This window comes from Impatiens glandulifera, chromosome 8 (assembly GCF_907164915.1).
Source record: "Impatiens glandulifera chromosome 8, dImpGla2.1, whole genome shotgun sequence".
Classification (NCBI taxonomy): Eukaryota; Viridiplantae; Streptophyta; class Magnoliopsida; order Ericales; family Balsaminaceae; genus Impatiens; species Impatiens glandulifera.
This window is the reverse complement of record NC_061869.1, coordinates 5,303,778-5,447,080: the sequence shown is the minus strand read 5'-3', so window position 1 is coordinate 5,447,080 and position 143,303 is coordinate 5,303,778. Positions and strand designations below refer to the sequence as shown.

Genomic DNA, 143,303 nt, shown 5'->3' with positions numbered 1-143,303 from the left:
ACTCTAAGTTAGGGACGACCAAAAGTTTAATTAATATATAAAAAAAATGAAGATTAAGATTTATGAGAAAAATAAATTAAAATTAGAGTGGAGTGTAGACATAGATAACATAAATAATATATTTAATCTAAATTTGTAATGATATAGAACTTGAAAAGTCATTTTAAACTTTAATAAATATATATTTTCATATTAATATTTTGAGTATCGGGTTTAAACTTTGCAAACTTTCCATCTCCGATCTCGAACCCAATCGGGTAATCATTTTCACTCCTTATTCTCAATCCCGCCCCCAAACCCGATACCAAAATATTAATATTAAAATATGGTTTGCAACCACATCATCTCCTTAACAACACAATTACCTGTAGTTTTGAACCAATTTTCGCAAAAAAATGTTACAACCACATAATCTCCTTAACCGTTTATGTCACAACAACATACCCTAGATCACAACTAGAAAAACAACATTTTTATACAAATTTGAAAACTCAACTGATTGAAGTACCCTAGAATATAAATGTATCAACGTCACCATCACCACCATGATCAGCATCAACATCTTTCCAAACAATATTAGATTTTCGAAAACACAAAGAGAGAAATCTGACGTGCTTGAAAACAATTCGCAAAAAAACAAGAAATAAGAACACACAAAATATACAGATTTATATAGTTAATTAATTTATATATTTATTTGAAATTAATGAGATTTAATACCAAACTTATTTATATATATATTTATTAATATTAATTATGATCATCATGAGATATTTTTATTTAGGGGCATACTACTAGTTGTCTTTGTGGTTTAAGTCTCTTAACTATTAATCTTAATTTATGGACATTAGGGACGACAACTGGGAACCATTTCCTGTCCTACCCACCTTTCAAACAATTTTTCCCAAACTACCCACCTTTCTCTCTCTAAATCATTAATAACTCATTAATTAACTTACTCTCTATCTTAACTCACTAATTAACTTCCCCTCTTTCTCTAAACTCATTAATTAACTCCTCTCTCTCTTTTTCAACTATTAATTAATATCCTCACTTTTAAACTATTAATTAATTCAATTGAAATATATTATATAAATATTAAAATAAAATAACACATATGTTTTATTTTTATTTAAATCTATAAATATAATATATATAGTTCAAATTAAATACACTAAATTAAATAATTTAAATAGCTATTATAAATTAAAATAAAATAGAATACATTACACGGAAATTTAAAATAAAATATATTACATAAACATTAAAATAAAATACATTACATCACAATAAAATAAAATACATAATAAATATTAATCAAATTCAATATACAATAAAATGCATATTTTATCTTTATAATTCAATTTTATGATATCTACTCTAGCAAAAACCTCTATATAAATCCACATTATGTTTGTTACCACCCTTCCAATATCCATTTATGGTTCTGTATTGTGCATTAACGATTTCGAAGACTCCTCTTTGTTCATTGTATGGAATAACCTTGTGTGATGATGTTTTTTTCTCAACAGTTTCAAATAATTCTCTTGACCTTTGACAATAAATTTGACCATTTTGAAGGTCATTAAACGTCGCAGTTTTAAATATATAAAAAAAATTGAATTATAAAGATAAAATATGCATTTTATTGTATATTGAACGTGATTAATATTTATTATGTATTTTATTTTATTGTAATGTTTATGTTATGTATTTTATTGTGATGTAATGTATTTTATTTTAATGTTTATGTAATATATTTTATTTCAAGTTCCGTTTATGTAATGTATTCTATTTTATTTTAATTTATAATAGCTATTTAAATTATTTAATTTAGTGTATTTAATTTGAACTATATATATTATATTTATAGATTTAAATAAAAATAAAACATATGTGTTATTTTATTTTAATATTTATATAATATATTTTAATTGAATTAATTAATAGTTTAAAAGTGAGGATATTAATTAATAGTTGAAAGAGAGAGTTAATTAGTGGGTTAAGATAGAGAGTGAGTTAATTAATAGGTTGATTAATGATTTAGAGAGAAAGGTGGGTAGTTTGGGAACGTGAATGAAAAGGTGGGTAGTGTGGGAAAAATTGTTTGAAAGGTGGGTAGGACAGGAAATGGTTCCGACAACTGGTACCTTACCAGTCGGGTACGTAGTGAAATACCCCTCCCTTAGAACCATTTCCTGTCCTACCCACCTTTCAAACAATTTTTCCCAAACTACCCACTTTTTCATTCACATTCCCAAACTACCCACCTTTCTCTCTCTAAATCATTAATCAACCCATTAATTAACTCACTCTCTATCTTAACCCACTAATTAACTCCCTCCCTCTCTCTAAACTCATTGATTAACTCCTCTATCTCTTTCAACTATTAATTAATATCCTCATTTTTAAACTATTAATTAATTCAATTAAAATATATTATATAAATATTAAAATAAAATAACACATATGTTTTATTTTTATTTAAATCTATAAATATAATATATATAGTTCAAATTAAATACACTAAATTAAATAATTTAAATAGCTATTATAAATTAAAATAAAATAGAATACATTACATAAACGAGAACTTGAAATAAAGTATATTACATAAACATTAAAATAAAATACATTACATCACAATAAAATATATAACATAAACATTACAATAAAATAAAATACATAATAAATATTAATCACGTTCAATATACAATAAAATGCATATTTTATCCTTATAATTCAATTTTATGATATCTACTACATTTTCCACAAGAGCAAAAACCTCTATAGTTTAAAAGTGAGGATATTAATTAATAGTTGAAAGAGAGAGGAATTAATTAATGGGTTTAGAGAGAGAGTGAGTTAATTAGTAGGTTAAGATAGAGAGTGAGTTAATTAATGGGTTGATTAATGATTTAGAGAGAGAAAGGTGGGTAGTTTGGGATGTGAATGAAAAGGTGGGTAGTTTGGGAAAAATTGTTTGAAAGGTGGGTAGGACAGGAAATGGTTCCCTCCCTTAACCCGATTTTTATTTTATTATTCGTCCTCGACCTCGAATCTGACGACATGAATACATGAGTGGGGTAGTATAATGTGTTAGTGTTTTGATCTAATACAAAGAATTTTATAACAGCCTTTATTGGCCAGCCAGGCTTGAAGGTATCAACCAATTCTAAATATAGGGAGATGTAACCCTCACCTCCCTTCTCCTTTTTCCCATTGGGATGTATGTGCAATTTCCATCAAATTAAAATGGTAAATAATTAAATAACCATATTTGTGGCATGATATAATTAATTAAGCTAATATTCATGTATCGAGGATTTAACCATGAGGGATCGAGACTCTATTATTAGATTGAAGTGCTCTGGTGGATAATCTCTTCCTGATAAAATGAAACATGTATATGATCAAAATTTATATATGATAAAAAAGTGTGAAAAATAAAGATGATCAAACCTTGTAACAGTTGACCCTGAACTTTGATCCCATATTTAGTACTCTAATTGTAGAAAAAATGGATAGGAGGAACAAGTAACTAAATGTATTTATATGCTGGTGGGGGTATGGGAAGAGTCTGAGAATTAAACTTAATTTATGTATTTATTTGAAATTAAAGGGATTTAATACCAAATTTATTTGCTTCATGTGGGAAGCTGAAGAGATCGGAGTCAATATATCATGCATGGAAAACAGACCGACAGCATTTGAGAAACAATTTATAATAATATTAAGATATTTTTATTTAGGGCTTAAAAAAATTTAGGGAGAATTTAAAAATTATGAATAAACAAAAGTAATTTTTTCTCAAATTTGTATAAAAGTTATATCATATTTTTACAATAAAAAAACAAAATTATTTTTTTCGAGGTAGGCAAAACATTGACAGGTTCCTCTTATTTCTAACCTCTAAAGCGAAAGTCAAACATATCTAACATATCCTTAATCATAATAACTCTTAAGAGAACCACACCATAAAAACTAGCTAATAAGGTGGGAAGTCCAAGAGCTATTAAACCACACATTGGAATCCCATAGTTCCAATGTGGGATTCAAGTCTCATTCATTAACATTTAGAATCGTTACAATTCTCCACGAGGGCAAAGTCCCGACAATCTCCTAGAGATCCCGCGCTTGCCGCCCGGTGTTCACAGGCTGAGTCCCTGACAACCCCAAGGTTCCAGGCAACTCCCCGACACAAACGGTTCAACGCACAGGCCCGCTCTGATATCAATGTAACAATTCCTAAGAGAACCACACCTTAAAAACTAACCAACTGATGCATTCATTAGTTTCGTTACCATTCATCCACAAAATGATTTATTTTACAAAAGAGTTATCCTAAAAAATATAAAATAGTGATGAAAAAATAATATAATTAAAAATAATTAGTTTTTATGTATTTGTAAATTTTAATAATTATAATACTATTTAAAAATTGAAATTTATAAAAATCAATTTTTGTCAATAATAATGATAAGGTAAGGTAATTCATTATGGCACAAAAAGTCCGCCCAACGTCGGCTTTACCGACGTTTCATTAAGCAACACTCATAATATTTGTCAAACGGTTCATTATATTGTGACGCTTGTTGAGTTATAAATCATACACTTATAATAAACTCTACATTGTTAATTAGAGTTTATTGAGTTTTCTTTTTGGTTTTGGACGTGGGTCTGACCAAAGTTATTTAGGTTTATTACCTGAATGTTCACCCTATAAATATGTAATTATTAGGGATTTACATGGTGAAGATAGAATTCTAGAGAGATAAAGTGTGAGACAAAAACTCTGTATTCCTTCTTCTTCTTCATAGTGAAATCTGGTGGTGGCTGAAGTGGATGTAGCTCAATTTTAGTGAACCACTATAAATCTGTGTGTTATTGTGTTCTTCTTTCTTGTGTTTTTTTACAGATTGTTTCAAGCTGGTTGGATTTGGGGATACAAATCTTAACAACTGGTATCAGAGCAGCCAGGCTAGATCTGAGCATTGGAAATGATGGCAAGTGAGAACAATATAGGACATTGAATTGGAAGATTTGATGAGACAGATTATGTCTTCTGGAGAATGCATATTGAAAATTATCTCTATGGAAAGAAGCTTCATGTTCTTTTGAGTGAGAAACCAGAGAAGATGGATGAAGCTGAATGAAACTCCTTGATAGGCAGGTTTTGGGAGTTGTCCGATTGACGCTAGCCAAGACGGTTGCTCACAATGTAGCAAAGGAGAAGACCACCATGAGTCTGATGAAAGCTCTTTCTGATATGTATGAGAAACCATCTGCTAACAACAATGTACACTTAATGAAAAGACTCCTTTACTTAAGAATGATTGATGGTACTTCTGTCACTACTCATTTGAATGAATTCAATACAATTGTGAATCAATTGCTATATATTGAGATTGATTTTGGGGATGAAGTTAGTGCCCTGATTTTGTTAGCATCTCTACCAAATAGTTGGGAACCTATGAAGGTAACAATTAGTAATTCAGTTGGAAATGCTAAACTGAAATTTGTTGAAGTTAGAGATCGTATTCTTGCTGAAGAGGTTCGTAAAATTGATTCTGGTGAAACATTCAAAGGTTCTGCTCTGAATGTGGAAAACAGGGGTAGAGATAATGATAGAAGTTTCAACCGAGGTAAGAGCAGATCTATGTCAAGGAGCAGGAGGAGTCAGTCCAAGTCTAGGCGGGCATTTGAGTGCTTGAATTGTGGTAAACAGGGTCATTTAAAGAGGAACTGCAAAGCACTAAAGAGAAACAGTGATGATAAAAATGATGCAGCCAACGTTGTTACAGAATCTGTCATAGATGCGTTACTTCTGTCTGTTGATAGCCCGATAGATTCATGAGTTTTAGACTCAGGAGCGTCTTTCCACACTACTGCCCATAAAGAATTAATGGATAATTATGTGACTGGAAACTGTAGGAAAGTTTATCTCGCAGATGGTGAGCCACTGAATATTGTTGGCATGGGGGACATCAAATTGAAGATGACAAATGGTTCTGTTTGGAAGATTAATAAGGTGAGACACATTCCAGGTTTAATGCGCAATCTGATCTCTGTTATACAACTTAATGAAGAAGGTCACAATTTCAGTTGTGGAAATGGTGCATGAAAGGTAACTAAAGGAGCAATTGTTGTTGCTCAAGGTCACAAAACTGGAACGTTATACACGACTTCAACTTGTAGAGAAACAGTTGCTGCTGTAGTTGATGACTCGAAGAACAGTGAGTTGTGGCATTATAGGTTGGGACATATGACAATAAAAGGGATGAAAATTATTTTGAAGAATGGACAGATTCCAGAACTGAAGTCTGTTGAACATCAGTTATGTGAAAACTACATTCTTGGAAAACAGAAACGGGTGAGTTTATTAAAGATTGGGAAGGAGCTCAAGAAAGAAAGGCTAAAGTTGGTACACACTGATGTGTGAGGACCTGCACATGTTTCTTCTATTGGCGGATCACAATACTATGTGACGTTTATAGATGATTCGACAAGAAAGGTATGGGTATATTTTATGAAGCACAAGTCTGAAGTATTTGCTATTTTCAAGAAATGGAAAGCTTTGGTTGAAAATGAAACAAATCAGAAAGTTAAGTGCTTGAGATCCGACAACGGAGGTGAATATATCAATTCAAATTTCAAAGAGTATTGTGTTGTGAATGAGATCAGTATGGTGAAGACTGTTCCCTGAACTCCTCAAGAGAATGGAGTAGCTGAACGAATAAATCGAACATTGAACGAGCGTGCTGAAAGCATGAGATTGAATGCAGGGCTGCCTAAAACCTTCTGGACAGAAGCTATAAATATTGCTGCCTACTTGATAAACAAGGGACCCTCTGTTCCTCTTGAATTCATAATTCCTGAAGAAGCCTGGAGCAATTAAAAGGTAAACCTTTCTCATTTGAAAGTGTTTGGTTGTTTATCATATGTTATACTAATGAATGTGATAGGAGCAAGCTTGATCCAAAGTCTAATAAATGTTTTTTCATTGGTTATGGTGATATCGAGTTTGGTTATCGTTTATGGGATAATCAAAATCGGAAGATCATTCGTAGAAGAAATGTTATCTTCAATGAACAGGTTCTCTACAAAGATTGTGTTGGGAATACATCAGATGGTGATTCCAAGTTAGAAGAGACTAGTACAATCGATTTGAGAGATTTTTCAGCTGAATATATACCGACTGTCGAAGAAGAACAATGTGTTGTTGGAGATGAAACTGTTGAGAACGTGGCCACAAAGGTAAATCAGCAAACACCGGTTATACAGTTGAGAAGATCATCAAGGAATTGAAAATCAGTTGAGAGGTGGTTTCCATCTCTGAACTATATCTTTTTTACAGATAGAGGTGAACCTGAATGTTATGAGGAAGCAATACAATCTGATGAATCGGTTAAGTGGGAGTCTGCTATGAAAGATGAGATGGACTCTTTGATGTTGAATCAGACTTGGGAGCTCACTAAACTACCAAAGGGAAAGAAAACACTTCACAACAAATTGATCTTTAGGATTAAAGAAGAACATGATTAAACCATGAGGTACAAGGCAATGTTGATTGTGAAAGGATTTCAACAGAAAGAAGGTATTGACTATAATGAGATCTTCTCTCTAGTAGTTAAATTGATGACAATCAGAACTGTTTTGAGTTTGGTTGTGAAAGAAGACTTTCATCTTCAACAAATGGATGTCAAAACTATTTTTCTTCATGGTGATTTAGATGAAAAGATTTATATGCGACAACCAAAAGGATTTGAAATCAAAGGAAAAGATGAGCTTGTGTGTAAACTTCAGAAGGGTCTGTATGGTTTGAAACAGGCTCCAAGGTAATAGTACAAGAAGTTCGATAACTTCTTGAAAAGTAACAATTTTTTAAGGTGTGAAGCTGATCATTGCTGCTATATCAAGAGGTTTGATAAATCGTACATTATTCTTCTTCTCTACGTTGATGACATGTTGATTGCTGGAGCAAGCTTGTATGAGATTAACAAGCTCAATAAAGAGTTGTCTGAAAAGTTTGTAATGAAGGATTTGGGTGTTACTAAACAAATCCTTGGGATGAGAATTTTCAGGGATGAAAAGTTCTCAAGCTTTCACAAGAAGAATATGTGAATAAAGTTCTTAGCATGTTCAACTTGTATGATGCAAAACCAGTTACTACCCACTTAGCTAGTCACTTCAGACTATCTAAAGATCAGTCGTTTTCAACAGAGGAGGAGAAAAATTGAATGGAAATTGTTCCGTATGCCTCTGCCATTGGTTGTATTATGTATGCGATGGTTTGCACAAGACCAAACATAGCACATACAGTAGGAGTTGTTAGCAGATTCATGAGCAATCCAGGTAGACAACATTGGGAAGCAGTAAAGTGGATACTACGATACTTAAGAGGAAGTGTGTGTTTTCGAAAGTCTAATATGGGTTTGGAAGGATATGTTGATGCTGACAATGGTGGTGTTGTTGATAGTAGGAAGAGCACAACATGGTATATTTATACTCTGTGAGGTACTGCAATCAGTTGGGTTTCAAAATTGCAGAAGATTGTTGCTCTTTCTAGTTGTGAGGTAGAGTATGTTACTGTGACAGAAACTGCTAAGGAAATGATGTGGTTACAACTCTTTTTGCGAGAATTTGGTCAAGACTATGAGGGAAGTGTGTTGCGATGCGACAGTCAGAGTGTCATTCATTTGACAAAGAATCTTGTTTATCATGACAGGACGAAACATATACAAGTTTTTTATCATTTCATCCGGTCAGCTTTAAAAGATGGAGTATTAGATTTTGAGAAGATTCCCGGGAGTGAGAATCCAGCTGATATGTTGACGAAAGCTGTGACAAATGAGAAACTAAAGTTGTGTGCAGCTTCAGTTGGTCTTATTCGTTAAGACACCGAATGAAAAAGCCACTACTGATCGAGAGATGATGAAGTTAGTCTCCAAGTGAGATATTATTGAGTTATGGAGCCTGTTGTTTTTGGCACAATTAGAATCCCACATCGGAAGATAATGGGAGTGAAAGAAGTTTCTTAGTATATAAAAGAAACTATATTCACAATTAGCATAAATCCCACATCGGAAGATGATGGGAGTTGGGGAAGTTTCTTAGTGTATAAAAGAAACTCTCCCCTCTTTGGTTTATTGCACCCAAATTTGTATCTCTTCTTCCTTATTAATTGATAGCCTTAGTGCTCGGAGACGTATGCAACATTTTGGACGAACTCCGTTATCAAATTCTGTTAGTGTTCTTTCAGTTTTTTTTTCTTCTTTTGTGGTTTCTGTCAGGGTTTTCCCCAACAAGTGGTATCAGAGCCGAAGGTTTGTCCTTGGCATGGTGGAGTCTTCAAAAGGGGCGTCAACTCCTTCGTCATCCTGGACGAGGACACCGATGTCGAATTTGAAGTTTGCGGTGGAGATCTTTGATAGAACTGGGCATTTCGGCATGTGGCAAGGTGAGGTTCTAGATTGTCTTTTTCAGCAGGGTCTAGATGTTGCTATTGAGGTCGGAAAGCCAGATGGTATAGAAGAAAAAAAGTGGAGTATCATGAATCGGTTGGCGTGCGGAACAATTCGGTCGTGCCTGTCCAGAGAGCAGAAGTATGCTGTGAAGAATGAAACTTCTGCACAGAAACTGTGGCAAGCATTGGAGGACAAGTTTCTGAAGAAAAGTGGTCAGAATAAGCTCCTTATGAAGAAGCGACTGTTCCGGTTTGAATACCAATCAGGTACTACTATGAATGAGCATATAACTAAGTTTAATGAATTGGTAGCAGATTTGTTAAACCTTGACGTTAGGTTTGAGGATGAAGATTTAGCTTTGATGTTGCTATCGTCCCTTCCTGATGAATTTGAACACTTAGAAACAACGTTACTTCATGGGAAGGGAAATGTTTCTCTTGATGCTGTAAGTTCTGCTTTATATAGTCATGAATTGAGAAAGCAGGATAAAAGGAAAAGCAAAGTAGATACAGCAGATGAAGCATTGATGGTCAGGGGCCGTCAGCAGAGCAAATCAAAAGGGAAAGGAAGAAGATCTGAAAGTAGAGTTACCAAAGATGAATGTGCTTTCTGTCGTGAGAAAGGACATTGGAAGATTAACTGCCCAAAGTTGAAGAAGAAAGAGAAAGATTCTGAAGATGCAAATGTTGCAGAAAACAAAGGTGATGCAGATTCAGAATACTCTTTATTGATGTCACACACAACATCACATCCTGACGCGTGGATATTGGACTCAGCCTACACTTATCATATGACACCAGTTCGAAAGTGGTTCTTTGACTTTAAGGAACTAGATGGTGGAGTTGTTTACATGGGAGATGCTAGTACATGTAAAATAAAAGGGATAGGTTCAATCAAGCTGAGAAATGATGACGGATCCACCAGAATTATCAGAGATGTTCAGTACATACCGAATATGAAAAAGAATCTCATTTCTTTAGGGGCCTTGGAGTCGAAAGGCCTACATGTAAAATTGGAAAATGGAGTTCTTAGGGTAATATCTGGAGCGCTAGTGATGTTGAAAGTTATCAGGAAAAGTAATAATTTATATTATTATCAAGGTAGTACAGTTAATGGGACAGCAGATGTATCAACTTCCGGGAGCAGTAAGGAGTTAGAGGCAACAAAGCTATGGCATATGCGATTGGGGCATGCTGGTGAGAAATCTATGCAAACTCTTGTCAAGCAAGGATTGTTGAAAGGTACAAAAGTTTGTAAGTTAGATTTTTGTGAACATTGTATTCTGGGAAAACAAAGACGAGTAAAATTTGGCACTGCTATACATAATACCAAGGGTATTTTGGACTATGTGCACTCAGATATCTGGGGACCTGCCAAGACTCCTTCTCTTGGAGGTAGACATTATTTTGTTACTTTTATTGATGATTTTTCCAGAAGAGTATGGGTGTTTACTATGAAGAATAAATGTGAAGTGTTTGAGATTTTTCTTAAATGGAAAACTCAAGTTGAAGACGAGACAGGAAGAAAGATCAAAATTCTTCGGACTGATAACGGTGGAGAATACAAGAATGATCCATTCCAGAAGTTATGCCAAGAGTGTGGCATAGTTCGACACTTCACAGTTAGAAAAAACACCACAACAGAATGGAGTATCGGAACGTATGAACAGGACATTGGTGGAGAAAGTTCGATGTATGTTGTCTAATGCTGGGTTAGACAGGAAATTTTGGGCAGAAGCTGTGTCATACGCTCAACATTTGGTAAATCGCCTACCATCATCTGCACTTGGTGGCAAGACTCCATTAGAGGTATGGTCTGGAAAACCTGCAACTGATTATGATTTTTTGCATATTTTTGGTTCTACTGTATATTATCATGGAGTTGAATCAAATTTGGATCCACGAGGAAAGAAGGCTCTTTTTATGGGATTTACTACGGGAGTTAAAGAGTATCGCCTCTGGTGTTTGGATGCAAAGAAAACCATTATCAGAAAAGATGTTACTTTTGATGATTATTCAATGTTGAATAAGGTAACACCAGACAAGATTGATTGTACTCCGCAACAGGTGGAGTTTGAGCAGATAAAGATAAGCCCAACTAGAAGTGACTCTCCGACGACAGACGAAGAGTTAAATGTGGAAGAGGTTCTGACCCAAGAACCTTCAGAACAACGTGAATCAATTGCTGCGAATAGGCCCAGACGAGTTACTCAAAAACCAGGTCGGTTTGTTGACATAGCGGTCTATGCACTTCTAGTCGTAGATGATGTTCCATCCACTTTTTCAGATGTCAGTCGAAGTACTGAAAATGGAAAAAGGAGAGGTGTTATGGAAGATGAAATGCAATCTATTCAGAAGAATAAGACATGCAAGTTGAAGCATCTACGAAAAGAGAAGAAGGCTATTGGTGGTAAATGGATCTTTGCTAAGAAAGAAGGATTTCCTGAAAAATTTGATGTTCGCTACAAGGAAAAATTGGTAGTTAAAGACTACGCTCAGAAGGAAGGAGGTGATTATAATGAGGTACTTTCTCCTGTTGTTAAACACTCTTACATTAGAATTTTGTTGGCCTTGGTAGCGCAGATGAATTTGGAGCTAGCTCAACCAGATGTGAAGACCATAGACATACACGGTCATTTGGACGAGGAAATCTACATTTATAAACCAGATGGATTCAATGTTGCTGATAAAGAAAATTGGGTTTGTAAGTTGAATAGATCATTGTACAGGTTGAAGCAATCGTCGAGACAATGGTACAAGCAACTTAACAAGTTTATGATGGAGCACAAGTACACAAGAAGCAGATTCAGTTCATGTGTGTATTTGCGCAAATTGCAAGATGAGTCTTACATCTATCTACTCTTGTACGTTGATGATATGTTGATAGCATCAAAGAGCCAATATGAAGTTGAAGGTTCAATTGGGTAAAGAGTTCGAGATGAAAGACATGGGGAAAACCAAATCTAATTGTTTAGATTTGGTAAACATCTTCCGCGTTTGAGTTGGCGCCGAAAAGCGCCAATTGGAAGCACTGAAGGACTATTTTTAATATTGAAAAATTAGTATTTGGATATTGTGCCAAGGTGGAGATTTGTTGTTTTTGGCACAATTAGAATCCCACATCGGAAGATAATGGGAGTGAAAGAAGTTTCTTAGTATATAAAAGAAACTATATTCACAATTAGCATAAATCCCACATCGGAAGATGATGGGAGTTGGGGAAGTTTCTTAGTGTATAAAAGAAACTCTCCCCTCTTTGGTTTATTGCACCCAAATTTGTATATTTTCTTCCTTATTAATTGATAGCCTTAGTGCTCGAAGACGTAGGCAACATTTTGGCCGAACTCCGTTATCAAATTCTGTTAGTGTTCTTTGGTTTCTGTCAGGGTTTTCCCCAACAGAGCCTACACTTATAATAAACTCTACATTGTTAATTAGAGTTTATTGGGTTATTTAAGTTTATTACCTGAATGTGTACCCTATAAATATGTAATTATTAGGGGTTTACAAGGGAGAGACATAATTTAGAGAGATAAAGTGTGAGGCAAAAACTCTGTATTCCTTCTTCTTCTTCATAGTGAAATCTGGTGGTGGTTGAGGTGGACGTAGCTCAATTTGAGTGAACCACTATAAATCTGTGTCTTCTTGTGTTCATTCTTTCTTGTATTTTTACAGATTATTTTAAGCTGGTCGGATTTGTATGAGATACAAATCCTAACAAATACCTTAGTGCATATTCATTCCCCGAACATATTCATTCCCCGAGGATATAAGCTATTGTTTCTTCATTGTTTGAACATAGTACACATCTTGCACATGGATTGGTCATAAAATTGCTAAGTTTATCCCTTGTCACGAGTCTTTGTCTAAACGCCAACCAAATGACAATCCGACGTCGGAGTATAATTTTAGGAGACCAAACACAATGAGCCCACTCCACCAATTGTCCTCTAATTCGTATAAGCTATATTGCTAGCACAATAATGAACCTTCTATTAATAACCACCTTCGTACATATGCAAATCAATCCGATCATTAAACGTGATTCAATTGATTTCATATTAAGTATCCTTCTGGAATAAGCCTCAAAAAGATCATAAAAACACGCTTTTAAAGTAATAATAATGAGATAATATCATTAACGTATATACTTATTTATAGATTATCAAATATATTGACTATCATTAGTAATTGACAAATTTAATTTCAAAATTGTTACTCATTTTTATTGTAATGTTTAGGGAAAAAAAACTTAAAATACAATTCTTAATATAAAACATTTTTATTTTGAAAATTATGCTATGTCGCAAAGGAATGCTTTTCATCAAATTAAATAACCAAACGTCATATAAAGCTGTCATACAATGAAATTATTATAATAGAAAAACATAAGGATATATAAAATAAGATCATGCTGTAGAGTTGACTACCCCAAGAACGGTTACATTTACTTCAACAGAGAGAGAATTATCCACCAAAAATCCATTTTGAAAGTCTAGAGATTCATAGGACTCATAGATGACACAACGACCTAGAGACGAAGCGTTAAAGAAATCATAACCTGCAAGTAAGATAAATAAAGACTAGTATAGAAGAGAATTAAAACTAAAATTAATAGTAATAATAGAAAAGAAAAAAAAAATCAAAACATACTTGTAACACAGAAGTTATCCAACTTGTCCTTGTTTAATAAGCAAATATTATACTTTGCATAAACTTTGGAATTTTTTGGAAGAGTAGACTTATCCAACCATAAAGCGAGAGAAATATGGTTCCTGTTGTCAAGTATCCATTTGGGACAAAGCCAGATGTACCTTAATAAATGAATGCTTTCAAAATAAAAATTTATACATTCAAATGAACTCATTAGAGAACTAAATTAACAAAAAAGAATAAGCAAACTAACCATTCAAAATCACCACAATTAAAATTTTCTGATTTATATGTACCATGAGAAGTAGAAAAAGATTTGATCTTCCAAATGTGGGAGCCAGTAAAAATAGAATCTCCATCCTTTAAAATCAACATTTCCACTTTGGGAGCTTGTTTGACAAGTAGAACCTCAGTACCAAACACACATTGGTCGTTAACAAGGTATCCGTTGGAAGAAAGTTCAAAAGTAGGAAGATCAATGAATCTATCGATGCCATATAGTTTGCTTAACGGATTAAATAGCATTACAGAATCTGGGCCTATATATATATGATCAAAACATTAACAAACATGAAAAGTTAATATAGAACGAAATCAATAAATAAAGCATGAATACATGATGAGTCCATATATATATACCTAGGGTAGTAGAATATTTGTTAGTGTTTTGATCCAATACAAAGAACTTGATAACAGCGTTTATTGGCCAGCCAAATTCGAAGGATGATGCATCAACCAACTCCAAATACAGGGAGATGTAACCCCTATTCACCTTTTTCCTTTTTCCATTGGGATGTATGTGCATCCTGGAAATTAAAATGGTAAATAAAAAAAAAAACATATTTATGGAATGATATTATTATGTAGCTAATTACCATTTGTAGTCCCCAACTTGAAATTGATCGGAAACGTATTCATGTAATGAGGATTTAACCATGAGTGAGAAAGACTCTATTCTTAGAATGAAGTGTTCCGGCGGATAATTTCTTCCTGTATATATAATCAAATTTATATATGCATGATAATAAGTGTGTGAAAAATAAAGATGAATCAAACCTTGTAACAGTTGACACTGGAAATTACTTGATCCCATATTTAGTACTGCAATTGGGCGATATCTATGAGGAACAAATGGCTAAATGCATGTATTTATATGATGTTGGGGGGTAGGGGAAGAGTTGGAGAAATTGTGATTAATTAGTTTATGTATTTATTTTAAAATAAAGGGATTTAATACCAAATTTATTTCCTTCAAGTGGGAAGCTGAAGAGATCGCCAATATTATATCTTGGAAAACAGCAGATGGACAGGCTTTGAGAGAAACAATATTAATGATCATCAGCCTTGAGATATTCATCTTTATGGTCACTTTAATTGGATTGAATTTCAGAAGAAATAATTAACATTTATTTTTCATTTACGGCGGGCTAATTAAATAAGGAATTTGTTGTTAAAGAAGGTTAATTAACTTGCTATCATATTAATAAACATTACCATAACATATAACCAATAAACTAGAATATTACTATTATTAATTGTAACATAAAATATAGCAAGTTCAATAAATAAAAATTAATCGCTTAGAAGCATGTTCAAGTCATAGAATTAATTTTGAAAAGTTAGCGGTATTTTTCTCTGAATTGGGCAACCATCGAACCGCCCTTGCAGAAATTAAGGTCAAGCTAGGCTCCTAATTCGCTTCAAACTATCAGAAGTAAACTACTTTGGAACCTCGTACTAGCCAACATTGCTAGTTATATGGGAATCTAAGATATTATCTCAAAATGATAGGGTACAGTACTGGCCCGAACTTTGGGCGCCCTAGTCCAAAACAATTTAGTAGAGACATACATCCCATAATACAAACATAACCCAGATGACCAAATAACCAAAAAAAACAAAGACAAAATTGACAAAAGACTTCCATCCGAGTCTTCTTTCCTAACAAAAGTAATACTCTAATATACTCGATTCCTTGGCAATGTGAAGCTTGAAGATTTGCAGGTAAGCTCTTGGCAATTTTTCATGAATAGATTCGGGTTAAGCAAATCGGTTTTGTTGATAATTGTTTATTTTTGAACAGGTGAGGTATCGTCCAAACACGCCTCTAGTTCTGAAAGGTATTTCGGTCGACATAAATGGAGGTGAAAAGATTGGTGTGGTTGGAAGGACAGGTAGTGGGAAATCGACCATGATTCAGGTGTTTTTTCGGCTAGTCGAGCCGTCTGGTGGGAAGATAATCGTGGATGGAATTGATATATCGGTTTTGGGACTCCATGATCTTAGGTCTAGATTTGGGATCATTCCTCAAGAGCCTGTACTTTTTGAAGGAACTGTTAGAAGTAACATTGATCCTGTTGGATTATACTCTGATGAAGATATATGGAAGGTAAAACCTTAACATTAACCTTAACTGAATTCAATATTTTTGTTGGTTCGATTTTTTAATCAACCTGGTTTTGTTTTGTTTTGTTTTTGTTAGAGTCTTGATAGGTGCCAGCTTAAGGATGTGGTGGCATCAAAACCGGGAAAACTCGATTCCTTGGGTAAATTTTTGTGTTATTTCTCCAAATTTTAACTTCTAACTCGATTCATTGGTTAACTCTATTCATTTCGCAGTTGTTGATAGTAGTGATAATTGGAGTGTGGGGCAGAGGCAACTGCTTTGTTTGGGTAGGGTTATGCTAAAGCGAAGCCGGTTACTTTTCATGGACGAAGCAACTGCATCAGTTGATTCCCAAACCGATGCTGTGATCCAAAGGATCATACGCGAAGACTTTGAGGCTTGCACGATCATCAGCATTGCTCACAGAATACCGACAGTTATGGACTGCGACAAAGTTCTCGTCATCGATGCAGGTAATTAACATATATGCCCATAAAGAAAGACTCACTCAAATAGTTCAAATGATTATAGTTTTAAACATTGGTTTTCAAATTTTTTTAATACTAATAATAATCTATGTTGTTATCCGACAGGGTTAGCAAAAGAATTCGACAAACCGTCGAGATTGTTGGAGAGGCGATCACTTTTCGGGGCATTGGTACAAGAGTACGCAAACCGATCAACCGGACTTTGAAATAGTTTTAACCTAAAGTATACAACCAAGAGAGTTGAGATATTGATCATGGAAGTTTCTTTGGCCACTGGTAAATGTTCTGGAATCTTCCTGGCCTAGTAGAACATTCTGGGGATCAAATTACATTTAGAATCAATTGTTGTTGTCTCATATCATATCCTCTTTGGTTACTCCTATTTCTCTATTTACCTAAGTATCAACTACTCTGATTATATTTAGTTATTAATTGTAGTTTATGAAACTTTAAATACAATTCTATTCTTATTATTATGTTTGGAAAATTTACATTGCAAAACTGACCTAACCGATTATAGGTTGGTTCTATATTTGCTAAAATCGAGTTCTCTATTCTTTTTTACGGTTTTATTGAATTTTGCTATGAATTTTCATAAAATAAATTTATCCTAAAAATATAAAATTTTAAATAATGATGATAAAATAATTTAGTTAAAAGTATTTATTTATATGTATTTATAACTTAATAATTATAATAATATTTAAAATTTAAAATTTATAATAATAATAAACGTTGTAGGGTGGTTGGGCAAAAACTCGAAAAATAAATGCATAGAACTTACCGGCGTTTAATTAGCGACGTTATTTTTTTATCGACGGTTACTTATATCTCGGCGCATAAAGTGCCGGTAAATGATTAAGCGACGCTGCAAGTGTACTTTTTTCATGTATTTTGAATTCCAAAGCCTCTTTGTCTATGTAATGACTAATTTGGTCAAATATAAATAACACAAAGCGTCAATTCATTGAAATACTTCCATGAGCAACCATAATTTCATAACACCATAAAACAATAATAATAACAAGTTCTTTATCAAAGCAAAAGACAATCAAAAGATTTAATTTTCCAAATATGGGAGCCAGTGAAATTAACATCTTCCCGCAGTAGATACAACAACTCCAATTTGGAAGCTTTTTCGATAATCATAACCTCTACCAAAAACACATTGATTTGTAAATAGGGTAACCATTGGAAGAATCATTAAAGGTAACAATACCAATGATAGTTAATTAATTAATTTGACAAGGGTTTTCATACCAAATTTTAATTTATCTGCTCCGAGTGGGAAGCTGAAGAAATCATCCTCATGATGGAAGACAGACAGACAGCTTTTGACAATAAATGGTTTTTGAGCTCATTCAATCTTTATGGTCACATTGGATCCTGTTGGGATACTAGGAGATGAGTATCCATCATCAATGCAAAACACTAAACAATTACGAAATTCGAAATAAAGAAAGAACGCCAACACATATTGAAATTTGTTTGCAATCACTTTTTCATTAATTTACAAAACAATGTCAATTTAAAATAGTTTTTTAGTTTTACCTTATTGGCATGCATGAAGCATTCTTGGGGGTCTTCATTTGAGTGAATGATTTTTTTTTTTTTTTTTACATTTTTATTTAGTTTAATAAACTAACCTCACTTCAATTTAAGGTTTTAAATGAGAATCTTGAACTCATTTTTTGTCTCTATTTAGGCACTATTTTTTGTGACTTCAATTTAGTGGGTAATTTGGGAAGAATTAATAAATTTCTAGTAATAAAAATATGATTAAAAATACTACTTCCCCTAAAGTTCGGCGATGAGAAAAGAGCAATAACAATGACATTCTAGGCCACTAACGGCATCTTAATTAATACTATGTTTTACTTAAAAGTGTATCTTGATTTAGTGTTAATTAGTAATTATTAACCCTAATTGAAATATATAAAACATTATAAAAGAAAGAAATACTAAAATCAGAAGCTACACATTGTTAAAAACAAAAACCTTAAGTCGTTTGATATGTTAACGTATAAACGATCGTAAACCTTCTCCATGCCAATAATAAAGATCTTAAATATATCAAAATTAGTAATATCACAAATCAAAAACCAAATTGAAATATACTTTCCTGTCAAAACAAGTCATAAAAACCAATAATAATAACTAATTAATACATTAAAAATGATCACGGTGTTTTGTCGAACAGTACCAACCCTAGAATATTGATAGCATAACCTTCAATAGAGCCACAATAATCAACCAATAATCCATTTGCTATGTCTTACTTTATCCAATGCCATGAATTAAAAAAATATAAAAAATCATGATGCAGTGTTGATCATTCCTAGAACGGTAACATGTGCTTCAACAGAGCAACAATCATCCACCAAGAACCCATTTTTAGGGTATTGTAGTTCATCGAATGCCATGAACTTCGGATAGCCCCAACTTAGAGACATAGCATTGAAGTAATGATAATCTGAGAGCATATATATAAGACATATTTAACTACAATTGTACTAAGCAGAAACCATAAATCAAGATTACAAGTCATACAAATAATAAAGGAAAACATACCTGTAAAACCAAACTTATTCAACTTGACATTGTTTAATAAGTGAATCCTATACTTGACGTAGATTTTGGTATTGTTGGGAAGAGTCGATTCATCCAAGCATAGATATACCGAAATACTATTATTTTTGCCAACACTATTTCCTCTAGGATAAAGACTGATATTCCTACATAAATATATGTGTTTTCAAAAAACAAAATTAACTCAATATTAGAGAACTAGATATAAAAAAAAGATGAAATACTAACCATTTAAAATCACCACAAGTAAATTTTTCAGAATCATAGCTATCAAGAGAAAGACTAGAAAAAGATTTGATCTTCCAAATGTAGGAGCCGGTAAGACAAGAGTCTTCATCCTGTAAAATCAACACCTCCAGTTTGGGATCTTGTTTGACAAGAAGAACCTCAGTACCAAACACACATTTGTTGTCAACAAGGTATCCGTTGGAAGAAAGTTCAAAAGTAGGAAGATCAATGAATTTATCAATGCCAGATAGTTTGCTCAACGGATGAAATGACACTACAGAATCTGGGCCTATGATCAAAACATTAAAATGAAAGGTTAATTATATGAAATGAAATCAATAAATAAAGCATGAAGAATACATGAGTCTATATATATATACCTGGGGTAGTATAATATTTGTTATTGATTTGATTCAATACAAAGAATTTGATAACAGCATTTATTGGCCAGCCAGACTTGAAGGTATCAACCAATTCTAAATATAGGGAGATGTAACCCTCACCTCCCTTCTCCTTTTTCCCATTGGGATGTATGTGCAATTTCCTTCAAATTAAAATGGTAAATAATCAAATAAAACATATTTATGGCATGATATTATTATGTACGTAGCTAATTACCATGTGTAGTCCCCAACTTGAAATTGATCGGAAACGTATTCATGTATCGAGGATTTAACCATTAGCGAGAAAGACTCAATTCTTAGAGTGAAGTGCTCTGGTGGATAATCTCTTCCTGATAGAATGAAACATGAATATGATGAAATATATATATGATAAAAAGTGTGAAAAATAAAGATGAATAAACCTTGTGAAAGTTGACCCTGGAAGTTTGATCCCATATTTCGTAATGTAATTGTAGAAAAAATGAATAGGAGGAACAAGTGACTAAATGTATTTATATATATATATATATATATATATATATATATATATATATATATGCTGTTTGGGGCATGGGAAGAGTCGGATAAACTTGTGATTAATTAATTTATGTATTTATTTGAAATTAAAGGGATTTAATACCAAAATAATTTGCTTCATATGGGAAACTGAAGAGACCTAATATATATATCATGGAAAACAGACAGACATATAGACAGCATTTGAGAGAAACAATTTAATATTATTATGAATTTATGATCATCAGACTTGAGATGTTTTTATTTAGGAGTATACTTGTCTTTGTGGTTTCAAGGCTCCTTAATTATTAATCTTTAAGGTCATTTTAATTGGATTGAATTTCAGTAAAAATAAGATTTATTTTCCATGGAGGGTTAATTAAAGATGATATTTTATGTATGATTGAAGTAACAAGATCAGGGTATAACGTTCTCATCACATTTGGAGCATGCATGTGATCAGGTCATAGAATTAATTTTCAAAGAATTTCCTCATCGTTTAGCCGAATTCAATATTTTGGGTTGGTTTGACTTTATAAACAAACCGGTTTTGTTTTGTTTTTGTTAGAGTCTTGATCATAGGTGCCTGCTTAAGGACATGGTGGTATCAAAACTGGGAAAACTCGATTCATTGGGTAATTTTGTATGTGTTTTTAGATTTTTAACGTTTAATTCCTATTTCTCTAACTACTCTGATTATATTTAATTAATTATTAATGGTAGTCTATGAAACTTGAAATGCAATTCTATTCTTATAATTATTATGTTTTTGTAAATATGGTGGCGGTGGTAGAGCCGGAGGCAATGGTGGTGGTGGCAGTAGAAGAAAAACACTTTGTAAGTGGAAGAGAGAAGATCAAAAACCAAAACTCTGAAGATTTACCAAAAGAGATTTGAGCATGTAACATTTACTTTACCTTCTAACATTATGTTTTGCTTACTTTTCATGAATTGTTTATTAAAGTTTTTAATTATATCACAAATCAAAAAAAATACTTTTTCAACAAACAAAACAAGTCATAAAATCAATAATAACTACGTACATAATAGATTAAAAATGATCATGGTGTTTTGTTTAACAGAACCAACCCTAGAATATTAGTAACATAACCTTGAATAGTGCAACAATGATCCACCAATAATCCATTTGCCATGTCTTTACTTTATCCAATGCCATTAATTAAAATAAATTAAGAAAATCATGTTGTAGTGTAGACCATCCCTAGAATGGTAACATGTGCTTCAATAGAGCAACAATCATCCACCAAGAACTCATTTCTAGGGTTTTGTAGTTTATCCAATGCGACGAACAGTACCCGACCAAGAGACGTAGCATCAAAGTAACTATAATCTGAGAGCATATATATATAAACAATTATTTAATGACTATACTTTGCAGAGAACATAAATAAAAATTAAAAGTCATACAAATAAACAAGGAAAACTTACCCGTATAATCAAACTTACTCAAATTTCCATTGTCTAATAACCGAATCCTATACTTGACATAGACTTTGATATTGTTTGGAAGAGACTCGATCAAGAAAAGATAGACCGATATACTATTACATTTGCCAACCTATTTCCATTGAGATAAAGATTGATCTTCCTACAAAATTGTATGCTTTCAAAATAAATTAACACATTCAGAATTAACTCATTATAGAATAAGACCAAAAAGGCATATATACCAACCATTTAAAATCACCACAATAAAATGTTTTGGAATAATAGCTATCAAGAGAAAGACTAGAAAAAGATTTAATCTTCAAAATGTGGGAGCCGGTAAGACTAGAGTCTTCATCCTGTAAAATCAACATCTCCACTTTGGGAGCTTGTTTGATAAAAACAACCTCAGTACCAAACACACATTTGTCGTTAACAAGGTATCCATTGGAAGAAAGTTCAAACGTAGGAAGATCAATGAATCTATCGATGCCAGATAGTTTGCTCAATGGATGAAATAGCACTACAGAATCTGGGCCTATGATCAAAACATTAACAAACATGAAAAGTTAATTATATGGAACGAAATCAATAAATAAAGCATGAATGAATACATGATCAGTCCATATATACCTGGGGTTGTATAAAATTTGTTATTGTTTTGATTCAATACAAAGAATTTGATAACAACATTTATTGACCAGTCAAGCTCGAAGGATATTGATGTATCAACCAACTCTAAATATAGGGAGATGTAACCCTTACTTCCCTTCTCCTTTTTTCCATTGGGATGTATGTGCAATTTCCTTCATATTAAAATGGTAAATAATCAAATGAAACATATTTATGGCATGATATTATTATGTATGTAGCTAATTACCATTTGTAGTCCCCAACTTGAAATTGATCGGAAACGTATTCATGTATCGAGGATTTAACCATGAGCGAGAAAGACTCTATTCTTAGAGTGAAGTGCTCTGGCGGATAATCTCTTCCTGATAGAATGAAACATGAATGATAAGAAATGTGGAAAATAAAGATGAATAAACCTAGTAGACACTGGAGCGACCATAATCCCATATTTAGTACTGTGATTGTAGCTTAATTGGGCACTATCTGGAAAAATAAAAAGTATTTATATGCTGTTTGGGGTATGGGAAGAGTTGGAGATACTTGTGATTAATTAATCTATGTATTTATTTAAAATTAAAGGGATTTGAAACCAAATTTATTTAATGGAAAACAAAGAGACAGCCTTTGAGAGAAACAATATTAATTATGATCATCTGCCTTGAGATATTTTAATTTAGGGGCATACTAGTTGTGTTTGTGGTTTCAAGGCTCCTTAACTATTAATCTTAATTTATGGTCACTTTAAATATTGGATTGAATTTCAACAGCAATAATCAACTTCTATTTTCCATGGAGGGCTAATTAATTAAAGAAGATGATATTTGTATGTATGATTGAAGCAACTAGATAAGGTATATATGAAGGCCATGAAGAACATTCTCATCACATTTTGAGCAATATGTATGATATCCTTGTTTAGACTTTCGAAATCGGTGTAATTTAAAATTTAAAAAATTAGTGCAAAATTTCCTTTGGGATTCATTAAAAACATTGTTAATTACTCACCTAATCAAAATCAACTAGAAGACAATTAAACGATATAAATAATAAAGAAAATGGAAGATTGAAAATTATAGATCTAAGGATTTTCAATAAGGTACTGAAAGGGAAGACATGTGTGCCACGCTACATCCTACATCCTACATCCTACGGTTTTTGATGCGGTGTTAATTGTTATGATTGTATCAATTCGATTAATTAAGGATAAACATGTTTTTTATCGAGTTGATATTGAAAAGACAATCTTATTTATAAGTTTGTGCCTTTTTTTTATTTTCTCTAAGTTTGTGTTATTGTGTTTAAAATTTAAGAGTTTTTTCAATTTTTTTATTATAGATGGACCATTTAGTAAATTGAGAATTTTTGTTTAATTATGTCATTATAACATAGTGTAAATTGGTGAAAAAAGGATTAGATAAAGCATATTTTGCATCTCAGCCCCAAATTTTCAGTTATTGTGAATGGAGTTTCCATTTTTTTGGAGAGCTCTCCGGGATCTGACATTGTGATCTAATGTCCCATTTCCTATTAGTTATCATCGTTAAAACTCTAAAAAAAAATTATGGTTCTTACACAAACCCTGTTGTACCTAAATACAAAACAGCCTCATCCAATGGAGGCCTCGTATCATGCACCAAAAATATATTTTTTTTGCATCTTTTAGTTCAAGCAATGGCTTAGCCCCAATTTAGAAACAAAACATTGCAGACATACACAAACATAAACAAACATATAACAACTAATATATGTAGCAGAAAACATAAATCCAATTACAAAGTCATAACACAACTGTCGTGATCTTTGTAACTAAGTGCTTAATGAATGAAAATGTTCTACATACCCTCTTAGAAAATAGAAATTATGAAAATGTTATAAATAAAGAAGGATGTGAGTAAATTATTCAATATCTCTTTCTCTCTGAAATGTATTACGGCTAGGGTTTCTCCTTTATTTTTCTAGATCTATTGTGATTTTCTTCAATATCTCGAATGAATTTGATTGTTAATCCGTGCACAATTAAGCTGATGCTCTGGAAAACAAAGATGAAGGAAGCATGGTTAGATCATCTCCAACCCACCTGCAAACTCATCTTTATAATAGGTTTTAGCTCTCCAACCCACCTGCAAACTCACCAGCATTTTTAGTTTTTCTGCAAATTTTCTCTTCTCCAAACCCAAATTTGGGTTTGGAAACTGTTCACATACTCAAAAGTTTTTAAAACTTTTATTTAAGTCCTTTTAGTTTGTTTTTAATTATTTTACATAACTTATTTATATTTATTTTAATTTGTTTACATATATTTTATTTATTTATATTTTAATTTATTTATAGAATTTATTTATATTTTAATTTATTTATATTTTAAATTATTTATATGTTTAATTCATGATAATTTTAATTTGTTTATATGATTAACTTATATTTAAATTTGTTTATATTTATATTTTATATTTTTTAAGTATTATAAATTTATAATAATAAACAATATTGATAAAAAAAAATAATAAATAATAAAAACAATTTTAATAAAATAAAACACGTAGAAAAACCAAAAAAATACAATAATCCATTACATAACTAAGAAATTGAAAAAGACATTCCGATTACCTAACTAAGACATTTAAAAAGACGAGAATTGATAAATCGTCTATTTTATGTGTGGAAAATATGTTTTAATAAGGTTTGTTTTGTTGTATTTTTTTATTTGTGAAATGTAATTTGTGTTTATTTAATAATGTTTAATTTGTTTTATGCAGTTGTATAAATAATTGATTTATAATTAGAATTTAAAAGTATTCAATAAGCTGTTGTAAAGTTATTGTTTCAATTTGTAATTTTAGATAAATATATACATAATATTGAAAAAATTAAAAATTATTATAAAAAAGAATATTCTGAGAATATTCTTTTGAGTTTGGGTTGGAGATGAATTATTTGATGGGATGTTTACTACATTTTAGGTTTGAAAATAAGTATTTGGGTTAGAGATGGCCGTAGATCAAAATAGGTCCGCATGTCTGCCCCTTGATGATCTCTGATTTGGGGGCCTGGTTACGACCTATATCTTCATTCGTCTTTCACTTTTTTTATTAACCTGTTTTCTTTATTCATTGCTTTACCGTATTCGATTGGTATAGATTTTAGGTTTATTTTGTTAATCCGTGCACAATTAAGCCGATGCTCTTGAATAAAGATGAAGGAAGCATGGTTATGCAATAAAATAGAGACAATTTTAAAGTGGGACAATTACTTTAAATTTAATTTCCATCAAGACATGAGTTTATGACGGATTTAAAATATATCATAACCAAAAATATAAGAAATTTAAAATACTTTCCATCAAAACATGAGTCATATAAAGATAATAGAATGGAATTCTTGAGTTTGCGAATAAGCAACAAAACATATGACATATAAAAGAAAATCATGTTGTAGTTTTGACCACCCCTAGAATGGTAACTTCAACTCGAAAAGTGCATGAATTATCCACCAAATATCCATTTTTCACATCTCGAAATTCTTTCACGTCCAAAAGATCATTGAAGTCCGAAGATGGAGACAAAGCATTAAAGTAATTATAACCTGCACGATAAAGAAATAAATAAAGACTAGTCTACTATTTAGAAGAGAACAAAAACTTGATAAATTCAAAATATACCAGTAAAATCGATGTTTTCCGACTTTGCCTTGCTTAATAAGCAAATCTTATACTCGACATAGAGAGTGGAATTTTTTGGAAGAGTCAACTCATCATGCAGGATTAGAGCGACCGAGACACTATCCGATTCTACATCATCATTACCATTGGGGTAAAGTCTGATCTTCCTGCATACAAAATCAATGCTTTCAGAATAAAACTTAACTCATTATAGAACTAGATCTAAAAGAGCATACTAACAACCATTTATAATCACCACAAGTAAATATTTTGGAGTCATAGCTATCAGCAAAAAACCAATAATAAGATTTGAATATGAACTTCGAAGTGTGGGAGCCAGTAGTAAAACTAGAGTCTTTATCCTGTAAAATCAACATCTCCACTTTGGGAGCTTGTTTGATAATGAAAACCTCAGTACCAAACACACATTTGTCGTTAACTAGGTATCCGTTGGAAGGAAGTTGAAAAGAAGATAGATCAATGAATCTATCTATGCCATGTAGTTGTCTTAGAGAATGAAATCGCATTACAGAATCTGGGCCTATGATCAAAACAATAACATAAAAAGTTAGTTATATGAATCGAAATCAATAAATAAAGCATGAATACATGAGTCCATATACCTGGGGTAGTATAATATTTGTTATGGTTTTGATCCAATACAAAGAATTTGATAACAGCGTTTACTGACCAACCAAGCTTGAAGGATGATGTATCGTTTACTAACCAACCAAGCTTGAAGGATGATGTATCGACCATCTCTAAATATAGGGAGATGCAATCCTCCCCTTCTTTCCGATGTATATGCAATTTCCTGCAATAAAATAACACACACATTTATATATATATTCAATCTACAAGGTAGCTAGGTAGTTAGGTCTAAAACATTAATACCATTTGTAATCCCCAGCTTTAAATTGATCAGAAATGTATTTGTGTTTTGAGGATTTAACCATTTGTGAGAAAGACACTAATTGTATAGTGAAATGCTGCGGCGGATAATCTCTTCCTGGATGAAGAATCATGAGACATGTATCATCGATCAAATGATCATCAATGTAATTTATAAGATTAATTAAAGAGTGTTAAAGAAATTAAAGGAGAAAAGAAATGAGACCTTGTAAAAGTTGACATGTACAACCCTGGAATCTTGAGCCCATATTTCCTAATTAGCTAAGATAGTAAGAAGAATTTAATGAATGAAGTTGTAAATAGAATTCAATGTCTTTTATATATATATATATATATATATATATATATATATATATATATATATATATATATATATATATATATATTAATTAATTAAGTACATGTTAATGGGTATTGGATCGAAGAGTCGGAGAAGCTAGCTAATGATTAATTAGTTTATCTGATAAGAGTGATAATAATCATGGAAGATAGACAGCTTTCTATATGTTTTTATTCAATTTTAGTTGCACAATTAATTAATGGTCTTTTGGGTTTTCAAGGCTCCTTTAATCTTAGTTATCCATACAAAATAAATGCTAGCCTAGTATAGATTAATTAACCTTGATTTTTTAATGTCTTATTAAATAAAATGAAAACAAATCTTATTGGGCATGAGATTAATTGATGTGAAAAGAGATTTTCATACCGAATGATATCTCAACAAAGGAACAAATTCATGTCATACCCACCTTTCAAACAATTTTTTCCAAACTACCCACCTTTTCATTCACTTTCCCAAATTACCCATCTTTCTCTTTCCAAATCATTAATTTTATTTTAATTACACATTTTCCACACTAATCCACTAACTACTCTATTTTATAAATATAAATATATATAATTAAATTAATAATACATTAATTAAATAAAATATATTACATTAAAATTAAAATAATATATATATATAACATATAATTTAAATAAATATTATACAATAAAATAAAATACATTACATAAACTTCTAATATTATATATTAAAATAACACATATATACATAAATATTAAAATAACAAACATATTTTATTTTTACTTAATTTTATAACTATAATATATATAATTAATATTAAACATTATAAATTAAATAATTCAAATAAATATTATAAACTAAAATAAAATATTATACACTAAATAAAATACATTACATAAAATTTTAATATTATATATTATATAAATATTAAAATAATACATATATTATATAAATAATAAAATAAGACTTATATTTTATGTAAATGTGTAAAATATTATAAATATTTTAAAATTTATATAATTTATTTTATTTTAAAATTTTTTAAATTGATTACTTTTATAAATATTTTAAAGTTTAGTTAATTTATTTTATTTTATTTTAATTTATAATATTTATTTTAATTATTTAATTTAATATATTTAGTTTTAATTATATATATTATATTTATAAAATCAAGTAATATGTACTATTTTGATATTTATGTAATATATGTGTTATTTTAATATTTATATAATATAATATATTTTATTTTGATATATAATATTAAAGGTGTACGTAGTATATTTTATTTTAGTTTATAATATTATTTTAAATTATTTAATTTTTAATATTTATTTTTAATTATATATTATATTTATAAAATTAAGTAAAAATAATATATATTTATATATTATTTTAATATTAATGTAATATATTTTATATAATATATGTATTATTAATTTTAATTATATATATTTATAAAATAGAGTAATTAGTGAATTAGTGTGGAAAATGTGTAATTAAAAAGATAATTAATGATTTAGAGAGAGAAATGTGGATAGTTTGGGAAAGTGAATGAAAATGTGGGTAGTTTGGAAAAAGTTGTTTAAAAGGTAGGTAGAAAAAAAATGTTTCTCAACAAAGTGGGAGATGAATAGATTATCATAATGTAAGACAGAAAGACTATCCTTTGAGAGAAACATTAATGATTAGCTCTCATATATTTATTTATTTATTTAGGGGCATATATATAATGAATAGTCTTTGTGTTTTCAATTTGAATGCACTTTTGATCGATCAACTTTATTTTTCTATGATTGATCCTTCAATTTCTCCAATTTATATTTTTGAAGACTTAAGGAGATATTTACTGTTTTTTACACGTAACCCTGTAGTTCAAGTGCCAATTTTGGTTCCTAAAAAAACATACGTTACGGTTCTCGTATGAACTATTCAAAAAGAATTTAGGAGTAAATACTATACAAAAAAAATATCTAATTAATTAACTTTATAATTCGAATCCTTACCCACAATTAAAAAAAAGTAAAGTATCTACTTCTAAAATAAATTGCCAAGACTACAAATGAAAGACGTTTACAACGTTGGTATATAAGCGACAGAAACGTTATCCTTACCAGCTCTTATGAGGGTCACATTTAAGCGACGGTAACATTTATGTTTCTTTACTTTTTTGACATATAGGTTATAATTGATTGTACGTTTTTATGTACGACGCATGATTAATTAATTGAGTTTATGAAAGATTTAAAATATATATTATTATCAGAAATATAACAAATTAAAAACTTTCCCATCAAAACATGACTCATAAAAAAATGTAATAGAATGAAATTATGTTCATAAGAATTATCCACATATGATTTATAAAAAGATCATGTTGTAGTGTTGATCACCCCTAGAATGGTAACATGTACATCAATAGAGCAAGAATTATCCACCAAAAATACATTTTCAACGTCTAAATATTTATTTGGACATGATCTCGGTGTGGCCCCAAGATGAAGATAAAACATTAAAGTAGTTATAATCTGCACGTAAAAAGATAAAATAGAAACTTACAAAAAAAATCATAATCGTTGTCAATAGTGATGTAAGGAAGCAGCTAATTAATTATTGCGCAAAAAGTCAAATAAACGCAAATCATTTATGGGCAGAAGATATATACTTATAATTTGTTTTGAAAATTAATGAAGAAAACTAGCCCATCGCATGTAACGGATACTTATATATTGTGACGTTTAAAGTGCAGGTAAATAATTTGTTTTTATTGGTAGAAGGAATGAAATGAAAGATAATTTCACCCAAAGCATGACGGATACTTCTTCATGTATTTGAATTTCAAAACCTCTTCGTTTATGTAATGACTAATTTGGTCAAATATAAATAAGACAAAGTGTCCATTCATTGAAATGAATCATGTGCAACCGTAATTTCATAACCATGAAACAATAATAAGTTCTTTATCAAAAACGTCCTTACGATGAAAATAACAAAAATTCAAAATATAAAAGCTTAGTAAATCCATGAAAATCATGTAGATGTGTTTTTCACCATCCCTAGAATGGTAACATAAACTTCAATAGAACAAGAATCATCCACTAAAAATCCATTTGCTGCATCCTGTAGTTTATCCAATCCCATGTTCTGACTACGGCCACAAGATAGAGACAAAGCATCAATATAAAGATAATCTGCACACATGTAAACAAAATAAAAACAAGTTATACACAAAGTAGAATAGGACAAAAATTAAAATTATGAATCATGTATAAACCCTACCTATAAACACAAAATTCAAGTTTTGGTCCTTGTTTAGTAAGCAAAACTTATACTTGACATAGACTTTGGAATCTTTTGGAAGAGTCGACTCATCCAGGCATAGAAAGACCGAGATACTATTCCCTTTACCATCCCCATACCCTTGGGGATAAAGTTGTGATTTCCTACATGTATAAATGTAATATGTTAGCTTTCAAATACATAAATTTAAGAATATATTTCAAATTAATAATAAAAAACACTAACCATTTAAAATCACCACTAGTAAAGGTATCAGACTCGTAGAGCTCATGCAAAAGACAATCAAAAGATTTAATTTTCCAAATATAGGAGCCACTAAAATTAGCATTTTCCTCCAATAGAAACAAAAACTCCTCTTTGGAAGCTTTTTCGATAATCATAACCTCCGTACCAAAAACACATTGGTCGTCAACAAGGTAACCGTTGGAAGAATTAAAGGTATCAATACCAATGAATCTAGAGATGCCCCATTGTCTCTTAAACGGATGAAAACACACTACTTTTGAATCTGAAGCTAATCAAATCATTCACACCAAAAGTTAAAAAAAAAACATAAATGCATGCATTTACAAATATATATATATATATATATATATATATATATATATATATAAGGTCATGAGTACCTGGGATAGTATAATACATGTGCCTTATATGATCATACACAAAGAAATTTATCACAGCGTTTATTTCCCAACCAGGGGGTAAAGATGCTGTATCAACCACCTCTATATATAAGGAGATGCAATTATTCCCTCCTTTATCAGTTTTTCCATTGGGATGTATATGCAATTTCCTACACAAATTAACAACTCACAAATAAATAAATAGACAAATAAATTGATCATAATGAATGTTCATTCATCTAATAGCTAGCTAGGTCTAACCAATCGTAGCCCCCAACTCTAAATTTATTCGAAATGTATTCGTGTATTGAGGATTTAACCATGAGTGAAAAAGACTCTATTTTTAGAGTGAAGTGCGCCGGCGGATAATATCTTCCTGATGAAATGAAACATTGATTAATTAAATTATTGATGAAACAAACTTAGTCATAAGATAAATAAAAGTAGAAAAATAAAGGTGGAGAAACCTTGTAAAAGGAATTTGGGATAATCCTTAAACCTTAAACCCATAATTAGTACTGTAATATACAGTAATTGTAGGTAAGAAAGAATTTCAATTTAAGCAATATATATAGAGGCTGGAATGGGAAGAGTCGGAGAAACTAGTGGTTAATTAATTAATTTGAAAAGGGTTTTTGTTTTCATACAAAATTTTATCTGCTCCGAGTGGGAAGCTGAAGAGATCATCCTTATGGATGGAAGACAGACAGACAGCCTTTGAGAGAACATTAATGATCTTGTTTCAAGGCTCATTCAATCTTTATGGTCACTTTGGATCGAATTTCTGCATCCATCAACCTATTGGGATACTAGGAGATTAGTATCCATCAATGCAAAACACTAAATTACAATTTGTCTGTAATCAATTTTCACTACTTGCAATCACTAATTTACTACAAAACAATGTCATTTTAAAATAGCTTTAGAGTGTTAACTTAATGGCATGAGGCATTCTTTGGGGTGTTCATTTTTGTGACTGAAAACTTTTTTTTTTTTTTTTAGTTTAGTTTAGGAGTTACTCTAACTCCACCTCAATTTATGACATTTTAAGCTGCAATTTTTTTTAATCTTTAATTAGACATTAATTCTTGTTATTTGAGTTATATTAGTGGATTATTTTGTGAATAAATTATTGTATAATATTTAGGTTATGTTTGGTGTGAAGTATAAGAATGTAGATATAGGATCATTATATTTACATTAATTTAGAATTGTTGTTTGATTGATTATTATTTATATCTACATGATTAATTAGGTATAATTTATACATTCAAAAGGTATAATATATAATTTATACATTCAAAAGGGTATAATATGTTTACTAGTTACACGTGTGTATAATCTTTAATATTTCTCTTTTATTTTTTAGTTTTATAAAATTATAAAATTTTAATTTCTTTATTATATTTAAAATATAATAATAATAATAATATAAAATTATAACTAAATACTTATTTATATTTAATTATATTTAATTTTCTAATTTAAATAATAATAATAAATACTTAATTACTTATTTTTATTTGATTATTTAATTTTATATATTTTATTTATCTCTGTAAATAAAAACTTATATTTTTTAAGTGTAAAAAAATTAAATGTGAAAATTTTATATATAGTTAAATATATTAATTATTTTAATTAAAAAATAATAGTCATATATAAAATTAATTTATAAAATAAAATTGTATCTATAATTAGTCATATATAAAATTAATTTATAAAATTAATATTTTTTTAAAATACAAATATTTATAATGATACAAAAATTTAAAATATAATTATTAAATATTAATTAATATATAAGTTTTATTTATATAACTATAAGTCAAATTATAAGAAATTATATATAAAATAATGTAAATCATATAATAGTATTATTTATTTTAAAAATAAATTTATATAATAATTAAATAATATTTTTATTAATTTTAATATAATTAATAATTAAAACTATTTGTAAGATAAATATTAAAATTAATTTATATAAATATAAGAGTAAAATAATCTTTTATATTTTTTTATTACTTTATCCCACCAATTATAAAATATATATAATTTATACATATTTTATATTTCCTATTACCATTCTAGGGTTTGTTAACACATGGATAGATTTGCTGTTTCATACTCTGTCCCTCAAGATGTTTCCCTATATATAACAACGTCACTTTAAATATCAGATAATATCATATATTTATAAAAATTAAAATTTTAATTAAATGAACTTCCAATAAATTTTTATCTTCAAATATAATAATTGAGATTTATTCAAAATTTTAAATTTTATAATTAAGTAAAATTATATTAATTTTGTATTCTCTCTTTTTTTTCCTCAATATTTTTCCTCAATATTATTCCTCAATATTTTTTATTACTTTTTAAATATAATTAAACATTAAGCATGCAATGAGGTATTATAACTAGGTTATAAACACATTTTAAAGTAATAACATAAAAAATTTATTTGTAAACTATGAAATATCTTAACAATAATTAGTAATAGACAAATTAAATTTTAAAATTGTCGATCATTTTTATTATAATGTTTATTAAAAAAAAATCTTAATATAATGCATTTTTATTTTGGAAACTATGCTAGTGATCTCCATTCAACCCAAAAAAATACTTTTTATTTTTACCAAATTAAGTAACCAAACGTAATATAGAGCTTATAATACAATGAAATTCTTATAATAGAAAAACATATGGATATATAAAATAAGATCAAGATGTAGAGTTAACTACCCCAAGAATGGTAACATTTACTTCAATAGAGCAAGAATTATCCACCAAAAATCCATTTTGCACGTCTAGAAATTCATTCCACGCCAAGGACTTAGTACGGACACAACAACATAGAGACGAAGCATTAAAGAAATCATAACCTGCACGCACGTAAACAGATAAATAAATTACTAGAAGAGAATTAGTAGTAATAATCGAAAAAAATTCAAAACATACGTACCTTTAACACAGATGTTATCCAACTTGTCCTTGTTTAATAAGCAAATCTTATACTTTGCATAGACTTGGGAATTTTTTGGAAGAGTCAACTCATCCAACCATAAATAGACATAAATGATATTATCTTTATCATCCACATTTCCTTTGGGACGAATGGAGATCGACCTAATTATAAATGTATATATGCTCTCAAAATAAAATTTACACATTCAAAATAAACTAATTAGAGAACAAAATTAACAAAAAAGAAGCATACTTACTAACCATTCAAAATCACCACAATTAAAATTTTCTGATTCATATCTATCGTAAGAACTAGAAAAAGATTCGATCTTCAAATGTGGGAGCCAGTAAAAATAGAATCTCCATCCTTTAAAATCAACATTTCCACTTTGGGAGCTTGTTTGACAAGTAGAACCTCAGTACCAAACACGCATTGGTCGTTAACAAGGTATCCGTTGGAAGAAAGTTCAAACGTAGGAAGATCAATGAATCTATCGATGCCATATAGTTTGCTTAACGGATTAAATAGCATTACAGAATCTGGGCCTATATATATATGATCAAAACATTAACAAACATGAAAAGTTAATATAGAACGAAATCAATAAATAAAGCATGAATACATGATGAGTCCATATATATATACCTAGGGTAGTAGAATATTTGTTAGTGTTTTGATCCAATACAAAGAACTTGATAACAGCGTTTATTGGCCAGCCAAATTCGAAGGATGATGTATCAACCAACTCCAAATACAGGGAGATGTAACCCCTATCCACCTTTTTCCTTTTTCCATTGGGATGTATGTGCATTTTCCTGGAAATTAAAATGGTAAATAATAAAAAAAAAACATATTTATGGCATTATATTATTATGTATCTACTTACCATTTGTAGTCTCCAACTTGAAATTGATCGGAAATGTATTCATGTAATGAGGATTTAACCATGAGTGAGAAAGACTCTATTCTTAGAGTGAAGTGCTCCGGCGGATAATTTCTTCCTTATAGAATGAAACATGTATATATATAATCAAATTTATATATGCATGATAAAAAGTGTGTGAAAAATAAAGACGAATCAAACCTTGTAACAGTTGACACTGGAAATTACTTGATAACATATTTAGTACTGTAATTGGGGGCTATCTAGGAGGAACACATGACTAAATGCATGTATTTATATGATATTGGGGGTAGGGGAAGAGTTGGAGAAATTGTGATTAATTAGTTTAAGTATTTATTTTAAATTAAAGGGATTTAATACCAAATTTATTTAAGACTAGTTTGATTCAGCTTATTCTCAGGTTATTGACGTCTACTTATTCAGATTATTCTCAAGTACATTTGATATGGGCCTTGTTTGATTCGGCGTTATAAAGTGTGTATGGGCTTCTGCGTAATAAGCTACTACAGTAACTTTGCGTAATAAGCTTACACAAAAAATTACAATTAAACACACTTTTACGTTTAAACTCAAATTTCTCTCTACCTTCTTCTTCAGTTTAAGATTATATAATATCAGTTTTTAAGATTATAATCTTAGCGTTTTTCTCTCTCATCATTTTTAAATATTTTTTTATTCATTCTTTTTCATTTATTTAATCTCTTTTTAATCATTTTATTCATTCTCTCTTATCTATTCCATATATTTATAATATATTTATATAAAATAATTATAATAAAAAACATATATTTAAATATTTTTTTATTTTTTATTTATAATATATATATCTTAATATATAAAATAATTAAACAAAATATAAAATATAAATACACTTTTGATATTTTTTATTTATAATTTTAGAAATCAAATTAGCCTTAATTAACTATCTAAAATATTGATTATAATTGAGATAAATCTCGAAATAAATGATAATATTAAAAGTGTGAGAGAGCACAAAAATAAATTAACAATTAAAATATTTGATTATTCCTGGAAATTATGGAAATGTAAAAAAAATATTATTAAATATTATTAAATATTTTTATATATATATCTATATATATTATATCATATTTATATTAAATATATTTAAAATTATATATTTATAAAAATTAATATATTTATATCATTTATTTTAAATTATATTATTTTTTAATTTAAGTCATCTATTAATAATTAAAATTATATATTAACAATAAAATTATAAAAAATAATATATTAATATAATGTATTTTCAAATATATATTATTTTTTAATTTAAATTATTTATCAATATTTAAAATTAAATTAATAAATATATATATAACATTATACTATATATATATAATATTAATTATTAAATAATATATTATAAATATTAAAAATAAATAAGCTTGGCGTATCAAAAATACCCATCTGAGATAATCCCAAGCTTAAAGATTAAATAATGTGAGCATGATCTCGGTTATATACACTCAACTTATTTATTTTTAATATTAATAATTAATCTTTCACCCCTATGCACCGGGTCAAGGTCAATATTATTTAATAATTAATATTATATATAGATACAATGTTATATATATATATATATTTATTAATTTAATTTTAAATATTAATAAATGATTTAAATTGAAAAATAATATATATTTGAAAGTAATTATATTAATATATATTATTTTTTATAATTTTATTGTTAATATATAATTTTAATTATTAATAAATGACTTAAATTAAAATATAATATATTTTAAAATAAATGATATGAATATATTAATTTTTATAAATATATAATTTTAAATATATTTAATATAAATATGATATAATATATATATATAGATATATATAAAAGTATTTAATAATATCTTTTTCACATTTCCATATTTTCCTCAATGATCCAATCTTTCAATTGTAAATTTATTTTTGTGCTCCTTCACACTTTTAGTATTATCATTCATTTCGGGATTTATATCAATTGTAATTAGTATTTTAGGAAAAAAATTCACATACTTATGTACTTGTACAACTATCTCATTTACACTATGTACTAATAAAAGTTCATTTAAACATAGATACTATTAAAAATTGATTCATTTAGCCTCATTTAGTAAAACATAGTTAATTTTTATTTTTTAATTTATATATGTTTAATTAAATATTAATATACTTTCTCTCTCATTCTTTTTTATTAATAAATGAATCCTCTATTTTTATCTTTTTTATAAATGTTTTATTATTTTTATATGAGTATTTATTATTAATTATTTTAACTTTAATATATATATATATATAATTTGTTTTTTATATGTTTTTTTCTTATATTAACATTGATTATTAATTATTTTAAAATTGTTTGGTCTCAATAATTGAATATAACAATTATTTATATTTTCAACAATAAAAATTCTTTAACACAAAAATAAATTAATTAATATTTAAATAATAATAACATCTCATTCATCAAAACAACAAATGAGTAATAATCAAATATTAGACAAAATAATGTTACTTACTATTATTATAATCATGAACAAAAATTAAAAAAAAATATTAATTTCATTTTTTTTATATTAAATTAAATATAAAAAAAATTAAAAAATATTACAGTAAAATATAAAATTCATAAATAAGTTGTTAAAGTTTTAAAAAAAATGAGAATTTAAGATTAATGAGAAATAAAAATTGATAAAACAAAATGTAGATGAAATAATAAAAAAATTAATATAAAAATAATAATAAATTTAAGAATGAAATAAATTATTTAAAGTAAGAGAAGAAGAGAAAATATATTAATATTTAATTAATAAATATATACTTAAAAATAAAAAATAAGTATAATTACTAAAAATAGATTAAATGAGTCAATTTTTGATATTAAGTAGGTTTAAATGACATTTTATTAGTATATACTATCTAAGTGAGTATACAAGTACAACGTTTAAGTGAGTTTTTTTTTCCGGTATTTTAAATAATTAATTAAGGCTAGCTTGATTTCTAAAATTATAATTATAAATAAAAAATATCAAAGTGTATTTATATTTTATATTTTACTTAATTATTTTATATATTAAGATAAATATATTATAAATAATAAATAAAAATATATGTTTTTTATTATAATAATTTTATATAAAAATATTATAAATATATGGAATAAATGAGAGATTGAATAAAATGATTAATAATAGATTAAATAGATAAGAAAATAAATAAAATGATTAAAAATATATGAAATATATGAAAAATAATTAATAAAATAATATTTAAAAATGATGAGAGAAAAACGCTGAGATTATAATTTTAAACGTTGAGATTATAATTTTAAACGCTGAGGGATTTGAGTTTAAACGTAAAAGTATTTTAATAACTTATTACGCAATACCTTAATTTAAATGGGAGCGGAAGAGATTACCAAAATATCTTGGAAAACAGCAGATGGACAGGTTTTGAGAGAAACAATATTAATGATCATCAGCCTTGAGATATTAATCTTTATGGTCACTTTAATTGGATTGAATTACTGAAGAAATAATTAACATTATTTTTCATGGACGGGCTAATTAAATAAGGAATTTGTTGTTAAAAAAGGTTAATTAACTTGTTCTCATTTTAATAAACATTACTATAACATATAACCAATAAACTATAATAGCTTCAACCGGTTTCTCTCGAAGAGACTGCATTTATCGTTCTAACAAAAAAAAAAAAAAAAAATAACTTTTTTTAATGATAAAACCTTTTTACAATTAAATTATTTAAAATATATATATATAATAATAGAGAATGTTTTTGAAAAGATAATGATTTTTTTGATAAAAACTTAAATAGTATTGATATATATAAATAAATAGATAATATTTTAATATTTTGGTTAGTAATTTGATTAATTTAATTGATGAGAATGAGTGAAATTATATTTGATTTGTTTGAGGTTATTTTAATAATCCGAACTGATCAAAGCCGGCTATGTTTCAAAGTCTAAGCTATATAAAAAGTTCTGTTGTTTAAAGACACTTAAATTCGGTCTAGATCTTGCATCGCAAAATGTTAGTTTTGTAAAAACATATACAATATAACAATTCTAAGATAGGGAAAACCAAAAGTTAAATTAATATAAAAAAAATGAATATTAAGTATTATGAGAAAGATAAATTAAAATTATGTTTAAATGAAGTGTGGCATAAATAACATAAAGAATATATTTAATTTAATTTTGTAATGATATAAAATTTTAAAAATCATTTTAAACTTTAATAAATATCCCTATATATATATATTAATATTTAGGTATTGTGTTTGAGTTTGCACTCTCTTATCTCGAACTCAATTGAGTAATATTTTTTATTCACAATTTTCAATCTCAAACCCAATTTAAAATACCTGAACTCAATCATTGGATGACCCTTTTCATACATAGTATTTGATTGAATAGTTGGAAAAACTAACAAATTAAATGATTAATTAGTTTCTTTGACTAAGCATAGTGATCATTATAGAAGAATAACAAAATTTAATATGTTTTTATTCAAATTTAGTTGCACTCTTTTGGGTTTTCAAGCTCCATTAATCTTAGTTATCTATAAAAAAAAAAGAAAAAAAAGAAAAAGAAGAAGTGTTAGCCTAATTAGTTTAATTAATCTTAATTTTTTAATGTCTTATCAAATAAAATGAAAACAAATTTTATTGGGAATAAGATTAATTAATTTAAAAAATATTTCATACTAGAGATAACAATTGATACCTTACCCGGGTTGTAAAGTACCATCCCCGAACCCGAATTTCATATTACTATTCGACATTGAATTTGACGGGTTTCTCTATTTATATATTATTCCCGATTTGTCGGGTAATCGATCCCGACTGTTACCTTATTCCCGATTAAAATATAAATTTATATTTATTATTTTTTAAATGTATTAAATAATAAAAAATCAAATTTGTTATTTTCATTTGCATTGCATAATTATATTGTAACAATTAAGGAAAAATAATAATTTGGTTGTTTTACAAAACTAGAAAAAATGAGAAAAATAATAAAAAGCTAGAGAGGTTGGAGAAAGTTAAATTTAGGGATGGCAATTTGAAACCGTCCCCGCGAAAACCAAACCGAATTGTCCCGTTTGGGATGGTTTTTCCCTGAAACCGAATGGGAATGGGGCCATGGTATTTGTGTCCCCCGCCCCGACCCGCCCCGATTTCACCCTGAATCTACCCCGAATCTGCCCCGAATACCATAAACATAATTAAATATATTAAATTATTAATATATTTATTTATTCACTATATTTTATAGGAGTAGTAATGTTATTTCTTTATAATAATATAAATTTTAATATATTATAATATATATTATATTAAAAAACTTGTTTATTTAATTTTATTTATAATTTTTATTTTATTTTAAATAAAAATAATTATTAACGGTGCCCCGCGGGATTCTCCGAAATCGAAAAAAACTGAACGGGGCGAGGATGGTATTAAAAAATTCCCCAAAATTAAAACGGTAGGGGACGGTAAAGACATTCCCTGCCCCGAACCGCCCCATTGCCATCCCTAGTTAAATTATTATTGAAGTTGGAAAAAAAATATAAAGATTGTGTAGAGAGTGAGAAATATTTTTTTTATAAAAAATAGAAAATTAAGAATTATAGGAAAAAAAAATTAAAATAATGTTGGAGTGAATATAAATATATATAAGTTAAATAATATATTTAATGTAAATGTGCAATGTTATTGAATTTTAAAAGTCATTTAAATTTTAATATATATATATATATATATATATATATATATATATATATATATATATATATATATATATATATATATATTAATATTTTGAGCATCTGTATTAGAGCGCGGTTTGGTATGAGTTTTTTAAAAAACTCATTCAAAATCAAATATCACTTCATTCTTTTTAACTATCAAATCAATTAAATTTTTAACCAAAATACTAAAATACTCTTTATTTTAAATTATTATTTTATATTTTATTTATATATATTAATACCCTTTAATTTTTTTTACTAAAATTAATCATTAACTCTTTAAAATCATCGTCAATTATTAATTTTTTTTCTTTCTCTAAGATTTTAAAATAACCCAAACCGCCCGTGACCCGATCGGATAACAAGTAATCATCCCCATCGTATTTCATACAAAATGATATTTTAGGTGCATCTTGATTGATTGGCTATTGGATGAGTCGGTGAAGCTAGGTAGTCATTAATTAATTAGTTTCTTTTGGTTATAGAGATCATCATGATGAATGGAAAACAGAAATAGACTAGAGAGAAACAATGATTATCCCTAAACCCTATAATATGTTTTATTCAATTGTAGGGTCACAGTTAATGAGTAGTCTTTTCGTGTTAAAGACTCTATTAATATTAATTTATTCATAAAAAAAACAAAAATAAAATATAATCATGAATTTATTTAATCTTATTTTTTTGGGGTTAAATGATGAAGAATTAGTATAACAATAAAAGTCATTATTCTCCTATTGATAACAAAGTGTCTCACGATGAAATTGATTTTGACATTTTAGTCTTTTAAATCGACTCTTACTGTATTATTTTTGTGTATTATTTTTGTGAGTTTTAATTTTTAATATTTTATTTTATAATATTTTTTAAATAATTAATATAATAATATATAGACTATGAAAGTCATTTAAATATAAACAAACACACTTTAAACAATGGGATTAATCATTTTGTAAACAATACTGAAAACATAAAAAATGATGTTGACAATCGAAAAAACATAATAAATTAGCGTTGATGTACGATCTCAGAATCTATATAAAAATCTATTTCCTGAAGAGACATCATTTATTATTCTAATATAAAAAATACATTTTTGTAAGGATAAAACATTTTTACAAGAAAAAATATAATAATGGGAAGTGAGTTTGAAGAGATAATGAATTTTTTTATAACAAATTTAAAAAGTTTTTAATATATATAAATAAAATAAAAAATAATAAGTTAAAGTAAATATATTTTAATATTTTAGTTAATGAATTAAGTGATTAATTAATTGATGAGAATGAATGAAAATAATGTTTCATTTGGTTGGGACTATTTTAATAATGTAAAACAAATAAAGTTTATGTTTGAAAGATAAAAGCTATATGAAAAGCCGTTCAAATATACTAAAATACACATTTACCGACGCTAAATTGGTAAGAAACGTTAACATAAGCTTGTTTAAGTAAAGAGTTTTTTTGGTTTTATTTTGGTTTTTTCTTAAAAAATTTGTTTAAAAAAAAATAAAAAAAAATGGTTTTTAAAATTTAAAGATTAATTTATCCTTTGTACTTTATAAGATATAATTTATGTGAGAGAATGATAGTTTAGAAAGAAGATAAAATTAGAGGTTAATTGGGTTATTTAAATGGATAAGTATTGATTAAATTATTAATATGATCTTTACATTTTGAAATAAAAACTATTTTTATCTTAAATAACCAAACATCAAACAAACTCAGTATAACAATTCTAAGTTAGTGCCTGAATTCAATTATTAATTGAGACATGTCACTTTTTAAATTTATTTTTTCACCCTTAACTTATAAACTTAATTATGGGAGAATTTAAAAGAAAAAAATGATAATATATTTTGTTTTTACTAAAATAACATAATCATCTTAAATTATTATTAATTAAAATATATTAAATTATTATTTGTATATTTTTATGAAAAATAAATAACACAATAATTTTAAAAAATTATTACGATATCTATATTTAATGATATATATATATATATTTAATTAATAATAATTTAAAATTATTATGTTATACCTCCTAAAAAATATTTAATAATTTAATGTATAATTTCCTCCTTTAAATTCTCAAGAACACACTAATGTTAATGTAATATATATTTAATTAATAATGATTTAAATTTTTTATATTATAATGAGGAGTGATAGAGTGAGGAAATTTAATGAGGGGATTTGGTGAGGGAATGACGTGGCATCACCTTTGGAAAATGTAAAAGTAAGAGGAAAGAGAGAAAAGAAAGAAATTATTCAGCGAATAAAATTATGCCACGTCATTCTCTCACCAAATTCCCTCACCTAATCATTTCTCTATTATAATTTTTATGTCAATAGTAAATAATATTAATATGATATATATTTAATTAATAATATATATTTTAAAATTATTATCTTATTCTTATTAAATATGTATATATATATATAATAATAATTTAATGCATATTAAAATTATTCGTACAAAAATATATATAATATTCATATTTATTAATAAATAATATTAATGTGATAAATTAGAATTATTATATTATCACTAGTAACAAAATATATATATAATAATTTAATATATAATTAATTAATAATGATATTGATGGGTACTTTGGAAGAGTCGGAGAAGCTACAGAGATCATCATAATGAATGGAAGACAGAAACGACTCAGAAGATAAACAATGATTATCCCTAAATCCTATAATGCGTAGAGTGTTCGGGTTTCAAGGCTCTATTAATATTAATTTATCATTAAAAAAAACAAAAACAAAATATTATAATGAATTTAACTTATCGTAATTTTTAATGTTTTATTTTATAATTTTTTAAAAATAATTAATATAATAATATATAGACTGTTAAATTCATTTAAACATAAACAAACAGTCTAAAAAGATCAGATTAACCATTTTAGAAACAATATTAAAAACATAAAAAAATGTTCACAAAAGAAAAATTATAAAACTAACGCGTTAACAATCTCAGAATCTTCATAAAAATCAATCGATCAATGAGTTCACTGACCACTTGATCAACCGGTTTTCAAAGAAACATCATTTATTGTTCTAATAAAAAATAGATATTTACACGTTATAACATTATGCGGTGTGAGTTATTTAAAAAATCAAGAGAGCAAAAAATGATATAACGATGATTGATTTTTTTTGGTAATAAAATTAAAAGGTATTAATATATATAAATATATTAAAATTTAATAATATAAAATATAAGATATTTTAGTGGTTTAGGGTTAAGTGATATAATTAAGGAAAGAAGAGTGAAAAATGATGTTTGATTTGGTGATTATTTTAATCACCCGAATCAAACAAGGCATATGTTTCAAAGTTAAAGCTATATAAAAAGTTGTTAAAAGACACTTAAATACACATTTACCAACGCTAGATCTTTCATCATCGCAAAATTTAGGATTGGTAAGTTAGGGACCACCAAAAGTTCAGTTAGCTAATCTTAATTTTTAATGTTTTATTTTACATTGTTTTTTAAATAATTAATATAATAATATATAGACTAATAAAGTCATTTAAACATGTTTAAACACATTCTAAACAATGACATTAACTATTTTGGAAACAATTTTGAAAACATAAATAAAAATATTCACTAGAGAAAAAACATAAAACTAACGTTAACAAGCTCGGAATCTTCAAAAAGATGGATCGATAAGTTCACCGATCGCTTCAACCAGTTTCCAAAAAAGACATAATTTATCGTGCTAATAAAAAAAATACATTTTTTTAAGGATAAACCATTTTGACATATTATAACATTATGTTTCAAAGACAAAACTATATAAAAAGCCATTTAAATTTCCACAAACACTTAAATAAGTTCTTACATCGCAAAATCTAGGATTAGTAAGAAACATAACCAATATAAGAACTCTAATTTAGGAACGACCAAAAGTTCAATTAATAAAAAAAAAAATTAAGATTAAGACGGAGAAAATTAAGAGTGTGGGCATTGATAACATAAATAATATATTTAATCAAAATTTGTAATGATATAGAATTTGAAAAGTCATTTTAAACTTTAATAAATATATATTTTTATATTAATATTTTGGGTATTGGGTTTGAATTTTACATACTCCTTATCTCCGACCTCGAACCCGATCAGATAATCATTTTCACTCCTTATTCTTGATTCCGACCAAAATCAGATATCCGAAATATTAATATTATAATATAGTTTATAACCACATCATTTTCTTAGCAATACATTTTCATGTAATTTTGAATCAATTCTCACAAAAAAAAAAGGTTGCAACTACATAATCTCCTTAGTAACCTATGTCACAACAACATATTATAGCTCACAACTAAAAAAACAACAATATTCTGCAATTTTGAAATTCAACTGATTGAAATAACTCAGAGTTTAAATGTATAATGTAATCGTGTTATTCTTACTATCAACATCACCAACATCAACATATCTTTTCAAACTCATATTAGACTTTCGAAAACACAAAGAATGAATCATATTTTATCTTAAATATCGTAGTATCCATTTTATTGTTTCTCAATGTTGTCCACATGAGTTGCTCGATCATTAATCTGCAAACAACTCCTACTGAATGTGTTTCGCGTACATAATACAACCAATGATAGAGAACACAAAAATATTACCTGTTTGAAAATGATCCGCAAAAACACAAGAAAAGAAAAAACACAAAAATACACTGATTTATAGTGGTTCATTCAAATTAGATACGTCCATTTCAACCGCCAACCGATTTAACTATGAAGAAAAAATAATACGAAGTTTTTGTCTCAAATTTTATCTCTCTATTATATATAGTTTATGTAAACTCTTAATAATCACATATTTATAGTGTAAACATTCAAATAATAAATTCTAAATGACTCTTAGTTAGGCACAAGTCAAAAATCAAATAAAAACTAAATAAAACTAAATAAATTCTAATTAACAATTGAAGAGTTTATTATTATAAGAGAAAATAAAACCAAATAAACTATAATTAACAATTGTAAAATTTATTATAATTAAAAATAAAAACCTAATAAACTCTAATTTATAGAGTTTATTATAAGTCTAACTCAATAATTCACACCGTGATCCCATATTTAGTATTGTTGTGATTGTAACTTAATTGGGTGCTATTTGAATTTTAAAAAAATGATCATCAGCATTAAGATATTTTTATTTAGGGGCATATTAGCTGTCTTTGTGGTTTCAAGGCTCCCTAGTAATCTTAATTTATGGTCACTTTTAAATGTTGGATTGAATTTCAACAGCAATAATCAACGTCTATTTTCCATGGAGGGATAATTAAAGAAGATGATATTTGTATGTATGATTGAAGCAACAAGATAAGGTATATATATATATATGAAGGCCACGAAGAACATTCTCATCACATTTGGAGAGCAATATGTATGATATCCTTGTTTAGACTTTCGAAATCGGTGTAATTTATAGTAGTGTTTTTTCGTTTGATCTTACTGACAGAAGATATGCGCCGGAATTAGTTATTAAACCTTGTTGAAATATTTGAAACATCAAATCAAGAATGTTGCTAAATACTAACATTAGAGACGCATAAACCTTCCCCAGCGCATCATGAGTTGTTTATTAAATGTTTTAAAAATATCACAAATCACAAAAAAAAATTGAAATACTTTCCGTCAAAACAATCCAAATTAAAAATGATTATGGTGTTTTAGGACAATACAAACCCTAGAATATTGCTATCATAGCCTTCAATAGAGCAACAATGATCCACCAATAATCCATTAGCTATATCTCAAACAAAGAGACAAAGCATTTAAGTAACCATAACCTGAGAGCATATCCAATGCCATGAATTTAGAATATCCCAAACATATAGGCAAAGCATTAAAGTAATCATAATCTGAGAGCATATATAACTTAACGAAATACTACTATTAAAGTATAAATAGACTGAAATACTACTAATATTTTTGCCAATGCTATATCCTTTGGGATGAAGCATGATCTTCCTACATAAATATGTGCTTTAAAATTACATATATTGAAAATTAACTCATGATCATATATTAGAATTTTCACTTTTATTTTACTGACGCAAGATATGCGCCGGATTTATTTGTCATTAAAAGTGTATTAGTTTAGTGTGAACTAGTTACAACCCATATATAAAAAATTAAATTATGAACGTTGCAAAATACCCAAATCTAAACGTTTGATAGGTCTGTCGTGAACCTTCCCCAAGCAACATAAATTTGTGTATGTAACATTGATTTTTCATTTAAACTTCATGTTTTGCACAAGCTTTGAGTATAATGTGATCGGCACATCATGAGTTTATTAAAGGTTTTAAATATATCAAAAATCAAAAACGAAATTTGAAATACTATCAGTCAATTAATACATTAAAACAAGTCATAAAACCAATAATAACTGATTAATACATTAAAAATGATCGTTGTGTTTTTAGAACAGTAAAAACCCTAGAATATTAGTAACATGTCCTTGAATAGAGAGAAACAATCTTCCACTAATAATTCCAAAGCAATGAATCATAATAAATCGGGAAAATCATGTTGTAGTGCTGACCACCTCAAGAATGATAACACGTGCTTCTAAAGAGCAACAATCATCCCCAAAGAAGTTTTGTAGTTTATTGAATCCCGTCCACAAAGAATAGGACCAAGTTAGAGACAAAGCATGGAAGTGTGCATAACCTGAGAGCATACATATAAACAAATATTTAAGACTGTACATAGCAGAGAACATAAATCAAAATTACAAGTCATATAAATAAAAAAAAGGAAAACATGCCTGAAATATTAAACAGATTCGACTTGCCATTGTTTAATAAGCGAATCCCAATATCGACTCTGACTTTGGTATTGTTTGGAAGAGTCGATTCATCCATGCATAGATTAACCGATATACTATCATTTTTGAATTCGCCATATCCTTTGGGATAAAGCCTGATCTCCCTACATATATTAATTTGTGATTTCAAAATAAATAAATTTAAACATCCAAAATTAACTCATTATATATAGAACACTATCAAAAAGGAAAACAAACCATTTAAAATCACCACAAGTAATTGTTTGGGAGTCATAGCTATCAAAGAGAAAGACTAGAAAAAGATTTGATCATCCAAAAGAGGGAGCCAGTAGTAGAAGTACTAGAGTCTTTATCCTGTAAAATCAACATCTCCATTTTGGGAGCTTGTTTGATAATAAAAATCTCAGCACCAAACACACACTTGTCGTGAACTAAGTATCCGTTGGAAGAAAGTTGAAAAGTAGGAAGATCAATGAATTTATCTATGCCATGTAGTCTTCTTAGTGGATGAAACCGCACTGCAGAATTTGGGCCTATGATCATAACATTAGCAAGAAATGTTATTATGGAACGAAATCAATAAATAAAGCATGAAATGATGAATGAATACATGAGTCCATATATATATACCTGGGGTAGTATAATATTTGTTAGTGTTTTGATCCAATACAAAGAATTTGATAACGGCGTTTATTGGCCAGCAAACTAAGCTCGAATGATGGTGTATCCAACAACTCTAAATATACGGAGATGTAACCCTCCTCTTCTGTCTGATGTATGTGCAATTTCCTGCAATAAAAATACAATAAAATAACACACACACATATATATATATATAAAAGGTAGCTCTAATATATTAATTAATACCATTTGTAGTCCCCAACTTTAAATTGATTCGCAATGCAGTCGTGTATTGAGGACTCAACCATGAGTGAGAAAGACACAAATTGTATAGTGAAGTGCTGAGGCGGATTATATCTTCCTGGGAAGAATCATGAGACATGTATAGATCAAATGATGTATTAATATATATAAGATTAATTTAAAGAGTGTTTGAGAAATTAAAGGGGAAAAGCAATGAGTCACCTTGTATGAGTTGACATGTACAACCCTGGAACCTTGAGCCCATATTTCCTGTAGATGTAGTATTGGTTGTAGCTAGTTAGATAAGATAGGAAGAAGAAGAAGAAGAAGCGATTGATCGAATGAAGTTGAAAATAAAATTCAATATCTTTTATATATATATATATAAATTAATTGAGTGCATGTTCATTGGTATTGAATGATTAAATTAATTTCTTTGATTAGAGCGATCATCATCATGGAAGACAGACAGCCTTCGAGAGAAACAATGATCAACCTCCAATATGTTTTTATTTAATTTTAGAGGCACAATTAATTAATGGTCTTTTGGGTTTTCAAGGCTCCTTTAATCTTAGTTATCCATAAAAAATAAATGTACGTTAGCCTAATTAGTTTAATTAAACTTAATTTTTTAATGTCTTACTAAATAAAATGAAAAAAAAAAACATTTGGACATGAGATTAATTAATTTGAAAAGAGATTTCGTATCAAAATTTATCTGCCCAAGTGGGAGCTGTAGAGATTGTCATCATTGAAAACAGATATATAAATTGACAAACTTAAGAGAAACATTCATGATCAGCCCTCACATATTGTTTTATTTAGGGGCATACATAATGAATGGTCTTTATGTTTTCCATGATTGATCCACCAATTTCTCTTTCATTATTTGTATTTTACGAGTGTTTCGAGGCCCACATTTTGAAAATAACTAGCGACGTTTAAAACGTCGGTATATAAGCGACGGAACAGTTATCTATTGCCAGAGTTACCGAAGTCTCTAACATTTAAGCAACAATAACTTTATGATCCTTTTAAATTTTATTTGGACAAGTTTCAATGCAACATTAATTACTCTACGCATGATTTATGACAAAAGATTTAAAATATATCATAAGAAGAAAGAAATATAACAAACTAAATTTTTTTCCATCAAAACATTCATATAAAGCTGTAATAGAATGAAATTCTTGAGTTTACAAATAAGCAAAACATGTGATATCGAAAATAAGATCATGCCGTAGTGCTGACCACCCCTAGAATGATAACATGTTCCTCAATAGAGCAAGAATCATTCACCAAAAAACCATTTTCCACGTCTAGAAATTCATTCAACTACAGATGACAAAGGAATTAGTGAGGACACAACAACATGCATGGAGACAAAGCATTAAAGAAATTATAACCTGCACGATAAACAGATAAATAAAGACTAGTCTAACTAGAAGAGAATACAACTAAAATTAAATGTAAGTAACAATGGGAAAGAACAAAAAAACAATTCAAAACATACATGTAGAACAAAGCCAACCATAATTTTTTTTTTGGAAGAGTCAACTTATCCAACCATAAAAAGACAGAAATATAGTTCCCTTTGTCATCTATTCCTTTGGGACAAAGCCAGATGAACCTAAGTAAATGAATGCTTTCAAAATAAAAATTTATAACCATTTAAAATCATCACAACTATTATTATTTTTTATTTATCTTGCCATATTTATTGTTATATATTGATAATATATAATAATTTTATATTTCACAAATGACAAATAATTTAGTCTAATTGGTTAAATGCTATAAATAACTTATTACGTAACTTAAGCAGTACTTATGCCTCCACAAATTTTCAGTTGATTTTTCGAGGGATATGACATTGTGACTTAGAGCATCATCCGCACACAAGACCTCTACCTTTAAAATATATATTTATTAATTAAATATATAAGTAATATTCATATATTATATATATTATAGAAAAATTTGAAAATTTCACCCTTAAAAATGTTAATGTAATTAATAAAAAATATAAAATATTTTTATAATTTAAAATATATTATAATATTAAAAACATTACAAGAATAAATTGGATTGGAGATTATATAACTAATATTCCTATATTATAGAAAATTTGAGAATATATATAACTAATATTTCTATATTATAATAAAATATAAAATATTTTTATAATTTAAAATATATTATAATATTATTATAATTAAATATATAATTAATATTACTATATTATAGTAAAATTTTAGAATATATATTTATTTAATTTATTTTAATGTTATTTAAAAATAAGTAGGAAAAAATATTATAATTAAATATATAACTAATATTTCTATATTATAGTATATTATATTATATAATTATGAAAATGTCAGAGTAGCATAGAGGGCACTCCCTCTTTTTGCTTTTATCTACGGTGCAAAAAATGAAAAAAAAAAAGAAGCAATGACCTGCCCTTTTCCACGCTATCCGATGCGGGCACAGGTCATGCGCTGAAGATGCTCTTATTGTCCCATTTTCTATTTGACGTTATCATCATTAAACATCTCCAAAAATAATGGTTTATACACACGCATACGTTGTACCTTAATAGAAAACTACCAAAAATACCTATTTTTTTTATCTTTTAGTTCAAGCAATATGTCATAGCATCAATTTAGAAACAAAACATTGCACGCATACATAAACAAACATATAACAACAAATATACTAAGCAGAAAACATAAATCATAATTACAAGTTATAACACAAATGTTGTGATCTTTGTAACTAAGTGCTTAAATGAATGAAAATGTTCTACCTTTTTAGAAAATAGAAATTATAACTTAATATTGGGGAGTTTTTTCATTCCATTTATAAAGTTTCACTGATGCCTTTCCAACAAAATAGAAATTATAACTTGATATTGGGGAGTTAGAAGAGAATACCTTGATGTAAATATTAATAGGGTGAAGGATGGTGAATGTAATGATCTTTTGAGACTTATTCCAGAAGGGATGATACTTAATGAAATCAATCGAATCACGTTTAATGATCAGATTGATTTGCATGTATAAAAGGTGGTATTAATAGCAGGTTCATTACTGGGCTAGCATTACAGCTTATACGCATTATACGCATTAGAGGACAGTTGGTGGAGTGGGCTCATTGTATTTGGTCTCCTAAAATTATACTCCGGCATCGGATTGTCATTTGGTTGGCGTTTAGACAAAGACTCATGACAAGGGATAGGCTTAGAAAGTTTATGACCATTCCATGTGCAAGATGTGTACTCGATCTGTTCGAACAACGAGGAAACAATAACTCATATCATCGGGGAATGAATATGTACTAAGGTACTTTGGAAAATTTTGTTAATAACTCCAGTTTCTATATAGCTTTCCCTAGGATTTGAATCTTATTAAGGAGGTTGGGCTAAGGAAGACTAAAGGAGATAGATTCAAAGCTAATATATTCAAATGTTTATATGGATCAATAGTGTATTAAATCTAGGCTGAAAAAACTCTAGAATATTTTCAAAGGCTAGAAGGAATGAAGAATAGATTTGAAATGATGTTGTCTTATATGGATTAGCCCTAACTGATACATGGCGAAGCATCCCTATAACTTCGGCTAATTTGAAACTATGTCAACAATGCAAAATCACATCCCAAGAAGTCATAAAATCTCAAACGTATAGGGCGAGATGAATTGAAATTGCTTGTTGATTATGTTTCATGCTGCTGTAATGTTGTTTCAGATTTTAGTTTGCTAGTTTTTGGATTATTCATATTTGTTTCGGTAATGTTTGTTGCTGTATTGTTTGATTCAAATTTTGACAAAAATATATTTTTGTCCTAATAAAAGACTTTTGTACCCACTTTCTCTTATTGAGTTTTATTAATTAAATGACTATAAGTTATTTAAAAAAAATGACCTAAGTGCCTAACCGACTATAGGCTAGTTTTATATTTGTTGAAATTGAGCTTTACCGTTGTTCTTTTGGACGGTTTTATTGAAAAAAAATATGTATTTGAATATTAACTATCAATTTACATCCTGGGAAGATTTGAATAAAAAAATTAGACTTCAATATGAATAGAATTAGTAAAATTCATATATATTGTTTTTTTCTAAAGGATGAAATATGTCAAGAAGAGGTCCCCAAAACACTATATTGACATATAATTTAAATATGCATTAAAAAGTTTACATTACAATTTTTATCCACAAAATAAATATTCTTACGTATTTCCATAAAATAAATTTATCCTAAAAAATAAAAATTTTAAATAGTGAAGCTAAAATATATAATATAATGAAAAATATTTAGTTTGTATTTGTAAATTTTAATAATTATATTACTATTATAATTTATAAAAACAAGTTTTGTCGCGCGAAAAGTCGCCCAAATTAGCGTATATCACTTTACCGGCATTTCATTAATCGACGCTAATAATGTTTGTGGATAGGTACTCATATTGCTGCGATAAAAGCGCCGGTAAATGATTTGATTTTATTGGTTAGATAATTTAAATGTAATTTATTTATTTTACACATATGAATGATTTTAATCTCAATTTTATGTTTCACTTTCATGGAAACTTATAAATTGTCAATTCTACCATGGGCTTGCTTGCTGGGCATATAGATGAATTGTTCCAAAAGGTTAAAAATAATGTAAGTTTTGATTTTGTTTTAAATAATTCAATTTATGTTTTAAAACTTATGATTTTGTTTGTAGGGGGTCAATTAGAACCCTCGTATTAGAAGAAGGATGATATATTGAACAAATGATGAGATAATATATTTGCAGGTTCTTTGTTATATAGACATTTTACATGTTCGTGTAGATATGAATTCTCTATCATATTTTGATATAGCATTCAACAAAATAGAGACAATTTTGAAGTGGCAATTACTTTAAATTTACTTCATTTTTAAGAATGGTGATAATTGTATAAACTATATAATCTCATTCATTACTTATCTATGAAGGGTGATTATGGATAGTAATACTCACAGTGGATTTATGGGAAAGGTAGCATCATATTATAAGGGATTCAAATTTATATCTCATATTATTTTGTACTATTTTATCAGATTGAAAACCCCTTTATCAATCTTGATATGGTAAAATGGATATGGGTAACATGGAATTTTCTATTCCACGTAATGGTTCTGCACTACAGATGAAAAAGATGGGGATGTTCCAATAGTGTTAACCCATCGAAATACGATTATAGAGTGGAGGACGCAGACACAACTATTGAAGATTTCGTGGGTGATGAGTACAATGGACACCCACTAATTAGAATGGTCAATTTGAAAAAGCTAATATATGTTTCTTAAATTAGTTGCTAAGATTACAAATGAAAATAGAGAAATTTAATACACTGGTATATATAATATATATAAGCAACTAGAAAATTTATATTCAAGGCCTTTCGACATCTCTAACCAAGAAACAAATTAAAATGACATAACAAGAAATATAACAAATTAAAATACTTTTCCATCAAAACATGAGTCATATAAAGATAATTGATGGAATTCTCGAGTTTACAAATAAGCAAAACATATGATATATAAAAGAAGATCATGGTGTAGTGTTCACCACCCCAAGAATGGTAACTGCTACTCGAAAAGAGCATGAATCATCCACCAAAAATCCATTTTCCTCATCGAGAAATCTATTCAAGTCCAACACCTTTTTGAAGTACAAAGATGGAGACGAAGAATTAAAGTAATTATAACCTGCACGAATAAATAAATAAATAAAGACTAGTCAATTTAGAATAGAATGAAACACAAAAAAATTCTAAACATACCCGTAAAATCGATGTTTTCCAACTCTTCCTTGTTTAATAAAGAAATCTTATACTCAAAATAGATACTAGAATTTTTTGGAAGAGTCGACTCATCATGCAGGATAAGAGTGACCGAGATATTAACCCATGTGTAATCCGCACAACCAAAGGGGTATAGTCTGATCTTCCTACATAAAAAACAATGCTTTCAGAATAAAACTTAACTCATTATAGAAGTAGATCTAAAAGAGCATACTAACCATATAAAATCACCAGAAGTAAATAATTCTGAGCCACAGCTATCACCAAGAGAAAGACTAGAAGATTTGAACTTCAAAATGTGGAAACTAGAGTACTCTTCATCATGTAAAATCAACATCTCCACTTTGGGAGCTTGTTTGATAATGAAAACCTCAGTACCAAACACACATTTGTCGTTAACTAGGTATCCGTTGGAAGGAAGTTGAAAAGCAGATAGATCAATGAATCTATCTATGCCATGCAGTAGTTTTAGAGAATGAAATCGCATTAAAGAATCTGGGCCTATGATCAAAACAATAACATAAAAAGTTAGTTATATGAATCGAAATCAATAAATAAAGCATGAATACATGAGTCCATATACCTGGGGTAGTATAATATTTGTTATGGTTTTGATCCAATACAAAGAATTTGATAACAGCGTCTACTGACCGACCATGCTTGGAGGATGATGAATCGACCATCTCTAAATATAGGGAGATGCAACCCTCCCCTTCTTTCCGATGTATGTGCAATTTCCTGCAAAAAAAATAACACACACATTTATATATATTCAATCTACAAGGTAGGTAGCTAGCTCTAGTATATTAATACCATTTGTAACCCCCAACTTGAAATTGATCAGAAATGTATTTGTGTTTTGAGGATTTAACCATTAGTGAGAAAGACACAAGTTGTATAGTGAAATGCTGCGGCGGATAATCTCTTCCTGGATGAAGAATCATGAGACATATATAAATAAGATTAATTAAAGAGTGTTGGAGAAATTAAAGGAGAATAGAAATGAGACCTTGTAATTGTTGACAAATACAACCCTGGAATCTTGATCTCATATTTCCTAGTTAGCTAACATAGGAAGAAGAATTGACGAATGATGAATGAAGTTGAAGATAAAATTCAACATCTTATATATATATATATATATATATATATATATATATATATATATATATATATATATATTAATTATTTAATTACGTGCATGTTAATGATTAATTAGTTTGTTTGATTAGCTAGAGTGATCATAATTATTGAAGACGGACAGCCTTCCATATGTTCAATTTTAGTTACACAATTAATAAATGGTTTTTGGGTTTCAAGGCTCATTTAATCTTAGTTATCCATAAAAAAATAAATGTTACCGTAATTAGTTTAATTAACCTTGATTTTTTAATGTCTAATTAAATAAAATGAAAACAAATCCTACTGTGCATGAGATTAATTAATTTGAAAAGAAATTTCATACCAAATGATATTTAATTAGGTGCATGTTGATTGATGGGGTATTGGAAGAGTCAAGAAGCTAGATAGTGATTAATTTGATATATTTCATTAATTAATTAATTAAATAATTAGTTTCATTGGTTATAGAGATCATTATCATGCATGGAACACAGAAAAAGACTTCGAGAGTCATAATGATTATCCCTAAACCCTAAAATATATTTTATTCAATTTTAGGGGCAAAGTTAATGCATAGTCTTTTGGGTTTCAAGGCTCTATTAATATTAAATTATCTATAATTTTTTTTTTAAAAAAAAAACCTTTCAAAATACTAAAATCAGTAGCTACACATCTAATAACTAAACCAGTGGTAAAATGAAATGAAAAGTCACTACTTTTGATACGTCGGTCGATGTATTAGCAAAGGAAACATTTATACAAAAAAAACAAGTTTTTTTTGCATCTTTTAGTTCAAGCAATGTATCAACTTATGATAGCCCCAATTTAAAGACAACACATTGCAAACATACATATAATGCGTACCTAGCAGAAAACATAAATCCAAATTACAAATAAATAACACAAATTTTATATTTTTTTATTCGTTAATTAACATATTTTTTTTCCCATTGTTGCTCATTAGCATGAACCATTTAAAAAATCGTGATCTTTGTAACTACTAATGACAATACTTGACTAATAAAAATATTCTACCCTTTTAGAAAATAGAAATTGTAACGTCATTTGGGAGTTTTTTGGTTCCATTAATAAAATTTCATTGCATCCTTTCCATCAAATTAAATCACAAAAAAAAGTAACAGCAGGCATAAATTCTTCAAATTAAATAAAAAGTAAACATAAGATGATATATTAAATTCCTATGTAGATAATGTTCATGTTGGATTGATCGTCACCACCCCTAGAATGGTAACTTGTACTTCAATAGAGCAACAATCATCCACCGAAAATCCATTTTTTGTGTCAAGTAGTCTATCCAATGACATGAATTTACTGTTTCCAAAAGATAGAGACGAATCATTAAAGAAACTTTTACCTGCAAACACATATAATGAGTAACTTAAGCATAATAGAAGAAAACAAATTTACAAATCATTCAAAAATGTTAGCTACCTGTAAAATCGAAATTCAAATTTTGATCCTTGTTTAGTAAGGAAAACCTAAACTGAACATAGAGTTTATAATTTTTGGGAAGAGTAGACTCATCCAAGCACAGAAATACCGAAATACTATCCCCTTTACCATCTCCATATCCTTTGGGATAAAATTACATCGTCCTACATAAATGTAACATTGACAATCAATATTAATTTACTCATATATTCCAATGAAGGTAAAAAGAACCATTTAAAATCACCAGAAGAAAATGTTTCGGATTGATAGTACTCGAGAGAAAGACTGGCAAAAGAATTAATCTTCCAAATGAAGGTGGAATTAGGTTTATCATATCCGGATAATAAATGCAACATCTCCACCTTACATGGTTGTTTGGTAATTGAAACCTCGGTACCAAACACACATTGGTTGTCAACAAGGTATCCGTTGGAAGAATTTAGAAAGGTTTTATGATCAATGAATTCAGAGATGCCCCATTGTCTATTTAACTGATGAAAGCACACTACTTTTGAATCCGCATCTACCAAACAATGATTAAATACATAAGTTTTTTTTATAAATGGTCCGAGTTAGAATTCATGAACATGAGAACATAAGTTAATGAAAAGAATAAAGAAAATATTTAATTCATTCATAGGACTGTCTTACCTGGTATAGAATAATATTTCTTTCTTTTCTGATCGAACACAAAGAAATTTATAGAAGCGTGTATTGTCCAGCCAAAGGGGAGGGAAGATGTATCAGCCACCTCTATAGATAAGGAGATGTACTCCTGGGAGATGTACTCATGTGAACGTCCTGACTTTTTTGGATGCAGGTGCAGTTTCCTACAAAAAATAATCATATAAATAAATAAAGCATACATATATATATATATATATATATGTGACTTTTAATGTTTATAATAATAAATTGTTGATATACTAGATTAGTAATTACTAGTTCTAACCATTTGTAGTCCTCAACCTTAAATTGATCCGAAATGTATTCATATATTGAGGATGTGGATGAGGAGTTAGTCATGAGTGAGAAAGGCTCTATTTTTAGAATGAAGTGCGCCGGAGGATTATCTCTTCCTGATGGAGTAAAAGAAACATTGATTAAACAATGAAAGATGAAACAAACAATCTTCTCTGCCCGTCGTATTTAGTGAAAAGTTTCATCTTTTAATAAAGAAAAACGATCAAAACTAAGATAAAAAAAAAGTGTGTAAAAGAGAGAAAAATAAGATGGAGAAACCTTGTAAGGGTTGGGAGGGACGATCACAAAACCTTGATCCCATATTTAGTGCTGATATTGTAGCTTACTTGCTAAAATAGATATGAATAAGTGAATGAATTATTTGAAAATTTAAGCAATATATATATATGATGTTGGGTGGGGTATGGGAAGAGTCGGAGAACCTATAGTGATTAAATGTGGAAAGCTGAAGAGATCATCATGGAGTACAAGAATGACGTTATAATGTATCAAAAAAGAAGTTTTCCGTAAACATGAAATTAATCTTTCTAATCTAAACAAAATCCTGTGAGATTTGTTATAGTAAAATTTTAACAATGATCATACTCACGATTTTGTTGATTTGATTGAAGAGAATATATATATATTTAATTTTTTAAATATTTTTCTTATTTAAAAAATTACTTTTTGTAATGGTAGAAAAAATAGATAGGAGGAACAAGTGACTAAATGTATTTATATTTATATATATATATATATATATATATATATATATATATATATATATATATATATATATATATATATATATATATATATGCTGTTTGGGGTATGGGAAGAGTCGGAGAATTAATTTATGTATTTATTTGAAAATAAAGGGATTTAATACCAAATTTATTTGCTTAATATGGGAAACTGAAGAGACCTAATATATCATGGAAAACAGACAGACAGACAGCATTTGAGAGAAACAATTTAATATTATTAATGATCATCAGCCTTGAGATGTTTTAATTTATTTAGGGGCATAATTGTCTTTGTGGTTTCAATGCTCCTTAATTATTAATATTTTAGGTCATTTTAATTGGATTGAATTTCAGTAGAAATAAGATTTATTTTCCATGGAGGGTTAATTAAAGATGAATTTTTATGTATGATTGAAGTAACAAGACCAGGGTATAACGTTCTCATCACATTTTTTATGTATTTAGCATGTTTTTTATTTTTATTTTGTTAGAGTCTTGATCATATGTGCCAGCAGGGGCGGAGCCACTCATGGGCTAGGGTGAGTTCCAGCACCACCTAAATTAAAATCTGAAAAGAAAATTTTTTATCTATGTGTTTGACATGTAAGTCTTAGCCCAGTTAGCTATGTTATTGAAATGTGAATATGAGGTTAGGTAATCATTTCTGGCCTCACCTTTAACTTATTTTATTTTATAATAATACATAAATTTTAATTAATATATAAATAAGATTTATTTATATAAAACTTTGTAAATCATATAATAATATTATTTATTTTAAAATTATATTTATATAATAATTATACATTATTTTTTATTTATTTCAATATAATTAATAATACAAATTTTTTATAAGAGTAAAATATAAAAATTAAAATAATAATAATAGTGTTTTATATTTCTTAATTTTAAATTATTTCAAAAATTTATAAGAAAATATAAATTAATATTAATAAACAAGTTAAAATAAAGAATTTGATATCCCTACTCAAGAACTTAACAAATCTCCTAGAATTGATGTTGATGTAAGTTCTCTTAAACTTGATCCAACATTACGTATTCCGATATGGAAATATCCTTTTAATCAAAAGGATGAAATTAGACGAGCTTATATCAAGATAAGGTCATATCAACCTATTAAGGATGAGTACCCGCCGACCAAATTTGGAAATCAAAATCGACGGTTCCAAAGTCATTGGTTTAAGAAATTTACTTGGTTAGAATACTCTCCTTTAAAAGATGCTGCTTTTTGTTTCCCATTTTTCTTATTTTAACATAAACAACCCCAAAAACCTACATTACAATAGATGGATTCAAATATTGAAAACGAGTTAATGATGAGGATAGATGCTCTTTTGTTATGCATATATGATATAATATTTCACCACATAATAAGGCAGTTGAATATCTTGATAATATAATGAATATCCTTGTCATATTAACAAAATACTAAATGCACAGTTCAGATGAAAAACAAAATAACAGATTACGGTTTACAGCAACTATTGAAATCACTCGGTGGCTCACTTTGCAAGCGTGTGCATTGAGAGGGCATGACGAGTTTCCATCTTCTAATAATCATGGAAATTTTATTAAAAAAAACGGAACATAGAAAGTTAAATCTGAGATGCAAGTTGGAGTCAGTCCCAGGTAATTTTTCATTCTGGCTCCGCCCCTGAGTGCCAGCTTAAGGACATGGTGGTATCAAAACTAGGAAAACTCGATTCATTGAGTATTTTTTTATGTGTTTCTTTTACCGATTTTTAACGTTTAATTCCTATTTCTCTAACTACTCTGATTATATTTAGTTATTAAATGTAGTCTATGAAACTTGAAATACAATTTTATTTTCTTATTATTATGTTTTGTACATATGGTGGCAGTGGTAAATATGGTGGTAGTGGCGGCTGTGGTGAATTATATGGCGGTGGTGGCGACTGGTGAATATGGAGGTGGTGGCGGGAAGAAAAACACTTTGTAAGAGGAAGAGAGAAGATCAAAAACCAAAACTCTCAAGATTTACCAAAAGAGATTTGAGCATGTAACATTTACTTTACCTTCTAACATTATGTTTTGCTTGCTTTTCATGAGTTGTTTATTAATGTTTTTAATTATATCACAAATCAAAAACCAAATTGAAATACTTTTCCGACAAAAACAAGTCATGAAATCAAGAATAACTACATAATAGATTAAAAATGATCATGGTGTTTTGTTTAACAGAACCAGCCCTAGAATATTAGTAACATAACCTTGAATAGTGCAACAATAATCCATTTGCCATGTCTTTACTTTATCCAATGCCATGAATTAAAATAAATTAAGAAAATCATGTTGTAGTGTAGACCATCCCTAGAATGGTAACATGTGCTTCAATAGAGCAACAATCATCCACCAAGAACTCATTTCTAGGGTTTTGTAGTTTATCCAATGCGACGAACTAAGAATAGCCCCAACCAAAAGACGTAGCATTGAAGTAACAATAATCTGAGAGCATATATATATATAAACAATTATTTAATGACTAAACAATTAAATTCACAAGTTAAGGAAATATTGATGCCGGCAAAGGAGTGGACTACCTGCCGGTATAGTATATAATATTTCTTCCTTTTCTGATCTAACACAACAGACAGATAGGATATAAGCGATTGAAATGTTATCCTTGACAGGCGCTTTCTTGCGTCTAAATGATTAATGAATTTTGAGTTTATGACGGATTTATCATAATCAGAAAAATAACAAATTAAATTTACTTTCCATCAAAACATGCATATATAGTCATATAAAGCTGAAATAGAATGAAATTCTTGAGTTTAATTACAAATAAGCAAAACATATGGATATATAAAAGAAAATCATGCTATTGTGTTGACCACCCCGAGAATGGTAACTTTTACTTCAATAGACCATAAATTATCCACCAAGAACCCTTTTTCCACGTCCAAAAATTCATCCAGCACAAATAACTTAATGATGCCACTATATGGGACCAAAGCAGTAAAGTATTTATAACCTGCAAGTAAAGAAATAAATTAAAAGTCATAATGAAAAAGAAAGAAAGAAAGAATAAATTCAAAACATACCAATAAAATCGATGTTATCCGACTCCTCCTTGTTTAATAAGCAAATCTTATACTTGGCATAGACTCTGCTATTCTTTGGAAGAGTTGACTCATCCAAACTTAGATAGACCGTGATACTATTCCCTTTGGAAACTCCATTTCCGACGGGAAAAAGGCCTATACGCCTACAATATATATGTGCATGTTTTCAAAAAAACAAGTCTAATTATTCAAAATTAATCATTAGAATCTAGATAATAAAAAAAATGCATACTAACCATTTAAAATCACCCCAAATAAAAATTTCAGATACAAATCTTTCAAGCGGACGACTAGAAAAAGATTTGATCTTCCAAATGTGGGAGGCGGTAAAACTAGAGTCTTCATCCTGTAAAATCAACATCTCCACTTTGGAAGTTTGTTTGATAAGAAAAACCTCAGCACCAAATACACATTTGTCGTCAACAAGGTATCCGTTGGAAGAAAGTTCAAACGTAGGAAGATCAATGAATCTATCGATGCCAGATCGTTTTCTTAACATATGAAATCGCACTACAGAATCTGGGCCTATGATCAAAACATTTATAACATGAAAAGTTAATTATATGGAACGAAATCAATAAATAAGGCATGAATACATGAGTCCATATATATATACCTGGGGTAGTATAATATTTGTTAGTGTTTTGATCCAATACAAAGAATTTGATAACAGCGTTTACTGACCAACCAATATCGAAGAAAGATGTATCAACCATCTCTAAATATAGGGAGATGCAACCCTCCCCTTCAGCATCGCGATGCATGTGCAATTTCCTACAATTAACAAAAAAAAACTTGTATATGACTTGATATTAATAAATGATCTATCAATCTACAATGTAGTGGCTCTAACCATTTGTAGTCCCCAACTTGAAATTGATCAGAAATGTATTCTTGTAATGAGGATTTCAACATTAGTGAGAAAGACATTTTTATAGTTAAGTGCTGCGGGGATAATCTATTCCTGGTGCAAGAAACATAAGACATGTATCATCGATCAAAGGATCATCTTTATAAGATTAAAGAGTGTTTGAGAAATTAAAGGGGAAAAGAAATGAGACCTTGTAATAGTTCAGAGGTACAATCCAGGAACCTTGATCCCCATATTTCCTCTAGTTGTATCTAGTTAGCTAAGATCGAAAGAAGTACAAAATGAAGTTGTAGAAAATTTCAATATTTTAAGCAATATATATAATTAGGTGATGGGTACTGATTAATTTAATATGATCCAATTAGGCCTAGTTACATTCGGCGATAATCGCGTATAGGCGTTTACGTAATAAGCTCCTACATTACCTTTGTATAATAAACTCACAAAAAAAAATTACAATTAAACGTACTTTTACGTTTAAACTCAATTTTCTCTCTACCTATTTTCTTCTCAACAGTTTTTCTCTCTCATCATTTTAAAATATATTTTTATTCGCTCTATTTCATTTATTTCATTTATTTTTAATTATTTTATGCATTCTCTCATTTATTTAATTGCTTTCTAATCATTTTATTCATTCTCTCATCTATTCCATATATTTATAATATTTTTATATAAAATTATTATAATAAAAAACATACATTTAAATATATTTAAATTAATAAATATATATATTTAATTTTAAATATTAATAAATGATTTAAATTAAAAAATAATATATATTTGAAAATAAATTATTAATATATTATTTTTTATAATTTTATTGTTAATATATAATTTTAATTATTAATAAATGACTTAAATTAAAAAATAATATATTTTAAAATAAATAATATGAATATATTATTTTTTATAAATATATACTTTTAAATATATTTAATATAAATATGATATAAAATATATATAAATATATATAAAAGAATTTAATAATATTTAATAATATATCTTTTTCACATTTTCATACTTCCCTCGATTACTCAATCTTTAAATTGTCAATTTATTTTTGTGCTCTCTCACACTTTTAATATTATCGTTCATTTAAATTTAAATTTCAATTTCAATTTCAATTTCAATTGTAATTGTAATCAGTTATTTTAGATAATTAATTAAGGCTAGTTTGATTTTTAAAATTATAATTATAAATCAAAAATATCAAAGTGTATTTATATTTTATATATTAAAGTATATATATTATAAATAATAAATAAAAATATATTTAAATGTATGTTTTTTATTATAATAATTTTATATAAATATATTATAAATATATAAAATAAATGAGAGAAATAAATAAAATGATTAGAAAAAGATTAAATAGAATGAATAAAATGATTAGAAATAAATGAAAGAGATGAAAAAATGAATAAAAAAATATTTAAAAATGATAAGAAAGAAAAACGCTGAGATTATAATCTTAAATGATAAGGAGGGAGGTAGAGAGAAAATTGAGTCAAAACGCAAAAGTGTGTTTGATTGTAATTTTTGTGTGAACTTATTACGCAAAATTACTGTAACAACTTATTACGCAAACGAAACTTTAATCGATTAAGATTTACTGAATTTTGAGTTTTAGAATGAGTTTATCATCATTACTTCGAGCTAGAAAAACAATGATGTAAGATATGTTTTTATTCAATTTTAGGGAGTAGTTAATGAATAGTCTTTCGGGGTTTTAAGGCTTTATTAATATTAATTTATCCAAAAAAAACCAAAAAAAATATTATAATGAGTTTTGCTAATCTTAATTTTTAATGTCTTATCTTACATTTTTTAATAGTTAATGTGATAATATATAAACTATGAGTCATTTAAACATAAACAACAAAAAAATTATATTGAAAACATAAAAAAAAAATTATATATATATATATATATTACCAACGAAAAAACATAAAATTAGCATTAACGAACTCGAAATCTTCATAAAATCGATCGATGAGTTATAATTTATCGTCCTAATAAAAAAATTACATTTTTTTAAGGATAAAATATTTTTAATTTGTTATTTATAAAATAAGTAAATGTTATTTTAGTATTTTAGTTAATGAATTTAGTGATTTGGTTAACAAGAAAGAGAGTGAATTGACGTTAGATCTTACATCACAAAATCTTGAATACCTAATAAACATAAGTTAGTGACAGACCAAAAGTTCAATTAATATAAAAAAAATTAAGATTAAAAAATATTGGGAAGATAAATTAAAATGATGTTTTGAATGAAGTGTGGACATAGATATCATAAATAATATATTTAGATTAATTTTATAATATATAGAATTTGAAAAGTAATTTTAAATTTTAATAAATATATATATATATTATTATTAATATTTCGGGTATCAGATTTAGGTATTACACCCTATCATTTCTGATCTCGAACCCGATCGAATAATCATTTTTACTCCTAATCCCCGACCTTAAACCCAATTTAAAATATCTAAACTCAACTATCAGTACATGGGTACCATTTTCATACATAGTATTGGATCATAAAGTCGAAAAAACTAACAAATAATTAATTATTTTTTTTCTTTGATTAATTAGAGTGATCATAATTATAATTATGGAAGACAAACAGTAGCATATGATATGTTTTTATTCAATTTTAGTTGCACAATTAATAAATGGTCTTTTGGTTTTCAAGCTCTTTTAATCTTAGTTATCCATAAAAAAAAATAAGTGTTAGCCTAATTAGTTTAATTAATTTTGATTTTTTAATGTCTTATTAGATAAAATGAACAAATTTTATTAGGCATTAGATTAATTAATTTGAAAAGTACCTATTCTCGAACCCGAATTTCCTATTACACTCCGATCTCGAACCTGACGGGTGTCTCTATTTTATCTCATTCCCGATTCTTCGAGTAACCGATCTCCAATGGGTACCCTATTTCCCGATTAAAATATAAATTTATATTTATTATATTCTAAATATATTATAATAAAAAATAAAAATGAAAGGTTAATTATTTGTATCGCAGGATCTTCTGGTGGTATAAATTGTAAAATATAACAAATTTTGTTATTTATAAAACTAGAAAAAAAAAAGTGAGAAAATAAAAAAAAAAAAATAAAAAATAAAAAAAAAAAGAAAGAGAGAGAGAGAGAGAGGGGTTGGACGGTTGGAGAAAGTTACAAAAATGGTTAAAGTTGAAAATAAAAAAAAAAAAAAAAAAAAAAGTAAAAAGTGGGTAGAGAGTGAGAAATGTCTTTTTTTTTTATAAAAATTTAAAATTTAAGAGTTCCGAATAAAATAAATTAGAATGATGTTGGAACAAAATGACGTTGGAACCAGGTATGAGCATATGTAAGTTAAATAATATATTTAATATAAATTTGTAATGATGTCGAATTTTAAATTTTAATAAATATATATTTTTTAATATTAATATTTTAAGTATCCGTATTCGGTTTATGTTTTACACATTCTAATAATCTTTTTCACTCTCATATTTATACCAATTTAAAATACCTGGATTCGAACATCAATTATCCACTAATATCGAATGTACAAGGACTCATTTCCATCCTATTTGCTAAAAAAAAATAATAATATTAATTAGGTGCACGTTGATTGATGGGTATTAATGGAAGAGTCGGAGAAGCAGGGTCGTCATTAATTTTGGCTAAAAAAAAATAATAATAATAATAATAATATTAATATTAATTAGGTGCATGTTGATTGATGGGTATTAATGAAAGAGTCGGAGAAGCAGGGTCGTCATTAATTTGATATGCTCCATTAATTAATTAGTTTCAGATCATCATAAGAATGGAAAACAGAAACAGACTAGAGAAACAATTATTATCCCTATACCCTATAATATATTTTATTAAATTTTAGGGTCACAATTAATGAGTAGTCTTTTCGGGTTTCAAGGCTCTATTAATATTAATTTATTCATAAAAAAACAAAAATATAATATTATAATGAGTTTAGCTAATTTTAATTATTTTTTTTATTATAATGAATATCCCTACCTAATTTAGAATATATATTCTAATTAAGGTAGAGATTACAAGAGATATTCTAAATTAGGTAGGGATATTCTTGTTATGGAAAGGATATCCTAAATTAGTATAATTAAATTGTAATTAGAATGCAATTCCTAATTTAATACGTGTAAGCCCTATAAATACCCTGAAGGTATTCCATTGTAATCACCAAGTATTCGAGTAATATACTATTCTTTGTAAGAGTTACTCTCTCTCTCTAGAATTCTTGTGTCAATTATATTAAACGCCGAGTGTTGCGTCGAGTAAGGCTGACTAGTTACTCGTTCTTGCGAAGATCGTAACTAGTGCCGCACGGATCGTCAGTGAAAAGACTGAGCCCGTGACAATTGGTATCAGAGCTGAAATGACGAGGAGATCAGAAGAAACTTCAAAGGTCGTGGACGAAGTAGAGAATCTTCCCCACGGGACCGAAGAAGATGGTAGGAACTCTCGCAAAGTTCAGGCGGGAGGAACCAAAGCTACCAAAGAAAGAGAAAGATCAAGAGATGCTATCGTTGACATTATCGCCAGGTTGGAGAAGGTAGAACTCACCGTGGCGTACGGACAAGATAATGATGGGGACCTAGAGGAACGCATTGCCGAGCTTGAGAAGGAGAGAGACGAGCTCCGAGGAGGAATGCAAGGTGCCCTGAATGAAGGCTTATCCAAGTGTCAAGAGCAAGCTCAGATCGTGGAGCAGACCCTCCTTGGTGAAATCAGGACCTTGACTGAGAAACTCGAGGTAATGATTTCTAAGTTACAAACTACCGAAGAGGATGTAGCGTTACTCAAGAAGGCGGTTGCGCAAGAGTGTGGACGCGCGCCTGTAGGAGTCCCCAATCCGATAAGGATAGACATTCCAAGGCCTAAAGCGTATTTAGGCGAGAGGAATGCGAAAGAGATCGACAACTTCTTGTGGAGTCTGGACCAGTATTTCAAAGCACTCGGCCTAGTAGAAGAGGCGAGGAAGATAGATACTGCCACGACATACCTGGAAGACACCGCAATGCTGTGGTGGAGGCGAAGGAGTAGCGACATTGAAAGAGGTACGTGTTCTATCAACACCTGGGGTGAATTCAAGGAGGAACTTAAGAGACAGTTCTATCCTGAAAACGCCATTCGAGAAGCAAGGGCCAAGTTGCGGCGGCTCTCACATAGAGGGAGTATTAAGGAATATGTCAAGGAGTTCATCGCTACTCTCCTTGAAATCCCTAACTACTCAGACGACGAAGCCTTGTTCGCCTTCACTGATGGTCTACAAATGTGGGCGAAGCTGGAGTTGGAACGACGTGGGGTCCAAGATCTAAGCACCGCTATTGCCGTGGCTGAATCCCTTTTCGAAATGAGAAGGCAAGAGAAACCAAAGTCGACCTATGAGAGGAATGACAAGGGGGAAAATGGTGGAAACCATATCTACAACAATGAAGACCCAATTAAGTGTACCAAACCCAATGGTAGAGAAGATCGGGAGGAGAAAAATGTAGAGAGACCCCGAATAAAGTGTTTCTTTTGTGAAGGGCCGCACAAAGCAAGAGAGTGCCCTATGAAGAATAAACTATCAGCATTGATGGAGGAGCAAGAACGCGTTCACGATGAAGCTCGATTGGGGTCGTTAAACCTACTTAGTGCCGTTACAGCAAAGTTTGATAAGTCAAAGTCCGCGAAGAAAGGACGACTATTTGTGGAAACTAGAGTAAGAAACCACATGATTAAAGCTTTGTTGGATACGGGAGCCAACAACAATTTTCTAGAGGTAAAGGAGGCGAGAAGACTGGGGATTAAGTACACTAAAGAGAAAGGGTGGCTTAAAGCAGTCAACTCGGCACCAAGTGCGACTTATGGAGTTGCTCGTAATGTAAAGATCAACTTGGGGGAGTGGACCGGCCTTCTGGATTTCTCCATTATCGACATGGATGACTACAAAATGGTTCTCGGCATAGAGTTCCTAGACAAGGTAAATGCCATCCTACTCCCTTCTACCAATATGATGTGCATTCTAGAGCAAGGTAATACTCGCACAATACCTCTAACAAGAGAGGGCAGGAGAGAAACTAGGCATCTATCTGCCATGCAACTCTCAAAAGGTGCGGAGGACACCTACCCATCATCTGTTGTCATTGTGAAAGAAGATGAGAAGACTGCGTCTAAAGAGAAGATACATCCAGAAGTTACAATTGTCCTAGAGAAAGGTCACGATGTAATGTCCGCTGGAGTATCAGAGAAACTCCACCATAAGAGAGAGGTGGAGAATAGAGAAGAGTTAGTCAAATGTACTAAACCATCGGCGACGGTTCTTTATCGCATGAAACCTCCCAAATTGGAGGAATCGAAGAGGCAACCGGAGGAGTCTCTCTTCAAGAAAGAGAAGTGCGAAGTAGCAAAGACCGCCAAAAGAATGAAGCAATTGGAGGACAAGAAGAGAAGACACTTGGAGTTCGGAGGAAACCGAGTGATAGTAAAACTTCTCCTCCATCAAGAGAGTCGATTTTCCAAAGTTCACAAGGGGCTTGTGAGGCAATACAAAGGCCTTTTCTTAGAGAAGAAACGGGTCGGAAAGTCAGCATGTCGCTCGAAACTTCTATCTTGTGTGGAGACATCATCCAGGCCTACAAGGAGGAAGCGACGAGGACGTCGCCAGATTGAGTGGGGGAGAATGTCACGGCCCATTAGAGTCACGACCCAATCCAGGGGATGTCGAGGCTCATTAAGGTCTGGACTTGATAGTGCGCTAATCTTCTTAGCCCAAAAGGAGGCCAATTTGCCTAAGTAGGCCCAATGAATCTTCTAATTAAGGATGAGATTAGAATATATTTTAATTAAGGAAGGAATTAGAAGATATATTCTAATTAAGGAAGGGATTAGAATATATATTCTAATTAAGGTAGAGATTACAAGAGATATTCTAAATTAGGTAGGGATATTCTTGTTATGGAAAGGATATCCTAAATTAGTATAATTAAATTGTAATTAGAATGCAATTCCTAATTTAATTATATTAATTTAGGATATCCTTTCCATAACAAGAATATCCCTACCTAATTTAGAATATATATTCTAATTAAGGTAGAGATTACAAGAGATATTCTAAATTAGGTAGGGATATTCTTGTTATGGAAAGGATATCCTAAATTAGTATAATTAAATTGTAATTAGAATGCAATTTAGGATATCCTTTCCATAACAAGAATATCCCTACCTAATTTAGAATATCTCTTGTAATCTCTACCTTAATTAGAATATATATTCTAATCCCTTCCTTAATTAGAATATATCTTTTAATTCCTTCCTTAATTAAAATATATTCTAATCTCATCCTTAATTAGAAGATTCATTGGGCCTACTTAGGCAAATTGGCCTCCTTTTGGGCTAAGAAGATTAGCGCACTATCAAGTCCAGACCTTAATGAGCCTCGACATCCCCTGGATTGGGTCGTGACTCTAATGGGCCGTGACAAAATCCATCAACAACGGGTCGATCCATCATCCGGTGGGTTGAAAATTCCCATCCAACTCAAGGTGGATGGCTGGTTAAACGGGTTGTCTTTCTATAAACAAAAATAAATAAAAAACAAACATTCAAGTTAAACAAAATCTGTTTTTAATGATGCCAAATAATGCTTAAAAAAAGAAAGGAAAAAACGTTGTTAAATACTAAACAAGATGGGTTGCGGCGCTTGCAAAGAAGCGCCAGAAAATAGCATTTGTATCGCTTAAAATACTACGTTTACAAATAAGCGCCACTAAAAAGTCTTGCCTACACCATTCCTTTTGAAATATTTGGTTGTAAAACATTTTATTTGAATAAAAGAAATTATCTGGATTTTATATAAGATAATTAGTCAATTAAGATAGTCTTTATATTAAGGTAGAAAAGGGCTAATAGCGACGATAATAGCGACGAACGTTGATTATCCTTGGTTATTAAACAAATAAATAAACATTAGGAAACAAAAGAATCTAAACAGTGTCACAATTGCTAATTTACCACTAATCATATATAGTCCCGCTTTTGCCACCCATTCTTTGACAAACATTAAATTTATTTATCCATTTAATTGCAAAGATCTCAGTCAAATTGTGAAAAGTCATCCAAAAAACAATTCATTATGAGATAATTTGAAATAAACTTATAAAAGATCAAAAAGAGATCAATAACAAATGTGTTCATCATAAACAAAATAACATCTCACAAAAGTGATTACCAATACAAATATAAATATGCTTCATTAAATAAATAGATCTATGTTATGGTCATCACCCGCACAAAAAGTAACCTCTACTTTAATGCCTTGTTCTCAGGTTTTTAAAAACCAATCTAAAATTAATTTTCCAATCAATCACTTTTAACGATCATATCACTTGTTTCAAAATACTAAAATACCATAAATTTTAAATTATTATTTTTTATTTTATTTATATATATATCAATACCTTTTAAGTATTTTTTATCAAAAATAATCATTACATCCTCAAAATTATCACTAATCATTATTTTTTTCCCTTTTAGGCTGCATCATTTTTATCATCACCATTTTTTTTCGGTGTTTTGTAGTTCCTATTTAAATGACCCTGTTTACCACAATTTCAGCACTCAAATGTCCGCCCAGACTTAGACTGACTCCTCCTACTTCTTGACATAGATCTGTTCTTACCTCGGTTGAAATTTATATCATTACATATTCCCCTGTTTTCCACATTCAGAGCAGAACTTTTGAATGTTTCACCAAAATTAATTTTACGAACCTCTTCAGCAAAAATACGATCTCTAACTTCAACAAATTTCAGTTTAGCATTTCCAACTGAATTACTAATTGCTGCCCTCATAGGTTTCCAACTATTTGGTAGAGATGCTAACAAAATCAGGGTATTAACTTCAACTCAAAATCAATCTCAACAGATAGCAATTAATTCACAATTGTATTGAATTCATTCAAATGAGTAGTGACAGAAGTACTATCAACCATTCTTAAGTAAAAAAGTCTTTTTATTAAGTATACCTTGTTGTTAGCAGATAGTTTCTTATACATTTCAGAAAGAGCTTTCATCGGACCCATGGTGGTCTTCTCTTTTGTTACATTGTGAGCAATAGTCTTGGCTAGCGTCAATCGGAAAACTCCCAAGACCTGTCTATCAAAAATTTCCATTCAGTTTCATCTATTTTCTCTGGTTTCTCACTAAAATAATATGAAGCTTTTTCCATACAAATAATCTTCAATCTGCATTCTCCGGAAGACATAATCTGTCTCATCAAATCTTCCAATCCCATGTCATATACTGTTCTCACTTGTCATCATTTCCAATGCTCAGATCTAACATAGCTGCTCTGATACCAGTTGTTATGATCGATTTGTATCTCCTAAATCCGACCTGTTTCAAAACAATCTGTAAAAAACAAAGAAAGAAAAACACAAAAACACACAGATTTATAGTGATTCACTTAAATTGAGCTACATTCTCTTCAGCAACCACCAGATTTACTATGAAGAAGAAAGAATACAGAGTTTTTGCTTCACACTTTATCTCTCTAGAATTTTGTCTCTGCAATGTAAATCCTTAATAATCAAATATTTATAGAGTAAACATTCAGGTAATAAATTTAAATAATTTTGGTCAGGCTCAAGCCCAAAACCAAAAAAAGAAAACTCAATAAACTCTAATTAAAAATGTAAAGTTTATTATAAGTGTAGGTTCCATAACTCAACAGTGTTTTATCCTTTAGAAAAATTTTGATAACATCGTTTACTGACCGACCATGCTTGAAGGATGATGTATCGACCATCTCTAAATATAGGGAGATGCAACCGTCCCCTTATTTCCGATGTATATACAATTTCCTACAATAAAATAACACAAACATTTATATATATATATATATATATATATATATATATATATATATATATATATATATATATATATATATATATTCAATCTAAAGGTAGCTAGGTAGTTAGGTCTAGAATATTAATACCATTTGTAATCCCCAACTTGAAATTGATCAGAAATGTATTTGTGTTTTGAGGATTTAACCATTAGTGAGAAAGACACTAGTTGTATAGTGAAATGCTGCAGCGGATAATCTCTTCCTGGCGGAAGAATCACGAGACATATATATATATATATATATATATATATATATATATATATATCATCAATCAAATGAACTTCAATGTAATTTATAAGATTAATTAAAGAGTGTTAAAGAAATTAAAGGAGAAAAGAAATGAGACCTTGTAATTGTTGACAAAAACAACCCTGGAATCTTGATCTCATATTTCCTAGTGAGCTTAGAAAGGAAGAAGAATTGACGAATGATGAATGAAGTTGAAAATAAAATTCAACATCTTTTATATATATATATATAGTAATTATTTAATTAATTAATTACGTGCATGTTAATGATTATTTAGTTTGTTTGATTAGGGTGATCATAATTATATGGAAGACAGGCAGCCTTCCATATGTTCAATTTTAGTTGCACAATTAATAAATGTTTTTTTTTGGTTTCAAGGCTCCTTTAATCTTAGTTATCCATAAAAAAAAAATGTTAGGTAATTAGTTTAATGAACCTTGATTTTTTAATGTCTAATTAAATAAAATTTCATACCAAATGATGTTAATTAGGTGCATGTAGAATTATGGGGTATTGGAAGAGTCAAGAAGCTAGGTAGTGATTAATTTGATATACTTCATTAATTAATTAATTAATTCAATAATTAGTTTCATTGGTTATAGAGATCGCATGGAACACAGAAACAGACTTCGAGATTCATAATGATTATCCCTAAACCCTAAAATATATTTTATTCAATTTTAGGGGCAAAGTTAATGAATAGTCTTTTGGGGTTTCAAGGCTCTATTAATATTAATTTATCCATAAAAAAATATTATAATGAGTTTAACTAATCTTAAATTTAATGTCTTATTTTATATTATTTTTTTAAATAATTAATGTAATTATACACTATGAAAGTCATTTAAACATAAATAAAATTTAAACATAAACAAAATTTAAACATAAATAAAATGTCACTAAATAGTAAATACACTCTAAATAATGAGATTAACCATTTTAAAAATAATACAGAAAACATAAAAAAAAAAATATTCACCAACTTTTTCGGATCAGTCTTCTTTCGATCGTAACAAAAGTAAATACTCTAATATCATTAATTATTATGGTGTTATGATCATTCCTAGAACGGTAACGTGTGCTTCAATAACACATGTATCATCAACCAAGAATTTATTTTTCGGATCTTGCAATGTAGCCAATGGGATTAACTCATTCGTGCCCGGCAATTCAAAATCGATTTCAGGATCGACACCACCAACTTGAACGACAGCTGCAAATAAATTAATAAAAAATTAAAAAATGAAATCACCTATATATGCTACAATAATTAAAAACATACCGTTATATTCAAAGACATTCGACCTGTCCTCGTTTAGGATGCAAAACTTATATTTAACATAGAGATTATGATCATACGGAAAAATAGTGTTTTCCAATATTAAATAAACCGACATACTATTCCCTTTTGATGCATAGCGTCCATTGGGATAAATGCGAATAGCCCTACAAAAACACATTTAACACTGATCAGTTTTATTAACTTAATTTATACTACACAAAATTAATAAGTACTAGTTGAGATATGTGTATTAACCATTCAAAATCTCCACAAGTAAAATATTCAGAATCATAGTAAGAGGCCGTAAGAGCAGCTGCAAAAGATCTGATCTTCCAGACGTAGCTTGTATTAACTCTTTCCTCCGCTAAAGACACTATCTCCATATTCGAACACTCGTATAATTGATCTATAATTGAAACCTCAACACCAAACACCCAGACATCATCCACAAGGCATCCGTTGAAAAAATAATTAAAGACAGACAGGCGTTGATACACATTGGAAGAATCAATAATTATATTAATTTAGGGCATTAATGATGTTTGAGTTAGTATAGATTACAATAGGGATCAGAGCTAATAATGTATTTTTCGTTCTATTTGGTTAAAAATATTTTACTATTATTAAAAAATATTTTGATAAATTAATTATTATAATATATTTTGATAAATAAATATATTATAATATATTGAAAATTTATATTATTATAAAGAAATAAATTTTAAACTTTTATAAAATATGAAAAATATATAAATATTTTAGTAATTTTATATATTTAATTGCGTTTATTAGTATTCGAGGCAGAATCGGGTGAGATATATAGGAACGGAAGAACACAAATACCATCGGTCCAACATGGAAAAAATCTCCTTTGCTTTTAGCTCCTTATCGTTTCCAATTAAGCGTCGCTACAAGTCTTGTCCACAGCATTCTTCGGCGTTTGCATTTGATTGTAATGGTAGTGTTGAATGTATCAATTTTAAAAATAAAAATCTTCTCAATTAAAAATTGTTTTTGGTTAGCAATGGTTGAATTATTCTTCTTAGTTAGACAAAAACAAATAATATATTAGGAAAACAATGAAAAAATATGTCGCCATTCCTAAAGTAACTTTTCTAAAACGGTATATTTGGACCCGTAGAATGTATAGCTTACATTGCTAAATGTCATTCTTTCTCCCGATGCTTTGATAAATATTTGTTTGAATTGCGAGACGAGAAGAATCGTCACTAATTTCAGTCTTTATTGCTTAATTTGTACAATGCCAAATATTTAGAGAACAAACCAAATACAAAGATAGACTTACATTCAAAACAAATAATAACTAAATTCTCATTTATATTAATCATGTCTCTTCAATAAACAAAATCAGTACTATCATTTTTAACCAAATTGTAAAAACTAGAACAAAACAGTTCATTACAAAGCTAAGACATAATTTATATATTATAATTTATCTAGAAAAGCATTCCAAAAATATCCAAATAAAGATCACCAATACAAATAATATGCTTGATTAAATAAAAAGATCTATGTTATGGTCACCACCCCTAAAATAGTAACCACTGCTTCAATAACAATATAACCATCCACCAAGAATCCCTTTTTTGTGTCTCTTATTTTAGCCAATGACATAAACTTTGATAAGCCCCACTCATTACTCGACGAATCAAACCAATAATCCCCTGCATGCATAAATAAAACATATATTCATTTGAAATCGATCGAGGTAAAACTAGATACTCCCATACCTTTAAATTCAAAGTTATCAAGCGTGTACTTGTTTAAGAGACCAAGCTTGCAATTGGCATATAGTTTTGCATCGTCCAGATGAGTCGACCCATCCAAAATTATAAAAGCCGAAAAACTATTCCCTCTGCCTTCTCCACGTCCCTTGGGATAGATCCTGATCATCCTATGTAAGAAATGTAACATGAATATATATAAATTCAAGATCATAAAATCATGCAATTAAAGTTGTTCACCATTTAAAATCTCCACAAGTAAATCTGAATGAATCGTAGCTCTCAAAAGGACGAGTTTCAGCTAATTTGAACTTCCAATTGTGGCTGCGCCGAGTCCAGTAAAGAAAGCAGCTGCACCTTACATTCGGTTAAAACCTCGACACCAAAGACACAAACATCGTCCACCAGGTACCCATTGAAAAAATCTTTGAATAAATTTATATCTATGAATCTAGAGATTCCCCATAGTTTTTTTAACTCATGAAAGCGCGTCATTTTAGAATCTGTCAAAACATTGCATGCATGATTATTTCATATAAATATATAAATATCGAAAGATGAATTAATGGAGTTATAATATAGTTACCTCGGATAAGATTTATTATTTCTATTTTTAATTTCAAAAGAAATTTAATATGGTTGCTTCAAGTGATGGGAAGCTGAAGAGATATGATAATTCAAGAGAATGAATTTGAACAGTCCTCAATCCTGATTTATATATAAATAAATTATCTTCTTTGGTTTCAAGCCCCGTTTGATTAACCACAAAGATATTGATAACAAAGGGGAAATAGATAATGTAAGCCTCTCAGAAAAAATAAAATAAAATTGTATGAATCATTCTAAATTTTTAACCATTTAAAATTATGGGTTTAAATCTGGACATGAGCGGTTAGGTTCGGATCTGCACTAAAATACACAACCAAATTGCCAACGCCGAATCATTGTTTCGATAACAAATGTCACGAGTTCAATTAATTATATCAAACATATAGCGTAAATGTACTACACCAACTGTTGAGTTCTAATTCGATTTTGTTCACTTAGACCATTTCTAAAACCAATTGTTGGAGCTGTTTTAAGACAATAATATAAACAAATTTCCTTAAAAACATCTGCTTTGGTCAAATAACTTGAAACTGATAAAATGGTTTGAACCTAACTTAATTAGACAATTGTCATTTCCTCCTATAAACTCATATTCATCCCACAAAATATTTTCAAATAAACCCAATATTTCATGAGAATTACAACAAAAATGGAAATGGGGAGACGAAAAACTAGCAAAAAAAATTAAGATTTTCTTGTTCTAGATATAAAATCTAGAATTTTATAGAAATAAAGATAAATAGGCACGAATAGAAAAAAAAAAAAAAAAAAAAAAAGCAAAAAATAGTAGAGAAAAGTTATGCAAAATTATACAAGCCATAACCCCTTTCTGATCCCATTTTTCCTTAATTCAAATAAATTTGCGTTTGATTAGGACAAAATTACTTTAAAATATCGGCATTCTCACATAGAAAGCTACATAATATATCACAAGGGTATAGAGTATTTACTACTACTACAAAGCAAATGAACCATAAAACACAAAAAGTGGTCAGGCTTACCATTATTGTAATAACTATTTGTTTTTGGCTCTACCTGACTACCAAATCTACAACTACAACATTATAATATATAAGTTATTTCAGTTACAATGACTAATAAAAATTACGGCCTGTAGAAGTCCAACTCTCATCGTACGTTCCAAATACACGATTCGCTGAAGGGATCTCGGTTAAGTGAAGAGTGTAAGGTTCGATCCCATAATCAGTAAGTGGTCTATGTTCAAGGATATCATCGTGTTTTTTCACAATTTCTGGTATTTCTATTTCTGCCTTCTTTATGTCGTCCCATAGATACTGCAGTCTGCTCACATACTTTATTTTCCAATATAAGCTGCACCCATAAATTAATAAGGAACTCAATTTACAAGTACAATAAACTCCATTGTCTAAGCAATGAACAAACCAAAAATTCAAAATCAAATGGGCCGTTGTAAAACAATTTCAAAGACATGGCTAAATAATATGACTTAGCATATGCCATTCTCAATGTTTATGAATTTGAACTTAGAAGCATAATGCATATCATCAACTTCATCTAATACAGCTCTAAGAAACAAAATCAAATTCAGTCATTTTCATTCTGCAAGCTCCAAAAGACAATAACAACATAACTCACCTTCCGCTTAGAAAGAATCTGCCAAGTGTGGCAAAAGCCAGTCTCGAACGAAGTCCAGGATGAAGAAAATACACAACTTGAAGCCTATCCTTGACATCTGATGGAAGCTCTTCATAGATCCATCTTAAGATTGTCAACCCAGGATTGTTATCTTCCTTTTGCACAGTAGAGTGCATATACAGGATACAAAATGGACCTTCTTGAACCTCAGTTAAGATTTTACTGAAAACATACTTCTTCAACCGGTCACTACTTATCACAGGAGCTGGATACAAACAGAAATTTACGACAATTCATTTCATTAAAGGATGCAAAGGGGAAAAGAAGCAAACAAAAAGCATGAATGAACAAGAATTAGATTACATGATAACAACAAGAAGAAGCACCATGGCTAGTCCAGTAACAAGCATATGAAGGTTTCCAATTTCCATTAAAGGGATACCTAATTGCAGAGTAATTCTGTAATCTGTTTGTTTCAGGACAAGGAAATATGTCAGTTTCCAACCAAACTAGCACTTACAAGGCGGACAAACCTTGTGTAAAAAGTCATAATGATAAGTGGCCATAAAGGGTTTGATTTCTAGCCATCTCGAGTTTAGCCGGAATCTTACATACAATTTTACTTCATAGTACACTTACACTGGTGTGATCATTTAGCTCATCTTGATAGCCGGGAATCACTTTCTTCTCTTCTACCGCAGTTTTGACTCAGTAGCAGGAAGGTTACTCTAAAGAGTAAAAAACACAGTTCCAGCCGCAGGCTAATCTTCTTGAAAGAAATATCGTTTCATAAGAAAAACGAAATCGTAGCAGCCTACTTAGATTAGCTCCTTCATCTAAGTTAAGTAAAGCTTATAGGTAGTAACATAAGCGCTAAGAAGCTTAAATCATGCTAATTCAGCGTTATGCTTAACACAGCCTGTGGGAAAACGAGGAAGCAGGCTGCTAACTAACTGCCTCGAAACAATCTGTCTAAAACTTTGATTCTATGAGACATCAAATAACCTAATCTATCTAGCTACTGTGAAGAACTAAGATACGAAATAACTGAAAACATAACACTAACATATCATTTTATACAGATTGAGCAAATCAGATTCTAAATTGAGATTAAAAGAAGAGATTAATCACCGGGAAAGAACTTTCCGACGATGCGGAGGATTCGATTTCCGGATTTATCGCAACCTCGTTCAAGGCGAAAGAACTGCAAGGCTTCAAGATCGGAGAAATCTTCATTGGAAACAAGATCGGAGGAACAATCGTGCCAGTTATCGTCGGCGGCTTCTCTTTCTGAAGGAGACAAGAAGGATCGACCGTCAATTCCAAGATCGGAGGCCAAGACCAACACTGAGAAATCTTCCGTTGATGAACTTCCCATACTCGATTGAATGGTAGCTGCTGATCTTCTTTAGATACCTTTATCTTTATTTAGTTTCTTTTATTAATTAATTTATCCATTTATAAATAAAAATAAATTCAAATATTTTAACACATTACTAATTTTTTATGTTATTCAAACTGATAATTCAAACAAATATATCTGAAATAAATATTAAATTTATAACACAAATACGTTTAAATTAATAACTATACTATAGCCCATTCTGAAGTTATGTGAAAAATAAATATCAATCTTTTTTTCTAATTTTCTCTAATCTTTGCTCATATTACACATTGGTTTAGTAAGAACAAAATAAAGTTTAAGGTCTAGCCAAAAAAATGTCTTATTTTTATTTAACTTTTATATATATATATTTGTGTTTTATTGAAAACATTAACAAATTTATATTAAATTTAACTTAAATAATTTAATTTGGTTTGTTAAATGACTAGAATACTATAATCATTTTAATTAATTAAGTCTTAGATTAAAATATTGTAGAGTATTTTTTTTTTAAATTATAAGAGTGATGCGGTGAGAGGGGTCTCACCGGGGAATTGGAGCAAATGACCCTACACATGGGGTGAATTACCAAAAGTGCGAGCCCATAATTTAAATAGCGCTGGTGACCCTCTTTTTTTAATAACAATTATACTCTTGCGTAACGCAACCGATTGTTTTTTTTCCAATTTTTTTTTTTTTCATCTCGCGGTTGCATGACGCGATTGCGTAACGCAACTGGGACATTTTCGTCCAAAAAATTTTATAATTAATTTTTTTTGAAAAATAAAAAAATAAAAAATTGCGTCACGCAACCTGAGGATGCGTGACGCAATAGGGATATTTTCGTCAAAAAAAAAAGGATCACCAGCGCTATTTAATTTCTTCACTCTCACCAAAAGCAATTCACCCTATTTTTAGGGTCATTTGCTTAAATTTCCCGTTTCACCATACCTAACCTTATTAGATGAAATTTTGAATAAATATTCAATTTAAAAAAAACATCATCTAAAAACGTTTGTAAATTTAATTTACAGATTTAACAAATTAATTAGAAAATAATACGTTAAAATTTTAAAAAAAAAGATTCATATGACTAATATTATGATAGTTCGAGCCTCGTTTAATAACTAAATGATTTAAGTTCGAGTTTAATCATATTATGATAGTTCGACTCTCGTTTAGTAACTAAATAATTTAAATTCGAGTCTAAATGGGTCGTTATTTTATATGGATGGATTTTATTAATTTATTTAGCTCTAGAAAATAAAATTTTATCTCTAAAAATAGACTAATACAAAATGATCCTTCTATAATGAAATTAATTTCTCAACATTTCAAGAAACTGTTTCATCTTTCACCAATAACCCTGAATCCACATTATCCTTTACATTTATCAAAGAATATCGATCCATTTAATTCGTGGACAACTATTTCTCAGTATGGTGTTCAACTACATCAACGAAACATCAGCGAATAACCCGATCAGTTGTTGATCTTCTTCAGCACATTGACATAGCTATAACTTGAAAAGAATACAAAAAGCTTCCTAAACCTGCAACACATCCAAGAATTGAATCTGTTTAATTTGAAACAATCAAATCACATGTTATCATTTTGAATTCTTATAAGTTCACAACATACCAAAGCCACTGGCTTGAATGTTGTGCCATTGCGAGATAAGTTTTAAATGGTTTTTCATTCAACAAGCAATGTGTTTCTCCTCGGGCACTCAAATGAGATAACCAGATGTCAAATGGTCCACTATATTTGCGTAGCATGTTTGTGCTCACCTGCATATAAGAAGAGTTAATTCAATCACTGAAACATGTCTATTTAGTAAAAAAGAGGCTAAAATGAGTAGCTAAATTCACTGATCATCCAAGTTTTACTATATAAGAAGTAGGAATATGGCATGGAAAGAGATCTTACCAGTTCCCAAGCTTCAACACTTGTATCATTCAAAAACCGTCTGTTCATACAGGAAGATCAAAAACAGAGAAAAGTTTAATTGTCATTTTTTTTTCAATCTGAATAAAATCTCAGTATAATGTGAATGCATCATGAAGTAATTTTATTTTAGTTTTTAAAAAAGAAAAGAGTACTGAATTTCAAATCATAAACCCGAATGTAGTAACAAGTTCGACCATTTCGGTGTGTTTGTATATGGACTAAATTAACAGGAAGCATGTAAATTTGCAGTTTTGTTTGATATTAGCTTTGACTTACCTGATACCATGGTTCAGGTCCCTGTGATTACAATGACCAGAGACACCATAATTATCAAAAGTAATAATCTGAAAACAACACGCAGGAATGATGACGCAGATAAGAATAAAGGATTTATGTCAAAAACATTTATATATTAAAATAAAAATACTCTGAAGTTAAGGTTTCATAATGAACATAAAAATAGGAATTTGGAGAAATTGCGCCTCTTACCAAGTCTATGGCATGACTTACAACATCCTCTTTAATTACTTTTGCCACCAAATCCCTATTCCAAACATTTCCAAAACCATCCTAGTTTCGATTACAAATGTTAGATTAAAAAAAACGCGTTAAAACAACTATCTACGAAATTTTCAAATCATTGAACCTGCAAATCTGGATGATCCAACACCTTCACTTGGTTTAATGGAATCTGCATAGTGGATTTTGTCAGCTTATAAGAACAAATATGAGTACATCACATTAAGATTTTGGAATAATAATGAAATACTAAAAAAAATCATGCTGCAACTGGTTCACCTTGAGGACAGCACAAGCTTGATACAATTCTCTGTTCCTAGTATCTCCCAAGCCATCCGCATTACCTGAAAATGATATTATTTCTTTACAATTACATCCTAGATTCATAGAAAGGAGATCAACTGCTAAGACATGGATTCCCAATAACAAACTGGAGGGAAATAAGTGATATTGCCCATAATAAGGGGTATTCATGCACTTTAAATTGGATATCAAATCCATATAAATCTTGTAAGAAATAGTAATAACCCAATAACAGAATACAGAAGGTGGTGTTTTACCATTAGACAAGCATAATATATGAAGATTATGACCCAGTGAAATCAAATAATTGATTGTTGGGGTGAAAAACCTGCAAACACATAATATATAACTTAATACAGAATCACGTCAACTGACTCATTTATGAATTTTATGATAGAGGCGATCCATGGATCTAAAAAGAGACAAGTCAATATCAGTGACAATACAACTAATTCGTAATTCCTGATGTTAAAACATACATGGATTCATCATCAGGATGAGCAATAACCAACAAGACATTCCTGTGATCTGAATTAACCAAAACAGAAACAAACGTGGCATTTAACAGATCAAAGAGAGAAGTGATTATTAGAAAGTACAAAGAAAATCTTACCATCACTTTTCAAGAATCCAGACTTCGAACCAGTATATGTCACATGTATAATCTTCAATAAAGATGCCACCCATAGTACAAATATGGAACCCAAGAACATGAGCCATGCCATAGCCCTACAAAAAATGGGAAAACAGGTTATATAGTTTGATAAAATAATGTCTCCGATTTTTGGGCTCATTGGATTGAATAGGGATCCAGAAATAACATCACCGATGATTGGAAGCCAATCCCTCTCAATCACTTGGTGTATGATTTGGAAAGAAAGGAACATAAGAGTTTTTTAAGGGAAAAGGTACGGCCATGAAAGAATCAAAGGCTTCATGATGCCTGCTTATGCTTTCAATCCAGAAAAAGGGGCTTGCACGGGATGATACTATTTTTTTTGTTTTATCATTTTGGTCCTGTTTTCTGATTTCTGTTTTTTCCTTCCCCCACTCTTCTTTTTGTCATGAATGTACGCTCCTCGATTTCTTTTTTAATGAAAGTTTACCTATTTCAAAAAATAATATTTTGATCAAACAATACAAGCATATAAGTGAGATGTGTGTGAAAAGAAACCTTAAAAACAAAATGAAAATGATATGCAGATCTCTGATAGTTAGCGATGAAGGATCGTGTCTTCCACTGGCCAAGACAATGCAAAGACTACTAGTCCACCAAAGATCCAGCCACTTAGAAGCTTCTAACTCATTATTCTACGAAATTAAAATCAAGCTACATAATTACGAGCCAACTGATTCATAGAAGTCATCCTTGCAATGTTTTTGTCTATTTTGAACCAAAGAAGAAACAATCAAAGTTTGTAAAAGCCAAAGATCTTATTCATAACATCGATATACTAAAAAACATCTATAACTTCTTTACTTATTGGTTATGATCACACACATATCCATCCTATTGAAGTATCCCTGTAATCCACATAAGAATAACTCACAAGAAAAACATAAATCACAAAGAAGAAGCAACAATAAAGAACGAAGTCAGTTGACAATGAGCAGAACTTCTGATCCAGCAGCAATCATGGCATCCAAGAACTCCCTTACTTCTACAATATCCCTAAACATAAGCGGCATAGAAAGATCACTATCAAGATTATACCAAAACCCATCAATCTTTTTTATTGCAAACCAATGTCTACTTTTCCAAAGCCCACCAAATTTCCTGACAGCAATATTAACCACAATACCCATTAATCTGCCTTCTGGGTCATCAAGATCAATTGAAGCTGCTTTGTTCCTTCTATCATGCCAGACTACACTTTTCCCCATACCTTCCAATGCTGTAATTAGAACATTTATGTCATAATTCCCAGTTAAAGGATTGTAATGAGGCTTCAAAATGACTGAAAGTGGCGTTTTCCAACTTCCTGATATTGAAAATGTGTTTGGATCATTGAGGACCAGCCTCTCAGCAATAGCATTCAGTTCTTCTCTAGTGAATGCATTTTTGTCTTGGAATAGATTGTTAAGGGAATGTAACAAGCAGAACTGCAATCTCTGTCTTTCGTGATAGATTTCCCTTCTTTCAATCCCTTCCATTGCTTGAAATTCAACTGGGTTTTGATTTTCCCAAGTTATCTCACAGTCTACTAGTAGGGCACGTAATTAGGCTCACAAATTTATAGGAATTTACCTGCAGCGATGAGGACCGAGAATCGGCGACTGTGGCTTGTGCTTCCTTCTGCTACCAGTTCGTCCTCTGTGGCGATAGCGAATCAGAGAGCTTAAACCGAATGAAGGATTCTGATTCAGTTGATTCTCTCAAATTGGACCTTTCTCCTTCATTGGTCTGCCCTTTATTCATCCCATTTCCTTAATTAGGACTTATTTATTTCTTAAATAAAAGAACTATATAATATTTATACATAAAATGATTTTAACTCAATTATGTTTCTTAAATTTGAATTATAATTTATTTTCCGCTTAGGTTTTGTATTTTGACACACTATTTTATAAATAATATTATTATTTTTAATAATATTTTAAAATTTAAAATAATTCAAAAAGAAATTAAAAATCAAGTTAAGATTAATTATTGTCTAAATAAATTCTAATTAAATTAATAAATAAAAATTCAAATTAATTTGAGGTTAAAATATTATATTTATTTTACGCAAATTATGTTGTGCATTTGGGTCCAGCCCAATCAGACATTTAATTAAATGAGCAAAACCTAATAATGTTCCTCATTCTATCACTTCTAGAGAGAGAACATTCTGCAAAAAAAAAGAAAAAACAGAAGAAGAAGAGAAAGAGGCAAATAGATCTCTTACATTTTCACTTTAGGTTCTAATTTCTTGTTGTCTTATATCTAGACTAGCTTGAGTCTGAATGAAATTGGTTTTTCTCTGTTTGTATACCTCAACGTTGAGTTTGAAGTTGAAAAGAACAATTATATCTGTTTCTTGTTTATAGTGAAATTTGTCGGTTGACCCCGTGGTTTTACCCTCCAGGTTGAGAGGATTTTCCACGTAAATCTGGTGATGTTTCGTTGTGTGTTTGATCTCCCTTATTTTTCTACTGTCTTGATTATAGTAGAAAAAATATTATTTATTTCAAAATTCCTAACAAATTATACTAAGGATTAAAATTGTTTAAATGGAATTTAAACATAAATTATATATAATTTATGATTTAAAAAATAATTAAATAACTACCTCCAAAATTCCCAAAAATATTCAAAAATAAAAATAACAAACATAATTTTTATTATGTTTTCAGAAATAATTTTTGTGAAATATTTTTGAAAAAAAACGTAAGAAATGATTAAAATTTGATTTCAAATAATTCTTTTATTAAAAATTAAACTCATAATCTAGTGTAACTGAATTATGTTTATTAGGTTGCAGTAGGACTCTTAGGCATCGGATCAGCGCTGAATTTTCATCGAGCGCCCAGGAATGTGCCACACAACCCGTTGTAACGAAGTTAACGCGCGTCCGTTCCACTAGATCAACTAACGGGATGGACTAACCTCGTTAGCCCAGATCGCCCAGACGCTGACGGACAAGGACAGAACGTCTAACGGCGCCACAAAACGACGCCATTTCAACATGTCTTCTTCTCCGATGCATGACGCTCGCCGAAATCGCGACTGATCGACGATGATTCTTCAAGAAAGCTTATCTCCGCATACAACTATCCTTATCCCTCCATATTTCTTCCACGTGCTCGCTTTATCTCCGCTAGCAATACCCCTAAACCTAGGAACCTTATCCAATTCCCTAGCTAGGCTGCCACGGATTGAGATAAGATTAGGGATAAGAACAGAGATGGCCAAATTGGACTTGAATTGAACTTCTTGACCAACTAAAGCTAATATAAATAGTCTCTGAGGATTTCTTAATTAGATCATCAAACAATCACATCATATTACACTACAAATCGAAGAATCCAAATTCCGGTCAAGAACAGTTTTTGTATAAACTTTCTCCGGTGATCCAAACTTCGATCCAGGCTTCTGAAAAGCTTCCAACAGATCTAAGGAGTGTTCTCCAGGTGTTGGTATGAATCCAGAACCTTTGTATATCGATATGTGATTGAGAATTTGAATTTTTTCAAAATTTTCAAGTTTAATCGGTTTGATCTGTTCTAGACTTAGTTATTTGTGTTATTTGTTTATAATCACTCTTTATTATCATGTTTGAACTTTCTGTGGAAAGAAATTGAATAAAATCAACCTAAATCAAAAATTTTGAAAAATTAATTTGAAAATCTGAATTTTTAAAATTCATGTTCTTGAGTTTTCATAATTATTTTATTCAAACAGTTGTTAAACATTTTTTAAACATGTTAGGATGATTTCTCATTCATTATAACATTGTTTTGATCATGTTTGATCAAATAGTGTTTTTGAAAATTTTAGATTTAGATTCCATCTTTAAAAATCGTTGTAATGATATAATGATGTTCTTGTTTTGGTTGTGTTCAACTATATTCATTATTTTAAAATTAATGGAACAAAAATCAGACCTTGAAATGACCTAATTTAAAATATCTCAAATTTTGATCTAAAAATGGTTTATAGAAATTGATTTTTGTAAAGATTGAATGATTGTGATTAGGGTTAGGGCTTTTGTTCTTCATAATCATATGAATCATCTACAACTTACCGATCATGATTCCATGATCTGTATCAAAAGTTATGAGACCTACGATTTCTTCATATCAAAATAAGAACACTCGATCATAGGACCGAGTCTTATAGGACCGGGACCGAGAAACAGAACCGAGAATCTTCGGTCCAGACCGAGATCAATGACTGGTGTTCTTGAGTCATGACCGGGACCAAGGAACGATGTTCTTGAGCTAGGACTAAGAATGACGACCAATGTTCTTGAGCAAGGACCGAGCCCCATGATCGATACCTAAGACCTAGGACCGAAAAACCCGACCAAGTTTTCTAACCTAGGACCGAACACTCCCTAAAGCTTAGGACCGATTTTTCTAACCTATGATCGAGTTCCATCCTGACCTAGGACCGAGAACCACCTAACCCTAGGACTGAGGACCTAGAGCAATAAACTTGACATGGGACTAAGCCTCCTAGGCCTAGGACCGAGTAGTCCGAGTTTAGGACTGAGTCTCTCGAACCCAGGACTGAGCCTTCTAATCCCTTGACCCATGCTCCCGAGCCCAAGTCTAGACCACCCTAGTCTAGACCGAGCCCAAATCACTAAAACTGAACCCAGACCCTAGGACTTTAGTCCTAAGGCCTGCTTGATTCCACTTTTCAAAATCCAAAATTATTTTGTAATTTTGGGACCCCGAATCTATTTTCAAATAATCTCGTAAGGTCAAAAAATGATATTTAAATATTTTCGAGATATTTCCTAAAAAAATCATTTTGGCTAAGGCCCTGTTTGGAATTTATTTTTAAATTTTAACACTCTTCTGATATTTTTGAGGGTTTTACTCAGTATTATATAAACGCAGTCGCAAATACGTTCTTTTAAATAATTTTGTACAATTATTTACGCAATCTAAATATATTATTATTTAGGACCCCAGACTACTAATTAAATAAAATAAATGTTATAAATAAATATTAAATATCTAGACTTTGTTTATTTTAAAATTTTAAAACCGTCAATTGACGGGCGCGAAAGACATAGCGTGAAAGTCTTTTCCCGAGCATAACAAAAAATACGAACTCCTTATAGAAATTTTGGTATAAATACGTTTATACATGTATCATTTTATTAATTTTCATAAATTATTTGGCGACTCTAATTTCAAATAAATAATATTTTTTAAATTAGTTATGTTTAATTAATTTAAACCGGGTTCAACTAAATTGTTATTTGCCACCATTTATTCTATTTAAAAACTAGTTGTCTCGTCCTAGATTATTAAAATTTGAACAAAATTAAATATTTTTACATAATTAATTTCAAAGCTCCCAAGACATTATTTTAAAAAAAAAATAAAATAATATTTTATTTTTAAAAAAGTCTGGCACGCAAACCAAGGTTGAAATGCATCGAACCTCGAACCCCTGTGATATTCCATGTATTGTCACGTGTCCACGACACGTGCTAAGCTACAGAGGGAGCGATTCCTGGAGTTACAATATCATATTTTATATTTCGTAATTTCTATCATATATATCATTTATATATGACTATCAGTCATATCTAAATATGGAGAAAACGAATGAATAAGAATTTCTTTGTCTCCTTAATATGTAACATCGTTGTCTAGATATAAAACAGAACATGTGCATTGTTGTTTGAGAATGAAGTTGAAGAAGTCATATCAAAACAAATGTACAAGTTTTGTCCACAATAAGACTTGGAACAATAAAAAAATGAATATACCACGTATACAAATATTTTGTGTCTATTTTCAACCCAAGTTAATGGATTTATAACATTTTAAATGGTTTTAAATATTATGATATAAATTCAAACAAAAATAAGCCTCTATAAGATAATAATATGTATAGTAAATTTAATTAGTTGTTTGGTCGAAAAATTATCTATCTGTCGTGTTTATATCTACCGTGTTTATATCTAGTACAAGTTATACCCCAAACTCAGTATAATATTGTAACAGCTATCAGTAGGTATAAACTCTACTAATTTTTTCTTTCCTTATTTAACCTATACTTATCTTTTATTTTATCTCTCTTCATTCCTTGTCCACTTATTCTTTTCTAACCTAAAAAGTGAAAATCCAGTATGAAAATTAGAAAGTCAATCTCAAGATCAATCGGAGGAGTTTATCCTTGCTTTTGCATAAAAATATACTAAGGCTAGAAGTTTATCTTTCTTATCCTTGGTTTTTATGGACTCAATTATCTTAATAAAGAGGATCCCTCTCCATTACCGAGGGAAGAAGAGCTTGCAATCCATAGTCTATTATCAAGATGATTCAAGAATGCCATATAAATTGCATATTTGCTGAAAGAAAATTTATGCAATCTGAATATCTCTTACAGCTCATTTATACTCTAATCTTTGCTGTTGGACGACGTCGTAAGGATGATAATAATCTTCTAGAAGACAAAGCGGTTGCTGCCTTCTGCCTTGAATTATTAATTACAGTTACATTGAATAACCACGACAAAATTATGCTTCTTTGGCGGCGTGTTTTTGAAATCATAGCTAATATTGTCTAGTCAACTTCAATGCCCTGTCTTTTGGTGGAAAAGTCGGTTTTTGAACTACTAAAAGTATGCCATCGTCTACTTCTATACAAAGAAGATCTAACTGACGAGCTTCTCAAGTCACTGAAAGTTGAAAGTTGAATTGAAGCTCTATGCTCAGGTAACAATGCGTAATGTGAACAGATAACCGAGGAAGTTATGTAACCGGTGAAAACAAATACAATTCAGGTCAAATCTAACTTATGTTGGCGAATGATAACTTCTTTTGTCTCCATCACTACATGACAATGTAGATCGATTTGTTAGATTTTTAGCTCTAATGGGATGCTCAGATTTTATCCAACAAAATGGTGTGGAGTATTTGATGATGAAGAGGGTTTGGGAATAGGGGAGATGTGGTTGATGATGTTGCAAGGATAAGGAGAGTATGTTTGGACCAAAGAGAACAAGTTAGAACCATGTTATATTAATGTTGCAGAGCTTGATTGGAGCAGATAGGAATCCTCTCTTTAGGAAGGTATGGTGGATGTGTTTTGATCCAGTGATATTTAAATTTCTGAAAGTTTGTTAGAAATTGTGGAAAAACAGTCTCTGAAAAATTGCAGGGATCAACATTAATGACGGATTTATGTAGGGGTTCGGGTCGGCTGAAGCCCACCCCGAATAAATAAAAGAATAATATTTTTTTTACGGTCAAAATGTGACGTTATCCCATATTTTTTGAAAAAAATTAATATAATTCACTGTTTTGTTTATCTAATTATTAAAAAAAATAGTAAAATTTACTTTTATTTACTCGTTTTATCCAAAATAAAATTCAAGCCCACCCCACCTCTGAATCATGAGTCCATCCCAAAATATCTCTTTCATTGTCGGTGAAGTTAAGATCCAAAGTGTTGTTGTAGTTCTTGGAGGATTTGTGGTTATTCAAGTCTTTTGCAAATTTGTGGATAAGTTCTTAACCGAATGGAGAGATTGATGAAGATAAAATTGAAAGGGTTGTAGATGGGGGAGAAGTTGATGGAATTGGTTCAAGGGAGAAGTTGCACAAGAATTAGTTGAAGATGTTCTGAAGAACATTCTTATGGAAATGAGGTCTAGTGAAATACTTAAATCATCCCGACTACAATCACTAAAGGGTGATAAAGAGAGGTTGTGGTAGTTAACCTAGTTGCATAAAGAAGATAGATCTAATATTACAAAAGAGTAGTGTTTTCTGGTGATGAATTAGAGCAGTTGAAGCACATGAAAAACAAGTTAAGTATAATAACAAAAGATTGTTTTTTTATTTCATTTGGTGAGACTACTATACCTTATAGTTTTAATAAAAAAATTCCACTAAGTTGCATTTTAAGTACATAAAAATGAGGCAACATACAACTTTAAAAGTAGTTTATGACCACTTATACTACTATAATTTCTGGGCTAGGACTGAGAAAATTTTATTTTAGAAAAAATAATGACCATATTTTATATTTATGATCAAATTGGTAAGAATTCTTAAAAAATTAAAAAAAAAATAATAATAATAAAACAAATATATAATCATATAAAATTATTATTAATTTTAAAATATTTATTTGATAAAAATATTAATTTTACTAATTAAAATAATATTTTATTAATTTAAATATAATTAATAATAAAATCTAAATAAGATAAATATTAAAATAATTTATATAAAAAAATTGGAAAATAGATTAAGTATGTAGCCCGTAAACACACATTTAACCATTTAACCAGGCGCAGAAATTACCGTCTGACGGGCTCGAACCCGAGACCTTAGAGTGAATATCCACCTCTTATTGCCGCTAAACTAGAAGGGTAAAATAGTCTTTTATAAATATAAAGGTAAAATAGTCTTTTATACTTATTATTACTTTTTTTTATATTATCAACCAAACACAAAATTATAAATTATATATAATTTATATTTCTTTATATATCCAACTAAACACATATAACTTATCTAATTTATACATTTTAATACTTTATATAACTTTTACCTCCTTAAAACTTGTATCTAAATAATTAGTACTATGTACTAAACAATAAATGTATAAAGAGTAATTTCAAACAAAAATAAATGTATAAAAGAAAAATTAAAATAATATTATGCAAAAATAGGTATTAAAAACTTAGTTACATATATAAAAAAAATATTATACTTATTACTCCAATTATTTTATAATCAATAAAATAAAACCTATGTATGTCAATTAAAACCATTGATCCACCGAATCTGAACCGAGATCAAGACAATTCCGAAATCGTTGACCATAAATCATAAATTAGGGTGGGAATTGTTATCATAAATCGGGACGGGATAATAATTATGTCTCGTCCGTCTCAAATACATAAAATTACAATATTACCATAATATACCTCTCAACATAAAATAAAGTGAAAATCTCACCCATCTAACATAATTATATCAATCTAAATTGAATTGATTGAAAGTATATCATCAACAAAAATAAAATATCATAATTTTGTTTTCATCAAATATTTTACCTTTTTAAGTAAGTATTAGAAAAATATTTATTTATAAAAATTTAATAAATATTTATTTATAAAAATAACTATTCAATTAACCATATTTTTCAGGTAATTATAAATGATAAAATACTACTACTAATAATAATAAATTTATTGAAATAAATAAATAGGGTTAAAAATGAAATTATTGACTTTATAAATAAAAGAAAATGGGTACACAGCAAAAGAGTCTAAAACCTCTCTTGAGTCTCTTCTTCCAATTCCAAAAGCCGCTAAGCAAATCTTGAGGTTTCTCTCTCTTCATTTACCAAATGGCAATGGCGAATACTCTTCCAATTCCTAGCGATACCTTTAAGCTCGGATTCATCGGAGCAGGGAAGATGGCTGAAAGCATTGCTAAAGGAGTTGTAAAATCCGGTGTTCTACCCGCTTCCCGTATTCGAACTGCTCACCTTCGCTCCGATCGCAGGGCTGCTTTTGAAGCACTCGGCATCCAAGTTTTCGAACGAAATCTCGAGGTGTGTTTCAATATAGTCTCCTTAAGCTTGTTATGCATCTGTATCTCGTTTCTTCAGGAATTATTGTCTATTGGTTATATTTACAGTTGATTTTGATTGAGGATATTGGAATGTTCTTTTAAGATGGGAAGGCTAAATGCCATCTTGGTTTATTGGATTCTATTGTCATGTTAGTCAGTTGTGCTCATGGCCTTTGATATATTTTCTCATTCTCATTTGCTTTTAAGATTATGGTGTTGAATGTAATTTTTTATTTTCTTTTTATAGGTGGTTGAAGATTGCGATGTGATCATCTTCTCAGTAAAACCTCAGATGGGTATGTGTCGTAGTCGATTGCTTTAGTGTTATGCTCACTTTTTCTTCTTGCTTTTTTTAAACAGATCTAGTTTCATTTGCGGACAGATTTTATTCATGCTTCCAGTTATATGATTGATGAGCATAAATATGAGGGTCAATCCCTTAAAATGCATGTCATTTTCTGATGTGTTTATTTACATGATCATGAATGCACAGAAACTTTGAAAGTAATGAAGATTTTGTACTGCACATGGTAGAATACATACCATTCACACTAATTTGTACATATAATCTTTGTTGATATGTTAATTATTTTTTCCATGCCTCTGAAGCTTCATACTAACATGTTTTTCTATATTCCTTTTTGTATCATTTGCTTTTTTTTTTTTTCATGTTCCTTGTGCATGGTAGAGAAAGTAGGTCATAAGAAGTTGTGATAACAAAATAAAAAATGACAATGAAGCCTTTAAATATGCAACACTCATTGTTGTACCAAAAAGAAATTGGTCATCGTCTTGTTTGCGTACATCTATTATTTTTATTTTTTTTCTTTGCATCTAGGCTTTATTCTCTGTGGGGGAGATTAGCATGACAACCAACAATTATGATCCCCCACTTGAATCAGGGTGTACATCTATTTGTGAGTCTATATGTCTCTGCTTCGTTTTCAAGTTTCACGAAATCGGAATACGAAATCGTTAATATGTGTTACATTGTTTATGTAAGATGTACTAAAAGTATTTATTTTACTATCAGTTTTGTTATCATCTTGGGATTTGTTTTGATTTGGGTTTGTTTGGTGCCTTTGCTTTGTGGAGGATTAGAGTTGAGGCGAGCATGAATTAATTGTGTTTCATGGAATCTCATTTTGATCAAAATTGGATTATGAAGACCATATTCATTTTCGTGATCTGGATTTTTGTAGATGGTTTCGATGCATGTTTTTGACAGATGATGGGAAACAAGTGATGCTTGGACTGCAGCATGATAAGCGTGTTTTTCTGTTTGACTTGGTTTTTATGGTTCTGATTGTTTTTAATTTTTATGCCACTATTTAAGAATGTCCACAGTTGATGTCATGTACATATCTTATTGTTTTTCAAAAGTTTGTATTTTGCAAGTGTGTATCAAAGGTAAACTGTGAAAGCATCATTTGCTGATTTTGTTGGATAAGAATGCGTGTGCATATTGAAGTGTTCTAATTTCTTTAACTTCCCTTGAATTATTTTATATCTTGCCACTTATTTTCACTATGTGCTTGAACCATAGAGATACTACTATTACTGATATTTTCATTTACTGATGTTTATACAGAAAGTGTGCATATATTAATGATTATATTTTTTTAATGCTTTTCAGTTAAAGATGTAGTCTTACAATTGAGACCCAAGCTTTCGGATAAGCAGCTCCTGGTTTCTGTTGCAGCAGGCATCAAGTTGAAATCTCTCCAGGTTAGTACTAAAGAGCACAAAATTGTCTATTACTTGTTTGGGTTCTTGTGAAGATGAACTTACATGCTTCATTAGTATATACACATCTATTTGTGTTTGGAGTTTAACATAGCGTGCTTGGAGAGAATAAGTTTCTCACATTTTTTTTACTTTTTCCATCCTTAAATTATCCTCTAATGGAGTTATAGGATCTTTATATGAATTAGTGTTCAGATCTTCCCTAAAACATTCAGTTGCCAAGTAATCAAATATATATTACTTATATGGACCGCCATGTTCACAATGAGATTTTATATGATGAAGTCGATAATGAAGTTTGTCTTCCATCTTCCTGCAAAAAAGTTGTATGATGTAGCCAAATATGTTACTTGAGGAAAAGGAAGGGCAGTATAGTTTAAGGGTGTGTTTGATGAAAGTGAAAATCAAGTGTAGAATGTTGAATACTATTTTTTATGTGTTTAATGAGTTAAGTATATCACTGATAAATGTTTTGAATAAACCAAATGAAAATATCTAAATTTTAAGTATTTGGTATGTAAGTGGATTTGATCAATTACAGAACTAATGTCGGAAAAGTACTTAAAGCTTCTTTTTTCCTTTATATTGACACAAGTTGATTAATTCTCAGGCTTAAAGTTATCTTTTGAAGGATGTTACTAAATTACTACGTTAAGTCATTCATACCTTACCAAATTAAATCATATTTTATAGTTGAATTTTAGCTGAATCTATTATTAAGTCATATTAGACAACACTTATCAAAATGAATTTAATTCAAATAAACACATAGTAATTTAGATTAAGCGATAAACTGTGTTATCAAACACTGCCTAAGTGGTAAGACTCGTAAGAGTGACTAAAACTCATCTCCCACCATTATCTTTATTTATAAATCTGACCACACAAATGATTTATTGTTGGTGGTATCTAATGTTCTTTGCATTTCTTGTGATTAACAATGGACATGCAATTTTCAAATATTATGTGACTATTTGTTGTGTATCCAAGGGAACCGCTGCTTCTTCCATCTAATTCACTACCATTTGGGTCTTTTTCAACTATAAATGAGTGACTGTAAATAATTTATGTTTCGCAGATATGCGCTCTGCTCTTTTGCACCATTAAAATTGGATTTCATGGATTATCTGTTGTGCATTAAAATAAAATTTATTGTTTTCTCTAGGATTGGGCTGGTCATAGCCGATTTATCAGGGTGATGCCAAATACTCCTGCAGCTGTTGGTGAGGCCGCTTCAGGTTTGACTTCTCTCCATCCTTCTTATGATATTAGTTATAGCCTCCCTTTTGGGAATTCGGGGCTTGTTTGGTTGGGGATTATTTAAATAAACTTTGGATTATTTAAAAAATCTTCATTGGTGTTGATTTTGAGAAAATGTTTTTTTTTTGTTAAAAATAATAATGGGTATTTTAGTATTTTGGTTAATGAATTGAGAGATGTGATTGATAACAGAGTGGATGTAATAATGTTTGATTATAGTTGGATTTAAAAAAAAACGAACAAGGCCTTGATCTGAAAGATATTATGATCACTCCATATATGCAGAATATTCTTATCTCAGTGTATTGTATTTTGAAATATATGTAAAATTGTCAATTTGATGGGAAAAGTTGTTCATTTTATTGGAAGGAGTGATTATAAAATCATAAGTAACAGGAAATTGTTTAATTTTGATTGTTTGGAGGTGACTATAAAATAAAATAAAACAGGATGGTGTCAAAATCCCTCATGTAAATCAGCAATTGTCAACAATGATTTCTGCTGTAACATGTCTAAAAATATGATTGCATTTTATCATTTTCATGTTTGGAAGTTCAGTGTGTTCGTGTTTACTAATTCTTTTTCTTCACATTCATTAGTTATGAGTTTGGGTTCAGCTGCGACAAATGAAGATTCAGAAATAATTGCAAAGCTATTTGGAGCTATTGGAAAGACATGGAAAACCGATGAAAAATATTTTGATGCTGTCACTGGACTAAGGTAGCTTCAATTTATCTTCTTCAATGAAATCCTTCTGTATATCGTGTTCATTCCTTTGAACCAGATTAAGACCAATTCTTTTGGGGTCATTTTCTCTTCTTCAATGTTTTCATAGGACACCATTAAAAATACATCGTAAATTTGCCTTCACTAATAAACAAACAAGAAATTAACCATTTACGAGGTTTTACCCCCATTCAAATTGCAGTGGCAGTGGTCCAGCGTATATATACTTAGCCATAGAGGCATTGGCTGATGGAGGCGTAGCTGCAGGCTTACCACGGGATCTTGCTCTTGGTCTAGCTTCTCAAACAGTAAGTGGATTTTATTTTTTCTTTCTATTATAAACTCTTTTGGAAGAAACATAAATATTGTTATTATTCCAATTTAGAAAAAACTTTTTTTATCTAGATTTGGGTGAGAAAAGATCAATAAATTTATGAATCTATTATCTAATTAAGTTGTATCTCAAAACATTATCTCATCTTGATGAGATATTTGTCACACAAAAAAACAAAGTGTTTCCAAATAAATTTATGAACGATATTCATCCAAACCCAGAAAGATCCAGACCTAAAATGTGTTTTTAAATGCGGCATTAAAAATGCTATAAATAAACAAGGGTAAACAATGCCTAAGAAATGTAATGCCTAAGATCGAGTTGAAATGTTTGTTTTCAGGTGTTAGGTGCTTCTTCAATGGTCTCGAAGAGCGGTAAACATCCAGGTCAACTTAAAGATGACGTTGCATCGCCAGGAGGGACTACAATTGCGGGTATTCACGAATTAGAGAAGGCCGGATTTCGTGGGATCTTGATGAATGCTGTTGTTGCTGCTGCCAAACGAAGTCAAGAATTTTCTTAAAGAGTTATGGTGAAGAAACTTACATATAATTAATTAATTAGCTTAGGAATGATTTCTTCAAATAATACTATTATTCTTCAATAAAAAAGTATCTGCCCCTCACCACTAGTGCTATATTAGAAAAGAGATTATTGAACAATTGTTTTACAAAACATAAATTTCTTTTTTTTTGTATCAGATGCTTTTTTCCGATTGAGTGAGCTTTGATTCAATTTATTTGTTAAACGCTTATATACGTTTTATATTCTTATTTAAAACATTAAAATTGTGTGTTTATTCCAATTTATCATTCTTGTTTGGTATTATTAAGGTGGGTTTGATTTTATTTATACGCATTAAATTATTTAAAACTACTGCAGCAATTTATTGTTAAATCACAGTTTTTTTATGATTAAAAGTTGAATTGTAGCAGCGTGTTTAATGTATACTATATTTAAGAATTATTAAAAATAAAAGAAGGATCAACTTTTTTGTATTATTGATAGGAAAAGATGGAGCACTAAACGCATTTAGAGATTACATAAGGGAAAACAAAAAATTAGATTTGTTTAGATCAAAATAATCTTATATAATAAGTACTTTATAAACTCTTTTTATTTAGTGGAACACATATGCGTGGAGGAAACATTTGATTGAATCTTTTACAAACTTCTTTTCTAAAATTTTTTTTTAGTGTTCTACTCTTTTCTAAAATGGGGAATACATTTTCATTTTGGCATTAATATAATCCTCTCCGAATCCATTGATGTCAATGGGAGAATGCGTTAACCTTTTCCCGTTTTATTCAACTTTAGAGATTTTTTTACAATCATTCTCGTTCGAATTAATTTCGAAAAATCTATGCGAGACACCGTAGTACTATACTATGGCTGAAAATAAACAGAGTAGCTCGGTCAACGCTCGACTCGAGCTCGAGCGACTCATTATATAATCGAGCCGAGTTCGAGTAGTTATATAACTTGTCCGAGTACTCGTTGAGCTACTCGAAAATAATTTAAATTTTATAATATTATTAAAAATTTAAATTATCTCAATTTTTCGAGCTCGAAACGAGTCGAACTTGAGCCGAGCTCGAAACGAATCGAGCTCTTGAGCTACTCGAAATCGAGCTTAAGCCGAGCTCTTGAGTTACTCGAAATCGAGCTTGAGCCGATCTCTTGAGCTCAGTTATAAATTTGGCTAATCGAAAAGAGCTCGAGCCGACCTCGAGCGCTACTTTTATATTTGAGTTCGAGTAGACCACTAGACTCGACTCATTTTCAGCCTATACTATATTATCTAAAAAAAAAATATTGATAAATGAATTTTTTAATATTATATATATTAAAATTTTATATTATTATAAAAAATATATTTAAAACACTTAAAAAAAAATAAAAATTAAATAAATATATTAGTGATATTATATTTAGTTGCATTTATTAATTTTCGAGACAAAATTGAGATAATATCAGAAAGGGAGACACAAATATTATTCCCGCCGAAACCATCATAACCGGACAATTCAAATTGAAAATTAAAAAAAAAAAAACGCATTGTCGAATTTATCCCTAATTACACCAATAATCTAATTTTAAATGATCAAATAAAATAATTTAAATAGAAAGAATTTAAAAAATTAGTTATATTTTCACTTAAAAAAAGAAAAAGTCTTTGTTTAAAAAGATATTAATTATATATAATATAATATTTTTTTTTGTAAGTGGTCAACAAACGCCAAAAGGAAATTCAACTACACCACCAAAAAGCAGAGTATCGCTTTCAAGCAGAGACCGACGACTCCATCCAGACCGACAAAAAACCTAAAAAGGAAGAAAACCCAAAAACAAAAAGAGGAACCAGATTCCATCTCCTCGTTCTCTTCATCTTTTCCCTTCAATTTATACTTCCAAAATTCAATCTTTGCTCTTTCTCTCACAAATCCTTTTTCTTTCTACAATACAACACAACCCAATCTACAAACAACCATGGCTGATTCCCTCTTCACTCCTCGCAGCTTCACCTCGAGCTTTCTGCTTCTTTCTGCCTTCATATTATCTCTTTTGGAGCTTCCTTTAATGGTTAAAGGAAATTCAGAAGGAGACGCACTCTACGCCCTTCGCAGAAGTCTGTCCGATCCGGATAACATTCTTCAAAGCTGGGATCCCAATCTCGTTACCCCTTGTACCTGGTTCCATATCACTTGCAATCAAGCTAACCATGTTACTCGAGTGTATAAATTCTTTATCTTTCACTTTCATCTTGAATGTATATGCTTTATTCGTTTGTTATTGTGTGCCTTACTTGAGTAAATGATGAACTGGAGAAATCTAGGGTTGTAGTTGTAATAGGAAGAACTGGGTTTGTTTCAATTCCCAATTCCCACAATTGGGTACCTTATTGATTAATGTTTATGTAGGGATTTGGGGAATTCAAACTTATCTGGACATCTTGTTCCTGAACTTGGGAAGCTTGTACACCTGCAATACCTGTGAGTAGTTCTTCTTCTGGTGGTGGTGATGATGGTGGGGTTTAGTTTGTTAATATATCATCTGTTAATGCAGAGAGCTCTATAAGAACAATATACAGGGTTCGATTCCGAAAGAGCTTGGTAACTTGAAGAACTTAATTAGTTTGGATTTCTATAACAACAACATCTCCGGGGTGATTCCTCCTTCACTTGGGATGTTGAAATCACTTGTTTTCTTGTATGTGTCTCGGTTTCTATTGCTATGTTCTTTTACGTTTGCAGGATAGTAGAATTTCAATTCATAGTTTTTTCATTTCTGTGCATGTTAAAGGCGACTTAATGATAATCAGCTGACCGGTCCAATTCCAAGGGAACTTGTTGATGTTACTACACTGAAAGTTGTGTGAGTAGCTAACTGTAACCTTTTGATGCCACTTATTTTTTTTAATTGTTTGATCATATGATTTATGAATTTGTGTTTTTTCAGAGATGTTTCGAACAATAATCTTTGTGGAACAATTCCTACCATGGGTCCATTTGAACATATTCCATTGAGCAAGTAAGAACGTGTTTTATTTTGGACATTTGTTTTGATCTCTAGATTTGGAAGCTGATGAAATGTTTCAACTGTTTACATTTCTTTGTTCCATAGATGTCCCCAATGGTTACTCCTTTTCTTTTACTTTTCATGGTTGTTGTGTATTTACTATTCAAGGAATTAAGTGATTGAAATAGAAAAAAAAAGCCTTAGGTTAGATTTTATTGAGCGTAATAAGTTTCCTTGAGTTGTATGATGATGATGTTCTTATGTTGTTGAACTCACTAGACAAAGGCCTTGTTTGACGCTCACTATCAAAACAGCAATCTCTACTCATCAATAATATCATTCAAATCATCAACCGAAATAGCCTAACCCCATGTTCTTACCCAAATAGCTTTAACCTACATCAAACAAGAATGGGGTCTCCTTTGATTTTGGTTGTATTGGGTCTTCCATCATTCACTTGGTTGATGTGATTTTGCGTTTACTGTAGTTTTCAATTTATTTCTTCATTTAATTTTTCATAAATTATAGTCCTCAACTTTTGTTACACTCGGTTTGCCCTTTATTTGGTTGTTTAAAATGATCAATAATTTGATAATCCGCCTCCCTTTATTTCACTAACATTTCTCGTTTCCATTCAGCTTTGAGAACAATCCTAGACTAGAAGGTCCAGAATTGCTAGGACTTGCAAGCTACGACACAAATTGCTCTTGAATAGAGTAAGGCCGTGGTTGGAAAAGGTGCTTAATTCGGTTTGGTAGTGAAGAAATGCAATTTGCTGCTTTAATTACTACTACTACTACTATATGACTGCATATAAGTTGTTGTTAAAAGTGTGTATTAATGTAACAACAACCTAAGTAAGTTGCTCTTTGTTTAGCAATGTCTGTGTGTGGCTGTTGGTAGTAGCATTACTTGAGAACTCTATATATCCACTATCTTTGTTATTCAACTTTATTATGAAAAATAGTAGTTCTAACTTTATGCTTTCGCGATTTATTCTTCTTATACATATAGTGTATAAAAATACTAAAGTAGTCCATTGATAAAAGTTAGCTTAAGAGATCAAAATGTCACGACGACTATTGATAGCTTAAGAGATCAAAATGTCACGACGACTATTGATAGCTTAAGAGATCAAAATGTCACGACTTCGATTCATCTAACGTTTAATTTTGTGTAAACTTTATAGCCTTAAAGTTTATATATACTAATATTATATAATATATATATATATTTTTTTTGTGTGTTATTTGTAAAAATCTTTATAAGTTATATATTTTATCCACACTTGTACTACCAACCCATACCATATATAATCTATTTTTGAGTATGGACAGTGTTATTGAATTATAATTACATTTAATAGTATATTTTAATTTGTGTATCATTATAAAATTCAATCCCATGTATATTTGTGTTCTACAAAAATATAGCTTCAATCTCATATATAATGAATTATTTGTTAAAATGCAGAAAATTATTATTACCTATCCTAACTTTGTATATGTATTTTTATTATCATCAATTTTAACAAAAATTAAGTTAAGTTTAGAATGATTTTGCCACATTATCTTAATCCATTTACATATTAGCAGACATGTTAGAAACATTTTTTTTTTTTTGAAATGTAAAAATTTTAAAAATACATAAATATTTATTCCAACTTAAAATATTAATTTGTAAGTGATATTTAGTAACACATTTTAAAATTTTTTATTTTAGAGGGTAATTGGGCTGCCCAGTGATGTATAATATATCTGATTTAGCCCATGGGCTTACAAGTTATCTTAGTGGGTTAGGTTACAACATGTTTTTTTAGTAAAAATAAAATGATTTTTATGGATAATTAATTTTTTAAAATATAATCTTCATTGAATATTGATTGAGAATATCTAGACTTATTTAGAAAAAATATATTTGTAATGGTTAATATATACTTAAAAAGGGAAAATATTATAATTTAATAAAATTGATTTCTTTATCTATCATCACACTAATAAAATATGATTTACAAAAGGTAAAATACTAAAAGTTAAATAAAATCAATCTCTATAATTATTATATAATATTATATATATCATAAAAAAAAGAAAAATACTAAAAAAATAATAACAAAATCAATCTTTATCATTTATCACTAATAAAATACTATTTAAAAAAGGGAAAATACTATAAAATATTAAATAAAAATAGATCTCTATAATCTCCAAGATTTCTTTCTATTTTATTTTTATAAAACGGTCATAAATGAGATTTCTTTCTTTCTATGTTATAAAACCCTAATATTTTTTTTACAGTATAAATACAAGTTATTATTTGTTATCTCATCTTCATCAGCCCGCCTCTCTCACTCTCTCTCTACTCTCTCACTACTCTCTCACTAGAATTTCAATGGCTTCCGACGGAGAATTCAGGTGTTTTGTCGGTGGTCTTGCATGGGCCACTGATGAATCTGGTCTTGACAAAGCATTTTCTCAATACGGTGAAGTCATTGAAGCAAAGATCATCAATGATCGTGAAACCGGTAGATCTAGAGGTTTTGGATTCGTGACTTTCAAGGATGAACAGTCATTGAAGGCTGCGATTGAAGGAATGAACGGTCAGGATCTTGATGGTCGTAACATTACTGTTAATGAGGCTCAGTCTAGGGGAAGTGGTGGTGGCGGCGGCGGCGGTGGGTACAACCGTGGTGGCGGTGGCGGTGGATATGGTGGTGGAGGTGGTAGTTATGGTGGAGGCGGTGGTAGCTATGGAGGTGGTCGTGGTGGCGGTGGATATGGTGGAGGCGGTGGTGGTTATGGAGGTGGCGGCGGTGGATATGGAGGTGGCGGCGCTGGTCGTTATTGAAGGGGAGGTGATTTGAGTAATTGAGGATCTTATTATTATTATTATGTTTTGTTTTAATGGGGTTTGCGAATTTTAATTACTGTTTTGAAAGTATTATCTGAACTTTATTAATTATTATGGGTTTTGTTTTGTTAATTTTGAATCTTATTTTTATTTTAATGCTGATTAAAATATTATTATTTACCTATTTTTAAAAAAGAAAAACTGTTTTATCAGATTGGCGGAGTTTCTAATGTTTTTTTTTTCAGAAAAAAAAAAAATCTTTATATGTTGGAAATTGTGATTTTGACTTATATTTTTATAACTAAGTTTGTTTACTAATTTGTAGTATATTTTCTTCTATTTAATTAGTATATATGGGTAGTAATTGATATTAGTTAATGGATGATATTACCAATTAGTTTATTTAACTTGTGAAATCCCCTATTTTTTTTATTGAATATAATTATATATAACAAAAGCCTCCCTAAGTTTTCGAGTCCTTGAACTTGCTCTCTCGGGGCTGCTCCCGGGGTTAGATGTGTTTGTGGATTATTTAACGACCTAGAATTGCGTGTTCCCATATTCCCAAAGAGGGGCAAAAATGTAATAATAATTTTTTTATAAAATGACTGTTTTGCCCTCTTCTTATTCTTGTGAGAAAGAACTGAGACATTTGAGAGAAAATAATCATTCTTGTGAGAAAGAACTGAGACATTTGAGAGAAAATAATCATTCCAAAGAAAAAGCAAAACTCTAACTTAAAAAAATAAAATAAAATTCTTTTAACCAAAATAAATAAATATATATATATATATAGTAATGTTTTATCTTGTATTAAATATCCTTAATTAGTAAATATAATATTTTTTTAATTAATCAAAATTACATATTAAGTGTTTAACTAAGTTTAATTTGAAAAAACAATTTCAACTTCATATATTAAATATATATTTTTGATAACATAAACAAATTATTAATTTGTCCTTTTCACAATATACTGTTGTGTCACCTATGACTCACTAAAATGAAAATTAACATTACATGTCCAATTTATTCAAACAAATGAAAAGTCTTCAAAAAAAGAAAACAAAAGAAAAAGTTAATATTTTTTTCTATAAATTTAGTACAAAATTGAATGCCACCGGCCAATCCCCCGGCCAAGAAGCTTCACTCGCCGGAGTAAGAATCGGAGCAAAGCTCAAAGACGACGTTCTTTCGCCTACAAGAATCATCCTCCCCTTCGATCTCTCTAGCTTCGAACTTTTGATTTGTAAATCCGACCTGTAGAGGTAATTTCTATATCTGAACTAGTTTTCCCTTTCCGTTCTCGTTAGATTATTCAGTTCAAATGCCGATATGGGTCACCCATAACAAGAATCTGTAGTCTTTTTCGTTTTCCATTCTTTTTTATACACATGTTTTGCTCTGCCCATTCTGAATTTTCTAGGGTTTACTGTTTTGTAGGTATTTCTGTTTTCTGGGTTTTGATTCTGAGTATAGATTTCATTGATTGCTGCAGGGGAGAAGTTAGAAATACTTCAAGATTTACATTTGGTGTATAAATCTTTACTGTTTCAGAGCATGTGAAGAAAGCTGGTAACCTTTGAGATTAAATTGGGTTTAGTTTATTTGATTGTTGTGATGGAACAAGGTTTAGGATCTGAGACTCTGGATAAATCCCGGGTACTGAATGTGAAACCATTGAGATGTCTAGAACCAATGTTCCCACCAGATTTTGGTTCCTCTCAATTCTCATCTCCTCAATCTGCTAATTTTGTATGTGCCCCTCCAACCGGTCCTTTCCCACCTGGGGTAACCTCGTTTTTTCCTTTCCTATCTCAAAACGGGTCTCTTAATCAAGCCACACCATTTGATGTAAACCACGCAGTTCAATCACCAACTCCAATTAGGTCATTTAGAACACCAATGTCACAAAATGGGAATGGTTATCCAATGAACTTTGGTGATGAAAGTAGTTCAAAGTCGGATAAATCAAAGGGGAGTAGTAAAAAGATGAAAAACTCTCAAATTGGGGATGGGGTTGATGTTGATGCAGAAGTTGAGGTGGTGGCTAATAGTTTCTTTTCATCGTATGATCTAACGAAGTTCCATTCCTCTAGACTAGTTGATCAAGATAAAGAAACAGTTGATTGTGTTCTCATGATGTTTGACTTACTGAGGAGAAGGATCGCCCAACACGACGATTCAGGAAACAAATCATCGTCGCTGGCAAGGAATGCCAACCTGAAGGCTGGTGCGATCTTACTGAATAAAGGGATTCGAACGTGCACGAAAAAGAGGATTGGGTCTGTATCTGGGATTGATGTCGGGGATATCTTCTTTTTCAGGATGGAACTCTGTGTGGTGGGAATGCATGCCCCATCAATGTCGGGGATCGATTACATGAGTATGAAAACACATTCAAGCGAAGAATGTGTCGCGGTTAGCATTGTTTCCTCCGGAGGATACGAAGATGTTGATGATGGAGATGTCTTGATTTACAGTGGTCAAGGCGGGAACATGTATAAGAAAGCCCAAGACACAATATCGGATCAAAAACTCGTAAAAGGTAATCTCGCTCTCGAGAAGAGTTTACATCAAGGAAACGATGTAAGAGTAATTCGCGGTGTGAAGGATATCGCACACCCAACCGGGAAGGTATATATCTACGATGGTATATATCGAGTCCAGGAATCGTGGATCGAGAAAGTAAAAGGAGGGTACAACATTTTCAAGTATAAATTAGGTCGAAAACCCGGTCAGCCTCAAGCATTTACGATGTGGAAATCGATTCAGCAATGGAAGGAAAGTATTTCTTCAAGAACCGGGGTTATACTACCAGATCTCACGTCTGGAGCTGAAAATCTGCCTGTTTGTCTTGTAAACGAGGTTGATGAGGAAAAGAGTCCTGGGTATTTTACTTACTCATCCAGTCTCAAGAACCCTAAACCGATTAATTCTCCACAGCCTTCCACGAGCTGCAGTTGTCGAGGTGGATGCCAGCCTGGCAATTCTAACTGCGGTTGCATTCAGAAAAACGGAGGTTTCCTTCCTTATACGAGTTTGGGTGTTCTTTTAAATTCAAACTCGTTAATATACGAATGTGGTTCATCTTGCTCATGCCCTCTCAACTGCCGAGGAAAAATTTCTCAGGCAGGCTTGAAAGTTCGACTAGAGGTGTTCAAGACAAATGACAAGGGTTGGGGCTTAAGGTCTTGGGATCCCATTAGAGCTGGAGCTTTTATTTGTGAATATGCAGGGGAAGTTGTAACCAGTAGAGAGGTTGATAATAACTATATATTTGACACAACTCGATCATACAAGCCGTTTGATGTTATATTGAGGAAGCAAAACGAACTTCTTAAAGTCCCGTATCCTCTGGTTATTAGCTCGAAAGATGTTGGGAATGTAGCTCGATTTATGAACCATAGTTGTGATCCTGATGTTTACTGGCAGCTGATTGTGCGTGAGAATAAGAATGAATCGAATCTCCATGTGGGATTATTTGCGATCAAGCACATTCCTCCTATGAAGGAATTGACTTTTGATTATGGTGTAGTTGAATCTGAGAAAGAAGAGAGGAAGAAGAAATGCTTGTGCGGTTCACCAAAATGCAGTGGCTACTATTTTTAATGGCTTAACCTAAAGGAGGTCATGATAGAGTAAGACACTTGCTCTTGCTTTTATAGGATTATTCTGCAAATGTTTGAAAGTTTAAATTATGTTGTGTAAAGGTCTATTTGGGAACTGTAACTAGAAGCTGAGAAAATACCCATATCACTAAATGGCTCCATATGTGATTTTTTACTTAACTTTTTTGAAAGATTCTACCAAGTTTTCTTTTGTAAGATGAGTTTATGGTTAATTGCTTATCTTCTTCTTTTCTCAGAGCTGATTTGTGGTGAAAAAACTGAAGGAGCTAAAGGGGGAAAATGGAGTCTTTTTGTTGTTGGTGGTGTCAGAGAGTAAGATCTTGTATACTTTGGTACAACTGCATCTTCTTTGCCCTCATCTTATTTGATTGATTTTCAGATAGATTATACTTGCAAAATGATTGAGGTTTGAATTTATAATAGAACTTTAAATTAAAGCTTATTTACCAGTATGTTCTTCTTATATGTTTAGTTGTATACTATGCCACATTATTAAAAACAACCTATGAGTTCCCAAATAGGTCTTTCCTAATGTGTCCTAATTAAGAATATAAAGAAATTCTCCATCTCTCTGATGAGTTCGAATGTAAAAGAACTCCTAAACTTGTATTAGGGAGGGCACCTCAAATCTTCTTTTCTGAATGCTACTCGTCAAATTTGCACACTTCGACAACTGTTTGTAGAAGGTTGTGCAGAATTAATTGGTTTAACGAACTTGAGACTGGACTGAGTAAACAAAATACACAGGACTTTTTTCTTCATGAAAGTCGTTTACAAGATAAATGAGGCAGATTTTCAATCCCGGAAATGAGAATCTAGCTGGATAACCCTACCTCTCGAAAAAAAAAAGCTTACATCGACTATCATATTAAGTTAGTCTAGAGGAATGAAGCTCGGATAGAAGGATGACAAGAAACTATTGGCCACCAACTCAACATCTACATCAAATTGATCCCCTTCCCCAACTTTTAGATTTTTTTTTCTTCTTTCAATAAGCATTCAGAGTATTGTCATTACCTTTATGTTCATAGCTAACCATTCCCATTTTAGACTTTGGTGTTCTAAATGACCTTATTGGATTTAGTGTTTTGAATTGCTTGATTAATTAAGAGACCCATTTTGAGAGAAAGAAAGACGAAGAAAAGAATTACTCATGTGGAAAAGGCCATGTGAATCTCCAACAATGATGAGCTTGCATTCCTTTTTCATCCTGAAAGAAGATATCCAATAGTAAAATATGAATATTTATTACATAGGATGTCGAAAGAGAATTTGATGTTATTACATAGGATGTCGAAGGAGAATTTGATGTCCTAATGGTGTCAGGAATGATTGACAACACGTGATCACGTGCTGACACATCATTTCCGACACTATTCTTGCTCTCTATTATTACTCAAATAATAATATAACATTATTTAATAAAATTATTAAAAAAAAGAGAGTAAAAGTTAAGATTATGCTATCTATTTGTCATATTAACTACAAATTATAAAACATATATAATTAATTTTAACAACAATAATCTATCTCTATATATATACAAATTGTACATCATATTTGTATACAATTTATATTTACAACTTCTTATCAAATGTAGACAAAGTGTATTAGCATTACACAACATTGCACTTATAATTTTATAACTTATTCAGAAACAAGTTACATTTAGAAAATTGTAATAAATTTTTGGATACATAACAGTATAAGTTTGGACAATTCAATTAGACACAACCTATCACCCACAAGAGAATCTATATTGTGTAAGTTATAGATCATATTTCCAAATGAAATTGATCATTGAGATTCGGACGAGAAATTCTTTCGAATCACAACATATTTATTGTTGAGAGATCGAGAGAAGAGACTCACTCTAATTGTACCCCGAACACTCTTATTGTTTTGTTGTCGTCATTGTGTCCAAGAATTTAACCTATAGCATACACCACCCAGAGGAAAACTTGCAAATCTTTAATATATGTTTTGAGAAAATTGAAAACAAAGATAGAAAAGGTCTATAGATATGTTGGGTTTATAATACTGAAAGTTTCATTTTGTATAATTGGACTTGTTTTGGAATGTTTTAGATTTACCTCTTCTTCTTTTTCAATTGCAATTGATGCAAATGAAAAAACCTCCAATTTAAGCAAGTAGGAAAAGAAGAAAAATAAAAGAGGAAAGAACATACCTATTTGGATTTTACAGATGGTTGATATTGAAATGCATCGCCTAGACTTTCCCCAAAAGATGAGTTCTTGTTGAATTGTACAGAACCTCGACGGTATCAATTCAACGAGGTTTGATGGTTGAATTCTTCCGTTGATCTCGATCTACTCAAGATTGTAGGTTCTGTTGATCTCGATCTACTCAAGATTGTAGGTTTGTAAGAGAAATTGAACACAGAAGGAGATGCGAAAAGATCGATAGAAATTGATGAGATGCAAAGAAAGAATGGAAGGGAGGCCGAGATCAAACATTCTTCTACAATTGACTAGAGCTGCGGGTATTGTAGCGAAACTGAAGGGTAAATTGGTCATTTCATTATATTATAATGCCTTTGAAAACCTAACGAGCTTTACCTATTGGGCTTAGGTCAAGCCCATTAGGAAATGTTAACGGTTAAGAATATAATACTCATGGTTGTCCTCGTTTTCTTTTTCTCATGATGCGCAACATTCTTCGTCGAAACCACTCATTAAAAATACACAAACAATCACCACTTCCATAGAAATGTGAGACACATGTTGTAACAATCATCCATTGCTCAAGAGAGATCATTTGAAAACACATTTTGTGTCATAATTTCTCATCAAAATGTGCAACATTCCCTCATTGACAAATTGACTCATGAAAGCACACAAAAACCATCACCATCTATAGAAATGGAAGATGGTTGTTATAACAATCATCCATGTTCAAGCGAAAATACGATAATCATATTCCCATGAGATCACATTTGAAAGACATACTCAAAAATTTATTGGCAGATTCTCATCAGAATTTGGATATGAATCCAGATACATAAACAAATGTGTTTCCTATGTCTGCGTAAACTAACCCCGGATGAAATTATAATTCCGAGAAAGGGGTTAAATAAGTCTTTCCAATACAGTTCACAAAACCTTTGAATCGAATGGCATAAAAAAGAAGAAGTAAAGATCAGTTATAACAAGAACCTGATCCATATTCCAAGATTTTTAGGTCATTTTAGTCTCTTTTTTTTATCTGCAAATAAACACTTACTATATATATTTTGCACCATGATTATCATCTTCATCACTTGGCCATCATCACCTTAACAAACTCCTCATAATTGATTTGGCCATCACCATCCACATCCGCTTCGCGTATCATTTCATCAACTTCTTCATCAGTTAGTTTCTCCCCGAGGTTCGTCATTACATGGCGCAACTCTGCAGCAGAAATGAACCCATTCTGATCCTTATCGAAAACCCGGAATGCCTCTTTTAGTTCCTCCTCAGAATCTGTATCCTTCATCTTTCTAGCCATCAGGTTTAGAAACTCCGGGAAATCAATTGTTCCATTTCCATCAGCATCCACTTCGTTTATCATGTCTTGTAATTCTGCCTCGGTTGGATTCTGCCCTAGAGATCTCATAACTGTTCCCAGCTCCTTAGTAGTGATACAACCTACATTTCAGAGTAAAGGTTGAATCATTCAAAACTAACTAGGGAAACCAATGAAATTAACCAATTGCATGGCGAACTCAATAACCAAAATTTCCTTTCTAGAGATGAAATTGGAGCTGGGTTTGAACGAGAAAAAGTCTATAGTGAATACATATCTGATTAAAGTTATGTTCTAGATCATTATCTCATCTAAATCCATATTGGTGACAAAAAAAATGTATTTCCATAGAAAATCATTGATGTTTTCTTGTCCAAATATGAGTTTGATTCGTCTTAAACACTGCAATTATGTTGCAACTCAGATTTGGACATGAATCAGACACAATTACTCTATTTCTCTGGGAGATATCAATTAAACTGGAGCAATTAAGTATATCAAACAATACCAAAGACATTTTTAGTGTTTTGGGGTGTATTCTACATTCTAGTCAATAATGATCTCATCCCCATCGCCTATCTTCCCCAAAATCGCTCTCCAGGATCAAAATCAATAATCTTTTGAATGACCATAGATAACAGATACAGTAATGTCACAGGCATGGAAGCAAAATTGAAATAAAACCCAGAACAGATCAAAATCAAATGTAATGGAGAACTGAACTGATCGGAACGGAACAGATCTGATCCATTACATTGCATCATGATAAAATAAATCATCTTTCTGGCAAAGAAAAGACGGGAAAAGAAAAAGGAAAAGAGAATATAGGGACGCACCGTCTCCATCCTTATCGAAGAGGCTGAAGGCCTCCTTGAACTCGGAAATCTGATCATCGGTGAGCTGATCTGCCATTTTGTGATTATAGTAATTCGGATTCGAAGTTGAGAAAGGATAGATCTAGAGAGTATGATGTATTTCAGGGTTGGGAAAGAAGAAGAAGGAAGAGAGAGGTCGACGATAATTCAGCTCTTTCTACACCGACGAGACCACCACTACCGTAACTGACTTTCCGTAATTCATGCCGAACCCTTCTTCTTCTTCTTCTTCTTCCTCTTTCTAATAATAATAATAACTTCTTTTTTTTTATTAAATTTATATTTTTTCAAATAAACTTTGATTCTAACATTAGTCACTCCTCATATTCTCTAGTCCCTCCATCTTTAAGTTGAGATGAATTTATTGGAAAATTATTTTTCATTTTATTAATAAATTATTATTAGAACTTATGTCTCATATTTGTAATAGTTTATTTTACTATTTATTTTTCATTTTATTAATAAATAATTATTAGAACTTATGTCTCATATTTGTAATAGTTTATTTTACTTTAGACCATATAACTAAATAACTCATTATTATTTGACAATACATTTTTTTTTGGCAAATATTTATAATTTTTGTAAAAATTCTTTCGGATTCGTACTGAATTGAGCTCGTTTTTGGATTGACTATCAACAAATATTATAATTATTAGATTGATTTAATACTTTATATTATTTATTATATATATATATATATATATATATAGAGCCGGTCCCGAGTTTTGGGCTGCTCCAACCTCAGAAAAATGCTCGATACTTTTTGTTGCCCTAAGTCGAGTTAAAAAAATTAATAAAATATAATTTTTTTTTTGTGAGATTTGAACCCATAATCAAAACAAAAGTTTTAAATTTTTATCTAAAATAATTAGACTACAATATCTTAAATTCAAAATTACAATATATTTAATTAAAACTTTACTATTTTTAATAAATGAGCTGCCCTGGGAGTGACCGTTCTATCCCGAGGCTTATCAGGCAATCTGCTGAAAGAAAATAAAGTTTCTATGGACTTAACTAGTCCGATTAAATCAGAGATTCTAACAGGGATCTTGTTAGGTCAAATACCAAATAATATTTCGGAAAAGCAAAAGACAAATTATAAAAAAAATATAGCTGAACTAATTCAAAATTATGAATATTATTATACTAATATATACGAAGACGACGGAGAATACCAAAAGAATTTACTTCAATATATGAAATCCTGGGAGAATTATCCTTATAACTATAGTTTCGAAAGGGGAAAGATTTTACATTTGGAATTGACTCAGAGAGGTCTGTGAGCTCGAGCTGGAAGAGGGCGGTGAAGCTTTCCTCGCGTTTAGCTAGTTTGGCTCGTGCCAGTGGGTGCTCCTTGTCAAATTCCTATCACACAAGATGCCTCTGCAAGTGCTTATCAGATCATGAGTCTCCTTTTGTTAGATGTAGAAATAGCTAAGCATACAAATAGAATTCCGGAAGAAAATGGAAATATCATGGATATTTATACCTTATTTCAAGATGACCCAAGGACCGGCCCTATATATATATATATATATATATATAACAATTTATGAATAAAAATAACAATAGACTATGGAAACCGTTATATTTCATCACTACATTTGAGTTTAATTTTACATATTACTATTTCATTTATTTTTTTAATTCTATTTCAGATTTTTTTTGTTAAATTTATCATAATTCAAATTATTAAATTTAGGAATGAACATATCTTAGGTTGACCAAAACTTCCACCATAAATCAAAATGTTAATTTAGTTTGGGTTGAGTTTGGGTTAAGTTGAGTTTGAGTTTAATTTGGAATGAGTTAAAGTTACTTCAAATAAAATAAATTTAATTATTTTCTATTTAATTAGTCTATAAAATTCACGTTTTTCTTATTCACTATATTGTTATTTGACTTTCTCATTACTTAGGGAAACAATTGGTAGAACATGAGGATAAAATAATATTATTTTTAAAACTTATTAATAATATATTTATTGTATACGGTTCAATAATAGAAAAAACAGACCACAATTATTAAAACATATAAACAATCAATAACACATCTCTTTAAATATCTAGTTTAGTTTGAAAAATAAATAAAGTTTACCATAATCAATGTCTTATTTATTAATTCTACATATTACTTTATCGATTAATTTATTAATTAAAATATCAAATTAATAAAAAAACGTATTAACTATTTCATAAACGAAGCAAAATGTGATAAATATATATCAAAAGTGTGTTAAACGGGTAAAAAACGTATTAAACGAGTCAGCGGCGTATTAAACGGATAAAAACAAATTAAATAATTATTAAACGGTCAAAACGAGACAAATATTAGTTAAACGGGTTAAAAAAGTGTTGATCAAGTCAAAAATGTATTAAACGAGTCAACGACGTATTAAACGGATCAGAATAAATTAAACGAGACAAATATTAATTAAATGGATTAAAAAAGTGTTAGATATCAAAAACGTTTTAAACGAGGTAAAATAATTCAAATAATTGTTAAACGGTAAAAAATGTGTTAAACGAGTAACAATATCTTAAACGAGTAAAAACGTAATAAATATGTTAAAAATTAAAATTTAGTTTGAGTTACATACAAATACTCAACGAGTGGTGTTCTGTTGACAAAATTGAATTATTGTATACCATGAATTCAACCCGTGATGAGTAAGTAAACTCTAGCAACTCTTACATGGGAATTGAATAATCTTTAAATTGTGGACATTTAACCTACCATAATAGGATAACATTAATAATGTCATTATAATAAGAATAATGTTTACATATATAATAAATAATTATAAAGTATATATTATTATTTAAGTTAGCATCCTCACAAAATCTTAATATGCTAAAACTTGGACAATTAAATATTAAAGATAAGGTGGAGCAATAAGTAACGCGAATCTGGATAGAGAATGTGAACGAACTTGAATTTTTCTCTTTAAAATGTTTACATTCAAATAAATATATTAGTTTTACAAATCATCCAAAATAAGGATATCCATGATAAAATAGGCTCGTAAATAGATAGATGCAACCTAAGAAAATCAATAATTTAATTATTTACATGGAGTAACTAATACTATAAAATGAGAGAACAATTAATCTCAATTATTTTGTTGTGGATCACTCACATTGTCAATAAATTCACATTGTTATTTCTTGAATTGAAATTATACGAGGTTCGATCTGTGAAACAAGACTTACATTAATTTTTTTTTTATGTGTTTAGTTTCTCTTCACCACCAACGTTGTTATTTTTATTTAAAAAAAATAAAAAAAAATGTATAGAAGCATACTCTTACAAATAAATAAACTAAAGCTTTCAAATATCCATACCTTATCCTTTTAAGTTAAATGGCACATGCATAGAGGCATAGAGCTCAAAGATGGAGACGAAGAAACCATGCTTGAATGTTGTAATGGTTCCATGGCTAGCCCATGGCCATGTCTCTCCTTACTTAGAGCTTGCCAAAAGGCTTTCCAACAAAAACTTCCAAATCTATCTATGTTCAACTCCGATCAATCTGAATTCTATCAAGAAAAGGGTCACCCAGAAATACTCTCAATCGATCAAACTCATCGAACTCCATATCCCATCTCAACCAGACCTCCCTGATCCCAGTTTCCACACAACAAATGGCCTCCCACTTCACCTCAACTCAGTTCTCAAAAAAGCCATGGACATGGCCAGCCCATCTTTCACCGAAATCATTAAAACCCTGAAACCGGACATACTCATTTACGACTTCAACCAACAATGGGCCTCAACCGCCGCAGCATCAATCGGGATACCAGCAGTTCAATTCATCAGCACTAGCGCTTCCGTCCTCTGTTACTTTCTCCATGAATTTATGAAACAGGACGTTGATTTCCCTTATCCCGTCTTGAATCTTCGGGGAACTCACTGGAACCGAATAATTCAAGAAATGTTGAGACAAAATGCAAATGATCAAAGCCAATCTGAAAGGGGAAGTAATATTCCTATTTTCATTTTGATGCTATTTAGTTTAGATTTCAGAATTATAATAATATATTTCAACAGGCACTGAGCTCACGAGTAGAAACTGTGACATCCTATTCATGAAGACTTTTGAAGAAATGGAAGGGAAATACATCGAGTACGGATCAAAACTAATTGGCAAAAAGATAGTCCCCACAGGTCCTCTGGCTCAAGAACATGAAGGATCCGAAGATAATAGCGAGATCATGGAGTGGCTTAACAAGAAAGAGGCATCTTCAACTGTTTTCGTATCATTTGGAACAGAATCCTTTTTGTCTAGAGAAGAAACAGAGGAAGTAGCAAAAGGGTTGGAGCTAAGTATGGTGAATTTCATTTGGGTGCTTAGATTTTCCTTTGAGGAGGCGAAGATTTCAATTGAAGAAGCCCTGCCCAATGGCTTTCTTGAGAGGGTAGTAAATAGAGGACTTGTTGTTGAGAAATGGGCTCCACAAGCTAGAATATTGGCGCACCCAAATGTTGGAGGATTTGTAAGCCATTGTGGGTGGGGTTCTACAATTGAGGCTATGTCATTTGGGGTGCCAATTGTGGCTATACCTATGAACTTTGATCAACCATTGAATGCAAGGCTAGTGGAGGAGATTGGCGTGGGATTGGAAGTAGGGAGAGATGAGAATGGAAGGTTTAGTGGAGAAGAGATTGCAGATTTGATAAGTGAATTGATAGTAGGTGAAAAAGGGAAGAGAATAAGGGATAAAGCAAGAGAAATGAGAGAAACAATTCAAAATAAAGGGGATGAAGACATTGATTGTGTTGTGGAAGAATTGTACAAGCTTCACAATGAGAATATTGATAGGTTAATTCTCAAAGCTTAATTAATTGTCCACTTTTGTTTTGCTTTCCTATGGATTATACAATTTTATGTGTTTATTAAGCACTCTAAAGTTGTTCCAATTTCATTCATGTTTGGTTACTTATGTCATTTAGATGGACAAGTTGTTGTTGTCTCTATAATGTAAAAGAAAACAAAATGTTTGGTTTTCAAAATTCACTGGGGACGGTGGTTCATTTTGATCACTTTCTTGTTTAGACAGTTCATAAAAAAAGTGTTATCGGTCACTAATACCAATTCAATTAATTTTGTTTCTTTTAATTCTCAAACGCTTAAAAGAATATATATTAATATTCAAAGAGAATGAAATCTCTAATATGGTTTGGATCTTTCATAGTGTAAGATGATGCAACCATGAGAAGAGCTGAATAAAGTTCTTTCTCATCTAGAATGAGTTAAGAATGAATAAAAATCCAACAAAAATCCTAAGTAGTTGAATAAACTAATAAAAATCCTAAATAAACTAACATTATACAATTGAAATAATTATATCCATTTTGTTTGGTGTGCCGTCCAAATTGAATGATGCAGTTGAATCCAATCATGTTATTTATATATTACATAAATAGTTCTTTGAAAAGTATACATATATATATATATAAAAATTGACCCATTCTCTATTCTATCTTTATTTACAAGGCTTTTATTTTTGATTTATTTGAATAATCTTTAAATAACTTGTCATTTTTTCTTTTATTTCAACTAAAATATCATTTTTTTTTTAAAGGAGTGAAGATGTTTCTTATCGAGGAAGCTAGGGCAAATCAAAAAGTTTAAGGTTGACAAATCTTTTAGGAGAAAACTTGACTAGAAGTTACAAATAATATATATTTATTAAAAATCTAAAATATTATACAACTCTTGAAGAGTTTCATTGAAGTAAACCAAATACTGAAGTGAATCTCATAAACTATTTAGATTCTTTATTAGATGTCTTTCAACGACGGTAAACGAAACCGTCGATAACCATTACCGACAATAAATGAAACTGTCGTTTAAGATTTTAAGTATTAAAACCATTTATGACGATGAATCAAACCGTTGCTAAAGATGGTAAGCTTTAACTAAACTATTAACAACACTGAATGGAACTGTCGTTAAAGGTTTTTAATATTCACCTTCATTGAACAGTAAATAAAACCGTAGTATAAAAAAATAATAATTATTTGAAATTATAGAATTGTATCTTAATAAAAAAACTTTGTTAACAAAAGAAAAATAATTTTAATGTTTTATCCCTACCATTAATCCCTGAATAGTTATTTCTCTCCTTATGATCACCAGTACCACCAGTACCACCATCGAATCAAAATCATTTCTATTTTAGTTTTGTTTTGTTAAATGGTTTGAGTGTGAATACTCGAACTAATAACAAGACAACCATTTTGTATTTTATTAAAAAAGGTTGTATAATCATTTTTTTTTGCGTGTGGACCTTTAAAATACTATTTTTTTTTAAAAAATTAATAAATAACCTAAGTACCTGACATGCAAAAAAAAAATTAAAAATAAAGAAATTGTAAGTATAATTATTATTGATGGAGAAAGCAAGACTAATTTGAAAGCTTAATTATTTGTTTTTATGTGTTAAGATGACAAGGCATTTTTCAGCCATTCATTTTTTTCTTTGCTTGTTTTTGTTCCTTTGGTTTTTGCTCCAACTTTTGTCCTTTTATTTTTTCTTGATTGCTTTGTGATTGTCTTGTTATAAATGTCAAAGTGAAAATAACATGCGAAAAATGAAACAAAACAAAACTAAACTTATCATCAACTATTATAAAAAGTACGGAGATGATGGGATGTGACGATTAAAAACAAGATCTTTATGAAAATGTGAAATAATGAAATTGTCACGCATTTAAGAATAATCAATACATTTTTCGATATGGTAATACGACTATTATTGATAGTTCAAATAACAAAAATAGGATAATTATGAATCATAACAAATAAAAATGGCTCAATTCTTCTTGAAAACTAGTTTGAACAATTCTTGGACAACACCATCAATATCTTCTTCTCCTTTACTTTTGATTTTTTCTTTCATTTCTCTTGCTTTATCCCTAATCTTCTTCCCATCTTCATCACCAAGTATGACTTCCCTTATGAAGTTTGAAATCTCTTCCCCACTAAGCCCTCCATTCTCATCTCTATTTACTTCCAACCCCACACCGATTTCCTCCACTAGCCTTGCATTCACTGGTTGGTCTAAGTTCATGGGTATAGCCACAATTGGGACTCCAAATGACATAGCCTCAATTGTAGAACCCCACCCACAATGGCTTACAAATCCTCCAACATTTGGGTGCACCAAGATTCTAGCTTGCGGAGCCCATTTCTCAACTACAAGTCCTCTATCTCCTACTCTTTTAAGGAAGCCATTGGGTAGGGCTTCTTCAATTGAAATCTTCTCCTCAAGAGAAAATCTAAGCACCCAAATGAAATTCACCATGCTTAGCTCCAACCCTTTTGCTATTTCCTCCCTTTCATTTCTCGATAGAAAGTACTCTGTTCCAAATGACACGAACATTGTTGATGATTTCTCTTTCTTGTTGAGCCACTCCATGATCTCGTTGTTATCTTCCCCCTCTTTTGGTTCTTGAACCAATGGACCTTTTCGTGATAAATCATGTCATGACTTGTAATGTTTTTTAAAAAAATAAAGAAAAAACAAAGTATATATACCTGTCGGAACTATCCTTTGCCCTAACAATTCTGATACGTACTCTATATATTTCCCTTCAATTTCTCCGAATGTCTTCATGAACATTATGTCACATGATCTACTCAAGGTTGCATGAACTCCACCACTTCCACTTTGGACACGATCATTTGAACTTGAGTTAATGATTTCTTCAAGTTTTCTATTCCAGTAAATTCCAAGGTTGATGGAAGGACGATCACAAGGGAAATCCACGTCGGCCCTCCTGAATTTATGGAGGAAATAACAGATGATGGAAGCGCTGGTGCTGATGAATTGAACTGCTGGTATCCCAATTGATGCTGCGGCGGTTGAGGCCCATTGTTGGTTGAAGTCGTAAATGATTATGTCCGGGTTGAGGGTTTTAATGATTTCAGTGAAATTTGGGCTGGCCATGTCCATGGCTCTTTTGAGAACTGAGTTGAGGTGAAGTGGGAGACCATTTGTTGTGTGGAAACTGGGATCAGGAAGGTCTGGTTGAGATGGGATATGGAGTTCGATGAGTTTGATCGATTGAGAGTATTTCGAGCTGACCCTTTTCTTGATAGAACTCAGATTGATCGGAGTTGAACATAGATAGATTTGGAGGTTTTTGTTGGAAAGCCTTTTGGCAAGCTCTAAGTAAGGAGAGATATGGCCATGGGCTAGCCATGGGACCATTACAATATTCAAGCATGGCTTCTTCGTCTCCATCTGATCTGATCTGATCAGTTTTTTTTAATGAAATTGAGAGATGAATTGAATTTCTTATGCTAGTTATAATAATTAAAGGACGGAGGTAAAGGACGGAATAGTTGGATTATCCGTCCAATTATTTTTGTTGTTTTGTTTGGACATGTTAGGTTATTTGAAAATTTTGAATAAGTGTGTCATTTCTCATTTAGGCATGCAAAATATGACTTCGCCTTCTTTAAATATAATGGCCTTCTTTTCTCATCATGAAAAAATTGATTAGTCTTTCATGTCATTATTATTATTCTTTTTATATTTTAAATAAGAGTTTATTCTTTAGAAAAAATATCACGATTTTATAGATTCGTGTCCCCACACAAGGTTGTAATGAAATTTTTATTGAGAATGAAAATGGGACCTCAAACAAAATAAAATCACTTAAAATATCTTATTAGGCTAGAAAGTAACTGCTCATTTTTAAGTTGTCTTTTTTTTTTCATAGTTTTGAATGAAACGTGTCCGGTTATCAACCCGGTGAAGAGACTGGGTCACTAGGTTACTGGTTCAACTGGTGGGTCAATTGGTTCAATCGGTGAGTTTCATATAATAATAAAATAATAGAAAATAAGAAAAAATTCATCAAATTATTTATACAATAATTGTCAAAGTAGCAATCAAAATTCAAAATATTATTTCACAATTACAATATGTTCATTACCTCCATTAGGGACAACACAATTAAAATAAACACAAACTCTTAACTCATTGATTAACACAATTACAATTTGTTCATTGAATCATCTAATTCTGTCATTCTTAGTGTCTAAAACTAGAAATCGATAATCTACCCACATGGAACTAAAAATAGGTAAATCCAATGAGAAAAAAAAACCGGGAGAGGGAAACTGAGAGAGTGATAAGTGAGAAAGAAAAAAAGTAATTTTTTTTAAAAAAAAATTAGGATAAACCCGCCCGGGTTAACCCGGGCTGTTAGATTTCCGGTTCAATCGCCGGGTTGGTCGGGTTTAACTAGGTTAATTGCATTTCCGATTTTTTAGGAAACCCAGTTCGGTACTCCGGTTTGACGACCGATTCATCGGATTTGCCGGTCATTAGGCTATCAAATTAATTCTTCCTTTCTCTATAATAATAATAATTATTAGTCCTAACCTAAGCCCGCAAAAAATACAAATGTTTGGCCTTCTTTTGTGTACATCGATATCAATTTTGTTTTCTATTTTGAAGAAAACAATTTTGATTTTGATTCTATGGTGGTGGTGGGAGATAATAAGGACTGGATAAATAACTTAATAAATGTAATATATTGAAGATCATAAATTAATCTAAATTAGTGGATCTTAATAAAATAAATATAATCAATTTAATATATTGAGATCTCTAAATTAGTGAAAAATCTTGTATATATATTTTACATCATTGGAATGAGAATAACAACGTATTGTATTCCTTTATAACGAATCAAAATTGTTAAAATTAATTTTATTTTCTTTTTATGGATCAGAATTGTTAAAATTAATTTTATTTTATTGACAAAGTCAAGATACAATTTTATGATAAACAAATAACGATAATCAATTAAAAACTCAATAACATGTGTATGTTGGTGAAAGTTGAAACTTATAGTAAGAGATTTAATTTCATATTATTGTCCTAAAACAATATAATGAATTCGTAAATGTTTTCAATTTCAACGATGTCTAGTGGAGCTGTTTGTACTTCTTTATGCATCTTTCTTGCCAGCAACCAAAAGTTAAAAATACATTATAACCCTAAATAGATTAATAATGATGATGGATTCTCAATGTCTTGTTCCCGGCGTTAATTGGTGGTTAATACTTAAATCTTAATCGACGGTTACAATCATCGTTGTTTATTGACGGTACTTAGAACACTTTAACGACAGTTTTATTTACTAATGTTAATCTTACAATCTTTAGCCACGGTTTCATTTGTCGTCGATAATGAGAATTAATCCTTGCTCTCTCCATCAATTTTGTTATTGTGAAGCTTGTACAATTCTTCCATAACACCATCAATGTCTTCATCCCCTTTACTTTTAATTTTTTCTCTCATTTCTCTTGCTTTATCCCTTATTTTCTTCCCTTTTTCACCTACAATCAATTCACTTATCAAATCTGCAATCTCTTCTCCACTAAACCTTCCATTCTCATCTCTCCCTACATCCAATCCCACACCAATCTCCTCAACCAGCCTTGCATTCAATGGTTGGTCAAAGTTCATAGGTATAGACACAATTGGCACCCCAAATGACATAGCCTCAATTGTAGAACCCCACCCACAATGACTTACAAATCCTCCAACATTTGGGTGCCCCAATATTCTAGCTTGTGGAGCCCATTTCTCAACAACAAGTCCTCTATCTCCTACCCTCTCAAGAAAGCCATTGGGCAGGGCTTCTTCAATTGAAATCTTTTCCTCCTCCTCAAAGGAAAATCTAAGCACCCAAATGAAATTCACCATACTTAGCTCCAACCCTTTTGCCACTTCCTCTGTTTCTTCTCTAGACAAAAAGGACTCTGTTCCAAATGATACAAAAACCGTTGAAGATGCCTCTTTCTTGTTAAGCCACTCCATGATCTCGCTATTATCTTCCGAGTCTTCGTGTTCTTGAGCCAGAGGACCCGTGGGGACTATCTTTTTTCCAATTAGTTTTGATCCGTACTCAATGTATTTCCCTTCCATTTCTCCAAAAGTCTTCATGAATAGGATGTCGCCGGTTATACTCGTGAGCCCGGTGCCTGTTGAAATATTATATTATAATTATGAAATCTAAACTAAATAGCATCAAAATGAAAATAGGAATATTACTTCCACTTTCAGATTGGCTTTGCTCATCTGCTCTTCGTTTCAACATTTCTTGAATTTTTCGGTTCCAGTGAGTTCCCCTAAGATTCAAGACGGGATAAGGGAAGTCATCATCCTGTTTCATAAATTCATGGAGGAAGTAACAGAGGACGGAAGCACTAGTGCTGATGAATTGAACTGCTGGTATCCCGATTGATGCTGCGACGGTTGAGGCCCATTGTTGGTTGAAGTCGTAAATGAGTATGTCCGGTTTGAGGGTTTTAATGATTTCGGTGAAAGATGGGCTGGCCTTGTCCATGGCTCTTTTGAGAACTGAGTTAAGGTGAAGTGGGAGGCCATTTGTTGTGTGGAAACTGGGATCGGGAAGGTCTGGTTGAGATGGGATATGGAGTTCGATGAGTTTGATAGATTGAGAGTATTTGTGGGTGACCCTTTTCTTGATAGAACTCAGATTGATAGGAGTTGAACATAGATAGATTTGGAGGTTTTTGTTGGAAAGCCTTTTGGCAAGTTCTAAGTAAGGAGAGATATGGCCATGGGCTAGCCATGGGACCATTACAACATTCAAACATGGCTTCTTCGTCTCCATATGATCTGATCAGTGTTTTCTTTAATGAGATTGAGAGATTAATTGAATTTCTTAGGATACTTATAATAATAAATGGAAGAAGGTATCGGACTTAATAGTTGGATTATCCGTCCAATTATTTTTCTTGTTTTGTTGGACATATTAGATTATTTGAAAATTTTGAATAAGTGTGTCATTTCTAATTTAGGCATGCAAAATATGACTTCGCCTTCTTTGAATATAATGGCCTTCTTTTCTCATCAAGAAAAAATTGATTAGTCTTTCATGTAATTATTATTATTCTTTTTGTATTTTAAATAAAAGTTTATTATTTAGAAAAAATATCACGATCTTATAGATTCGTGACCCCATATAAGGTTGTTATGACGTTTTTATTGGGAATGAAAAACTGTGACATTTAAAGAGAACAAAACAAAAGTAGGATTAAATAATTAAGCTTTCAAATTAATTCTTGCTTTCTCCATCATTAATAATTATTAGTCCTAACGTAAGCACGCAAAAATACAATATTTGGCCTTCTTTTGTATACATAGATGTCAATTTTGAAGAAGAAAAAATTGATTTTGATTTCTATGGTGGTGGTTGGTGATAAGGACTAGAGAAATAACTAATTGGGGAATAGTTTTGTGAATTAGAATTGTTAAAATTAATTTTGTTTTCTTAACCTAATTTGTAAGAATAATCAATTAAAAACTCAATAACATGTTGAATAACAACATATATCTCGGTGAAAGTTGAAACTTATAGTAAGAGATTTCATATTTTAACGAATTCTTGTTCGTTTTCAATTTCAACGATGTCTAGTCGAACTCTTTATGCATATTTCTTGTTAGCAATCAAAAGTTACAAATACATAATAACCCTAAATAGATTAATAATGATGATTAACTTTGAAGGAATGCTATACCTTAAATTCATCATGAGGATGGATTCTCAATGTCTCATTTCCGGCGTTAATTGGTGGTTAATACTTAAATCTTAATCGACGATTTCAATCACTTTTGTTTATTGACGGTACTTAGAACACTTTAATGACAGTTTTATTTACTGTCGTTAATGTATCGTTAAGCTTACAAATCTTTAGGCACGGTTTCATTTTTTGTCGTTAATGGGTAGATTTTTTACCATTGTTAATTGGTTTTTAACCCTTAAAATCTTTAACAACAGAAAACTCGTCGTTAATTGACGCTAAATAAAACCGTCTATAAAAGATTACGTTTTAACGACGCTAAATGTAACGTCGTTAAAATTTGAAGTAGTATTCCATTGACGACGGTAAATGGCATTACAATTTTAAATAATAAGCTATTAACAACAATTTGTTTAAGAATGTATCATTTTAGTGTCGTTCAAAAGTAATCTTTTATAGACGACTTTATCTATCGTTAATAGATATAGATGGCTTTATCTATTTGTTAATGGGTGTTGATACTTACGGATTCATTTATTGTCGTTGAAAATAATCAATAAAAAAACAATTTTTTAAGAATCAAAATCTTGTCCCAATAACTAATCTGAAACACGAACCATCAATGCTTCAAATAAAGAATCTAATAGTAAAGAAATTACTTTTACAAAAATTATTAAAACTCATTTAGCTTATTAATAAAACTTTATCCCCTTTCTAGTCTAGCGGCAACAAGAATAGAATATTAACCCTAAGGTCCTGGATTCGAGTCTGTCATGTGCTACACACTTAATTCGTTATCATATTTACCCCACCAATGTAGCCCATTGGTAAGAGTCGGCTCAAGAGATCAAAGTGTCAGATTGGCTTTACTCATTTGCTCTTTGTTTCAATTTTTCGGTTCCAGTGAGTTCCCCGAAGATTCAAGACGGGATAAGGGAAGTCATCCTCCTGTTTCATAAATTCATGGAGGAAGTAACAAAGGACGGAAGCGCTAGTGCTGATGAATTGAACTGCTGGTTTCCCGATTGATGCTGCGACGGTTGAGGCCCATTAATTGTTGGTTGAAGTCGTAAATGAGTATGTCCGGTTTGAGGGTTTTAATGATTTCGGTGAAATTTGGGCTGGCCATGTCCATGGCTCTTTTGAGAATTGAGTTGAGGTGAAGTGGGAGACCATTTGTTGTGTGGAAACTGGGATCAGGAAGGTCTGGTTGAGATAGGATATGGAGTTCGATGAGTTTGATTGATTGAGAGTATTTGTGAGTGTCCCTTTTCTTGATAGAACTCAGATTGATCGGAGTTGAACATAGATAGATTTGGAGGTTTTTTTTGTTGGAAAGCAAGTAAGGAGAGATATGGCCAGGGACGAATCTATGTAGGGGTTCGGGTGGCTCAAGTTCACCCGAAAAAAAAAAACAATTTATTTTATTTTTTTTTTATTTTTTTTACGGTAGAAATATGACATTACCCTTAATCTCTTAAAAAAAATAATATAATTCGTTGTTTATTTATCTAATTATTAAAAAAATGGTAAAATTTTACTTTTATATATACTTGTTTTTTTCAATTTTTTTACGTTATTATTTTAAGCCATCATAAATTTTTTTCAAGCTCACCCCAGTTCAAAATCCTAAGTCCGTCCCTGGATATGGCAATGGCTAATCATGAGACAATTACAACATTCAAGCATGGCTTCTTCGTCTCCATATGATCTGATTAGTGTTTTCTGTAATGAGATTGAGAGATGAATTGAATTTCTTAGGCTAGTTATAATAGTTAAATGAAGAAGGTATCGGACAAAATAATTGAATTATCCGTCCTATTTCTTTCTTGTTTTTCTTTCCATGACTTTAATAGTTGTTATTATTATATATAACTAGCATTTAGCCCGTGCATTTGCACGAGTAATATTAATATAAAACCGTGAAAAAAATTACGGATAACATTTTTTATTTTTTTTTAACCGTTTTAAGTTTATGGGTGGGTCAACCCACAATTCGACCCAAGTATCCATTTACTCAACACCTATATAGATTAGTTAGTTAAAAAGTTGAACTTATATTAATATTAAAACGTCCCGCGTTTATCAAATTTGGTGTTGAATTTAAAATATAAAGTCTTTGTAGCCTAGTTGGTTAAAGAGTTGTACTTGTATTGTTAGGTTGCAAGTTCGAAACATACCTCTAGCATTTTTAATTTTATTTTTAACCGTTTTAAATTTAAAAACGGGTCAACCCACAATCCGACCCAAGTATCCAAATTAACCACAGCTCTCGACCCGCCCATCCGGACACTTTAAAAATTAAGCATCATTATATATATATAGATTAGTTAGTTAAAAAGTTGAACTTATATTAATATTAAAACGTCCCGCGTTTATCAAATTTGGTGTTGAATTTAAAATATAAAGTCTTTGTAGCCTAGTTGGTTAAAGAGTTGTACTTGTTTTGTTAGGTTGCAAGTTCGAAACATACCTTTAGCATTTTAAATTTTATTTTTAACCGTTTTAAATTTAAAAACGGGTCAACCCACAATCCGACCCAAGTATCCAAATTAACCACAGCTCTCGACCCGCCAATCCGGACACTTTAAAAATTAAGCATCATTATATATATATAGATTAGTTAGTTAAAAAGTTGAACTTATAATAATATTAAAACGTCCCGCGTTTATCAAATTTGGTGTTGAATTTAAAATATAAAGTCTTTGTAGCCTAGTTGGTTAAAGAGTTGTACTTGTTTTGTTAGGTTGCAAGTTCGAAACATACCTCTAGCATTTTTAATTTTATTTTTAACCGTTTTAAATTTAAAAACGGGTCAACCCACAATCCGACCCAAGTATCCAAATTAACCACAGCTCTCGACCCGCCAATCCGGACACTTTAAAAATTAAGCATCATTATATATATATAGATTAGTTAGTTAAAAAGTTGAACTTATATTAATATTAAAACGTCCCGCGTTTATCAAATTTGGTGTTGAATTTAAAATATAAAGTTTTTGTAGCCTAGTTGGTTAAAGAGTTGTACTTGTTTTGTTAGGTTGCAAGTTCGAAACATACCTCTAGCATTTTAAATTTTATTTTTAACCGTTTTAAATTTAAAAACGGGTCAACCCACAATCCGACCCAAGTATCCAAATTAACCACAGCTCTCGACCCGCCAATCCGGACACTTTAAAAATTAAGCATCATTATATATATATAGATTAGTTAGTTAAAAAGTTGAACTTATATTAATATTAAAACGTCCCGCGTTTATCAAATTTGGTGTTGAATTTAAAATATAAAGTCTTTGTAGCCTAGTTGGTTAAAGAGTTGTACTTGTTTTGTTAGGTTGCAAGTTCGAAACATACCTCTAGCATTTTTAATTTTATTTTTAACCGTTTTAAATTTAAAAACGGGTCAACCCACAATCCGACCCAAGTATCCAAATTAACCACAGCTCTCGACCCGCCAATCCGGACACTTTAAAAATTAAGCATCATTATATATATATAGATTAGTTAGTTAAAAAGTTGAACTTATATTAATATTAAAACGTCCCGCGTTTATCAAATTTGGTGTTGAATTTAAAATATAAAGTTTTTGTAGCCTAGTTGGTTAAAGAGTTGTACTTGTTTTGTTAGGTTGCAAGTTCGAAACATACCTCTAGCATTTTAAATTTTATTTTTAACCGTTTTAAATTTAAAAACGGGTCAACCCACAATCCGACCCAAGTATCCAAATTAACCACAGCTCTCGACCCGCCAATCCGGACACTTTAAAAATTAAGCATCATTATATATATATAGATTAGTTAGTTAAAAAGTTGAACTTATATTAATATTAAAACGTCCCGCGTTTATCAAATTTGGTGTTGAATTTAAAATATAAAGTCTTTGTAGTCTAGTTGGTTAAAGAGTTGTACTTGTTTTGTTAGGTTGCAAGTTCGAAACATACCTCTAGCATTTTTAATTTTATATTTAACCGTTTTAAAATTAAAAACGGGTCAACCCACAATCCGACCCAAGTATCCAAATTAACCACAGCTCTCGACCCGCCAATCCGGACACTTTAAAAATTAAGCATCATTATATATATATAGATTAGTTAGTTAAAAAGTTGAACTTATATTAATATTAAAACGTCCCGCGTTTATCAAATTTGGTGTTGAATTTAAAATATAAAGTCTTTGTAGCCTAGTTGGTTAAAGAGTTGTACTTGTTTTGTTAGGTTGCAAGTTCGAAACATACCTCTAGCATTTTTAATTTTATTTTTAACCGTTTTAAATTTAAAAACGGGTCAACCCACAATCCGACCCAAGTATCCAAATTAACCACAGCTCTCGACCCGCCAATCCGGACACTTTAAAAATTAAGCATCATTATATATATATAGATTAGTTAGTTAAAAAGTTGAACTTATATTAATATTAAAACGTCCCGCATTTATCAAATTTGGTGTTGAATTTAAAATATAAAGTCTTTGTAGTCTAGTTGGTTAAAGAGTTGTACTTGTTTTGTTAGGTTGCAAGTTCGAAACATACCTCTAGCATTTTTAATTTTATATTTAACCGTTTTAAATTTAAAAACGGGTCAACCCACAATCCGACCCAAGTATCCAAATTAACCACAGCTCTCGACCCGCCAATCCGGACACTTTAAAAATTAAGCATCATTATATATATATAGATTAGTTAGTTAAAAAGTTGAACTTATATTAATATTAAAACGTCCCGCGTTTATCAAATTTGGTGTTGAATTTAAAATATAAAGTCTTTGTAGCCTAGTTGGTTAAAGAGTTGTACTTGTTTTGTTAGGTTGCAAGTTCGAAACATACCTCTAGCATTTTTAATTTTATTTTTAACCGTTTTAAATTAAAAACGGGTCAACCCACAATCCGACCCAAGTATCCAAATTAACCACAGCTCTCGACCCGCCAATCCGGACACTTTAAAAATTAAGCATCATTATATATATATAGATTAGTTAGTTAAAAAGTTGAACTTATATTAATATTAAAACGTCCCGCATTTATCAAATTTGGTGTTGAATTTAAAATATAAAGTCTTTGTAGTCTAGTTGGTTAAAGAGTTGTACTTGTTTTGTTAGGTTGCAAGTTCGAAACATACCTCTAGCATTTTTAATTTTATATTTAACCGTTTTAAAATTAAAAACGGGTCAACCCACAATCCGACCCAAGTATCCAAATTAACCACAGCTCTCGACCCGCCAATCCGGACACTTTAAAAATTAAGCATCATTATATATATATAGATTAGTTAGTTAAAAAGTTGAACTTATATTAATATTAAAACGTCCCGCGTTTATCAAATTTGGTGTTGAATTTAAAATATAAAGTCTTTGTAGCCTAGTTGGTTAAAGAATTGTACTTGTTTTGTTAGGTTGCAAGTTCGAAACATACCTCTAGCATTTTTAATTTTATTTTTAACCGTTTTAAATTTAAAAACGGGTCAACCCACAATCCGACCCAAGTATCCAAATTAACCACAGCTCTCGACCCGCCAATCCGGACACTTTAAAAATTAAGCATCATTATATATATATAGATTAGTTAGTTAAAAAGTTGAACTTATATTAATATTAAAACGTCCCGCATTTATCAAATTTGGTGTTGAATTTAAAATATAAAGTCTTTGTAGTCTAGTTGGTTAAAGAGTTGTACTTGTTTTGTTAGGTTGCAAGTTCGAAACATACCTTTAGCATTTTTAATTTTATATTTAACCGTTTTAAATTTAAAAACGGGTCAACCCACAATCCGACCCAAGTATCCAAATTAACCACAGCTCTCGACCCGCCAATCCGGACACTTTAAAAATTAAGCATCATTATATATATATAGATTAGTTAGTTAAAAAGTTGAACTTATATTAATATTAAAACGTCCCGCGTTTATCAAATTTGGTGTTGAATTTAAAATATAAAGTCTTTGTAGCCTAGTTGGTTAAAGAGTTGTACTTGTTTTTGTTAGGTTGCAAGTTCGAAACATACCTCTAGCATTTTTAATTTTATTTTTAACCGTTTTAAATTTAAAAACGGGTCAACCCACAATCCGACCCAAGTATCCAAATTAACCACAGCTCTCGACCCGCCAATCCAGACACTTTAAAAATTAAGCATCATTATATATATATAGATTTTTGTTGGGCATGTTTGGTTATTTGGATTTTTTTGAATAATTGAGTAATTTATAATTTAGGCATGCAATAGCTGACTATACGCCTTCTTTAAATATAAAACTTATGGCATTCTCTTCTCATCATGAAAAAATTGACCAGTGGTTGATGTAATTATTATTTTAAGTTAGAGTTTGTTCTTTAGAAAAATCTTGTAAAGTCATGTTTTTAGTGGAAATTGAGATAGAGACATCTAATATTAAGCTATCATATTAAATTCTTCATATTTCAATGGTCTAACTCCAAATCCATAAATTTAAGTGGAACTTACCTATAATAAATAAAAGCAAGCGATTAAAATCTCGAGTTAACTATTAAAATCTTACGATTTTATTGAAGAATAACGAGTCTAATTTTAAATAAAAAGTAAACTCTTACGATTTTACGAGTTTATAAATAATTTTGATTTTACGATTTTATATTATTTTAAATAAAAAATAAATTTATATTTATAAATTAAAAAATATTATTATTTATTCAATTTAATATAATTAATTTTGTAAATATAATTTTTTTATAGTGTTATTTATTTATTATTATTTTATAATTAATTATATATATATATATATATATTAAATTGATCAGATATAAAACATTTAATTATATATATAAATAATAATAATAATAATATTTAACTAATTTTTTTAATTAAACTCTTAATTTTTCAAGTCAATTTTAGATTTTACAAGTTTAGACTAACGATTTTACGTAAAATCTCAACTTTGATTGTCTCGAATGGAACCACTGCATAACTCAATCATAATAAAAAGAAGAGTTTGATCCTGACTTAGAAGGAACACTAGCTATATATACTTAACACATGCAAGTCGAACGTTGTTTTTTGGGATTTTGGGGAACTAAGCAGAAAGAAAAAAGACTCCTATCTAAAGCCTAAAGGTAGCTTGTCTTGTCGGTGAGAAAAGTTGAAAACAAAGTGGTGAACAGGTGAGTAACGAGTGGGAATCTATCGTTCGGGCCAAATCAAACTTAAAAAAAAAGGTTGTTTAATAAGCCTGCTCAGTATTAGGTAGCTAGTGGTAAAGGCTGACCAAATCAATGAAGCTGATAAGAATGGTATCAAAAGTCATTTGGAAATAATATATATAGAGGTAACATATTAGTCAAGAAAGTAACTTCAACTTTTAAATTGTGGTAATTGAGTTCATTGACCAGTCAAAAGGTAATGTCACCTATGCATTTACATAAAACCTTTAAAAAAAATTAAAATATATTTTTGCTAAGGTTTAAACACAAAATCTATAGTTACTATCCTAATAAAGAGATACTAACAAACTAAACTAGATTAATTTTATATCAATCTATTATCCATCCTATCATTTTTAAAAGTATTAAACAAATTTTAAAAAATAAAAGTTGCATGTATCGGCCCAACAAATATCCAACTTTCGGGACGGTCCTAACTAACTCAGGTGAAATTCGTGTTTAAAAGACCAAAATTATGAGTTCAAACAAAGTTGGTTGGATCATTTTACTTCTTAAATTAAAAAGAATATTTTTTTTACAAATATGATAGATGATTATGGCTAAAAAGTATTAATAATATACTTTGATTTTTATAACAAGGTGAAAAAAAAAACAAGATGCTTATGAATATACCTAAAATTGGTTTATTTTGGTATTTTGATCATGGGCAACCATACAAAATGATTGTATGCAGGTTTATTTTGTTGGGTTATGATTCATTGATTCATGCATCTTTAATAACTTTTTATCCATAATTCTATAGCTATTTGGAGTGGAGTAAAAGGAGAATTAAACATGATTAAAATTGTTAAGAAAAACATTTTATGCCTTAACATGCATTAAAGAAAACTATGTTTTCCTTCCTATTTTTATTTTAGTTCTCTATATTTGTATTTTGTTGTAAACTTAATATTTTACTATTTTTTTATTTCAAATTTTAATACAGAGAAGTATATTTACAATATCACATCAAAGGGTAGTCACTTTGACCTTCCTACCTTCATTTTCATTTTATTTTTTATTTTAATTTAACATGAACCTTATAAGAGTCTTGTATACTATTCTTTTTTTTTTTTTTTTATAAATATAATTATTTTGTAAGATGGGCTTCCTCACATTAATTGAAATTGAGTCAAATTTTCACACGAGTTTAACATAAAATAAAAATAAATAAATAAATAAAAATGTTCAAACCTTTGAATCAAAATCTCTCCCAAAACCCTAAAATTGTCTGCACAATTGTTTAACACAAATATAAAATATAATAAATAAATAAATATATTAATAATTTTATATATTTAATTGTATTTATAGTGTTCGGGTAAAATCGGAGTGAGATTAGGGCGGGTCAAGGGGGAGGACACAAATATCATACCTATCTCATCTCTGGTCAACTAACAGTCAAATCGAAAAAAACGTCCTAAACAGGACAATTCCGATTCCGGTACGGTTTCAAATTGCCATGGTTAACCTCTTATATTATAAGAAAGGTTAATAATTAAATAAAAGTAAAATTTTAAGAAAAAAATTAACTTAAAAATATAAAATAATTTTACAATTTACTCTTTTATATAAATTTTTGTAAAACATAAATAAATTGCTTCTAATAAACAGTTAGAATTTAATTACTAGTTTTTCTTTTTTTTACTACTAAACTGCTAGTATATATAATATATTGGTGAAAAAAAAAAGTTAGTGATCAGTACCACCGATTGTAAAGTCCTGAAAATTTAACTTGTGATTTGTCTCTTCATTTAAAATCCAACAAACACAAATTTACATTAACAATCCAAATTGTAACATAATCTCCAAACCTTAAATAAATGATTTCTTATAAATTAAAAAGACGTTATAATTAAGTTATTTAAGACAAATTTATAAATAAATAACTTAATTACGAGAATAATTGACAAATTTTCTTTAAACAAGAAAAATAATATAATATTTTTTGTTGTACATTATTTTGTTGCATCAATTTAATTACCAAAATGATACAATTGAAATCTGCATACATTTAAAGTATTAACTTATGAGCATATTTTTATTTTATAAACAGTTAAAATTAACAAAATATTAAAAGCAATTATAAAAAAATGTGACCCTAAGGGATGAGCAAACATCCGCAAACACGCTTAACCAGACAAACACGCGGTGAACATGCAGAACACAAAGAGGCCGCAATTATAACAACTAAGTACATAGGTTTATCTAATATAACATAACATAAAATTGTATATTCTAAAAAGCAAATTAAGCAAAACAAAAGTAGGAGAAATAAATATAAGCTTTGAGAATTAATCCATATGTTTTCCATGAATATTCTTCTTGTAAAGCTTGTACAATTCTTCCACAACACCATCAACATCTTCTTCTCCTTTACTTTTGATTTTTTCTTTCATTTCTCTTGCTTTATCTCTAATCTTCTTCCCATCTTCATCACCAACTAAGACTTCCCTTATCAAATGTGCAATCTCTTCCCCACTAAGCCCTCCATTCTCATCTCTATTTACTTCCAACCCCACACCGATTTCCTCCACTAGCCTTGCATTCACTGGTTGGTCTAAGTCCATGGGTATAGCCACAATTGGGATTCCAAATGTCATAGCCTCCATTGTAGAACCCCACCCACAATGGCTTACAAATCCTCCAATATTTGGGTGCACCAAGATTCTAGCTTGGTGAGCCCATTTCTCAACTACAAGTCCTCTATCTCCTACTCTTTTAAGGAAGCCATTGGGCAGGGCTTCTTCAATTGAAATCTTCTCTTCAGAAGAAAATCTAAGCACCCAAATGAAATTCATCATGCTTAGCTCCAACCCTTTTGCTATTTCTTCCCTTTCCTCTCTAGATAGAAAGTACTCTGTTCCAAATGACGCAAACACAGTTGATGATTGCTCTTTATTGTTAAGCCACTCCATGATCTCCTTATTATTATCTCCATCTTCTTCTTCTTCTGGTTCTTGAACCAACGGACCTGTGGGGACCAACTTACTGCCAATTATTTTTGAGCCAAACTCAATGTATTTCCCTTCAATTTCTCTAAAAGTCTTCACAAATATTATCTCACAGGGTGGTACTGAACTGTCTGTTTCAATTCAAATAAATCATATCTTAGTTATAATAATATATTTCTGAAATTATCTAAACCCCAAAACATGAATTACCTCTACTCCAAGTTTGAATACATCGTTTTACGATTTCTTGAAATTTCTGTTTCCAGTAACTTCCCCGAAGACTCATGACGGGATAAGGGAAGTCAACGTCCTGTTTGAGAAATGTATGGAGGAAATAACAGAGGAGGGAAGCGCTGGCGCTGATGAATTGAACTGATGGTATCCCGATTGATGCTGCGGCGATTGATGCCCATTGTTGGTTGAAGTCGTAAATGAGTATGTCTGGTTTCAGGGTTTTAATGATTTCGGTGAAAGATGGGCTGGCCATATCCATGGCTCTTTTGAGAACTGAGTTAAGGTGAAGTGGGAGGCCATTTGTTGTGTGGAAACTGGGATCGGGAAGGTCTGGTTGAGATGGGATATGGAGTTCAATGAGTTTGATCGATTGAGAGTATTTGTGGGTGACCCTTTTCTTAATAGAACTCAGATTGATCGGAGTTGAACATAGATAAATTTTGAAGTTTCTGTTGGCAAGTCTTTTGGCAAGTTCTAAGTAAGGAGAGATATGGCCATGGGCTAGCCATGGAACCATTACAACATTCAAGCATGGCTTCTTCGTCTCCATCTGATCACTTTTTTTTAATCAGATTCAGAGATGAATTGAATTGAATTTGTTAATAATGGTTAGCTTTTTCCAACTCATATATATAAATCATTCAAACTTATTGCTTTGGGATTTTTAATCTCATCAGTTTTGGGTTACACTGAAAACGTGTTACAATATTGAAATCATTTGTTCCACGTACGTTCTTCATCTCCCTCCCTCCCTCCCTCCATGCATGTTAACAAAATGTGGAAACACGTGCTTATAATGATTTTTTTTATCCTTCCACTAAAAACAAAACCCACCTAAAACAACCATTGAAAAGTACCACCGCTTCAACATACTTAATCTATTGATTGTTAAAAAACAAAAATCAACCCTTTGTTCAATAACTTCCACATGCATAAACCTTTAGATTAAACCAGTCTTCTCTCGGGATTTTATGCATTCTCGGGATTTTATACAGTGACGTAATTTGAATAACTTTCATGTGGGTCATTCTTACATTTTGTTCAATAAATTAGTTAGCCCAATTAATCTTTATTGGTAAATTTATGAGAGTCTAAGATGCCTACCAAATTTTGTTTTTTGGATTGAAGTGTTATTCACGACGGAATTCTCGCTAAAGGTAGATGTATGATTATTGTGAGTCGTATGTATTACAAAAATATTGAGACAACTTCCCATCTACTTTTACATTGTCACATTATTGTAAATATATGGAATTTTTTTTGTAAAATTTAACTGGCCACAGTTGGTTTCCGTTGTTATTTTCAATTTCGAAGTGACTCATTTATCAGCTCTGGGCGAACATGCTTTGGTTCTTAAATCTATTTCTTATGTCGGAAACCGTTAGTAACTATTGAGAGATATGAATTGGAGCAACTAAAAATGTGAGACTTCATCCTTATAATTTTCTAGTAGATTGGAAAGAAATTATAGCACTTAACGAAAGTAAGCCGTTAAAATTAATTATTCACAATATCATTATTGTGACGTGTTAGAGAAATCGAATAATATCACATGTTTAGCAATACAGAAATAGACAAGCTGCAACAAAGGCCTAACAATTCTTTTTTCCTTTTTGTATAATTAAATAGGCAGTCAATTCAATTGAGCATCAAACAATCAAGCAATCAAAGAAACAAAGAGTAAGACACCAAAATTTTACGTGGAAAACCCAAATTAGGTAAAAACCACGGGACACTTCGGCCACTTAAATCATCCACTATATCAAATGAGTATACAATGTTGTTCAATACAAGCTTAGAGGTAATCTAATCAAAGTTATCAATTAACCTCATCCTAACTTGTCATTATCATCATCACTAAAGAAAAAACTGCTGTGGTTTTTTTTTCTTTAATTAAATATGTCATAATGGGTTTTATTAATTTGTCAAGCTCAACTGTCAAATCAGCTGACCTAACATGATGAAAACATGTAAATTCGTATGAAGATCTTAAGCTCTCTTTTTAAAGATTTTCAATTTGTACATGAAATTTTTTATGTCATGTTTTTATTTTTATTTATTATTAAATAAAAAAAATAATGTTTTGTCCCTAATCCTATTTTTTTGTGCGTAGGAAAAAAGTGAATTGCTGAATTAAAATGATTAAGAAAAACATTTTATTTTTATGCCTTAAAATATGCATTAAAAAAATCTATGTTTTCTTTTACTCCCATGTTTTCCTTCTTATTTTTATTTTTTTCTCTATATTTGTATTTTTTTTTGTAAACTTAATACTTTTACTATTTTTTATTTCAAATTTTAATGCAAAAAAGTATATATACACGATCACATCAAAGGGTAGTCACTTTGACCTTATTTTTATTTTTTAAATCATAGGTATTAAAATGTCTACTTTCTTTATAGTTATAATTTCACATGAATTATATAAGAGTCTTGTACACTATTCTTTCTATTTTTTAAATAAATATAATTATTTTGTAACTTGGGCTTCCTCACAATTAAAATTGACTCAACTTTTCACTTAAAACAAACAGTACACACCATGACATGCAAACAACACAAAACAAAAAGAAATACCAAACATTACATCAAAGGATACTGAACATAAAACTTAACCTTACCTTCTTACCTTTGATTTCAACTCCCCTTTTCTTCTTTCTACTTCTGTCTTATTATATTTTTATTACTCTTAGACAGAGTGCTACAGAAGATAGGGTTAATTAAGCTTTGAGAATTAATCCTTGCTTTCTCCATCACTATTCTTCTTGTTCTTGTGAAGCTTGTACAATTCTTCAACAACAACATCAATGTCTCCATCCCCTTTACTTTTGATATATTCTCTCATTTCTCTTGCTTTATCCCTCATTTGCTTCCCCTTATCACCTATTATCATTTCCCTTATCAAATCTGCAATCTCTTCTCCATCAAAGCCTCCATTATCATCTCTATTTACTTCCAAACTCACACCAATCTCCTCCAGTAGCCTTGCAGTCACCGGTTGTTCATAGTTCATTGGTATAGCCACAACTGGGATTCCAAATGACATAGCCTCTATTACAGAACCCCACCCACAATGGCTTACAAAACCCCCAACATTTGGGTGCCCCAAGATTCTAGCTTGTGGTGCCCAATTCTCAATTACAAGTCCTCTATCCCCTACCCTCTTAAGGAAGCCATTGGGTAAGGCTTCTTCAATTGAAATCTTCTCCTCAGAAGGAAATCTAAGTACCCAAATGAAATTCACCATGCTTAACTCCAACCCTTTTGCTATTTCCTCTGTTTCCTCCCTCGAAAGAAAGGACTCTGATCCAATCGACACGAGAATGGTCGATGATGTATCCTTATTGTTAAGCCACTCCATGATCTGGCTATTATCATTATCATCATCGGCGTCTTCCTGTTCTAGAAGGAGCGGACCTGTGGGGACTATCTTTTTGCCAAGTAGTTTGGATCCGTATTCGATGTATTTCCCTTCCATTTCTTCAAAAGTCTTGACGAATATAATGTCACAGGTTTTAGCGAATGAAGAATGACTTGCAGTACTTTGGCCGCCTTGAGTATTTGTGAACCCTTTTATCATTTCTTGAAATTTGTGGTTCGAGTAAGTTCCCCTAAGATTCAAGGCGGGATAAGGGAAGTCAACGTCCCGTTTCAGAATTTTATGGAGAAGATAAGACATGTTGCAAGCGCACACAGGGATGAACTGAACGGCTGGTATTCCGAGTGAAGCGGCGGGGATGGAAGCCCATGGCTGGAGGAAGTCGTAAATGAGTATGTCCGGTTTGAGGGTTTGAATGATTTGGGTGAAAATTGGACCGGACATGTCCATGGCTTTTTTGAGAACTGGCTTGAGGTGAAGTGGGAGGCCGTTTGTGGTGTGGAGATTGGGAGGAAGGTCGGGTTGAGATGGGAGATGGAATTCGATGAGTTTGATCGATTGAGAGTATTTCTGGGTGACCCTTTTCTGGATAGAGCTCAGATTGATGGGAGTTGAGCATAGATAGATTTGGAAGTTTCTGTCGGCAAGTCTTTTGGCAAGCTCTAAGGAAGGAGAGATATGGCCATAGGCCACCCATGGGAACATTAAAACATTCAAGCATGGCTTCTTCGTCTCCATCTTTGAGATCTATCAACAAAAATGAAGCTTTTGTTTTGATTTAACAATCAGATTTAGATTTAGATTTTATAAGAGTAAGCTTCTATGTACATTCTTATTTTATATGATTATAATTAGTGCAGCCATGCGTTTCAGCCATGCGTTTCAGCCATGCGTTCCGCGTGTTCTTATTTAAAAAAAAAAAAACTCACATTTTTTAACTTTTTATATAAATAAAGAGGAATGATAGAGAGCGCGACCCTGAGACAGCGACTGGGAGCGCGATGGTTTACGTGGCAGACATGTGGAATTAATAAATAAATAAAAATATAATAATAATTAAAACACGATTGTAGAATATTCTCTCTCCTCTTATTAATTAATTTCTCTCTCCTCTTATTAAATAATTTTTCTCTTTATCTCTACAAATTAAATTATCTCATTTATCCATATTCATTAAACCCTAATTTATTCTACGATTATTATTTTACTCATTTATTTGATATTTATTATCTCTTATTTAACGATTAAAATGACTAAATAATTTACAACAAACTGTCACATTAAATATTTTAATAATATGTTTAAATAAATTATAAACCCTAAATCTTAAACCCTAAACCCTAAACCCTAAACTCTAAATCCTAAACCCTAAACTCTAAATACTAAATACTAAATACTAAATCCTAAATTCTAAACCCTAATTAATATTATTGATTAGTTGAATTATGAATTTATCTCTTTTATTTTTATGACTTTTCAATTCATTTATTTATCAAATATTTTTTATGACCTCTTTTTTCTTTTTTTTTATTATTTTATATGATAGAAATTATTTAATAAAAAGAGAGAAAAAATAATTAATAATAGAAGAGAGAAAATAATTAATAATAGGAGAGAGAATATTCTACCTGTCAATCCACGTAGGCATCGCGCTCCCAGTCGCTGTCTCAAGTCGCGCTCTCTATCATTTTTCATAAATAAAATGAGGAAGGATAGAGAGCGCGACTCTGAGACAGCGACTGGGAGCGCGATGGTCTACGTGTCAGGTGGAATTAATAAATAAATAAAAATATAATAATAATTAAAACACGACTCCTCTTATTAATTAATTTTTCTCTCCTCTTATTAAATAATTTTTCTCTCTATCTGTACAAATTAAATTATCTCATTTATCCATATTCATTAAACCCTAATTTATTCTACGATTATTATTTTACTCATTTATTTGATATTTATTATCTCTTATTAAAATGACTAAATAATTTACAACAAACTCTCACATTAAATATTTTAATAATATGTTTAAATAAATTATAAACCCTAAATCTTAAACCCTAAACTCTAAATCCTAAACCCTAAACCCTAAACCCTAAATACTAAATACTAAATACTAAACCCTAAATTCTAAACCCTAATTAATATTATTGATTAGTTGAATTATGAATTTATCTCTTTTATTTTTATGACTTTTCAATTCATTTATTTATCAAATATTTTTTATGGCCTTTTTTTATTTTATATGATAGAAATTATTTAATAAGAAGAGATAGAAAATAATTAATAATAGAAGAGAGAAAATAATTAATAATAGGAGAGAGAATATTCTACCTGTCAACCCACGTAGGCATCGCGCTCCCAGTCGCTGTCTCAAGTCGCGCTCTCTATCATTTTTCAAATAAAATATATTATATTATGGTTGAGGAATTCAAGGATTAATTGGAACTTTGGAAGCATGTGGCTGCTCTGAAACTTGTGTAACTTGTGTAAGGTAAGGTTGGATCACACTTATAATTTTCTTTTCTTTTTATGTTTATTTTTCTGAATTGTTGACCATTTAGATTTGAAAATAAGTTGTTGTGAATATTTTTTACCGTGTGTGCAATCATGGTGGGTGAGTAAGACGTCGATTGGTTCTCAGTTGAGTAACTTATGTGAACTTGAAAAAATTTGCGTAAGTTTTTCAAGAGTTAGTTTGTATTATAGATAATTTTGATTAACAAATCTTAATAATATACTTTGATATTTATAATAAGGCATCAAAAAAAAAAAGATGCATACAAATATGCCCAAAATTGGTTTATTTTGGTTCGAATTTTATTTTTTGAGAAAGGTTGGAATTCTATGTTGATTGTCCTAATTCGTAAGGAACTAAAACTATTAACATGAAGAATTTCTAATCCAACAGCTTGATTACATCATTTTATAAGATTATTTTGAAATGTTTGACAAACAAAATGCGTGGAATTTTAGCTACGGTTATCTTTGGCAATCAGATGACTTTCATCAAAGACCGTTTTCGACGCGGCACTAACCTCTAATGAGTGTATTTATTCGGCTAACTCTAGAGCGATACATGTGCTTTTGTCAAACTCGATATTGAAAAAGCATATGTTCATGTTAATTGGGAGTTCCTTTTGATATTATAGGTAGAGTGGGTATGTGAGAGAAATGGATAAGATTAATTAGATTTTGCATATCGACGAAGAAATTCTCAATTATCGTGAATGGGAGCTCGCATGGTTTCTTTGAGAGTTCAAGGAGTTTAAGACAAGGGGACCCTCTTTTCCCTTTCTTATTTGTTATTGTCATGGAAGACCTTTCTAGAATGATGTCGTTTACTGAGAATGTGAGTTTATTTCGTGGGGTGAAGTGCGATGTGAGACAATCTCCATTATTTACGTCTAATTTATTATTTGTAAATGACACTCTTTGCATGATTCATGATACTGAGACAAATGTCAAGCACCTTCGTGATATTCTTTGGTTATTTGGAGCGTGTTCGGGACTACGAGTTAATTTGGGTAAATTTGATATCTTCTTCTCTAATTTAGTTTCGTCTAGGAGAGATTATATTGACATGTATTCTGAGATTTAAAATTAAAACTTTTCCGTCTACATATCTCGGGCTCCCTCTAGGGGCTAAAGCTAGCTCCAAAGCTTCTTGGGCCCTGATCATTAGTAAGATGGAGAGGAAGCTTCCCATATGAAAAAGTAAGATGGTTTCTAAGGGATGTCGTTTAGTCCTTATCAAGAGTGCTCTTTCTTTAATGTCAACTTATATGATGTCTTTATTTGTCTTTCCAAAGTCTATGCTCGTGAAGATTGAGAGAATTATGTGTAAATTTTTATAGGGATCGTCTAATTCCTCATTTTCTCATTTAGTGAGTTGAGATAAGCACTAGTAGAAAAAGGGGTATTAGTAAGGGCTAAAACCGTTACTGAAAGCATCTAACGCCGTTACTGAAACTTATTTGTAACGGCAAATAAAACCGTTACCAATCGTTACTAAAAATTACGTTACAGAAACTGCACTGGTATCAGTAACGGCGTTCGAAAACCGTTACTGATAGTCATGGAATAACAGTAACGGTTCTAGCCGTCTAAAAACCGTCACAGAAACAACACAAGCATCTGTAACGGTTTTCGAAAACCGTTACAGATAGTAATGGGACAACAGTAACGGTTTTAGCCGGTTTAAAACCGTTACTGAAAGTTGTAACGGTTTTCGAAAACCGTTACAGATGCTTGTGTTGTTTCTGTGACGGTTTTTTGTTTCTTAAACCGTTACAGTTAGATTTATAGTAACGGTATTTGAAATTATTTAACCGTTACTAAACCCTAATAGATTTTTTTTTTTACAAATTTTTACCTATTTAAAACCTCAATCAATAACCAATAACCAAAAACCAAAAAGCACACAATCATCAATAACCAAAAACCCAAAACTACAATCATTAATTCAAAACAATAATCATCCACAAACTATAATCCATCCAAAAACTATAATCCATCCAAAAACTATAATCCATCCAAAAACTACAATCGTATCACAAATTCACAAATACCATTACTTAACGTAATTCAAATTACATTTCAACTAACCAGAATTGAAGTGGGAAAGCGACGATCACGAGGAAGGGGATCATCTCTAAGTAGGAGGGGCATCATCTCGAGTGGGAGGGGCAGGTGGAAGTTGATCACGGGGAATCCTGGCTAATAAGAAGTTCATCGTCGATCTCAGCTCAAGCATCTCATCCCGCATTCTCTCACGCTCCCTTCGAGCTTCTTCACGTTCATCCTCACGCTGCATCAATAACTCTTCGCGTTCCATTTCACGCTGCCTTTGTGCTTCCTCACGCTCCATTTGACGCTCCATTAAGGCTTCTTCGCGCTCTCTCCGTGACTGAAGCTTCTCAGCTTCACGCTCCGCTCGCATCCTCTGTATCTCCTCAAGTAAAAGGGCGTTTTGCGTGTCACTGCGCTGTGTGCTAGTACCACCACGAGCATCAGGTCTAAAAGATCTAGGTGTGACACCGGAGCCCAAACCCACAACTCGCCCATGTCCCTGAGACCCGAATGCGCACTCAGCCAACTGCAATTCATTTCTATTCGGGTCTTCTTCTATAGCAGTTCGCAAGGCAGTCTACAAACACAAATTACATTTGATTACATACATACATATGATAAATAAAAGAAATATAACTAATAAACATGACTTACCACTTTTTCTTGAATAATAGGGGGAACCACCGGATTTGGATCTTGCAGCGTCGGTTTCTTTGTATGAGTGTGCAGAAATAATTCTGCAAAATTAGGCGACGTACCGGTAGTCTTCTCCTGTACAAATTTAATAATTAATAAAAACGTAATAACATTATAAACTTAGTTATTCAATGATAAAACGAACTATTTGCTTCTCCACTTGCGAAAATGAGATGCTGCCCGCATGATTCTTGTACACAACATGCGACCTATTTTGCGCATTCACAGCACTTGTTTTCTGCAAATAAGAAAACATTTGTGTTTAATGAATGATTAATGTAAGAGTTATTTATAAACACATTAATTTACCTTGAATTCCGGCGTGAGAAAGCGACGATCAAGTAGATAAT

At 30.3% G+C, this 143,303-nt stretch overlaps 21 protein-coding genes across 22 annotated transcripts; 6 read left to right on the top strand and 15 right to left on the bottom strand.

Annotated features, from left to right (window-relative positions):
* Positions 1 to 13,875: 13,875 nt before the first annotated feature.
* On the bottom strand, positions 13,876 to 14,924 carry LOC124912768. Its single transcript, XM_047453415.1, has 4 exons — positions 14,759 to 14,924; positions 14,373 to 14,658; positions 14,120 to 14,241; positions 13,876 to 14,027 (listed from the first exon to the last, which is right to left on the bottom strand). The coding sequence occupies exons 1-4, from the start codon at positions 14,922 to 14,924 to the stop codon at positions 13,876 to 13,878; spliced, it is 726 nt and encodes a 241-aa protein (XP_047309371.1).
* Positions 14,925 to 16,187: 1,263 nt separating this feature from the next.
* LOC124912767 (ABC transporter C family member 4-like) lies at positions 16,188 to 17,448 on the top strand (the record flags this gene model as incomplete). The annotated part of the gene is made up of 4 exons (XM_047453414.1): positions 16,188 to 16,508; positions 16,602 to 16,665; positions 16,739 to 16,978; positions 17,099 to 17,448. Coding segments are annotated over 4 exons (726 nt in total), but the record flags the coding sequence as incomplete, so codon positions are not given.
* A 1,860-nt stretch (positions 17,449 to 19,308) lies between these two features.
* Positions 19,309 to 20,649, bottom strand: LOC124912765 (probable inactive serine/threonine-protein kinase fnkC). Its single transcript, XM_047453413.1, has 6 exons — positions 20,616 to 20,649; positions 20,429 to 20,543; positions 20,191 to 20,354; positions 19,811 to 20,099; positions 19,565 to 19,728; positions 19,309 to 19,466 (listed from the first exon to the last, which is right to left on the bottom strand). The coding sequence occupies exons 1-6, from the start codon at positions 20,647 to 20,649 to the stop codon at positions 19,309 to 19,311; spliced, it is 924 nt and encodes a 307-aa protein (XP_047309369.1).
* A 1,259-nt stretch (positions 20,650 to 21,908) lies between these two features.
* On the bottom strand, positions 21,909 to 27,205 carry LOC124912764. Its single transcript, XM_047453412.1, has 10 exons — positions 27,070 to 27,205; positions 26,768 to 26,987; positions 26,447 to 26,613; positions 26,234 to 26,370; positions 24,866 to 24,980; positions 23,036 to 23,150; positions 22,789 to 22,961; positions 22,563 to 22,693; positions 22,159 to 22,288; positions 21,909 to 22,060 (listed from the first exon to the last, which is right to left on the bottom strand). The coding sequence occupies exons 1-10, from the start codon at positions 27,203 to 27,205 to the stop codon at positions 21,909 to 21,911; spliced, it is 1,476 nt and encodes a 491-aa protein (XP_047309368.1).
* A 3,490-nt stretch (positions 27,206 to 30,695) lies between these two features.
* LOC124912763 (MATH domain and coiled-coil domain-containing protein At1g31390-like) lies at positions 30,696 to 32,101 on the bottom strand. The gene is made up of 6 exons (XM_047453411.1): positions 32,059 to 32,101; positions 31,853 to 31,967; positions 31,592 to 31,761; positions 31,191 to 31,479; positions 30,945 to 31,108; positions 30,696 to 30,856 (listed from the first exon to the last, which is right to left on the bottom strand). The coding sequence occupies exons 1-6, from the start codon at positions 32,099 to 32,101 to the stop codon at positions 30,696 to 30,698; spliced, it is 942 nt and encodes a 313-aa protein (XP_047309367.1).
* A 2,217-nt stretch (positions 32,102 to 34,318) lies between these two features.
* Positions 34,319 to 35,373, bottom strand: LOC124912762. Its single transcript, XM_047453410.1, has 5 exons — positions 35,208 to 35,373; positions 34,977 to 35,107; positions 34,823 to 34,890; positions 34,560 to 34,723; positions 34,319 to 34,479 (listed from the first exon to the last, which is right to left on the bottom strand). The coding sequence occupies exons 1-5, from the start codon at positions 35,371 to 35,373 to the stop codon at positions 34,319 to 34,321; spliced, it is 690 nt and encodes a 229-aa protein (XP_047309366.1).
* Positions 35,374 to 54,540: 19,167 nt separating this feature from the next.
* On the bottom strand, positions 54,541 to 55,476 carry LOC124912761. The gene is made up of 4 exons (XM_047453409.1): positions 55,377 to 55,476; positions 55,012 to 55,294; positions 54,773 to 54,939; positions 54,541 to 54,698 (listed from the first exon to the last, which is right to left on the bottom strand). Exons 1-4 carry the CDS (start codon positions 55,474 to 55,476, stop codon positions 54,541 to 54,543), a joined length of 708 nt encoding a protein of 235 aa, XP_047309365.1.
* A 6,458-nt stretch (positions 55,477 to 61,934) lies between these two features.
* LOC124912760 lies at positions 61,935 to 63,288 on the bottom strand. The gene is made up of 6 exons (XM_047453408.1): positions 63,266 to 63,288; positions 63,037 to 63,147; positions 62,800 to 62,957; positions 62,420 to 62,708; positions 62,163 to 62,326; positions 61,935 to 62,092 (listed from the first exon to the last, which is right to left on the bottom strand). The coding sequence occupies exons 1-6, from the start codon at positions 63,286 to 63,288 to the stop codon at positions 61,935 to 61,937; spliced, it is 903 nt and encodes a 300-aa protein (XP_047309364.1).
* Positions 63,289 to 77,774: 14,486 nt separating this feature from the next.
* LOC124911270 (ganglioside-induced differentiation-associated-protein 2) lies at positions 77,775 to 79,907 on the bottom strand. The gene is made up of 3 exons (XM_047451729.1): positions 79,627 to 79,907; positions 78,496 to 78,760; positions 77,775 to 78,210 (listed from the first exon to the last, which is right to left on the bottom strand). The coding sequence occupies exons 1-3, from the start codon at positions 79,871 to 79,873 to the stop codon at positions 77,973 to 77,975; spliced, it is 750 nt and encodes a 249-aa protein (XP_047307685.1). The 5' UTR covers positions 79,874 to 79,907; the 3' UTR covers positions 77,775 to 77,972.
* A 1,340-nt stretch (positions 79,908 to 81,247) lies between these two features.
* Positions 81,248 to 85,046, bottom strand: LOC124911272 (N-acetylglucosaminyl-phosphatidylinositol de-N-acetylase-like). The gene is made up of 11 exons (XM_047451731.1): positions 84,900 to 85,046; positions 83,265 to 83,380; positions 83,131 to 83,179; positions 82,909 to 82,979; positions 82,628 to 82,692; positions 82,476 to 82,520; positions 82,319 to 82,399; positions 82,106 to 82,173; positions 81,809 to 81,848; positions 81,521 to 81,669; positions 81,248 to 81,431 (listed from the first exon to the last, which is right to left on the bottom strand). Exons 2-11 carry the CDS (start codon positions 83,374 to 83,376, stop codon positions 81,362 to 81,364), a joined length of 750 nt encoding a protein of 249 aa, XP_047307687.1. The 5' UTR covers positions 83,377 to 83,380; positions 84,900 to 85,046; the 3' UTR covers positions 81,248 to 81,361.
* LOC124911271 (josephin-like protein) lies at positions 83,990 to 84,880 on the bottom strand. Its single transcript, XM_047451730.1, has one exon. The coding sequence runs from the start codon at positions 84,803 to 84,805 to the stop codon at positions 84,248 to 84,250; it is 558 nt and encodes a 185-aa protein (XP_047307686.1). The 5' UTR covers positions 84,806 to 84,880; the 3' UTR covers positions 83,990 to 84,247.
* A 7,563-nt stretch (positions 85,047 to 92,609) lies between the features above and the next one.
* On the top strand, positions 92,610 to 97,679 carry LOC124911845 (pyrroline-5-carboxylate reductase). Its single transcript, XM_047452374.1, has 7 exons — positions 92,610 to 92,893; positions 93,161 to 93,209; positions 94,550 to 94,641; positions 95,825 to 95,897; positions 96,519 to 96,639; positions 96,848 to 96,953; positions 97,320 to 97,679. Exons 1-7 carry the CDS (start codon positions 92,687 to 92,689, stop codon positions 97,500 to 97,502), a joined length of 831 nt encoding a protein of 276 aa, XP_047308330.1. The 5' UTR covers positions 92,610 to 92,686; the 3' UTR covers positions 97,503 to 97,679.
* Positions 97,680 to 99,279: 1,600 nt separating this feature from the next.
* Positions 99,280 to 101,476, top strand: LOC124912585 (leucine-rich repeat protein 1-like). The gene is made up of 6 exons (XM_047453227.1): positions 99,280 to 99,714; positions 99,901 to 99,972; positions 100,046 to 100,189; positions 100,283 to 100,354; positions 100,439 to 100,510; positions 101,137 to 101,476. The coding sequence occupies exons 1-6, from the start codon at positions 99,470 to 99,472 to the stop codon at positions 101,207 to 101,209; spliced, it is 678 nt and encodes a 225-aa protein (XP_047309183.1). The 5' UTR covers positions 99,280 to 99,469; the 3' UTR covers positions 101,210 to 101,476.
* A 1,342-nt stretch (positions 101,477 to 102,818) lies between these two features.
* LOC124912316 (glycine-rich RNA-binding protein GRP1A-like) lies at positions 102,819 to 103,500 on the top strand. Its single transcript, XM_047452914.1, has one exon. It carries the CDS (start codon positions 102,890 to 102,892, stop codon positions 103,343 to 103,345), a length of 456 nt encoding a protein of 151 aa, XP_047308870.1. The 5' UTR covers positions 102,819 to 102,889; the 3' UTR covers positions 103,346 to 103,500.
* An 872-nt stretch (positions 103,501 to 104,372) lies between these two features.
* LOC124912498 (histone-lysine N-methyltransferase, H3 lysine-9 specific SUVH1-like) lies at positions 104,373 to 107,422 on the top strand. 2 transcript variants are annotated; one of them, XM_047453130.1, is made up of 3 exons: positions 104,373 to 104,616; positions 104,847 to 106,989; positions 107,217 to 107,422. In XM_047453130.1, exon 2 carries the CDS (start codon positions 104,969 to 104,971, stop codon positions 106,958 to 106,960), a length of 1,992 nt encoding a protein of 663 aa, XP_047309086.1. In that variant the 5' UTR covers positions 104,373 to 104,616; positions 104,847 to 104,968; the 3' UTR covers positions 106,961 to 106,989; positions 107,217 to 107,422. The 2 variants fall into 2 exon arrangements, with proteins under 2 accessions (XP_047309086.1, XP_047309087.1); XM_047453131.1 differs by having other exon boundaries at positions 104,792 to 106,989.
* Positions 107,423 to 109,935: 2,513 nt separating this feature from the next.
* On the bottom strand, positions 109,936 to 111,619 carry LOC124912546 (calmodulin-7). The gene is made up of 2 exons (XM_047453182.1): positions 111,345 to 111,619; positions 109,936 to 110,630 (listed from the first exon to the last, which is right to left on the bottom strand). The coding sequence occupies exons 1-2, from the start codon at positions 111,418 to 111,420 to the stop codon at positions 110,257 to 110,259; spliced, it is 450 nt and encodes a 149-aa protein (XP_047309138.1). The 5' UTR covers positions 111,421 to 111,619; the 3' UTR covers positions 109,936 to 110,256.
* Positions 111,620 to 114,783: 3,164 nt separating this feature from the next.
* Positions 114,784 to 116,337, top strand: LOC124912759 (beta-D-glucosyl crocetin beta-1,6-glucosyltransferase-like). The gene is made up of 2 exons (XM_047453407.1): positions 114,784 to 115,369; positions 115,440 to 116,337. Exons 1-2 carry the CDS (start codon positions 114,784 to 114,786, stop codon positions 116,228 to 116,230), a joined length of 1,377 nt encoding a protein of 458 aa, XP_047309363.1. The 3' UTR covers positions 116,231 to 116,337.
* A 1,776-nt stretch (positions 116,338 to 118,113) lies between these two features.
* On the bottom strand, positions 118,114 to 119,655 carry LOC124912259 (beta-D-glucosyl crocetin beta-1,6-glucosyltransferase-like). Its single transcript, XM_047452827.1, has 2 exons — positions 118,933 to 119,655; positions 118,114 to 118,860 (listed from the first exon to the last, which is right to left on the bottom strand). Exons 1-2 carry the CDS (start codon positions 119,639 to 119,641, stop codon positions 118,208 to 118,210), a joined length of 1,362 nt encoding a protein of 453 aa, XP_047308783.1. The 5' UTR covers positions 119,642 to 119,655; the 3' UTR covers positions 118,114 to 118,207.
* Positions 119,656 to 121,509: 1,854 nt separating this feature from the next.
* LOC124912066 (beta-D-glucosyl crocetin beta-1,6-glucosyltransferase-like) lies at positions 121,510 to 123,071 on the bottom strand. The gene is made up of 2 exons (XM_047452623.1): positions 122,471 to 123,071; positions 121,510 to 122,400 (listed from the first exon to the last, which is right to left on the bottom strand). The coding sequence occupies exons 1-2, from the start codon at positions 123,054 to 123,056 to the stop codon at positions 121,610 to 121,612; spliced, it is 1,377 nt and encodes a 458-aa protein (XP_047308579.1). The 5' UTR covers positions 123,057 to 123,071; the 3' UTR covers positions 121,510 to 121,609.
* Positions 123,072 to 133,308: 10,237 nt separating this feature from the next.
* On the bottom strand, positions 133,309 to 134,869 carry LOC124912758 (beta-D-glucosyl crocetin beta-1,6-glucosyltransferase-like). The gene is made up of 2 exons (XM_047453405.1): positions 134,289 to 134,869; positions 133,309 to 134,209 (listed from the first exon to the last, which is right to left on the bottom strand). Exons 1-2 carry the CDS (start codon positions 134,860 to 134,862, stop codon positions 133,419 to 133,421), a joined length of 1,365 nt encoding a protein of 454 aa, XP_047309361.1. The 5' UTR covers positions 134,863 to 134,869; the 3' UTR covers positions 133,309 to 133,418.
* Positions 134,870 to 137,046: 2,177 nt separating this feature from the next.
* On the bottom strand, positions 137,047 to 138,429 carry LOC124912757 (beta-D-glucosyl crocetin beta-1,6-glucosyltransferase-like). Its single transcript, XM_047453404.1, has one exon. The coding sequence runs from the start codon at positions 138,427 to 138,429 to the stop codon at positions 137,047 to 137,049; it is 1,383 nt and encodes a 460-aa protein (XP_047309360.1).
* Positions 138,430 to 143,303: the final 4,874 nt, after the last annotated feature.

Coding starts and splice junctions, on each gene's coding strand:
- LOC124912760 (XM_047453408.1), bottom strand. CDS start 63,288: ATGGGGATCAAGGTTCCTGGATT. Junction 62,327..62,419: donor ATTTGGGGTGATTTTAAATG/GTTAGTATGCAT, acceptor TATATATTGTAG/GCGTATAGGCCTTTTTCCCG. Junction 62,093..62,162: donor GGATAACATCGATTTTATTG/GTATGTTTTGAA, acceptor CTTTACTTGCAG/GTTATAAATACTTTACTGCT.
- LOC124912768 (XM_047453415.1), bottom strand. CDS start 14,924: ATGCACATACATCCCAATGGAAAAAGGAAAAAGGTGAATAGGGGTTAC. Junction 14,659..14,758: donor CAAATATTCTACTACCCTAG/GTATATATATAT, acceptor ATATATATATAG/GCCCAGATTCTGTAATGCTA. Junction 14,242..14,372: donor AATTGTGGTGATTTTGAATG/GTTAGTTTGCTT, acceptor ACTTGACAACAG/GAACCATATTTCTCTCGCTT.
- LOC124912757 (XM_047453404.1), bottom strand. CDS start 138,429: ATGGAGACGAAGAAGCCATGCTTGAATGTTTTAATGTTCCCATGGGTG.
- LOC124912759 (XM_047453407.1), top strand. CDS start 114,784: ATGGAGACGAAGAAACCATGCTTGAATGTTGTAATGGTTCCATGGCTA. Junction 115,370..115,439: donor AAGCCAATCTGAAAGGGGAA/GTAATATTCCTA, acceptor ATATTTCAACAG/GCACTGAGCTCACGAGTAGA.
- LOC124912758 (XM_047453405.1), bottom strand. CDS start 134,862: ATGGAGACGAAGAAGCCATGCTTGAATGTTGTAATGGTTCCATGGCTA. Junction 134,210..134,288: donor TATTCAAACTTGGAGTAGAG/GTAATTCATGTT, acceptor GAATTGAAACAG/ACAGTTCAGTACCACCCTGT.
- LOC124912761 (XM_047453409.1), bottom strand. CDS start 55,476: ATGGTCGATTCATCATCCTCCAAGCATGGTCGGTCAGTAGACGCTGTT. Junction 55,295..55,376: donor CAAATATTATACTACCCCAG/GTATATGGACTC, acceptor TTTTGATCATAG/GCCCAGATTCTTTAATGCGA. Junction 54,940..55,011: donor ACTTCTGGTGATTTTATATG/GTTAGTATGCTC, acceptor TTTTTTATGTAG/GAAGATCAGACTATACCCCT.
- LOC124912498 (XM_047453130.1), top strand. CDS start 104,969: ATGGAACAAGGTTTAGGATCTGAGACTCTGGATAAATCCCGGGTACTG.
- LOC124912765 (XM_047453413.1), bottom strand. CDS start 20,649: ATGGGATCAAACTTCCAGGGTCAACTTTCACAAG. Junction 20,100..20,190: donor CAAATATTATACTACCCCAG/GTATATATATAT, acceptor TTTTGATCATAG/GCCCAGATTCTGTAGTGTCA. Junction 19,729..19,810: donor ACTTGTGGTGATTTTAAATG/GTTAGTATTTCA, acceptor ATATTTATGTAG/GAATATCAGTCTTTATCCTA.
- LOC124911270 (XM_047451729.1), bottom strand. CDS start 79,873: ATGGGAAGTTCATCAACGGAAGATTTCTCAGTGTTGGTCTTGGCCTCC. Junction 78,761..79,626: donor CGTCGGAAAGTTCTTTCCCG/GTGATTAATCTC, acceptor GTTTGTATCCAG/CTCCTGTGATAAGTAGTGAC. Junction 78,211..78,495: donor AGATTCTTTCTAAGCGGAAG/GTGAGTTATGTT, acceptor TTATGGGTGCAG/CTTATATTGGAAAATAAAGT.
- LOC124912259 (XM_047452827.1), bottom strand. CDS start 119,641: ATGGAGACGAAGAAGCCATGCTTGAATATTGTAATGGTCCCATGGCTA. Junction 118,861..118,932: donor GCAAAGGATAGTTCCGACAG/GTATATATACTT, acceptor TATCACGAAAAG/GTCCATTGGTTCAAGAACCA.
- LOC124912066 (XM_047452623.1), bottom strand. CDS start 123,056: ATGGAGACGAAGAAGCCATGTTTGAATGTTGTAATGGTCCCATGGCTA. Junction 122,401..122,470: donor AAGCCAATCTGAAAGTGGAA/GTAATATTCCTA, acceptor ATATTTCAACAG/GCACCGGGCTCACGAGTATA.
- LOC124912764 (XM_047453412.1), bottom strand. CDS start 27,205: ATGGTCGATACATCATCCTTCAAGCTTGGTTGGTTAGTAAACGATACA. Junction 23,151..24,865: donor TTATAAAGATGAGTTTGCAG/GTGGGTTGGAGA, acceptor TCATTCTATCAG/GAAGAGATTATCCGCCAGAG. Junction 22,061..22,158: donor GAGTAAGTTTGATTATACGG/GTAAGTTTTCCT, acceptor ATATGCTCTCAG/ATTATAGTTACTTTGATGCT.
- LOC124911271 (XM_047451730.1), bottom strand. CDS start 84,805: ATGGAAGGGATTGAAAGAAGGGAAATCTATCACGAAAGACAGAGATTG.
- LOC124912762 (XM_047453410.1), bottom strand. CDS start 35,373: ATGCACATACATCCCAATGGAAAAAGGAAAAAGGTGGATAGGGGTTAC. Junction 34,724..34,822: donor AATTGTGGTGATTTTGAATG/GTTAGTAAGTAT, acceptor ATTTATAATTAG/GTCGATCTCCATTCGTCCCA. Junction 34,480..34,559: donor GGATAACATCTGTGTTAAAG/GTACGTATGTTT, acceptor ACGTGCGTGCAG/GTTATGATTTCTTTAATGCT.
- LOC124912546 (XM_047453182.1), bottom strand. CDS start 111,420: ATGGCAGATCAGCTCACCGATGATCAGATTTCCGAGTTCAAGGAGGCC. Junction 110,631..111,344: donor CTTCGATAAGGATGGAGACG/GTGCGTCCCTAT, acceptor TCTGAAATGTAG/GTTGTATCACTACTAAGGAG.
- LOC124912763 (XM_047453411.1), bottom strand. CDS start 32,101: ATGGGTTTAAGGTTTAAGGATTATCCCAAATTCCTTTTACAAG. Junction 31,968..32,058: donor TCCCAAATTCCTTTTACAAG/GTTTCTCCACCT, acceptor TCATTTCATCAG/GAAGATATTATCCGCCGGCG. Junction 31,762..31,852: donor AGAGTTGGGGGCTACGATTG/GTTAGACCTAGC, acceptor TAATTTGTGTAG/GAAATTGCATATACATCCCA.
- LOC124911845 (XM_047452374.1), top strand. CDS start 92,687: ATGGCAATGGCGAATACTCTTCCAATTCCTAGCGATACCTTTAAGCTC. Junction 92,894..93,160: donor TTTTCGAACGAAATCTCGAG/GTGTGTTTCAAT, acceptor TTCTTTTTATAG/GTGGTTGAAGATTGCGATGT. Junction 93,210..94,549: donor CTCAGTAAAACCTCAGATGG/GTATGTGTCGTA, acceptor AATGCTTTTCAG/TTAAAGATGTAGTCTTACAA.
- LOC124912585 (XM_047453227.1), top strand. CDS start 99,470: ATGGCTGATTCCCTCTTCACTCCTCGCAGCTTCACCTCGAGCTTTCTG. Junction 99,715..99,900: donor GCTAACCATGTTACTCGAGT/GTATAAATTCTT, acceptor ATGTTTATGTAG/GGATTTGGGGAATTCAAACT. Junction 100,355..100,438: donor GTTACTACACTGAAAGTTGT/GTGAGTAGCTAA, acceptor GTGTTTTTTCAG/AGATGTTTCGAACAATAATC.
- LOC124912316 (XM_047452914.1), top strand. CDS start 102,890: ATGGCTTCCGACGGAGAATTCAGGTGTTTTGTCGGTGGTCTTGCATGG.
- LOC124911272 (XM_047451731.1), bottom strand. CDS start 83,376: ATGGCATGGCTCATGTTCTTGGGTTCCATATTTGTACTATGGGTGGCA. Junction 82,521..82,627: donor AAGCTTGTGCTGTCCTCAAG/GTGAACCAGTTG, acceptor TCCACTATGCAG/ATTCCATTAAACCAAGTGAA. Junction 82,400..82,475: donor TGGATCATCCAGATTTGCAG/GTTCAATGATTT, acceptor AATCGAAACTAG/GATGGTTTTGGAAATGTTTG.